The sequence below is a fragment of the Giraffa tippelskirchi genome, chromosome X (genome assembly GCF_054371585.1).
Source record: "Giraffa tippelskirchi isolate mGirTip1 chromosome X, T2T-mGirTip1v1.2.pri, whole genome shotgun sequence".
In the NCBI taxonomy this organism is placed as follows: domain Eukaryota; kingdom Metazoa; phylum Chordata; class Mammalia; order Artiodactyla; family Giraffidae; genus Giraffa; species Giraffa tippelskirchi.
In genome coordinates this window covers 34283988-34427811 of record NC_137289.1, presented here as the reverse complement: position 1 = coordinate 34427811, position 143824 = coordinate 34283988, and the positions used below count along the sequence as shown (strand labels likewise).

Below are 143824 nucleotides of genomic sequence, written 5' to 3'. Positions count from 1 at the left end.
TTGCAGAGCCTTATATAAGGCAGCTATTTTATTTTTGCACCTGCAGATGAGAACAGGGTTTAGCTTAGAGAAATTTCTTTCCAGTCTGGGTCAGACGATGAAGGAGAGAGAGATACATTCTATTTTCCCAGCATCCCGTGGGAGGAATGTCTGTCACCTGATCAACCAAAGGGGCCGGGGTCTCACTTACCACGTAAATGCTGAGAGATGAATCTGGGTGGGTGGGGGGCACTGCTCAGTTCCTGGACCCTGGAAATTGATTCTTTGTCAGCTTCTCTTGTGTCTCAGAACCCACCTCTGCCCGCCCCATCCCCCAAACAGCACACTCAGGCACCTTATTTGTGTCCTTGATCACATTTGTCTGCGAGAAGGCAGGTGTGGGAAGCAGAAGAATGTTTAAGTCCGTGGGAGTGGTAGAAAGGCAGGTCAGTTTGGGATAACAGCCAGCATCACAGCACTCATGTGTTGGCTCCAATACTAAAGTCCAGGGCCATTTCCAAGTTGCTAAGTGACCTTCAGTCTTCTATGAGTCACAGCTGCAGCTGAGTCATAGGCAGGAGAGAGACTGTGCTTTCTGATGATAAGCCTTCTCCTTATCCCCTCCCCATATCCCTCCTAGTTACCCGAGGAAGGGGCTGTGTCTTCTATTATTATTATGACAAATATCATGATGGCTTTGGGGTCACAGAGACCTGTCATTTACCACCTATAGAAGACTTCCTCTGTCTGAGGCTTAATTTCCCGAGGATGATTGTGAAGTTTAAATGAGATCAATCATCCAAAGAAATGTTCAGAGTCCCTGTCACACATAAGTACCGAATGAGTGTGAGTCATTATTAAGTCATTCCCCCAAATTATTTTGGAAATATTTTTGGAAATTCCTCTATTATGAGCTTGCTTACTGAGAATCCTTTCCTCAGAATCTCATCACCCTGGAGGAAGAGGTAGGGATACAATCTAACTTCTCACTCCTAAAAGCGAAGGACCGACCCTAAACATGTGTTGACCACACCAAAGGGCACATACCCCACAAAGCTGTGCATGAAACAACACATGGGCTTGTCTTGGTGCCTTCCTTGTACATGATACGGAGTAAATTATGCATTAACTACCTTCCACTTGTTAGATTTCTGTGAGGGGAGTGGTGTCCCAGATTTCCCCACATTTATGCTGATGGAATGGTTTGTCCAATTCATATAGAAACATGATGCTGTTCCTCACTGTCAGTAGAACTTGTCCTTTGGCCACCTGGTTGCCCCCTGGGTTCTCTGGATACTTGACATCCCTTATAGGTGTCCCTTGGGTGCCCTGACAACACACTCAACCAATGGAACTGACCAGCCCTCAGATTGAAAGTATTAATATTTTGCTAGTTTCTTTCTCTGGAAACAGCACATTCATTGAGATATTTCCTTCTAAACTTCTTTATCTTTTTATTGTTTTTTCTTTATGTTTTGCCCCCAGAGAATGGGAAATCTACAAGTGAGCTTCTATAAAATGTTGCTTAGTCTTTTCTACAATAGGTACAGAGACACAATTTCAGGACTGGGTGTGCTTTTAATATCCCCCCACTAAAAAAAACAGTAAGGACCAATTTCCCACATAGCCTTTCAATCCCAGATGATAACCACAAGAAATCTACAAGCTTCCAGACTCTGGAGAGAGCCTTTTTTTCAGGAACAAATTTTCAGTAATGATTCATCCACACAAAGCCAAAGGCAAGTTCAGTGCGATGTTTTCATTGTTCCAGACACAGTCATCAAAGAACTATTGTATGGGTGCCTCTGAAGCACCCCCATTTGTTCCAAATGTAAAAGGTAGAGGCACATAAATGTCAATGATCAGGCGTGGGCTCCACAGCCTCGTTTGGCTGGCTCATGACACACTCCTGGCCTGTGTCAACCTTCTCCTGTAGGTTTCTGCACGGCTTGTGCTGTCATCCCCTCATCATGACAGACTACAGCCATGGGCAGAAAAGTGCTGCAGTACAGCTGAGAAGCCTGTACAGATTTTCCTCTGATCATCTTGTGGATATTTTTTTTGAATCCAGTTATTTACACCTGTTAGTTCTCCTTACTTTGGGGCTAGTATGAGACAGAGAGAGTGGACTTTTTGTCATAGGGGAGTTATGGAATTATCATGGAATGACATTTACAATTAGACAGGCCCTTAGAAACCATCTAGTCCAATGTCTTCATTTTTCACAAGTGAACCAGCTAAGGTCCAGAGAGATTTTTGTCATTTACCCAAGGCCATTACAGCAATTTAGTGGCAGAATCAGAACTAGAATCCAGGACTCTTGCCATCCAGTTCAGTACTCTTTCTGGAACAGCATGTACTTTCCACTGTAATGGCATTTGTTTTACCTTAGACAATAACAGCTAATACTTTTTGACCATTTCCTACGTGCAAGGAATTATGCTAACTACTTGAGTGCATTATTGTATTCAGTCCACAAAACAACACTAAGAGGTCGAGACTTATATTTTCCCAACTTTATAAGACAAAGAGATGGAAGCTTTGAAAGGTGAAGTAACTGAGCCAAGGTTACACATCATACCCTACAACTCTTAATATTTAATTTACTAAACTAACTAATCTAATCCCAAAAGAAGAGTACTCAGACTACAGGGGGATATTTACGTTGACCATACTCTACAAGGCAGAATGTCAGAAGTTATTTGTACATTTGTTTGGTTGTATCCTGAGTCTGTAATTCTCTGCATTAATAGTTACAAAACTATTTCTAGGAGGTTCTTCTCCCTTCTGAATGCTCTCGTTGATATTCGCCACTATGATGAGCCTTTGCAAATGTGCACATGTTGTAATGAAGAGGGGAAGGTAAAATGGAAGAGTTAAAATATTGATTAAATTGGTATCCTGAAATGTTGCAAAGAATGCATTCATTTATTCCATTTGTCTTTTCCAATTTTTCATAAATCTCACATTGAATTTTGGTAGGATAAAGCCAAGTGAATAAAAGTCACTTGAGGTAATGGATCTATCCTCTCTGTTTGTACCTATCAGGTTTCCCCCCCCCACAAAATATCTTCATACACACATCCTACCCTCCTCCTCTGCAACTGAGCACTAGGTATCCTCTGTATCACCCAGATAAACCATAAAGCAATACTTTGGAGCAACCCATTTAATCCCTTATATGAGCAAAAAGTCCACAAGGGAAACCATGCTGGAATGTACAGGTTATGAGGCCCTGTTTTACTATTTAGTGAATACCTCCTTCAGTTTCCATTCAAATCACCATGACACTGTCAAGACATTCTACTGTTTCTTGGAAGTAGAGTTTGAGCTAGTGGATGGAGCTGGTAATCTGTAGAGTTGGACTTTAGTCTCAGTTATCCTTTCAGAGGCCTTCCCAGGTGGTGTTAGTGGTAAAGGATCTGCCTGCCAATACAGGAGGTGTAAGTGACCGGGTTCGATTCCTGGATTGGGAAGATCCCCTGGAGGAGGGCATGGCAACCCACTCCAGTATTCTTGCCTGAAAAGTCCCATGGACAGAGGAGCCTGGTGGGCTATAGTCCATGGAGTCACAAAGAGTCAGACAGGACTGAGCGACTGAATGAACCAAACTTAATATTATGTTAGTTTCAGGTGTACAACTTGAGGAGTCAATATTTTTTATATTTTTTAAAGTTATTATAAAATAGTGGCTTTATTTACTTGTGCTGTACAATGTATCCTTATCTTTTATTTATTTTATACATAGTAGTTATCTTGCTCCTCCTTCCTTCCTTCTCCCCACTGGTAACCACTAGTTTTTTCTCTGTATATCTGAGTCTATTTCTATTATGAGGAAATAAAATTATTTTTAAGACAAAAATTTTAAATATAAAATTATATTTCTGTCCATTTGGGCCACTACTCCTTCCTCTTTGGCTTCCCAGGTGGCTCAGTGGAAAAGAATCTGCCTGAAATGCAGGTGATGTGGGTTAGATTCCTGGGTCGGGAAGATCTCCTAGAGAAGGAAATGGCAACCCACTCCAGTATTCTTGCCTGGAGAATTCTATGGACAGAGGAGACTGGCAGGCTCCAGTCCACGGGGTCGCAAAGAGCTGGACACGACTGAGCAATTGAGTACCCTCCTCTTTAGTACGCATTGTGTATCTGATTTTGTTTCTATTGTGTTCATTTTGCTTTCTGTATTATATATTCTTGTCAGTGAAGAAGAAAATGGCAAATCACTCCAGTATTCTTGCCTGGGAAATCCCATGGACAGAGGAGCCTGGTGGGCTACAATCTATGGGGTCACAAAAGAGCTGGACAAGACTTAGCGACTAAACAACAGCATATCTGTATTATACATTAATTAGATCCTCACTGAAGACCCTGGAAGACCTGCTCACCAGGAAAGAAAAAGGCAAAGTAATTCCAGCAAAGTAATTCCTTGGGAGATAATATTTACTGTAAGGGGTCGCGGTGACCCACTACCCACCCACTGGACAGTTTAAACTGTCAAGATGCTACTTTGAGGTAAAACCTTTTGATGCATAATCCTTTGTCCCCCAAAGTTATATAACTGTGCTTTGACCGCAGAGCTTTCTGAAAGACTGTCTCCTGGGTTATAATCCTTGGGTTGGCTTGGATAAAATTTTCCATTTCTTTATTAGATTGACTATTAATTAATTTTTTCCAGTGACAGTTATATTCATTTGTTTTTTATTTTTTAGATTCCACATATAAGTGATAACATAGAGTATTGTCTTTCTCTGTCCAACTTATGTCACTTAACATAATGAGATTATTATCTGTAAAAAGATTAAGTAAAAATTTAGCTATTTCTTCCAGAGAGTTTTTTAATAGTTATATTAAAGAAAAAGATTTGACAATGTGTTATGTAAGCATGCTTTTTCAATGTAGAATAGGCACATAAAATAAAACTAAAAAACTAAAATATTTCTATGCAGGAACACCTTGCCAATAAACAATTATTCTGTATCCACTTTTGATTTTCTGGTCTATATATTATTTTGATACTGGTGACACTGTTGAAAAGTGGCTATGCTAAACACAAGGGAAAAACAAATGGGACAATATTAAAAAACTGAAAATCAACCCAAAACTTTACTAGTTTACAATGAAATAAATCACACTAAAATTAATTTAAATTACTTAAAGTTAAAAAGCCATAGAGTCATCATCCATAAAAAATAAATTAACACCTATTTTACAACAAATGAAATTAAAATCTATAAAATATGCAAAATATTTTGTATTTTAGACTCAATAAACTTCAGTTTATTGTTTATACTTTATTGTTTAGTGTAGTTTATACTGTGTGATATTCCTTTTCTATGGGTTTACCTTAATATTTTTATGATTTTAAAATATTTATGATTTTAAAGGTAGCATATACTCATCATAGAAAATACACTACTATATATAAAATAGATAACTAATGAGAACCTACAGGGAACTCTGCTTGGTGCTCTGTGGTGACCTAAATGGGAAGAAAATCCAAAAAGAGAGGGAGTATATATATATATACACGTATGGCTGATTCACTTTGCTGTACATCAGAAACTGACACAGAAGTGTAAAGCCACTATACTCCAATAAAAATAAAAAGTAAAAAGTAAAAAAAAAAAAAAAAAACACAAAATAAAAAGAATAAACAAGGAAAGTTATAAAAAATAAAGGAATTTCTGTAATATATGATAACATTGATGAACCTTGAAGACATTGTTGTTCAGTCACTGAGTCGTGTCCCACTCTTTGTGACCCCACAGACTGCCGCACATGAGGCTCCTCTGTCCTTCACTATCTCCCTGAGTTTGCTTAAACTCATGTCCATTGAGTCAGTGATGCCATTCAACCATTTTGTCCTCTGTTGTTCCCTTCTCCTGACCTCAATCTTTCCCAGCATCAGGGTCTTTTCCAATGAGTCAGCTGTTTGCATCAGATGGCCAAAGTATTGGAGCTTCAGCTTTGGCATCAGTCCTTCCAATGAACAGTCAGGATTGATTTCCTTTAGGATTGACTGGTTTGATCTCTTTGCAGTCCAAGGGACTCTCAAGAGTCTTCTCCAACACCACAGTTCAAAAGCAGCAATTCTTCAGTCTCAGCCCTCTTTAAGCTTCAACTCTCACATCCATACATGACTATTAGAAAAACCATAGCTTTGACTATACGGACCTTTGAGGTCTGTGCTTTTTAATATGCTGTGTAGGTAGGTCATAGCTTTTCTTCCAAGGAGTAAGCATCTTTTAATTTCATGGCTGCAGTCACCATCTGCAGTGATTTTGAAGCCCAAGAAAATAAAGTCTTTGTCACTGTTTCCACAGTTTCCCCATCTATTTGCCATGAAGTGATGGGACCAGATGCCGTGATCTTCGTCTTTTGAATGTTGAGTCTTAAGCCAGCTTTTTCACTCTCCTCTTTCGTTTTCAACAAATCGCCAGCCCAGGTTTGATGCATGATACAGGGTGCTCGGGGCTGGTGCACCGGGATGACCTGGAGGGATGGGATGGGGAGGGAGGTGAGAGGGGGTTTCTGGAAGGGGAACACATGTACACCTATGGTGGATTCATGTCAATGTATGGCAAAACAAATACAATATTGTAAAGTTAAAAAATAGATAAATAAACTATTATTTTTTTTAAAAAGAGGCTCTTTAGTTCTTCTTTGCTTTCTGCCATAAGCATGGTGTCATCTGCATGTCTGAGGTTATTGATATTTCTCCCGGCAATCTTGATTCTGGCTTGTGCTTCATCCAGCCCAGCATTTCACGTGATGTACACTGCATAGAAGTTAAATAAAAAGGGTGACAATATACAGCCTTGATGTACTCCTTTCCTAATTTTTTTTTTTTTATAAATTTATTTATTTTAGTTGGGGGCCAATCACTTCACAACATTGCAATAGTTTTTGCCATACATTGACATGAATCAGCCATGGGTTTACATGTGTTCCCCCTCCTGGACCCCCCACCCACCTCCCTCCCCATCCCATCCTTCTGGATCATCCCATTGCCCCGGCCCTGAGCCCTTGTCTCATGCATCGAACATGGAATGGTGTTCTGTTTCACATATGATAATATACATGTTTCAATGCTATTCTCCCAGAACGTCCCACCCTCACCTTCTCCCTCAGAGTCCATAAAATTGTTCCATGCATCTGTGTCTCTTATTCTGTCTCGCATATAGGCTTATCGTTACCATCTTTCAAATTCCATATATATGCATTAGTATACTGTATTGTTGTTTTTCTTTCTGGCTTACTTCACTCTGTATAATGGGCTCCAGTTTCATCCATCTCAGTAGAACCGATTCAAATGTATTTTTTTTAATGGCTGAGTAATATTCCATTGTGTATATGTACCACAGCTTCCTTATCCATTCGTCTGCTGATGGACATCTAGGTTGCTTCCATGTCCTGGCTATTGTAAACAGTGCTGCGATGAACATTGGGGTACACGCGTCTCTTTCAATTCTGGTTTCCTCGGTGTATATGCCCAGCAGTGGGATTGCTGGGTCATATGGCAGTTCTATTCCCAGTTTTTTAAGGAATCTCCACACTGTTCTCCATAGTGGCTGTACTAGTTTGCATTCCCACCAACAGTGTAAGAGGGTTCCCTTTTCTCCACACCCTCTCCAGCATTTATTGCTTGTAGACTTTTGGATAGCAGCCATTCTGACTGGTGTGAAATGATACCTCATTGTGGTTTTGATTTGCATTTCTCTAATAATGAGTGATGTTGAGCATCTTTTCATGTGTTTGTTAGCCATCTGTATGTCTTCTTTGGAGAAATGTCTGTTTAGTTCTTTGGCCCATTTTTTGATTGGGTCGTTTATTTTTCGGGAATTCAGCTGCAGAAGTTGCTTGTATATTTTTGATATTAATTGTTTGTCTGTTGCTTCATTTGCTATTATTTTCTCCCATTCTGAAGGCTGTCTTTTCACCTTGTTTATAGTTTCCTTTGTTGTGCAAAAGCTTTTAATTTTAATTAGGTCCCATTTGTTTATTTTTGCTTTTATTTCCAATATTCTAGGAGGTGGGTCATGGAGGATCCTGCTGTGATTTATGTCGGAGAGTGTTTTGCCTATGTTTTCCTCTAGGAGTTTTATTGTTTCTGGTCTTACATTTAGATCTTTAATCCATTTTGAGTTTATTTTTGTGTACGGTGTTAGGAAATGTTCTAGTTTCATTCTTTTACAAGTGGTTGACCAGTTTTCCCAGCACTACTTGTTAAAGAGATTGTCTTTTCTCCATTGAATATTCTTGCCTCCTTTGTCGAAGATAAGGTGTCCATAGGTGCGTGGGTTTATCTCTGGGCTTTCTATTTTGTTCCATCGATCTATATTTCTATCTTTGTGCCAGTACCATATTGTCTTGATGACTGTGGCTTTGTAGTAGAGCCTGAAGTCACGCAGGTTGATTCCTCCAGTTCCATTCTTCTTCCTCAAGATTGCTTTGGCTATTCGAGGTTTCTTATATTTCCATACAAATTGTGAGATGATTTGTTCTAGTTCTGTGAAAAATACCATTGGTAGCTTGATAGGGATTGCATTGAATCTATAGATTGCTTTGGGTAGTATACTCATTTTCACTATATTAATTCTTCCAATCCATGAACACGGTATATTTCTCCATCTGTTTGTGTCCTCTTTGATTTCTTTCATCAGTGTTTTATAGTTTTCTATATATAAGTCTTTTGTTTCTTTAGGTAGATATATTCCTAAGTATTTTATTCTTTTTGATGCAATGGTGAATGGTATTGTTTCCTTAATTTCTCTTTCTGTTTTCTCATTATTGGAGTATAGGAATGCAAGGGATTTCTGTGTGTTAATTTTATATCCTGCAACTTTACTATATTCATTGATCAACTCTAGTAATTTTCTAGTAGAGTCTTTAGGGTTTTCTTTTTTTTTTTTTTTTTTTTTTTATATAAATTTATTTATTTTAGTTGGGGGCCAATCACTTCACAACATTGCAATAGTTTTTGCCATACATTGACATGAATCAGCCATGGGTTTACATGTGTTCCCCCTCCTGGACCCCCCACCCACCTCCCTCCCCATCCCATCCTTCTGGATCATCCCATTGCCCCGGCCCTGAGCCCTTGTCTCATGCATCGAACATGGAATGGTGTTCTGTTTCACATATGATAATATACATGTTTCAATGCTATTCTCCCAGAACGTCCCACCCTCACCTTCTCCCTCAGAGTCCATAAAATTGTTCCATGCATCTGTGTCTCTTATTCTGTCTCGCATATAGGGTTATCGTTACCATCTTTCAAATTCCATATATATGCATTAGTATACTGTATTGTTGTTTTTCTTTCTGGCTTACTTCACTCTGTATAATGGGCTCCAGTTTCATCCATCTCAGTAGAACCGATTCAAATGTATTTTTTTTAATGGCTGAGTAATATTCCATTGTGTATATGTACCACAGCTTCCTTATCCATTCGTCTGCTGATGGACATCTAGGTTGCTTCCATGTCCTGGCTATTGTAAACAGTGCTGCGATGAACATTGGGGTACACGCGTCTCTTTCAATTCTGGTTTCCTCGGTGTATATGCCCAGCAGTGGGATTGCTGGGTCATATGGCAGTTCTATTCCCAGTTTTTTAAGGAATCTCCACACTGTTCTCCATAGTGGCTGTACTAGTTTGCATTCCCACCAACAGTGTAAGAGGGTTCCCTTTTCTCCACACCCTCTCCAGCATTTATTGCTTGTAGACTTTTGGATAGCAGCCATTCTGACTGGTGTGAAATGATACCTCATTGTGGTTTTGATTTGCATTTCTCTAATAATGAGTGATGTTGAGCATCTTTTCATGTGTTTGTTAGCCATCTGTATGTCTTCTTTGGAGAAATGTCTGTTTAGTTCTTTGGCCCATTTTTTGATTGGGTCGTTTATTTTTCGGGAATTCAGCTGCAGAAGTTGCTTGTATATTTTTGATATTAATTGTTTGTCTGTTGCTTCATTTGCTATTATTTTCTCCCATTCTGAAGGCTGTCTTTTCACCTTGTTTATAGTTTCCTTTGTTGTGCAAAAGCTTTTAATTTTAATTAGGTCCCATTTGTTTATTTTTGCTTTTATTTCCAATATTCTAGGAGGTGGGTCATGGAGGATCCTGCTGTGATTTATGTCGGAGAGTGTTTTGCCTATGTTTTCCTCTAGGAGTTTTATTGTTTCTGGTCTTACATTTAGATCTTTAATCCATTTTGAGTTTATTTTTGTGTACGGTGTTAGGAAATGTTCTAGTTTCATTCTTTTACAAGTGGTTGACCAGTTTTCCCAGCACCACTTGTTAAAGAGATTGTCTTTTCTCCATTGAATATTCTTGCCTCCTTTGTCGAAGATAAGGTGTCCATAGGTGCGTGGGTTTATCTCTGGACTTTCTATTTTGTTCCATTGATCTATATTTCTATCTTTGTGCCAGTACCATACTGTCTTGATGACTGTGGCTTTGTAGTAGAGCCTGAAGTCAGGCAGGTTGATTCCTCCAGTTCCATTCTTCTTCCTCAAGATTGCTTTGGCTATTCGAGGTTTCTTATATTTCCATACAAATTGTGAGATGATTTGTTCTAGTTCTGTGAAAAATACCATTGGTGGCTTGATAGGGATTGCATTGAATCTATAGATTGCTTTGGGTAGTATACTCATTTGCACTATATTAATTCTTCCAATCCATGAACACGGTATATTTCTCCATCTGTTTGTGTCCTCTTTGATTTCTTTCATCAGTGTTTTATAGTTTTCTATATATAAGTCTTTTGTTTCTTTAGGTAGATATATTCCTAAGTATTTTATTCTTTTTGATGCAATGGTGAATGGTATTGTTTCCTTAATTTCTCTTTCTGTTTTCTCATTATTGGAGTATAGGAATGCAAGGGATTTCTGTGTGTTAATTTTATATCCTGCAACTTTACTATATTCATTGATCAACTCTAGTAATTTTCTAGTAGAGTCTTTAGGGTTTTCTACGTAGAGAATCATGTCGTCTGCAAACAGTGAGAGTTTTACTTCTTCTTTTCCTATCTGTATTCCTTTTATTTCTTTTTCAGCTCTGATTGCTGTGGCCAAAACTTCCAAAACTATGTTGAATAGTAGTGGTGAAAGTGGGCATCCTTGCCTTGTTCCTGACTTTAGGGGAAATGCTTTCAATTTTTCACCATTGAGGATAATGTTTGCTGTGGGTTTGTCATATATAGCTTTTATTATGTTGAGATATGTTCCTTCTATTCCTGCTTTCTGGAGGGTTTTAATCATAAATGGATGCTGAATTTTGTCAAAGGCTTTTTCTGCATCTATTGAGATAACCATATGGTTTTTTTCTTTCAATTTGTTAATGTGGTGTATTACATTGATTGATTTGTGGATGTTAAAGAAAGCTTGCAGTCCTGGGATAAAGCCCACTTGGTCATGATGTATGATCTTTTTAATATGATGTTGGATTCTGTTTGCTAGAATTTTATTAAGGATTTTTGCATCTATGTTCATCAGTGATATTGGCCTGTAGTTTTCCTTTTTTGTGACATCTTTGTCTGGTTTTGGAATTAGGGTGATGGTGGCCTCATAGAATGAGTTTGGAAGTTTACCATCTTCTGCAATTTTCTGGAAGAGTTTGAGTAGGATAGGTGTTAGCTCTTCTCTAAATTTTTGGTAGAATTCCGCTGTGAAGCCGTCTGGTCCTGGGCTTTTGTTTGCTGGAAGATTTCTGATTACAGTTTCGATTTCCGTGCTTGTGATGGGTCTGTTAAGATCTTCTATTTCTTCATGGTTCAGTTTTGGAAAGTTATACTTTTCTAAGAATTTGTCCATTTCTTCCAAGTTGTCCATTTTATTGGCATATAGCTGTTGGTAGTAGTCTCTTATGATCCTTTGTATTTCTGTGGAGTCTGTTGTGATCTCTCCATTTTCATTTCTAATTTTGTTGATCTGATTCTTCTCCCTTTGTTTCTTGATGAGTCTGGCTAATGGCTTATCAATTTTGTTTATCTTCTCGAAAAACCAGCTTTTAGTTTTGTTGATTTTTGCTATGGTCTCTTTTGTTTCTTTTGCATTTATTTCTGCCCTAATTTTTAAGATTTCTTTCCTTCTACTGACCCTGGGGTTTTTCATTTCTTCCTTCTCTAGTTGCTTTAGGTGTAGAGTTAGTTGATTTATTTGATTTTTTTCTTGTTTCTTGAGGTACGCCTGTATTGCTATGAACCTTCCCCTTAGTATTGCTTTTACCGTGTCCCATAGGTTTTGGGTTGTTGTGTTTTCATTTTCATTCGTTTCCATGCATAATTTTATTTCTTTTTTGATTTCTTCTGTGATTTGTTGGTTATTCAGAAGCGTGTTGTTTAGCCTCCATATGTTGGAACTTTTAATAGTTTTTTTCCTGTAATTGAGGTCTAATCTTACTGCATTGTGGTCAGAGAAGATGGCTGGGATGATTTCAATTTTTTTGAATTTACCAAGGCTAGATTTATGGCCCAGGATGTGATCTATCCTGGAGAAAGTTCCATGTGCACTTGAGGAAAAGGTAAAATTGATTGTTTTGGGGTGGAAACTCCTGTAAATATCAATTAAATCTAATTTGTCTATTGTATCATTTAAAGTTTGTGTTTCCTTGTTAATTTTCTGTTTAGTTGATCTATCCATATGCGTGAGTGGAGTATTAAAGTCTCCCACTATTATTGTGTTATTGTTAATTCCCCCTTTCATACTTGTTAGTATTTGCCTTATATATTGTGGTGCTCCTATGTTGGGTGCATATATATTTATGATTGTTACGTCTTCTTCTTGAATTGATCCTTTGATCTTTATGTAGTGTCCTTTGTCCCTTTTCACATCCTTTATTTTAAAGTCTATTTTATCTGAAATGAGTATTGCGACTCCTGCTTTCTTTTGGTCTCCGTTTGCATGGAATATGTTTTTCCATCCTTTCACTTTCAGCCTGTGTGTGTCTCTAGTTTTGAGGTGGGTCTCTTGTAGACAGCATATATAGGGGTCTTGTTTTTGTATCCATTCAGCAACCCTTTGTCTTTTGGTTGGGGCATTCAACCCATTTACATTTAAGGTAATTATTGATAAGTATGATCCCGTTGCCATTTACTTTGTTGTTTTGAGTTCGTGTTGAAACATCCTTTCTGTGTTTCCTGTTTAGAGAAGATCCTTTAGCATTTGCTGGAGAGCTGGTTTGGTGGTGCTGAATTCCCTCAGCTCTTGCTTGTCTGTAAAGCTTTTGAATTCTCCTTCATATCTGAATGAAATCCTTGCTGGGTACAGTAATCTGGGTTGTAGATTATTCTCTTTCATTACTTTAAGTATGTCCTGCCATTCCCTTCTAGCCTGAAGGGTTTCTATTGAAAGATCAGCTGTTATCCTTATGGGGATCCCCTTGTGTGTTATTTGTTGTTTTTCCCTTGCTGCTTTTAATATTTGTTCTTTGTGTTTGATCTTTGTTAATTTGATTAATATGTGTCTTGGGGTGTTTCGCCTTGGGTTTATCCTGTTTGGAACTCTCTGGGTTTCTTGGACTTCTGTGACTATTTCTTTCCTCAATTTAGGGAAATTCTCAACTATTATCTCCTCGAGTATTTTTTCATGGCCTTTCCTTTTATCTTCTTCTTCTGGGACTCCTATGATTCGAATGTTGGGGCGTTTCATATTGTCCCAGAGGTCCCGGAGGGTTTCCTCATTTCTTTTGATTCTTTTTTCTTTTTTCCTCTCTGCTTCGTTTATTTCCATCATTCTATCTTCTACCTCACTTATCCTATCTTCTGCCTCCGTTATTCTACTGTTGGTTCCCTCCAGAGTGTCTTTTATCTCCTTTATTTCATTATTCATTCTATATTGATTCCTTTTTATTTCTTCTAAGTCCTTGATAAACATTTCTTGCATCTTCTCAATCTTTGTCTCCAGGCTATTTATCTGTAACTCCATTTTGCTTTCAAGATTTTGGATCATTTTTATTATCCTTATTCTAAATTCTTTTTCAGATAGATTCCCTATCTCCTCCTCTTTTGTTTGGCTTTGTGGGCATTTCTCATTGTCCTTTACTTGCTGAGTATTTCTCTGTCTTTTCATCTTGTTTAGATTGCTGTGTTAGGCGTGGCCCTTCTGTATTCTGGTAGTATGAAGTTCCTCTTTGTTGTGGAGGTTCCTCACTGCTGTTGGGGTTGGACAGGTGGCTTGTCAAGGCTTCCTGGTTGGGGGAGCTTGTGTCGGTGTTCTGGTGGGTGGAGCTGGATTTCTGCTCTCTAGAGTGTAATGGAGTGACCAGTATTAATTTTTGAGATGTCTATGGATTTGGTGTGCCTCTGGGCAGCCTGTATATTGATGCTCAGGTCTATGTTCCTGCGTTGCTGGAGAATTTGCGTGGTATGTCTTGCTCTGGAACTTATTGTCTCTTGGGTGGAGCTTGGTTTCAGTGAATTTATGGAGGCTATTGGATGGTCTCTTATTAATTAATGTTTCCCCTGGCTTTCAGTCTTATTCTTGCAGTAGCCTCAAGACTTCTCCTTCCATACAGCCTCAATAATAAAACTTTTAGGTTAATGGTGAAAAGATTCTCCACAGTGAGGGATACCCAGAAAGGTTCACTGAGTTACATGGAGAGATGAGGTGGGGGGGTGGGTTGAGGTGACCAGGAGGGGAAGAGGGGAATTCAAATGTGGAGAGAGCAATCTAGCCAGTAAGCACTTCCCTCTGTGCTTTCCACAGTTTGGAACCCTCAGAGTGATTCACAGAGATACATAGAGAGGGGGGAGGAAGGTAACAGAGGTGAGCATGAGTAGAAAGGGAGGAATTTCCTAATTTTGAACCAGTCCGTGTTCCATGTCTGGTTCTAACTGTTGCTCCTCAACCTGCATACAGGTTTCTCAGGAGGCAGGTAAGGTGGTCTGGTATTCCCATAATGAAGACACTTTGCTAAGTGAAATAAGCTAGTCACAGAAAGACAAATACTGCATGATTCCACTTATATGAAGTATCTAAAAAAGTCAAGTTCATACAAACCGTGGAATGATGGCTCCCAGGGGTTTAGAGGAGGGGGATGTGGGAAATTACTAGTCAATTGGCATGAAGTTTTGGTTAAACAAGGCAAATAAGTTCTAGAGATCTGTTGTATAAGATTGAACCTGTAGTCAATGGTAACATATTACACACTTAAACATTTGCTAGGAAGGTAAATCTCATGTTTAGTGTTCTCACAACAATAAAATAAAATTGCTTTAAAATTTTTAAAAACTGGAAAAAAATTATGTTAACAACCATGCTGGAAAGAAGTTTTCACTTTTATTTCATTACAGACATCTTACTATTATACTAAAGAAAATTATACTGTGATCAGAAACTGGGCATATAAAATAACTACACTATATGGAATCCTGTGTATAATATATTGAAAAAATTGAAACCACAGAGACATGCATGGGAACAAAGTATACAAATTGTTCCCTATAAAAATAAGTATATGACCAAAATACATGACATCTACCAGAATAACTAAAAAAAAAATACAGTGACAATGAAGAATGAAGGTGAAAGTGAATTCCATCACTTGTGACAGGTGAGGGTTTGCAGATGCCATTGATATAAGAATTCTCCTTGGCAACTCTTCCAATCAGAAGTTGCAGGCCTTTGCATACTTGTGATTTTGTGGTTTTCTCTAATCTGAGAAAATTCATATTTGATGAAATGTGCAGATAGCTACTTGGCAACATTTCTCAGGAGAACTAGGATTACGGTGAACAGTGAACATTTTTAGCATTGTTTTTGTGAGATCCTTGGTTGGCTTCAATGGTCTTAAAGGAGCACTGCATAATCCCCTCAAAATTAATTAATTATCCCAATTCATTTTATACTAAAGTCAATCAAAGCATGAAATGCTCCCCTCTCCAAAAAAAAAAAGCCCTTTCTAAAGCATATTTTACCCTCTCTTCTTTCTCCACAAAGCCATCCTAGACTCATTTGACACATGGTGAGCTTCCTGTGAGAATTCCTCCTGCATTTATGGGGCAACTTCAGGGAGCTTTCAAAGAACCATGTAATTAGCACACTCTTCCATGTTCTTATTTTATTTGTCAATGATTTGCTGTCTCTTAAGTCAGGTGGTACGCTCCTTGAGAATAAGGTTAGCATGAGATACTTACACCACCTTGTCCACCCCCTCAGTGGGTTAGAAAAGTTTGGAACCAAACAAATGTTCAAAAACAATGCGTGAGAATATACTTTGGAATATCATCAACATAAAGCCGATGTTCCTCTAAAGCATTAAAAATAGCTACAAGATGGTTCCTGCATGAGCATTAGTTAACAAATTATGTTGGGCTTTGTATTTAACCACTTTGAAGTGTGGACCTGTCTCCCCATAGCCAGAGATTACAGAGAAAAACCAGCTGTGGCTGAAAATCTTGTTGGGAAGTGAAAAGACACTGCCCAGGTGTTGGTGTAGGAACAACAGCAATTAGGAGTTGAGTCACCTCTGTAACTGGAGCGTGATTAGGACAAAAGAAAGTGTGATGCACCCTGGATTGTGGGGTTGTGATTTGTTACTAAAAGTAGTCTTTCTCTGTCTCCACAGTGCCTGCAATTGCTTCTGTCATTTCATTTATCATGCTGCGTTGTATTGTGAATGTTTCAGACGTTTCTTGGATTGTGTCTGGGGAATTCTTGAAATGAAACTGAGTGGCAGACCTTCATCCATAGACTGCAATAATTTTAGTGATAATGTCCTCTAGCCAAAGACTCCCAGGAACATACATATACTGATCAAGCTCTGCAAGAGACCCGGGTTTGATTCCTGGGTCAGGAAGATCCCCTGGAGAAGGAATGGCGACCCACTCCAGTATTCTTGCCTGGAAAATTCTATGGACAGAGGAGCCTAGCAGGCTACAGTCCAAGGGGCTGAAAAGAGTTGGACATGACTGAGCACACACACACACAAGATGACATCAAACTTTTAGTGCTTCTGCACAGCAAAAGAAATAATAAAAAATCAAAAGGCAACCTACAGAGTAGGAGAAAATATTTGAAAGCCATATATCTGATAAGGAGTTAATATCCAAATATATAAGGAACTCAATAGCAAAAACCAAATAATCCAATTTAAAAAAAGGCAAAGGACCTGAAAGAACATTTTTTTTTCTAGGAAACACATCTAAATTACTAATGAGTATATGAAAAGATGTTCAACATCACTAATAATCAGGGAAACACAAATCAAAAACACAATGAAATATCATCTCACACATGATAGAGTGGCTAACATCAAAAAGATAACAAATATCAAGTGTTATTTAAGGATGTGGAGTGCAGTGTGCCTTTGTGCACTGTTGGTAGGATTGTAAATTGATACAGCCACTATACAAAATAGTATGGAGGGTACTCAAAAAATAAAAGATATAATAAAACTATCATGTGATTCAGCAATCCTACCTCTGGTTGGGTATATTTGAAGAAAGCGAAGTCACTATCTGGAAGAGATTTCTGTATATCACACCCGTGTTCACTGCAGCATTATTCACAATAACTAAAACATGAAAACAACCAAATTGTCCATCGATGGATGAATGGACAAAGAAAATGTGACACACACACACACACACACACACACACACACACACACACACACACTGGAATATTATTTAGCCACAAAAAAGGAAATTCTGTCATATATGACAATATGGATGGATGGACATTGAAGGCATTATGCTAAGTGAAATAAGTCAGATAGTGAAAAACAAATACCATATTATCTCACTTATATGTAGAATCTAAAAAAGTCAAACTTATAGAAACAGAGTAGAATGGTGGTTGCCAGGGACTGGGTACTGGGGAAAATGGGAAGATATTGGTCAAAGCATACACAGTTTCCATTATAAGATGAATAAATTCTGGCTACCTAAGGTACAACGTGGTGGTTATTGTTAACAATGTTGTATTATATACTTGAAGGTTGCTTAGAGGATAGATCTTAAATGTTCTCAGAAACAGTGGTAGCTATGTGATGTGATAAAGGTATTAACTAACTTTATTGTAGTAGTCATTTCACAACATATACATGTATCATATCATCATGTTGAACACCTTAAATTTATGCAGTGCTATGTGTCAATTGTCTCTCAATAAAGCTGGGCAGAAGGAAGCAAAATGGAGGGTAGAAGTGAGAGAATGGTGTTGGAGCTTTGTAAGGGTGTGTTAGGAGAGGTGAGGGAAGGTTAGGTAGGGTTTGTTTTTTTCGTTTATTGTGAATCTGAAAGAACAAGGAAAAGAAACCAGGACTAGAGCTTTCCTGGAGGCACTATCAAGCCAACACTCCTGGAATAAGATCTGAGGTAAGAGTTGCCAACAAACACCCAAAACAAATCTGCCTATAGCCAAGCCCAATCTCTACTCCAAAACACAGTCCCACTGCTCCACCCAGTGGCAGTCTTGAGATAGTGCATAAAGGATATCTGCCAGAGCCACTCAGATTACATCAGAACCTTGACGTTGCAGGGAGGAGTGGCCACCTTACTAGTCTTTTTTTTTTAATCCCCAGGGACTCTGATGTGCTGCTGCATTTGAGAATGGCTGGCCAAATTTGCACTTTCCCTATGACATAGAGACTTTTCCTGGTGCCAGTTGGAACGGCAGGTGGCACCTGGGCAAGGTGCTAACGTAGGCTATCACTTTGTTTTTTTCCGTTCTCTCATCAGGAGTTTAATTCTTTCTCATCAACTGCCACTTCTCAGTGAACACTGTGTATTGGGTGCTGGGAATACAACACTGCACAAGACAAATAAGGCTTCTGTTTTACAGTGAAGAAGACAAGCAAATCTGTACAGATGGCAATAAGCTCTATGAAGGAAAAGGACATGGCGTTGAGACAGAAAACAACTGAGGTAAGAGAAGACCTCTTTGAGGTGACACTGAACTGAGACTTGGAGGATAAGAAGTCAATTATACCCCAAATAGCCAAAGCAATCTTGAGAAAAAAGAACAAAGCTGGAGGAATTAGGCTTCCTGACTTCAGACCATACCACAAAGTTATAGTAATCAAACCACCATAGTACTGGCACAAAAACAGACACATAGATCAATGGAACAGGATAGAAAGCCCAGAAATAAACCCACACACCTATAGTCAATTAATCTATGACAAAGGAGGCAAGAATATACAATGGAGAAAAGACAGTCTCTTCAATAAGTGGTGCTGGGAAAACTGAACAGCTGCACGTGAAAGAACAAAATCAAAACGTTTCTTCATACCACATACAAATATAAACTCAAAATAGATTAAAGGCTTAAATGCAAGACCTAAAACCATAAAACTCCTAAAAGGGAACATAGGCAAAACACTCTTTGACGTAAATCACACCAAGATGTTTTTTGACCCACCTCCTAGAATAATGAAAATAAAAGCAAAAATAAACAAGTGGGACCTATTTAAACTTAAAAGCTTTTGCACAGCAAAGGAAACCATAAACAAGATGAAATGACAACCTTCAGAATAGGAGAATATATTTGCAAATTAAATGACTGATAAAAGACTTCCCTGGTGGCTCAGACGGTAAAAGCGTCTGCTTACAATGCAGGAGACCCAGGTCCATCCTTGGGTCAGGAAGATCCCCTGGAGAAGGAAATGGTAACCCACTCTAGTATTCTTGCCTGGAAAATCCCATAGATGGAGGAGCCTGGTAGGCTACAGTCCATGGGGTTGCAAAGAGCTGGACATGACTGAGTGACTTCACTTCACTTCACTTCATGACTGCTAAGGGGTTAACATCCAGTATATATAAATAGCTCATATAACTTAATATCAAAAAAACAAACAACCTGATTAAAAAATGGGCACAACTTTTGCAGCAACATGGATGGACATAGATAATATCATACTAAGTGAAGTAAGTCATATAAAGACAAATATTATATGATATCACTTATGTATGGAATCTAAGATATAATACAAATGAATCTATACACAAAACAGAAATAGATTCATAGACATAGAAAACAAACTTACAGTTACCAAAGGAGAAAGGAAGGGAGGGATAAATTAGGAATATGGGAATAACAAACTACTATACATAAAATACATAGGCAACAAGGATTTACTGTATAGCACAGGGAACTATAGTCAATATCTTGTAATAATTTCTAATGGAAAATAAACTGAAATATGTATACACATAACTGGTTCACTTTGCTATATATCTGAAACTAATTGGAAGGACTGATGTTGAAGCTGAAACTCCAATACTTTAGTCACCTCATGCGAAGAGTTGACTCATTGGAAAAGACCCAGATGCTGGGAAGGATTGAGGGCAGGAGGAGAAGGGGACAACAGAGGATGAGATGGCATCACCGACTCGATGGACATGAGTTTGGGTAAACTCCGGGAGTTGGTGATGGACAGGGAGGCCTGGCGTGCTGCGATTCATGGGGTCGCAAAGAGTTGGACACGACTGAGCGACTGAACTGAACTGAACTGAACACAATACCATAAATCAGCTAAATTTCAATTTAAAGAAAAACAACAAAATGTGGACAGAAGACCTGAATGGACATTTTTCCAAAGAAGACAAACAGATGGCTAGCAGGCACATGAGAAGATGTTCAACATTACTAATCATCAGAGAAATGCAAATCCAAACCACAATAAGCTATCACCTCACACCTGTCAGAATGGTTATCCCCAAAAGAACACAAATAACAAGTGTCAGCAAGGATGTGGAGAAAAGGGAACCCACGTATGCTGTTGGTGGGAATGTAAATTGTATGGACAGCTGTGACTGAAGGATCAAAAAGGACAAGAATTAGAAAAGCGATCCATGACTTTGATCAGATGGTGGTAATTGAGGATCATAAGAAGAAGAGGACCAGACTGGAAAAATAAGAGTGCGGGATTTTTGAAGTTGAGATTTTTGGAACTAATATCGATTTTCATTAAGAAGGTCTGGGACCCTAGGCATGGCACCAGGAGTGAGTGATTAAGGTAGAGTAGATGACAAATCATGTGAAATGAGGAAGCTAAGACACAGAGGGGGCTGGGTGTTGCGTGGTGTAGTTGTCAAAGATTTGAGGTGGAGAGGAAGTGTAGCAAGGTTTCCAGGCAGTTTTTTTTTTTTTTTTTTAAGATTTACTTATATATTTTATTTTTTGACTGTGCTGGGTCTTTGTTGCTGCATGTGGCTTTCTCTAGTTGTGGTCAGCGAGGGCTACTCTTCATTGCCATGTGTGGGCTTCTCATTGTGGTAGTTTCTCTTGCTGTGGAGCACAGACTCTAGGTGCTCAGGTTTCAGTAGTTGCAGCACATGATCTCAGCAGTTGTGGCACGTGGGGTCAGTAGTTGTGGCACATGGGCTTAATAGCTCCATGGCATGTGGGATCTTCCCAGGCCAGGGATCGAACCAGTGTCCCTTGCATTGCAAGGTGGATTCTTAACCACTGGACCACCACGGAAGCCCCAGGCCGTCTTGAGTGTGCTCGCGATCATAAGTTTGTGGTCAGCCCAGCCAGGCAATTTTTAGTATTTTCAGCTGCTTCAATATAGACAAAGAAGTGTGTGGTTCAAGTAGTGCTGTGGATTGCCTAGTGGATATGATAGGGAGATAAGAGGAGAAAGGAAATGGACTGACTTTAACAAGGGAGAGTGTATTGGTTTCCTATTGCTGATGTAACAAATTACCACAAACCTAGTGACTTTAAACAGTACAAGTTTTTTATCTTACAGTTCTGAAAGTCAGAAGTCCAAAATGTGTTTCACAAGGCTAAAATCAAGGTGTCAGCAGGATTGCATTCGTTCAGGAGACTCTGGGAGCAAATCTGTGCTGTTTGCTTTTAAAAGCTTCTAGAAGCTCCCTGTGTTCATTTGCTTATAGCCCCCTCCTACATCTTAAAAGCCAGCAACATTGGGCTGAGTCTTCCTCATGCTGCCATCTCTCCAGTTCTCTCTTCCAATCCCCTCTTCCACTTTGAGGGAAACCTGTTATTGCACTGGGCTCATCTGCTTAAACCAGGATAATGTCCTTTATTCTAAGGTCAGCTGATTAGCAACCCTAATTCCATTTTAACCTCAATTTCTTTTTTTTTTAAATAAATTGATTTATTTTAGTTGGGGGCTAATTACTTTACAATATTGTAGTGGTTTTTGCCATACATTGACATGAATCATCCCTGGGTTTACATGTGTTCCCCATCCTGACCCCCCCTCCCACTTCCCTCCCCATCCCATCCCTCTGGGTCATCCCATTGCCCCAGCCCTGAGCATTTGTTTCATGCATGGAACCTGGAATGGGGTTCTGTTTCACATATGATAATATACATGTTCAAGTGCTATTCTCTCAGAACCTTCCACCCTCACCTTCTCCCTCAGAGTCCATAAGACTGTTCTATGCATCTGTGTCTCTTATTCTCTCTCGCATATAGGGTTATCGGTACCATCTTTCAAATTCCGTATATATGCATCAGTATACTGTATTGGTGTTTTTCTTTCTGGCTTACTTCACTCTGTATAATGGGCTCCAGTTTCATCCATCTCAATAGAACTGATTCAAATGTATTCTTTTTAATGGCTGAGTAATATTCCATTGTGTATATGTACCACAGCTTCCTTATCCATTCGTCTGCTGATGGGCATCTAGGCTGCTTCCATGTCCTGGCTATTGTAAACAGTGCTGCGATGAACATTGGGGTACACGCGTCTCTTTCAATTCTGGTTTCCTCGGTGTGTATGCCCAGCAGTGGGATTGCTGGATCATATGGCAGTTCTATTCCAAGTTTTTTAAGAATCTCCACACTGTTCTCCATAGTGGCTGTCCTAGTTTGCATTCCCACCAACAGTGTAAGAGGGTTCCCTTTTCTCCACACCCTCTCCAGCATTTATTGCTTGTAGACTTTTGGATAGCAGCCATTCTGACTGGTGTGAAATGGTACCTCATTGTGGTTTTGATTTGCATTTCTCTAATAATGAGTGATGTTGAGCATCTTTTCATGTGTTTGTTAGCCACCTGTATATCTTCTTTGGAGAAATGTCTGTTTAGTTCTTTGGCCCATTTTTTGATTGGGTCATTTATTTTTCTGAAATTAAGCTGCAGGAGTTGCTTGTATATTTTTGAGATTGTCTCTTGCTTCGTTTGCTATTATTTTCTCCCATTCTGAAGGCTGTCTTTTCACCTTGCTTATAGTTTCCTTTGTTGTGCAAAAGCTTTTAATTTTAATTAGGTCCCATTTGTTTATTTTTGCTTTTATTTCCAATATTCTGGGAGGTGGGTCATGGAGGATCCTGCTGTGATTTATGTCGGAGAGTGTTTTGCCTATGTTTTCCTCTAGGAGTTTGATAGTTTCTGGTCTTACGTTTAGATCTTTAATCCATTTTGAGTTTATTTTTGTGTATGGTGTTAGAAAGTGTTCTAGTTTCATTCTTTTACAAGTGGTTGACCAGTTTTCCCAGCACTACTTGTTAAAGAGATTGTCTTTTCTCCATTGTATATTCTTGCCTCCTTTGTCGAAGATAAGGTGTCCATAGGTGCGTGGGTTTATCTCTGGGCTTTCTATTTTGTTCCATCGATCTATATTTCTATCTTTGTGCCAGTACCATACTGTCTTGATGACTGTGGCTTTGTAGTAGAGCCTGAAGTCAGGCAGGTTGATTCCTCCAGTTCCATTCTTCTTTCTCGAGATTGCTTTGGCTATTCAAGGTTTCTTATATTTCCATACAAATTGTGAAATGATTTGTTCTAGTTCTGTGAAAAATACCGTTGGTAGCTTGATAGGGATTGCATTGAATCTATAGATTGCTTTGGGTAGTATACTCATTTGCACTATATTAATTCTTCCAATCCATGAACACGGTATATTTCTCCATCTGTTTGTGTCCTCTTTGATTTCTTTCATCAGTGTTTTATAGTTTTCTATATATAAGTCTTTTGTTTCTTTAGGTAGTTATAGTCCTAAGTATTTTATTCTTTTTGTTACAATGGTGAATGGTATTGTTTCCTTAATTTCTCTTTCTGTTTTCTCATTATTGGTGTATAGGATTGCAAGGAATTTCTGCGTGTTAATTTTATATCCTGCAACTTTACTATATTCATTGATTAACTCTAGTAATTTTCTAGTAGAGTCTTTAGGGTTTTCTATGTAGAGGATCATGTCATCTGCAAACAGTGAGAGTTTTACTTCTTCTTTTCGTATCTGTATTCCTTTTGTTTCTTTTTCAGCTCTGATTGCTGTGGCCAAAACTTCCAAAACTATGTTGAATAGTAGTGGTGAGAGTGGGCATCCTTGCCTTGTTCCTGACTTTAGGGGAAATGCTTTCAATTTTTCACCATTGAGGATAATGTTTGCTGTGGGTTTGTCATATATAGCTTTTATTATGTTGAGATATGTTCCTTCTATTCCTGCTTTCTGGAGGGTTTTTATCATAAATGGATGTTGAATTTGTCAAAGGCTTTTTCTGCATCTATTGAGATAATCATATGGTTTTTATCTTTCAATTTGTTAATGTGGTGTATTACATTGATTGATTTGTGGATGTTAAAGAAAGCTTGCAGTCCTGGGATAAAGCCCACTTGGTCATGATGTATGATCTTTTTAATATGATGTTGAATTCTGTTTGCTAGAATTTTATTAAGGATTTTTGCATCTATGTTCATCAGTGATATTGGCCTGTGGTTTTCTTTTTTTGTGGCATCTTTGTCTGGTTTTGGAATTAGGGTGATGGTGGGCTCATAGAATGAGTTTGGAAGTTTACCATCTTCTGCAATTTTCTGGAAGAGTTTGAGTAGGATAGGTGTTAGCTCTTCTCTAAATGTTTTGTAGAATTCAGCTGTGAAGCCGTCTGGTCCTGGGCTTTTGTTTGCTGGAAGATTTCTGATTACAGTTTCGATTTCCGTGCTTGTGATGGGTCTGTTAAGATCTTCTATTTCTTCCTGGTTCAGTTTTGGAAAGTTATACTTTTCTAAGAATTTGTCCATTTCTTCCAAGTTGTCCATTTTATTGGCATATAGCTGTTGGTAGTAGTCTCTTATGATCCTTTGTATTTCGGTGTAGTCTGTTGTGATCTCTCCATTTTCATTTCTAATTTTGTTGATCTGATTCTTCTCCCTTTGTTTCTCGATGAGTCTGGCTAATGGCGTGTCAATTTTGTTTATCTTCTCGAAAAACCAGCTTTTAGTTTTGTTGATTTTTGCTATGGTCTCTTTTGTTTCTTTTGCATTTATTTCTGCCCTAATTTTTAAGATTTCTTTCCTTCTACTAACCCTGGGGTTTTTCATTTCTTCCTTCTCTAGTTGCTTTAGGTGTAGAGTTAGGTTATTTATTTGATTTTTTTTCTTGTTTCTTGAGGTACGCCTGTATTGCTATGAACCTTCCCCTTAGCATTGCTTTTACAGTGTCCCACAGGTTTTGGGTTGTTGTATTTTCATTTTCATTCGTTTCTATGCATATTTTGATTTCTTTTTTGATTTCTTCTGTGATTTGTTGGTTATTCGGAAGCGTGTTGTTTAGCCTCCATATGTTGGAATTTTTTAGTAGTTTTTTTCCTGTAATTGAGGTCTAAACTTACTGCATTGTGGTCAGAGAAGATGACTGGGATGATTTCAATATTTTTGAATTTACGAAGGCTAGATTTATGGCCCAGGATGTGATCTATCCTGGAGAAAGTTCCGTGTGCACTTGAGAAAAAGGTGAAATTGATTGTTTTGGGGTGGAAAGTCCTGTAAATACCAATTAAATCTAGTCTATTGTATCATTTAAAGTTTGTGTTTCCTTGTTAATTTTCTGTTTAGTTGATCTATCCATATCTGTGAGTGGAGTATTAAAGTCTCCCAGTATTATTGTGCTATTGTTAATTTCCCCTTTGATACTTGTTAGTATTTGCCTTACATATTGTGGTGCTCCTATGTCGGGTGCATATATATTTATAATTGTTATATCTTCTTCTTGGATTGATCCTTTGATCATTATGTAGTGTCCTTCTTTGTCTCTTTTCACAGCCTTTATTTTAAAGTCTATTTTACCTGAAATGAGTATTGTGACTCCTGCTTTCTTTTGGTCTCCGTTTGAATGAAATATGTTTTTCCATCCCTTCACTTTCAGTCTGTATGTGTCCCTAGTTTTGAGGTGGGTTGCTTGTAGACAGCATATATAGGGGTCTTGTTTTTGTATCCATTCAGCCAGTCTTTGTCTTTTGGTTGCGGCATTCAACCCATTTACATTTAAGGTAATTATTGATAAGTATGGTCCCGTTGCCATTTACTTTGTTGTTTTGAGTTCATGTTTAAACATCCTTTCTGTGTTTCCTGTTTAGAGAAGATCCTTTAGCATTTGTTGGAGAGCTGGTTTGGTGGTGCTGAATTCCCTCAGCTCCTGCTTGTCTGTAAAGCTTTTGAATTCTCCTTCATATCAGAATGAGATCCTTGCTGGGTACAGTAATCTGAGTTGTAGATTATTCCCTTTCATTACTTTAAATATGTCCTGCCATTCCCTTCTGGCCTGAAGAGTTTCTATTGAAAGATCAGCTGTTATCCTTATGGGGATCCCCTTGTGTGTTATTTGTTGTTTTTCCCTTGCTGCTTTTAATATTTGTTCTTTGTGTTTGATCTGTGTTAATTTGATTAATATGTGTCTTGGGGTGTTTTGCCTTGGGTTTGTCCTGTTTGGGACTCTCTGGGTTTCTTGGACTTCTGTGACTATTTCCTTCCCCATTTTAGGGAAATTTTCAACTGTTATCTCCTCGAGTATTTTTTCATGGCCTTTCCTTTTATCTTCTTCTTCTGGGGCTCCTATGATTCGAATGTTGGGGCGTTTCATATTGTCCCAGAGGTCCCTGAGGTTTTCCTCATTTCTTTTGATTCTTTTTTCTTTTTTCCTCTCTGCTTCGTTTATTTCCACCTTTCTATCTTCTACCTCACTTATCCTATCTTCTGCCTCCGTTATTCTACTCTTGATTCCCTCCAGAGTGTCTTTTATCTCCTTTATTTCATTATTCATTATATATTGACTCCTTTTTATTTCTTCCAGGTCCTTGATAAACATTTCTTTCATCTTCTCAATCCTTGTCTCCAGGCTATTTATCTGTTGCTCCATTTTGTTTTCAAGATTTTGGATCATTTTTATTATCATTATTCTAAATTCTTTTTCAGATAGATTCCCTATCTCCTCCTCTTTTGTTTGGTTTGGTGGATATTTATCATTTTCCTTTACTTGCTGAGTATTTCTCTGCCTTTTCTTCTTGTTTATATTGCTGTGTTTGGCGTGGCCTTTCTGTATTCTGGTAGCTTGAAGTTCCTCTTTATTGTGGAGGTTCCTTACTGTGGGTGGGGTTGGACGGGTCGCTTGTCAAGGTTTCCTGGTGGGGGAGCTTGTGTTGGTGTTCTGGTGGGTGGAGCTGGATTTCTTCTCTCTAGAGTGCAATGGAGTGTCAAGTATTGAGTTTTGAGATGTCTATGGATTTGGTGTGCCTCTGGGCAGCCTATATATTGATGCTCAGGGCTATGTTCCTGCGTTGCTAGAGAATTTGCGTGATATGTCTTGCTCTGGAACTTATTGGCTCTTGAGTGGAGCTTGGCTTCAGTGTATATGTGGAGGCTTTTGGATGATCTCTTATTAATTAATGTTTCCTCTGGCTTTCAGTCTTATTCTTGCAGTAGCCTCAAGACTTCTCCATCCATACAGCATCGATAATAAAACTTTTTAGGTTAATGGTGAAAAGATTCTCCACAATGAGGGATACCCACAGAGGTTCACTGAGTTACATGGAGAGATGAAGGGGGGGGGCGTTGAGGTGACCAGGAGGAGAAGAGGGGGACTCAAACGTGGAGAGTGCAGTCTAGCCAGTTTGAACTTCCCTCTGTGCTCTCCACAGTCTGGAACCCTCAGAGAGGTTCACGGAGATACATAGAGAGGGAGGAGGAAGGTAATAGAGGTGAGCATGAGTAGAAAGGAAAGAATCAAGAAGGGAGAGAGAGATCTGGGCAGTATTCTGTTCCCGAAGTGTTCTCTGGTGCCCAGAACACCCTCAGAGATTCACAGAATTGGGTTGAGAAGAGAAGGAGGAGGGTGGGAGATAGAGGTTCCCTGGGGGAGAAGAAAGAGCGTCAATAGGGGGAGAGAGTAATCAAGCCAGTAATCACACTCCTGAGTGAAAATGGGTACTAAAGATTGGGTTCTTAAATGTACAAAATTGATATCAAATATGTAAAACAAAGATTGAAAATCTAGAGTAGAAGTTAGACTCTTAGAAAAATACAATATAAAAAAAAGAAAAAAGAAAACAAAATCACAAAAAGTATAAGATATATGTATGCAGTTTGCTTTAAAAATAGGGTTTTTTTTTTGCAAGGTAATAGTGGGTTATAAAAATGAAAATTAAAGGTGTAATAGAGGACTTAAAAAAAAAGAAAAAAATTAAAAAGAAGAAAAAAAAATGATAATAGTAAAAATATATCGAGGACTTTCTCTGGAGCTGTTGTGAGCAGTGTGGGGTCTGTTCAGTTTCAGATAGATCCTTGTTCCTGCTTATACTTTTCAAGATCTATAGGCCCCTTTCAATGTAGTCGGTGTTAAATACAGGGATTTTAATCTGTTGGCCTGTCACTTCCAAAGCGCTTCCCTCTGTTTATTTGGCTTCTGTTTGTAGGTCTTTTCAGTGTCTAATTTCCACCCTGCCACAAATGGGCAGAGGTGGTCTCTTTAGGTTCGCTTGTTCAGTCATGCTGTGGGGAGGGAGGAACACTGCAAACCAATATCACTGGCGTGTGTGTGGAGAGCTCGCAGTGTCTCAGCCGCACTGGGTTTGCCCCCACTCACGGCGTGTGTGCTTTCCCCGTCTGCCCTGCTCAGGCTTCAGGTTACTCTGCCGGGGAGTGGGCCCTGAGATGCGTGCACTTCTCAGGTCTAAGCCACTCAGGTTCAGGTTCCCGGGTACTCCACAAAGGCACAGACTCGGTTGGGCCCGCGGTTTGTGCCGATCCCCGGTCGGAGCAGCTCAGGCAGCCAGGAGTTTGGCGAGCGCACTCTCCCCTGTTGGGGCGGTGCGGCTTATCACCTCCCTGGTCCCTGCCTCAGTTTACAGGCGTGCCCGGCTCCGGTGTGCCTTGTGTTAGTTTTGCGGAGCTGGTCTCTGGCTGGGACTCTCTCAGCGGCTGTCGACCCTCTGGGATCTCAGGCAGTCTTTGCTTAGAAACTGGAAGCCTGTTTGCAGTTTGGTAGTGGGTGCCCTCTCTGGGGCCAAGTTTGCCCCTTTCCAGCTCTGGCTGGCTCCACCTGCCTGCTGCGCCAGCTAGCTCTCCTCTGGTATTGTTCAGTCCTTTGTTCTGTGAGCGGGCCGGCAGCGCCTTAGATTTGGGCTTTTCGCGGGTTAGTTCTCTCTCTCTGGCTGTCCCACAGTTTAGGTTGCTATCTCACTTTAGCTCCCTCAGATTGCCCTGAGGGCATTCGGGCCCGGTCCTTACCCTAAGCAGTGCCGCCCACTCCTCTCCGTTCAGCCCCCACTTGCTGGTGGCGGATGCGAGCGTCTGGGGTTCTTTGCTGGGAGTTGCCTTTAGGCACGTAATCTGTGGGTTTTATTTATTTTTTCTCCTGGTTATGTTGCCCTCCAAGATTCGAAATCTTCCCCCAAACCCACCGGTGAGAGGGTTTCCTGGTGTTTGGAAACTTTTCCTCTTTTACGACTCCCTCCCCAGGACGGGTCTCCGTCCCTAACTCTTTTGTCTCTCTTTTTATCTTTTATATTTTCTCCTACCTCCTTTCGAAGATAATGGTCTGTTTTTCTGGATGCCTGATGTCCTCTGCGAGCATTCAGAAGTTGTTTTGTGAAGTTTGCTCAGCGTTCAGATGTTCTTTCGATAAATTTGTGGGGGAGAGAGTGGTCTCCCCATCCTATTTCTCTGCCATCTTAGCCCCGCCTCTTAACCTCAATTTCTCTTTGCCATATAACCTAAAATATTCACAGGATTTCAGGGATTAAGATGTGGACATCTTTGTGAGGGACATCATTCTCCCTACAGGGTGATCAGGATGATATCAATGCATGGACTCTACTGGGTAAGGAGGCAAATGGAGAAAACAGTGGGCAGATGAAGAGTGAAACAGTGGTGCAATCAATGAATTGGAGAAGTAATATAATGAGCTTGAAGAACTGTAGTGCTAGAGTAGAAATTTTCAAAATGGTGCAGTTTCTGATGATGACAAAGGCTAGGATAGGATCACATCATAGAGGTGAGTATCTGATGCAAAGTTGTAGAAAAGACCAGATAAAGCAGTCATGGGATCTTGGCATGGATGAGCTAGAGGGTGAACTCCAGGATGGCTCTTGCTGGTCCAGGTGTCCACATGGTTGAGGGAGCTCCCAGGAATGGCTGTCACAAGTGTCTATGTTCCCAAGTGAGCTATGGTTGTTTTTTGCCCTCCAGGACACTCTCTAAGATCAGCAGAATTGTAAAATTACAAATCAAAAACATACCTCAGAGAAGCAAGAAGTAGCTAGTGTATTTCAGAGGTGTTTTGCAGAAACCAGACCCACTCAAATGGAGAGTGGTGAGTGGTAAGCACATAGTCCACATTTGGACTGGAGCCTGGACACTGGTAATGTTAACCCCTGTGGCCTCACCTGGTTACCTCACCACCCACCGATCAGAGAACTATGCATAAGGTGATCACATTCCCCGTTATCCTCTCCCTCACCTTGCCTTTAATCCCCTTCCCTGAAAGCCATCAGGAAGTTCAGGTCTTTCCAGCATTAGCTGCCCCTTACTCTTTGCTCGGTACCTTGCAGTAACTGCTGTGCTTGCCTTCACCACACACACATAAAAAGGATGTAATGGAAGTCAAAGTCTAGGGTGTGCGATGGGTCATGCAAGTGGATGTTAAAGTCACCAAGAATGATGAAAGAGCTTCAGCCTAGGGGGGACACCTGAGCCTTGAGGAGAAAATGTAAACCCCACAAGCTAGGGGAGCCTGTGAATGAAAAGGGGCCGTTGGCAGTGACAACTCGGCCAGGACCAGGGCCCTGCAGGGCCGAACTTCTGCTCAGCAGGAAGGATGGAGCCCTGACACTCCACCCCACTCCTGGGTGGGCTCCAGGTCACAGACCTGGGCAGTGACCCCCTTCAGATGTGCAGGCCAGGTCGAGTCCAGAGACTCTCACAGGCCTGCTGGTTCCCTGCCCTCCCGCGGCTTCCGTGAACAGAGGAGGGGCTGGGCCTCAGCACCCTGTGCTCTTTACCCCAGGGCTTTCGCCTCCCCTGGGGAGATGGCACCCCTGTGTGGGTGCTTCTCTTCGGTGAGCACCCACAGCCTGGTCTGGCCGTGACACGTGGTCTAGGAGGCCAATGACAGCACAAGCCACTCCCTGTGGGATGGGGGGTGGGGCCTCACCTGGGGGCGCCGGCCCTCGTCGTACCCACCACCACAGCATCACACCTGGCCACAGGTGCGGAAACCTCCTGGGAGGCCTTGCAGAGGAGCCAAAGCGAGATGGGAAGAGGGCGGGAAGACCCTCCGGAGACAGTCAGGCCTGGGCAAGTAGAAGAGAAGCACCAGTGACAGTGAGACGGATTCAAAAGCCCCGTGATTCAGTCAACAGACACCTACCTGTGCAGACCCCGTGGGAGGGGGTCGCAAACTTGAAGAAGGCCTGGACCGTCCCCCTAGAGGGCCTGTGCTTTTCCAGGGGGAGCCAAACAGTGTCCACACATCTCAGCGCAACCAGGAGAGCCTGTGGGGGCCGCAGGGGGGAGCAGATACAGAAGAGAAGGCTTCCTGGAGGGGTGAGTTTGGGGCCAGGCTGTAAAGGAGAGCTCGGGACTGGTCTTCAGGGAGTGTGCCCTGCCATGCCCGCCAGGAAGCGGAGATCTCTTCCAGCTGTTGTGGCCCTGGCTCCTTCCCCTGTTTCTCCTCTCCCAACCCTGATGATGGATCTGCAAAGGGAAAGGATGTGGCCACTTCTGTTGACCAACGGGGAGTGGGGCGGGGAAAGCGAGCACCTTCCCTTAAGAAAATGGAAACCCCAGATTGTGCCAACTTCCTGACTTGGAGAAGATCAGAAGTCATGGCTGGAGACGGAGAGTAGGCAGCAACCGAACACCAGTGATAGGGGGTGGGATGTACTGGATGGGTTTTCAGCCACAGGCAGGCTCAGGCAGAGGAATGAAGCCCTGGAGACTGACCAGTGGACTTCTGGGACACACACTTGCCATGAAGAGAGTCCTATGTCAGAGGTGGGAGGAGATCTCTGTCAGTTTTGTTTTACATATTTCCCAAAGGGACACCTGCTCAGCATCTTCCTTTCTTCTTTGTTTGCTAGTGCCAATTAGTTCTCCTCCCAGGAAGCTGGACCCAATGCCAACTTTGTAGGGAGATAGCTTGTTGCAGCTGCCAAAGCACCACCTCCTCCAGGGTCCTCTTTACTCCCATCATTTCATAGTCACAGGTTTTCATAGGCAACAACTTGCTCCATTACAATAGCTTTCTCCATGGCAAGCCTGGTGCCCCGTCCCACCTCCCTACACAGAGAAGAGACTCTAGGTGCACACTTTGTTACCAGAGACTTCCTCATTGACAGCAGACATCCTGTTGTGTTTCGGCCTTACTGATAAGTGGAGGAATCAACAGGAGAGGATGTGACTGAGTATAAATAGAATCTTGGCAAATATACCAGAACAGCAACACTGTGCACAGCTGGGAGGGCCCAGCTTCCAGAGTTCTCAGCCAACCCCTCCAAGAAGGGCCCAGGAATGATGCTGGGGGATACAGTAGGATGGAGACTGTGGACAGTTCTGCCATGTTTGAGTTTTATGCGTCGAACTTAAACAGATACAAATGACAGTTCTAATGGCACATGGCATTGGTACATTAGAAGTTACCCAATAAATTTGGTAGATGTGTAAATATATGATTTGATGAATAAAACTGATAAGTTTGGGTAGGAGACAAAAAAGATAGGAGGGCACTGCACTAAGTGAGAGGGGAAGGGATTAATGGCACAAAGAGAAATATGCCCTTATGTAGAGGACATTCCTAGTAATAATTTTAGTAGGAATAATTAATTATTAGTAGCAGTCATTATGACCTCAATCTGCTTTCCAGGCCTATCTGCCACTCTGCCCATCCTGGAGCCATTTCATTCCCTGGACAGGTATACATATACACACATACACACACACACATCTCTTCTACTATGCAGGCTGTTTCCTTTCCATGCAGAGACCTCCTTCCCTCATTCTTCCCCTTTCCCTGCCATCCTTCATTGCTAGGTAAACTCCTCCTAGAGATCCTTCGGGATCCAAGTCAAATGTCTCCCCTTGAGTACCTTCCCAGTTAATTATTCTACTTCTTTGCATCCCCCTTTTGTCCTCCTCTTTTTCCTTCCCATCCCAATTAATCATTCTCTCTCCCAAACTCCCATAGCACTTTGGGTTCATCCCTGTTTTAGCACTTGACACTTGGGGCATTGTTGTCCAAGTGTCTGTCTTCCCCTCTAGACTGTGAACTAGAGCAAGTCACTAGTCTTAGGCATCTGTGAGAGAGGCCTCCCTAGCACAACCCCGAGTATATAGGTGGGTACTCAATACTGTATAATGTCATCCTGCTTATTTAACTTATATGCAGAGTACATCATGAGAAACGCTGGGCTGGATGAAGCACAAGCTGGAATCAAGATTGCCGGGAGAAATATCAATAACCTCAGATATGCAGATGACACCACCCTTATGGCAGAAAGTGAAGAAGAACTAAAGAGCCTCTTGATGAAAGTGAAAGAGAAGAGTGAAAAAGTTGGCTTAAAGCTCAACGTTCAGAAAACTAAGATCATGGCATCTGGTCCCATCACTTCATGGCAAATAGATGGGGAAACAGTGTCAGACTTTATTTTTTTGGGCTCCAAAATCACTGCTGATGGTGATTGCAGCCATGAAATTAAAAGACGCTTACTCCTTGGAAGGAAGGTTATGGCCAACCTAGATAGCATATTTAAAAGTAGAGACATTACTTTGCCAACAAAAGTCCATCTAGTCAAGGCTATGGTTTTTCCAGTGGTCATGTATGGATGTGAGAGTTGGACGGTGAAGAAAGCTGAGCGCCACAGAATTGATGCTTTTGAACTGTGGTGTTGGAGAAGACTCTTGAGAGTCCCTTGGACTGCAAGGGGATCCAACCAGTCCATCTTAAAGGAGATAAGTCCTGGGTGTTCATTATAAGGACTGATGTTGAAGCTGAAACTCCGATACTTTGGCCACCTCATGCGAAGAGTTGACTCATTGGAAAAGACCCTAATGCTGGGAAGGATTGGGGGAAGGAGAAGGGGACGACAGAGGATGAGATGGTTGGATGGCATCACTGACTCGATGGACATGGGTTTGGGTGGACTCTGGGAGTTGGTGATGGACAGGGAGGCCTGGCGTGCTGCGATTCATGGGGTTGCAAAGAGTCGGACACGACTGAGCGACTGAACTGAACTGAACTCAATACTTGCCTGGTGAGTGAATGGCTAGTATCTGTAGTGTATGTTCTATAACTCCATGGGTCAACAGATATTATTAATATTATTGGGTTGTTGTTTATTTAAGGAGTCAAGCTAAATTGTTGTTTTTACATTGTGTTTCTGGGACTCTCTTCATGTATGAGTTTTATGAAGGGCAGAGTGCATTGGACTGGATTTTTCTTAACAAGTCCATATAACTATTGCCAGGCTTCTTGTCTCTTGATTGTAAGAAGCAGAGAAACTTTCTGATGAACTGGAAGTGGTGAAGCAGTGTGCTCATTCATGAATAAAATACTTATCTTTGCCAGCTAATTTATTGACAGAAAAATATCACAAAGAGAAATTGCAGAAACCACTATCACTATACAAAGGCCCACATACCCCTCAAGCTTTTCTACCAGTGGATATTTACTACCAAAAACTTTGACAGTGATTTGTCTGAATTCCTTGAATGTCTTTTATTTAGTTGCTGTGTGTCCACTTCATATTGAGTATCACAGAGATTTGACTCTGATGTTAAGCTATGTGGCTGTTTATTGTTAAATCAGAGTGAGCAGCAAGGGACTTGAAGGTAGCTTAGACTCCAAATGAAAGATCACCTTTCATTGTATGGACAGAGGCACTGTTTTTGCATCATATCCTATATTGGTACTACTGTTCTTTATGTGTGAATTAGTCACTAGTGACTCAGCTCTGAAATGGTTAGTCACAGTAACCTTTGTCATTTCATAGCCATAGTTTTTTATTGGCAGATTCCTAATGAGCTCAACTTTGGGGTGACAAGTGGCAGAGCTATGACTTTTCTTTAAGAAATTTGAGTGATATAGTCAGTCAACATTTTTATTTACTTTGAGAGAGACTTGAGTTCCAAGGCCTGCCTGAGGTTTTCCTGGTAGTGTCAATACTTGCACTGTCTAACAAAACATGTCAAAAATTTCATACTTGTCTTCCAATGAATTTGGCAATAACAGTATTGGGCAGACTAGGACTGAAAGGTTAGTGACTGCAGTTTATAATGACTGAAGAATTAGTATCTGTGAACAATCTGCATATAACTATTCTGGGTTGAATGTTTTTGAAGAAGTTGAAAAAGCACTTAGTATAACCTAAAGTGAAATCTGCTAAGATGTTACAACCAATGGTGTTAAAAATATGAGTGGAGAAGAAAAGAATTAGTGAACTAATATACAAAATTTGTGAAAATATAAGGTCTTTAACTCTTAGAGTTATTCATTATATTATTTATCAGCAGTCACATTGCAGACAATATTTGAATCTCTCATTGTTATTAAACTGACAGTGTTAATGGGGAACATCATTCACTCTCATGAACTTAACCATCATGGTTCTGTGAACTTTTGTCAGAAATAGAAGTTGGATATCCAGAATTTATCTACCACTCTGTGTGTGTATGTCCATGTGTACGTGATTTTTTAAGCTCATGGTGCAGATTGAATTATTTTTGATTGAGAACATCTCCCTCAATTACCATGTAACACTGAATGGCTTTGGAAATTAGCTTTTGTTCCAGGTTTGATAATATTTCTTAACGAACTAAACCTAAAATTACAAAGCAAACAGTGCTTATATTAAATAACATATTGTGGTAAAGTCATTTCAATACAATTAACATTATTTGAATCAAAGTAATGTCAGACTGCTTTATACTCTTCAGATGCTTTCAAAAGTTAAATTAAGGGAGCTCTCTATTCACATACAAATTTGCAGTAGATATATATTCAAGCTCATATTATAATTCCAGCAGCTTTTTTTCAGTCCTCTATGCAAGTACAAGGGCTTCCCTTATAGCTCTGTTAGGAAAGAATCTGCCTGCAATGCAGGAAACCTGGATTTGATTCCTGGGCTGGGAAGAACCCCTGGAGAAAGAAATAGCAACCCACTCCAGTATTCTTGCTTGGAGAATCTCATGGACAGAGGAACCTGGCATGCTACAGTCCATGGGGTCGCAAGAGTCGGACACGACTTAGCGACTAACCCACCACCACCACCATGAAAGCACAAAGGAAATTTCCATATTTCAGATCCACTAACTGTGCAGTTGAGGAGCTTCCACGTAAACTTCAAATGAAAGTGATTACTCTGCAATGTAACGACATGCTAAAAGGCAAATATCAAAAGAACCTAATAGAATTCTATAATTCTCTTCCAAATAATGAATATGCTAAATTAAAATCATATGCTTGTGGATTGATACCAGTATTTAGAAGTACCTATCTCATGGACTGATATCAGCATTGGCCAATATCTGTGTGAAAAGACATTTACAAAGGCGAGCTATGTAAAACTTCATTACAGAACCGATGAACGTATGTAGTTTTGATGATAGAGAACACTTTGATCGTCAGTTAAGCAAAATGATATTCTGCCAAAAGAATTTCATTCTTCTCACTAATAAACCTATATTATTTAAAAATTGTAAGCAATTATTAATATTTTTTAGTTTCAGCAATATTTGTGGACATTTGTTGTGCACCTCTGTTATGTAAGTACCTACACAATAACAATCTTGATTTTACCTTTGAGCACCTCCAAGCCCCAAATGTTAACTCTCTGCCTTTTACAGAAGTTTCCTCAACCCACGTTATCAATATATGGTACCATTGTGGGTTTTTTGGACAATCGTAAAACTAAAAGGGCAGGAACTTTCTGGACTTAAACGTAGGCTAGAACCAAACCAGGGCGTCAAAAGAACCAGGAGACGATTGTGAACAATTCTACAATCGAAGCGCCTTGATTGTTCATTGGACACAGGGCACATCAATCCTCACTTGTCAGCAAATGAGCTCAGAGCTCGTGACAAGGGGGCACGTCCTATTGGCTACTCTTCTGGCCCCGCCCCTCAACTGCAGCCTTGGGTAATCTTTTCCATCAGGCCTGGCTCCACTGTCATCTGAGGCCCAGCTTTCGGTGGGACGCTCCCACCGTTGGCTTCCTACCCTCCCTGTCGTGGGGCCTCCTCTGTCGTCCCCTCAGTGGCCACCTCGTCCTGCCCCACCACCCTCAGCCTCCCCTCAGGGCAGCCACTTCAGGCGCCACCACCTACGCCGTTGCTGTCATCGCCCGCCCAATTGAGTTAACTGCCCAATACCATGTCCACCACGAGGGGTGGAGATTCGGCCCCTGGCGGGCAGGAAGGCCCAGCAGGCACGGCAGGGGTGCAGGCCAGACCGGCCGGAGCCTGCGAAAGTGTGGACTGCAACTCCGGGCCTCGCAAGGGTGACGCCATGCCTGAGGCTGGGCCGGGCGGAATCGCTGGGGCCTCAGGAGGCCCAAGGGAGGCGGCCCTGGAGGGCGGGAGCACCGAGGAGGACTTGGACATTGGGCCGACCAAGGAGGGGGAGGAGGAGCAGGCAGGGGGCCTGGACCTCACAGGGGATGCGCGCCACATCCCCATGGCCGGCTTCCGCTTAACGTTCCTGGACCTGGTGCACTCGGTGCTGAACCGCATCTACTACAACGACCACATCCTCGTCCGGCCCCACGACAGCCATGTGTCGGTTCGGCACCAGGCCCGGCAGCACTCTTCTGATCAAGGCTCGGCCACGCCGGGGGAGGGGCCGGCGGGGAAGACCCCAGCCCAGGAAGTGGAGGAGGCAGAGGAAGCCGACGAGGCCTCTTTATGGGAGACAGCCGCCGAGGAGTCTGAGGAGTCCAGCTTGTGGGAGATGGCGCAGGAGCCGGCCGCCCCTGAGGGTGAGCCTTCAGGAGAGCGGAGGTGGGGGGGCGTATGGGGGATGGGGACATTGGCAGCTGCAGGCCGGGTCTGGGGACCAGGTATCCCAAGGAGGGGGCAGGCTCGGAGGGGGGAGGCTCAGAGGAGGGCCTCGGGAGGGGAGACTGGGAGTCAGGGCCTCCTTGAATCGAAGGCCAGAGGGGCCCAGTAGAAGCCCAACTCCATAACGACCTCTCTGGTTTGGGGGGAGAAATAAGCTTCCCTCTGCTAACCCTGGTAAGAGGTCTGAGATGATCAGTGCCAGTTATGAGCCCACGGTAAAGATCAGTGGAGGCAGGTGTTTGGGAGGGAGCTTGAGAGGACATGGAAGAGAACAAGCAAATGGCATACTTCATATTTGGTTCATGGCTTTTAAAAATGGCAAGATTCTTGGAAAGTTGATCCCAAAATATTATGAACTCATATACAGGAGCACTTGGTCAAAGTGAAATATTCAGGGGGTTGAGGAACTAATGAGCTTCATCATAGAATTTGTCATTGAGGCAAAACATATTTTGGTGAGAAAGTTCTGACCAAACTTTGGTCATCAAACCCAGAGGATTCTGATCTTTGGCCAGAAGTAATCAGTAGCACAGGGTGACAGATTTACTAAAAAAGAAGAAATAATGTGATTGTGAAAATTATCAAGGAGCAGCAAAGTGAGGGCCATGAAAGTGTTGTATCGGCCAGAAGAAAGGCCCCCAGTTACTCTTTTCTTTGTTCCTATCCTCCTGCTTCTCCTGAGGGTAGAGTTCTGGATGTCTGTTGCTATTCCTTATGAGTTGGGATTTTTTTTTCCTGTGAACGTCTGGTCCCAAAGTCTGTATTATTCTTCACTAAAGAAATAACGAAGTACCAGGATGAGAACTCCAAAAAAGAGGTCCAAGACACTGAAAGTGAGGGGAAAGAAGAAAAGTATAACAAAAAACAAGAAGAACCAGAAAAGAATCTGGATCCAGCAAAGGACAGGCCCAGAAAGTCCAGGTATCTGTGTATAGCTTTGAAAATAACCCAGCTATTCCCAGGCATTTACAAATTTTGTTTTTGCTTTTTAATTCTCCCAGTAAATTAAGAAAAAGTTTGTTTAAAATTAGTTCAACAATTCAAATTTACCTACTTAATGTTTATAGAACACTCACACACCTAGTAATATAAAGTGCATTATGTACTGAAATATACTTCATGGCTCCTCATTTGTTTTTATGAGGTCTTTTGTCCTCTACTTATAAGACTACTAACAGGTTGTAAATGTATCAGTACCTAAGACCAGTATTTGTTTAGTAAACAGTTACTAGAAGTAGCAGTGAAAGTAACTGGGATTTGCACCAGTAGAGTGTTTATTTCTTGACCACAGAAGTGGAGTCTCCTGCACTAAGAGATGACATCTTTTAGAATGTGACTACTTACAAATAGCAAAAAGTTCAGAATTTCAAGTAGGGACCACATTTAGTGATTAATAGCTAAACATTTGTTCACTTGTAGATTTTTAAATTTTATGTGACAGTTAGAAGAGCAACTTTGTCATAGTAGAACTGTTGCTTATCACTGAGCTGGTAATGAAGGTATAAGATATATCTTGTCTTTAATGATTAACATTTTTTCCTTCATTTTCATAGCGGTGTATTTCATAACAGCCTCTTTCTCATATGGTAGATATGGAAACTGAGGGTCTGGGAGGGTAAGGGAGTATCATCTGTGGACTGAACACAGGCTTTTAAGGTGAAAAGAGTGATTTAAGTCCCGGAATAGCCTCTCAAAGGGAAAAAAAACATTTATGGTGTTGGGCAAGAGGGAGACAAGGTTGGTAGGATCACATAATTGAAGCCATCAGGTTGTACGTGTACCCAGTATCTATGATGCGGGTTACAAGAGGAAAATATGTTTTTCTTCCCTACTTGTTGAGATAACAGCCCTCAGATATAAATAGCAGTAAATATAGATAGGGCAAACTGTTTTCTTAGATTAAGAAAGTCTCTGGTGCTTGTTAATGCTGTATAATTGTTCATTTTCTCTCATTTCATCCTGCAGTTTGGAAGACTAGAAAGATGGAGAAAGAAGGATCATGATTTTCAGGTTCTTCATTTTGCAGAAGCCCATGGGAATCTTATTAACGCTAATTCCATTCCAAAATTCATTTCCCTAAAAGTGATATCCAATAACATATGACTTTTATCTTCTTCAGATATATTTGATAGCATTTGTTCTAGTTAAAAATAAGTTTGTTTTAAATTAACAAACTTAAATGCAGGCAGATTTTGTTTAGATAAATAATCCTGACTCAAATCTCTTTCACTTTTGTTTGACCCACTTTACCTTCATTGAAAGGCATCACTTTCCACCATTTGGTAAGCCTGTTTTAAATTCTTTTATTGCAGCCCCAAATAAATAGAAATATCAAGTTTAAAACAATTTTTGTAAAGACAGAAATGGAGGTCAAGCCTTTAGAACTGAGCTTGTTTACTGCACTGGTCACTAGCCACGTGTGGTTGTGGAACATTCAAAAGGTGGCTAACCTGAGTTGAAATATGCTGCAAGTATAAAAAATAATGTAAAGTCTCATTAATAACTAATTACATGTTGAAATGATAATCTAGTATTAAACAAATACAGCATTAAAATGACTTTCTCCAGTTTCTTTTTACTTTTTAAGTGTGGCTACTAGAACATTTAAAATTATACATGACTTATGTTATATGTGTATTTCACAGTACTGCTGGGTGCTTTTGAAGGAAACCTGATGGATGGCCCAGCTGGCCTGGAGGCCAAATAGTGCTGCTGAGCCTGAGGCTAGAGGCTGATCTGGAACTCTGGTTCTCAAAATTTGGTCCTTAAAATAGCATTATCAGCATCACCCAGGAATTCTTAATCTCCACCCAAGACCTGTGAATCAGAAACTGGGAGTGGGGCCCAGCAGTCTGTATTTTAACAAGCCCTCCAGGGGATTCTGATACAGCTAAGGTTTGAGAAGCGCTGGTTGAGAGCCACAGGGTGAGAAGCTGAGATCCACCTATGGTGGGACCAGCCTTCGTTCACTGGCTTGGGGATGCTGGAGATAAATTGAACAGGATGGTAGGGGCTGAATTGGGGAGGAGATTAGGATTCATAGGGGCTGAGACACAGAGAGGCTGTGGATAGGGGATGGCTTCTCTGGTGGCTCAGATGGTAAAGAATCTGCCTGCAATGCAGGAGACCCAGGTTTGATCCCTGGGTTGGGAAGATCCTGGAGAAGGGCATGGCAACCCATTCCAGTATTCATGCCTGGAGAATTCCATGTATAGAGGAACCTGGAAGGCTACAGTGCATGGGGTCACAAAGAGTTGGACACAACTGAATGACTAACACTTCCAGAAAAATATCCAAGGGACAGAGCTGGTTTCAGAAGGTCACAGACATGATACTGGGTATATGAAGTTTAAGAGAACATTCACTCACCAGGTACGGATGGTGGATATACACACAGAGTAAAAGGCAGTGCCTGTGAGGATGTGTGCATACTCAAGCATACAGAAAGGCATGCAGTGGAAAGATAAACACTACATTTAGGATGGTGGCTACCCCTTGGGGAAAGAAAAGGATGGCGATCCTATTGGGGAGGGATCCACAGTGGGCTTCAACTATATTTGTAATATTACATTTTTTAAGCTGGGTGGTGAGTACATAGATGTCAACAGTATTATTCTCTACACCTTTGTGTAGGTCTGAAATATTTCATAATTAAAAATGAGTAAAATAGAGGAAAGGGAGAGAATAAGCTTAATATCTAGACTCTGTTTAAGAGGGAAAAAAGGATAAGTCATATTTGATCAGAGGATCAGAGAAGGGGATGGGCCTGGGGACCTGAGACTAGACAGGCTCATTTCTGCATTTAGTTAAAGCTTCCTAAGTGCTCTCTTGGTAGCATTGATACCTTCTCTCATATTCTATGGTAGCACATCTTATAGTCCAACTTATATTAGCATTTTTAATTGAGGTGAAGTTCACTTAAAATCAGCCATTTAAAAGTGAACAATTTAATGACATTGACAATTTTGTGCAACCACATCTTTAGTTCTGAGCATTTTCATCACCCCCAAACTCTGTACCTATTAAGCAGGCATTCACCCTTTCCTCACCCTCCAATTCCCTGGCAGCCACCAATCTGCTTTCTATCTCAATGAATTCACCTATTCTGGACACTTCCTATAAACAAAACCATACAATATGTGAACTTGTGTGTCTGGCTTCTTTCACTTAGCATAATGTTTTTAAGGCTCATCAACATTGTAGCATGTATCAACACTTAATTTTAGGGCTGAATAATATTTCTATTGTAGTATGTGTATACCAGTTTGTGTATCTATTCCTTTTGTTGGTGGACATTTGTATTGTTTCCATCTTTTGATTATTGTGAATAGTGCTGCTATGAACATTCGTGTCCAAGTATTTGTGCATGATTTATATATGTGTGTATCTCCTGCCTCCACCTCACCTCCCCCAGGACTGTGAACTTCTGAATGGTTGGGGCCTTAAAATGTTTTATCTTTCCCAGAGTCCTAGGCACTGAGTTGTCCGCTTAGTAGGTGCTCCACTAATATCTGTCAAAGTAAGCTTAACACTTACACTGTCATTTTTTTTTTTGTCACCGATGTTGACGTTTTAAAATGTGTTATATTATTCCTTATGGCTAGAACCACATGGTGAGACAGAAGGCAAAGCACTCCCTGTCACCATTATTTCAACTGAAAGGGCAGGTCAAGTAGTATGATTTGAGGCCCTTCAAACTAGTTCTGATTTGTTAGTATTTCTGTGGTGCTAGTTGTTAAAACAGTATTGCTTCCAGGCCCAGGCAAGAGGTATCGCTGTCTTGAGCTCTATGCTTTAGAGGGCCACTTTGGTCCTCTTCCAGCCACACCCCTCCCACCAGGGCCAGGAGCCCAGCCTGTGGGAACAAGGGGTGTGTCCCTGCTAGCCCATGCTCCAGGTACCTGGCAGCCCTGAAGAGTCCCTAGCCTGCTTCCAGGGCCCGTGTGCTCCTCTTAGACCTGTCCCGGGGAGGGCTGACTGCACTCATTGCCGGGGTGGGTGCTTCCAGGCCCAAGGAGGGGTTGTAGGCCCAGAAGGGGATGCGGCCTAGCCTAGGAGCCAGGGAAGGGACAAGGGGAGGGGAAGGAGGGCAGCTCTTCCCACACCATCAGGGCAGAACTTAGAGGAGTCCGAGAATTCTAAATCCCAACCTGGCCTTTCAGGTAATTAGGAAGGTGCATTTTTCAGGGAAGGAGATACAAATTATTTAATAGTTTATCATTTGATTTAAACATTTCAAATATTTTTAGACATGTTATGTGGATCCCTAACTAAACTCTTTTTTTTTGAATCTTGCAAATAGGACAAGTGTTATGGACAGGCCAGATTAAATGTCTGTTCTATTACCATTTCCCCTTGCTCACTCTGTGTTACACTTTGTTACCTGAGCACAGCGGGGCCCCTTCTTTTTGATAATGGCTTGTTCTAGAAGCCCATCTTGCAGGAAGACTCAGACCTAGTCCCTGAGCCAGGCTGCAGTACAACCTCCATCTTGTCCCCTCTACTCACCTGTCTGCATTTTCTCTCCCACTCATCTCTTTGCTCCTCATTGTTCACACACGTGAAAATCTCTTTAGTACTACCACTCCCTCATATAGACACCCCCCTGGAGGCCATCAGCTTGGTCAGGCACACCTGCGTAGGGGTCCTTTCTGCTCCACACAACCTCTCAAGATTATTTGCTCTTCTGGCAACACTTGGGTCTAAATTGTCAATAACCTATTCAGTTTCCCTCCCCATGTGACAGACAGAGACAGACTATAGAACAAGCTTTATTGAATTTATTTGCTTTGCATACAGCAGAAATCAAGAATGCTAAAAGAAGCTGAAAACTTATCAAAATGTGCCTTTATGCATTAAATAAGACTTAACCTCTTTACTTAAAACATATTTTTTTGTTGTTAACTGTGAAAAAGAAATTGTTAATGGAGAGTTCTTAGAGTGAGAATAACCTAATTGTGGTCCAACCTGAGAAAAGGGGGAAGGGAGCTGTAACAGTTAACCTACCAGGATTACCTGGGTAAAGGGCATCTACCTTAATGAACTGTTCACTATGGAAATACAACAGAAATCAAACCCAATCAATTAATCAAAACCCTAGCATTATCAAAAAGGCAAAAATATAGTATAAGGAAAAATACTTGTTTTATAGAGAAAATGCAAAATCCAGCAAATGATTGTATAATGTTCACAATATACCATCATCAGGAAAACCAAGCATCAAGGGTTAAAATTACCTCTGCCACCCTACAGCCTCTGAATTGTTCTTGCATAAGGCAGCACCCTACTCAGAATTTAAAGGCACAATTATGTCTAGGGCTGCATTTCTGTTTAAACAAAGTAGCTCCATGGTGACAGAGGCAGATACCATGAAAGGTATAATACTAAGACACTTCTGGGATCCCTGAGAAAATGAGCCAGGTACTGTCCAGGCATCCAGAAGGAGCTCTCCCTTAGTGTTTAGTGTGTGTGTGTGTGTGTGTGTGTGTGTGGCAGGGCGGGGGGGAGGGTTTGAATGGAGGGCAAGGACTTGGAGTGAGTGGTTCACTGGGGAGGTAGGAGCTGTCCAGCCTCGTGACTGTTGGGTGTGTGTGCCTCTAGGAATGAGGGCAGGGAAAGGCTAATTCAATCAATTCAGGCTTCCAGTTAGCAGAAAGTCACCTGTTCTATGGCTTTGAGAATTCAGTCTTGCTTTGAGCCCAAATCTTGTGAAACAGAGGCTGCTGAGAAAAAGCAACAAGAAACTGGGCTACTTGGAGCCAGGGCGTAAGACAGCTGTCCAGGAGCCCCAGACTTCCTTTGTGGAAGTCTTCCCATCTGCCTGACTAAAACCACAGCTTTTGGCCTCTACTGTGCTGTGCTGTGCTGTGCTTGTTGCTCAGTTGTGTTCGACTCTTGCGACCCCATGGACTGTGGCCCACCAGGCTCCTCTGTCCATGGGATTTCCCAGGCAAGGATATTGGAGTGGGTTGCCATGCCCTCCTCCAGGGGATCTTCCTGACCCAGGGATCAAACCCAGGTCTCCTGCACTGCAGGCAGATTCTTGATTGTCTGAGTCACCAGGGAAGCCCCCATCTGCAGAATTTTGAATTTTAAGAGGGCCTTAAGTGCTTTAAAAATAGGATATGTATGACATGCACTATGCTTCTGAGCAACTAGAGAGGACCACAGTGGCACTGGGGTGAGAAGTCAAATACTGGAGGGCTAACCCCTCAGAGGAGTATCATAGTCCCCAAGGAATGTTATGCCTCATAAGAAGGTGCTCACAGCTGCCAGACTTGCAACAGGTTGACAAGCAGCATGTGCAAAGAGAGCTCTGTATAAGTTGCAGGGGTTGGGGCCCCTCAGGGATACAAAGAAGGTGTTTCAAAGGGCAATGGAATGACTGGGGAGCTGGCTGTGCACATTTTTTCTTGGAAACCCAGAATTTTCACTTCTATCAATACCACCTCTTCTTAGGAGGCTTTACAAAGTTCAGAGCAGCAACGAAAGAACTGAAGCATTTAATTAGGCTCATAAAACATACAAGCCAATCCTTGGACCAGATCATCTGGACATTTCCATTAGAATGAATTTATTTGATCAAGGGAAATGCCCACCTCTTAGTTGCTCAAACAAAATGTTTTAGCTTTCTTCCTTCTACAGCCCATGGTCCAAAGTTAAAGATTTCTCAATTCAACAGCAGTGCAAACATTTTACATAGTTTTTATAAAGGAAATGCTGGGTTTTCAGATGCTGGCAGTGACTGTACTGAAGGTTAGGCATTCATGGCATCTATTTCATTCAAATTATCAACTTTAATGCCCATTTTAAGGCTCTTATGCTTAATAAAAATGGCTACAGTAAATAATTCACTACATGGCATTAATATAGCTATTGGCAAATATAATTTGAAATGCTGATACTCCACCCAGGAGCAGTTTATTGCATCTTTTCTGCTATATGGCTCCATGCCTCAGCTTTCTTCTTGGCCAGGGAGAACCAGACCGGTTCAGCCAGCTCAACCGGCTGTGGTAGCATGGCTGGAAGTGCAGCAGACCTGGTTTCTTTTTCCATCGAAGGTACTTGAAGTATCTTCTCGTCTTCAAATCCAACTGGAACCAAACCATAGCAAATAACACATAAGCAGTAAGAAGCCCCAGAGATACTGAAGTATGTTTATGGGATGCAATAAAAATTTTCCTCCTTTTAGGTTTCTTCTGGCTTCTAAAAGTCAGTGCATGGGCAATGCTATAGGGTGGTATGTGAAAGGAGTAATGTCAATGTGGCTAGAACCACAGAGGCCTGGACATTGGAAGACCTGAGAATAAATACCTGCAGCTGTAACTGCCAATCTTTGGGTCATTATTATTGGACTGTCTTACACTTTTGAACTGAGACCAGAGTGGAAACATGTTATATGGTAGCCATTCAGTTTTTAAAATTTCAAATAAGGTAATATTGTTTTTGTTACGCCAATCCCTTATGTTGTATGAAATCACTGTTTATGACTCAATAGGTCCACTCAGGAAAAGTCTATGCCAAATAACATTATATCAACTGCTCCTACTAAGCAGACTACCTCGCTATGCCCCAGTTCTACAAGTACCTCCTTCCCTCATCCTGCTTTATGGTTGATTGACTTAGTGGCTTAGAGTCAGCCAGTGGTTCTCAACCCTGGTCACATATTAGAACCACCTAGGGTCTCTTTAAAAATACAAATGCACGTGCTATTTCATGAACTAACTGAATTAGAATCTCCAGCAGTGGATCCAGGACCATCTATAATTTTTTAAAAATCACATCAGGTGATTCTAATACATAGTGAGAGTTGAAAACCATTTGATAGGAGTACCGTGCCCATGAGAGGCTATTCACTTGACCTAAGCAGGTCAAGTGCTTCTATAGCATGGCCGGACGATGGATTCCTAAATTCCTAATTTCTTCATGAGATGGACTAAGGAAGAGAACAAAGATGACTCAATATAAACCTATCCTCCCCTCTCCCTGCTCCTTCTGGAAAAAAAATCCCTCTGACACATAACTCTACTGATGAGACCCCATTCGATTTTATCACAGCACAGTGTTTTTCTCAGCTTTCAACATGCCCCACCTCTCATAACCCTGCTCAGAATATGGAGGGGCTGAAACAAACCTTTTAAATAGTTTTAAAAAATTCAATACTATTGGGCATTTATACCAGATTATTTTTCACAGTTTCACTGGGAATGTAGAGGGTGAGAAAATACCGCTTTGCTGTGAACTAGAAAGTGGCTTGGTATTCTCTCCTTTTGAATACCAGCCACAGAAACGTTCTAGTGCACGGTCACAATTTTGTTCCTATGCAGATTCCTTGATGGGGTAAAAGACTGAAAGGCCCTCTGAAAGTTACACACTGGACTGACTTATAGTAGTCATAATAGTTGTATTTTCCTAAAACAAGCTAATATCTGTATCTAATGGAAGTACCATGAGAGAATCACAAGCTGATTTGGGGGAAGAGACACATATTGCCTGAGTTTGAAATGGGAAGTTTCACATTCTGTGAGAGCTCTTTTGGGAGTTGAGGGATAGGGTTTTGTTTTGTTTTGTTTTTTTACCTGTTTTGGTAGACTTTGGAGGCTTTGTTGGTGCCATCTTCTCTTGTCTCTTGACATCAGAAATGAGAACCATTCTTGGTTGGCTTTCACTTACAAGGCCAGTTCTCTTTAATACAAAAATGAAAACAGGAAGATCTTGTAAGTCCTGACATGAAAATAGCAAATTACTTACTCAGATCATAGGTGCACGTCCCATCCTGGGTATTATAAGTTCAACATTAACCAAAAAGAGAGAGAGGTAAGGAAGGAAAGAGCATGGAAAGCACCTAGGTGCAGAATTTAGGATCATAAAATCTAAGCTGGTTCAACTTTATCACCTTTCTGAGCTGAGAGAAAAGGTTATCTAATCATATAAACAGTGTAAACAGGTTAAGATGAGAATTACTTAGCTCAACTACAACCTTTTCTCTAGCAGTTTACCAACACTTAACAGAAAGCTAACCGAAATGTGGTTGCAAACAAATCTTATCAATTAATTGGGTTCCATAGATTTCTACACAACAAAACTTGTTTACATCTTTTGTTCATGACTTGCATTAGAAAATGATACAACTATAGGTCTTTTCAAAATGATACAGTTTAAGCTTTTCAAATTAACCTCACCACAACTGATCTAAATTAATTAGTTTACATATCCTAGTGTATTTCCCTCTGACAAAACCTTAACCAAGGTAGACTTTTCCACCTGTATGATCCTGCTCCCATAAAAATAATAATAATGATGAAATGAAAAGATCTTTAAAAGCAAAAAGTGAAAACAGATTTTCACATGATCCTTCAACAAATTCTGTAAGAAATTAAAAGCATAGGAACTTAGACATCTCTTGATATGTAAACTTCATTGAGTTTTCTTAAGGCAGTTTTATGCAGTGTTGACAAGAGGGGTCCTCATTCTAAAACTTCCAAAGGCATTGCAAGTGGGACATTAAAAGCAGGATGTCATCCCATCATGTTCTGATCCGTTAGCCTAGTTCATCACATAATTTCACTTTTAATCTATAGGGAGGTGCCAGACCAAACCAAATCAATATGTGGAAGCCCAAACACCAAACATTACCTTTATTTACATAAAGGAAAATCATTATGTACTGATAATGGAAAGGTGCCCAGAAATAAAATGTTAAGTGAAAAAGAATATGGTTTAATTCTACTCATATTTTCTTAAATACATATACATATTTAGAGGCCTAAAATATTTGTAAGAATAGTTACTCAACTCTCCCCAGTGGTGACCTTTGGGGTTTTCTTGTATCTACTTATGCCTCAACCAATTTAGAGAAATACTGTTCTAGAATATTTAGAACAGGATTTGATTTATAGAATCTTCTCTATAAACTGCTTTTCACAAATCCTTTAGGAACATAAAGTGGGGGCACCTTTCTGTGAGTACAAACCAAGTCTTTCCCCCTAAAAGTCCCTTTGGCTTGATAAATGCACCCAAAGAGGTGGGGAACTGCCTGTCTGGCAAAGTTCCTAATAGAAGCTTAATCAATTGGCTCCAATGACACTTTGGAGTGTTTTGTAGGCTACTCCAGGTCCTACTCCATGTCTGGGTTCTTTCACCTCAGCCTTGGCTGCAGCTCTACTCTTGGGTCTTGCCTCTTTGGGAGAAATGTTGGCCTGGAAGCTCCCCTGCTCCTGCTTTATCGCGGTTATCGAAGCTGGCTCTGAAGCGGCATACTCTGACCATTGACCAGGAGCTTTTCCTGAGAAAGGAATGAAAAAAAGTAGAACTAAAGTGAGGCAGGCTGGGTCTTGAGACTGACTGGGACCTACCCGCAATAATGTCTCAAATGGGATCCTTGTTAACTGCCAAATGAAAATAAACAACATATAGAGAAGGGCCCCATTCTTTAGTGCCTTCCCCACAACTTTGCAAGGCAGGAACACCTTGAGTAGATAAGCTGTACTTCAAAGTTTGTCAGCTGTCCTCTTACTGGTCCCTTTCCCTCCCTTGTCCATCTCTCTTTCTATCCCCAATTCAGATAGGACAATGGTTGCCAAGGGGGCTAGAGAAGTTCCTAGAAGGCCAGATGATTAGGCCACTGATGTCATTTCTCTAACTTCAAGGAAAATCTTATTGCATCTGTTACTTCGTGGTCTCTAATGAAAGTATGTGGTTATGGATATGGTTACACGCATGTATAAGACTATGTGATGATGATTCTGAAGGTACAAAGGCTTTGAGAGAGAAAAATGCTCAAAAAGTCACCTAGCTCTTGATTCTTAGACATTTCAGGTGAGTTAAGAAGCTGTGGAAGTACAAACATTTACAATAAATTAAGACTTCAAGCTGAGAGTCTGAACATAGTGCTCCATTAATGAGTTGGCTTCAAAAATATATATGGGGGACTTCCCTGGAGGTCCAGCGCTTAAGACTCCATATTTCCACTATAGCAGGTTTGATCTCTGGTCAGGGAACTAAAATCCCACGTGCTGAGTAGCAAAAAAAGATTAAATAAAAAATAAAAAGCTACGTGGTGTTGAAGGGAGCGTAATACATGTAAAGGTATTTTGAGAAAGGCATAAAATCCCATCTACATGTATATGAGGTAAGGAGGATGGGGAGATGGTTACATGTCCATTACAGAATGTGGACAAATGTCCAAAGGAGACCCCCTTGGGAAAGAGAAGACTCCAAGTTAACCATCTCCAAATCTATTCATCTAGAATAGAGCATTATTCTGCCCCTAAATCCCCAAGCCAGCCCTATCAAAGCCACAAGGCAATGGGCAAGGCTAGAACAGACTTCCTCCCATTCAAGACTTTGCTTTCTGGTTCTTCTCTCCTCTTGGTACCTGCTGCCCATCTGGGAAGATAAAGACTCACCTGGGATCCTGTAAGCAGGTTGCTTCTTGGCCATACTTTCAGATTTGGGCCTCCTCTGTTGCTTCTCTGCCAAGTCAGGTACAGTGGTGAGGTTTTGCATGGTGCCCAGGGCCGCCTTGGAAGCCCTTCCGATTGGTGGGGCTGTACCTACAGAGGATGAAATTGAGCCCAAAGAGAGTGAATAAAGCTTGATAAAACCTTGATGAAACTGAGCCCAAGGAGAGTGAATAAAGCTTGATAAAACCTTGTTTCTCACCTTTATACTTCTGTGAGAAAGGGGTTCTTCTTAGTCGGACTCCAAAAAGCTTTTCAACATCAGCCCTGTTGTTGGATGAACCTGAACAGCTGTTATTTTGATCATCACTCTCAGGAACCTCCTCCTGAGAGGAACTGCTTACAGAAGTGGGCACTTGCAAGGCAGGAGCAGCAGCCAGCATGGGCTTGGTAAGGGCAGTTGTGACGTTCTTAGTGAGGTCTTCAGAGCTTTGGCTGGGTTTCTTGATTTTGCTTAGAGACCACCAGCTAGGATCACTCTCCCAAGTGGTTCCCTCAGCGGCAGCACTCACGGGACTTGGATTAACCTGTTGCTGATGTTCAGGCTCTGCAAGAGCCTGAAAAGCTTGTTTGGGAGGCAGGTACTGCTCAGAACCTCTCTGCTTCACAGGTGCACTCACTGGGCCTATTGAGAGCATCAGTGGCTGAAACTCAGCTCCACCTTTGACTTGGCTGGGGCATTTGCCAGGCAGCCAGTCTTCAGAACTCTTCCATTCTTCAGGAGAGCTCTCAGAAGCTGAGGAGGTTTTCTGCTGGTACTCAGGCTTCCCCAGTGTCTGGGCAAGATGTCTGGGAGGCAGCTGCTCTTTAAGACTGCTCAGCTTCGCAGGAGCACTCTCTGAATGGGAGAGGACTTCTTGTAGGCCTTTGGGCTTCTCCAAGCTTGGTAAAAGGCTTTTCATGGGCGCTTGGTTCAAAGAAACGGCTCCCTCAACATCGGCACTCTCCCAGCCTGAGGAAACTTGCTGCTTGACTTTAGGCTTCAATGATTTGGAAGGTGGATTTGAAGATGAAGGATCCATGCGAGTTCCCTCCTCTGTAGCAGGCCTCTCTGAAAAGACATGCTCTGTCATATACTTCACGAATGACTGAGAAGGACCCTTGACAGTCACCGATTTCTTAGGTATGACTTCTTTATCAGCCATGCTCTCTAGACGTGAGGAAATCTCCAGAACTTTAGACTTTTTAAGCACTCGGCTGGGATATATGGGAGGCAGTGGCCTTCCAGAAATGCCCACTTTGGCAGCAGCACTCTCAAAATTCAATGATATTTGCTGGACTTTCTGTCTCACGATGGAGTAGGGATGTTTGTCAGGCAGCAGCTGGGTAGATGCACCCCCTTCAGTGTCGACACTCTCTGGACCTTCAGAGAGTGCTTGTTTGACTCTTGCTCTCATCCGGGCCTGAGAAGTCTCTCTGGGAGGCAGTGGCTTCGGGGCAATGTCCCACTCGACAGCAGTGCTCTCTGGACTTGCAGAGGCTGATTGCTCAAACATGGGGATCTCCCAGGACTTCTGGATGGTGGATCTGGGAGACAAAGGCGCCTCTGGACTGCTCCGCTCTGTGGGAGCACTCACGGACTCCAGCGGAATGGTCTGTGGCTGGAATTTAGGCTTCACTGAGGGCTGGGGAGGCGGCACCTCCACAAAGCTGCCCTCCTCAACAGTAGTGCTCTCCAAGGTTTTCTGGGCTCGAGGATGTGTCAAGGACTGGGGAAAACATGTTGGGAGCAATTTCTCCATCAGAATGATCTTCTGAGCAACAGAACCCTCCAAACCTGCAAATATACTCTGTTCATCTTCAGAATGAGTCACAGAGGCTTGTTGCTGGGCCAGAGCTCTCATCGGGGGCTCAGAATGATGCTTGGGAAGCAGCAGCTTCGTAGAAATGCTCTTCTCAACCACAGTGCTTTCTGCACCCATGGAGACTTGGTGCTCAACTGCTGGCTTCACCGTGGCCTGGGAAGGATGTGGGAAAGTCAGCAAGTGCGCAGGTGTGTTCTTCTCAACAGTGGGGCTCTCTGGACGTGCAGAGCTTTCTTGCTGAGCTGCTGGTTTCACTGAAGGCTGAGAAGGATATCTCGGAGGCAGCACCCCTGCAGAAGTCATCTTTTTATGTGTCATCACTCCTGGATCCACTCCTGGTGGCTCAACTTTTGGCCTCATCAGGCGCTTAGAAGTCACTCTGGGAGGCAGTGGCTCCATAGTAATGCCCCACTCCATGGCTGCACTCTCTGGGCTTGTGGAGGTGGGTTGCTCGAATGTAGGGCTCACCCAGGACTGGAAAATGTCCCTGGGAGACAGCTGCCGCACAGAAGCACCCTGCACTTCAGGTATGGTCTTTGAAGCCAGGGAGACTTCTTTGGGGTCTTTAGGCTTTGCCACAGCCTGGGCAGAGGATTCCAAGGCCTGGGCTGGGGGTCCAGGAGACACCTCTTCTTTGGTGTCATTGGCACTGTTGTACTTCTCCACATAACTATTTGATCCCACGGAGACTTTGTCTTCTGGCTCCCCCACAGCCCTGGAAGCACATGTGGGAGTCGGCGGCTCATTGGAACCACTCAGCTGTCCCAAGAAACCCGAGTTTGTGAAGACTTCTTGGCCATTTTTGGACTTGCTCAGGGACTGGAGAGAGGGTGTGGGAGCCTGGTGCTGCTCGAAATCACTGCCCTCTTTGGAAGTGCTCTTGGAATCAGAGAAGACAGCTGTGGCTTCGGACTTCTCCAAGGACTGTGAAGAATACCTAGGGGCCTGCTGCTGCTTGGGACTGCTCAGCTCCACAGCTGAACCTTTTGATTCTGGGAAGACTTCTTCTTCATTCCTGCGCATCTTGGAGGGTGGGGAAGTACATCCAGGAGCCAGCTGTTGCTCAGAATCACTGTCCTCGTCTGAAGTGCTCTTGGGATCTGAGAAGATGACTGTATCTTTTGACTTCCCGAAGGACCATGAAAGGCTTCTCCCAGGTGGTTTCCCGGCAGAAAGGGCTCCCTCCATCAAGGCACTCATGCTCCTGGAGATCCTCGCTGTTAAGGCCTGCAGAACACTTCTGGGAGGCTTTTCTTTGAGGGTCTCTTGATCGGACTTCGTTTTAAATTGGACAGTTTTCACATCAAAGCTAGAAGCTTCTTCCTTTTCTGGCTGGCTCTGAGAAGGCTCCATAAACACCTGATCGTCCACTGCCACCGAGAGAGTATCTTGGGGTGTAGATGGCCTTCCCGCCACATGTGATAGAGCAGCTTCTGGCTTCTTGGCTCCAGAAGTCCCATCTTCATGGGATGGTGACAGACCACCCACCATGGGCTCTTCCGTGTCTTCAGGCTTGAGTTGTGATGCTGACGCTTTTCTGGTTTCAGAATCTGCACCGGCAATTCCCCTTCCTGGGTCATCTTTACCTGACGGCAGCTCCTGAGGAGTAGTGCTTTCTGTCTGTGGTGTTGTGGGCTGCTCCACGACTTGCTTCTCCAAGGACAGTTGCCAGAAATGGCAGTCTCTGGTGTTCTTATCAGCAGGTGGGGACCCAGCTTCATCACTTAGGCCAAGCACTCCAGTGGATTGTTTAAAGCTTATTCCTTTGGATCCACACTCACTCGTTCCTGAAGTACTTGACCTTTTCTTTCCATGGTGTGTCATGTATGCTGCTGGAAATGGGTAACTCTGACTCTCAGTAGCATCTGTGTTTGTAGCCAGATCCATTGTCTCCTGTTTAGCAATCTCAGTCTCGTTGCTCTGTTCCTGGCTTGAGGCATCTGTACCAAACAGAAGGAAAGGAAAAATGTGTTCTTTTGATTTTCTAAAATAAGAATACTCTACCCTGGCCCAGTGGGCACCTATTTGCTATTGAATTCCCTAGTGTGGAGAAGTAGCTACTCAGAAGATAGAGAACGACTAGGTCACTATTAGCCTTCTGCAGTTGGAAATTTTTAAATCTAAGTGAAATTCAGTTTTATGAACTGATTCCAAGGTTGGAACATCACCAGCATATCAACAGTTTGTTCCACAATTAGAAGTGAGACACATCAAAAAGCAATTTTTGAACTTGTAACAACGATTACCTTTTAGGAAACTGGGGCAGGGTGAAGGGAAATTTTACTTCCTCCTTAGTATTTATATTTTCTACTTAATTCTACTTAATTTTAACATGATATACAGGTATTTTTATTTTTCTAAGAAAGGTGTCAACAGGGGTTATCTGCAAGGTAGGATTATGCCCTCTTCACTTCTTCTGCTTTCAACTGTCTTTATTAAAATAATCTGGCATAATATACATGCAAAGAAATTCTTGAAAAGCCTTAACATTTGCACTGATCCACAGGCTTCAGGTCAAACATAAGGCAGCAGTTGTACAGGTTGGTCTTCTCTTCCCTAGCAATTTTACTATGTGTATTCAGTCATGTCCTACTCTTTGCAACCCCATGGACTGTAGCCCTCCAGGCTCCTCTGTCCATGGGATTTCCCAGGCAAGAATACTGGAGTGGGTCGCTATGCCCTCCTCCAGAGAATCTACGTTTCCTTCACTGGCAGGCGGGTTTTTTCAGTTCAGTTCAGTCACTCAGTCGTTTCTGACTCTTTGCAACCCCAGGGACTGCAGCACGCCAGGCCTCCCTGTCCATCACCAACTCCTGGAGTTTACTCAAACTCATGTCCATTGAGTAGGTGACGCCATCCAACCATCTCGTCCTCTGTCGTCCCCTTCTCCTCCCGCTTTCAATCTTTCCCAGCATCAGGGTCTTTTCAAAAGAGTCAGTTCTTCACATCAGGTGGCCAAAGTATTATTTTTTACCGCTCACTTTAATCCCTGGGTGAGAGGGCCTTGGCCACCTCCCTTCCTCATCATCTACTGGTCTCTAGCTCCATCTAGTGGTGACACATTTAGAATCTAGAACAGGGCACGGTTGAGGGTTGCGGGGGCAGTGCAGGGAGCTGCACTCCAAACCACTCTCCTGACATGGAAAATCAAAGTATCTGCCCTCACGGACACCGAGTAAGTTTTATCCTCTGTGTAAAAGGGACAGCTATTAAAAATAAATATGAAAAGAGGATAAAAAGAAAGTTAAAAGTCACTCATTTAATTTCTTTGTTGTTATATAGAAGAGTTTTGTGGTTTTGTTACTCTTCATGGGAAAATGTTTTTAGAGATATCCTGACTTTGAACCCACATGTGAAACCCTTTACGGCAAAAATATGAAATAACTATTTGACTTAATTTGTGGAACAGGAATTTTGGTTTACCAAGTGTTGCTTGAAATTAGATTGCCATCAGCTGGAGCCAATACACACACACTGTATTTTCACTCCAGTGGTATTTTTTGTTTGGGGGTTTGATAGGTGTTGGCTGCCAAGGGCATCTGTCTGCAGCTGTCCAAGCCCTCTTTGCCCATGGATAGGGGAACTGGTCTCACTGTTAACATAAGACCTTTTCTCTCTACTTGAAGAGAAAAGCAACTTTAAAAAAAAACAGGCTTTTTTTCCCCACCAATTCTGTTATTGTTGTCTGGTTCTGTTGCTGTGGGGGAAAGCTGAAGGGGAAATCACTGGCTGCCCTCAGATATCTGGGCTCACTGAAGAACTTGGCATGGACATCAGATGTGGAGAGGATTAAACAAACTGACAAATAAATATGCACAAAATGCCTCTCTGGTTGGAAATTCATTTAGGTAAAATAGGAATTCAGGTATGGCCCTTTACCTAACACAAGTGGCAACTATATTAAATGGAAAGTTCAAACGGAGAAACTTGGACCATATTAATATGCATCTTAAATTGAAAGCCCTCAGAAGACCAAGGACAGCAGGCCTGGGCAATTCTCATTATATAGTTCTTATCACATAGCACTGTGCCATGAAGCTTGAGTATGTGTTTATGGGTGACGGCGAAGATATGCCAACCTGCGCTGTCTTTTTCCGGCTTTGTTTGGTCAGCTTCTTTTGGTTTGGTTGCGCTTTTCTCTTCTTCAGAAGCCACTGAGAGGCTTGGCTCCTCCTGTTTTGGTTCCACCTAGAAGAGGGAAAGAGCTTAAATCAGGCTGAAATGCTCTCCACCCACTCTTGCATGGTTGCCAAAGAAAAAAGCATCAGGGAAAAAAGCCCTTGCTATCCAAATGGCTGTGTTGGGAGCATAACAATACCATTCACAATGGAAATTATTTCAGTAGCATCCATAACCCAGTGATCATTTTACCTACTGGAAGTACTTCATTTAGATTTGAAGTTTCTGGTCTCTGAGTGATATGCTGAAGGGAACTCTTGAAAACACCCCAGAAACCACTGACCCACACTGCAAGGCCATCAATCTGACAATGGGGCTGTGGGGCCTGACAACAATCATGATATACATCTAAAGGCAAACATACAGCTCTATGTTCCCACTCAAAGTGCCTCAGTAAACAGACTCAGCTCAAAATTATTTACTTTTGAATGGATCAGGTCAGATAGACCTGGGTTCAGATCCCTGCTCCATCATGTGCTCTCTGTATGATCTTGGGCAAGTTACTCTCTATATCTCTGTCCACATCTATAAATTAAGAATAAGGGGAACCCTCCTGTGGGACTTGCAGATCTAAGAAATTCCAAAGCAGGGAGCCAGTAGCAGCAGAATCTCTGTCATAAAGGATCCTGAACACTTTTATTTTCATTCATCCATGTGTCAAGGAGAGAGGCAAAAGGAAGAAGTAGATGCCCTGACCTTGTTAGAGAATTCTACCCAGGCCTTACCTCAATTAGGCTATGCAGAAAGAAGAAAGTCAGAAAGAAGGGTCTTGCTAAGTCTTCCTTCATCAACATTCCCTATGTGTCCAGGTTTGTGGTGAAGTGTCCAGGTGATCATGCATATACAGGACTTGATGTATATGGCCTAGTGATTGATCACCCTCTGCTTGACATTGAACCAAGGAGATTCTCTCAGTACTACTAGAAGGCCTTCCTCCCATGCCCACCATTCTGCCAGCTGTTCTTTCATCTTATACTTTATTTTCTTTCTAAAGCAAAACTTCAATGTTTAAGCTAGGGGCAACATGATGGGGGTGAAAAGCAAACTGAACCGGAAGTCAGAAGATGAGGTTCTGGTCCTACTTCTGCCATTACTAGAGTGTTTGACCTTGGACATCTATTTGTGCTTTAATGTCCTTCCTGGTAAAATGCCTGTAACTATGAAATCTTTTCATCTCCTCCATCTCTGATTTATAGCCCTTTACTTATAACCCAGAGTTACTGAGGCTAAAGATGCAGCCAAGTGAATTTTCCAGCTAACTGACACATTCTTTAAAATACCAATTTTTTAAAAATTCTTTGTTGTTGTCATTCAGTAACTAAGTCATGTCTGACTCTTTGTGACCCCATGGACTGTAGTGTGCCAGGCTCCTCTGTCATTCACTATCTCCTAGAATTTGCTCAAACTCATGTTTATTGAGTTGGTGACGCCATGCAATGATCTCATCCTATGTCACTCCCTTCTCCTCTTGCCCTCAATCTTTCCCAGCATCAGGGTCTTTTCCAGTGAGTCAGCTCTTCACATCAGGTGGCCAAAGTATTGGAGCTTCAGCTTCAGCATCAGTCTTTCCAATGAATATTCAGAGTTGATTTCCTTTAGGATTGACTGGTTTGATCTCCTTGCAGTCCAAGGGACTCTCAAGAGTCTTCTCCAGCACCACATTTTGAAAGCATCAATTCTTTGGTGTTCAGCCTTTTTTATGGTTCAACTCTCACATCTGTACATGGCTGCTGGAAAAAACCTTAGCTTTGACTATATGGACTTTTGTCAGCAAAGTGATGTTTCTGCTTTTTAATACGCTCTCTTTTCTTCCAAGGAGCTTCCAAGCATAGCTTTTCTTCCAAGGAGCTTTCAATTTTAATTTCATGGCTGCAGTCACTCTCCACAGTGATTTTGGAGCCCAAGAAAATAAAATCTGCCACTGTTTCCATTTTTTCTCCATTATTTGCCAGGAAGGGAAATGCCGATAGGACCAAATGACATGATCTTAGTTTTTTGAATGTTGAGTTTTAAGCCAGCTTTTTCAGTCTCCTCTTTCACCTTCATCAAAGAGGCTGTTTAGTTCCTCTTTGCTTTCTGCCCTTAGTGGGTATCATCTGCATACCTGAGGTTGTTGGTATTTCTCCTGGCAACCTTTTTTAAAAATTTTATTTATTTTTTAATTGAAGGATAATTGCTTTAGAGAATTGTGTTGGCTTCTGCCAAACATCAACATGAATCAGCCATAGATATGTATATCTCCCAGAAATCTTGATTCCAGCTAGTGATTCTTCTAGCCCAGCATTTCACATGATGTACTCTGCATATAAGTTAAATAAACAGGGTGACAATATACAGCCTTGACGTACTTCTTTCCCAATTTTGAACCAGTCTGTTGTTCCATGTCTGGTTCTAACTGTTGCTTCTTGACCTGTGTACAGATTTCTCACGAGGCAGATAAGGTGGTCTGGTATTCCCATCTCTTTAAGAATTTTCCACAGTTTGTTGTGATTTGCACAGTCAAAGGCTTTTGCAGTCAACGAAGCAGAAGTAGATGTTTTTCTGGAATTCCCTTGCTTTTTCAATGATCCAAGGGATGTTAGCAATTTGATCTCTAGTTACTCTGCCTTTTCTAAATCTAGCTTGTACATCTGGAAGTTCTTGATTTAATTCTTAGTTTTTAGTAAAAAAATCTTTTTCAAAGGAATCACTTCCCTATCTTCCTAAACACAGATCAGGGAATATAGTCCAACTTTTCTTGATGATTTGGATGAGTAGTGAACATGTCCTATTACACTGGACGCTGATACAGTGTGGCCCTGATACAGGTGGGCAAGGTTCTTGATCCCTATACTAAGTGGCCCAGATAGTTTGTGTCATTTCTTTCTGCTATCAACTGTCACTTCTCTTTGGTATCAGGTCTGATTCTGGTCTGTGGCCATGTTTTAAACATAATTGGCTTGCCTAAGTGTGCTAGGAAGCATAAGAACTTGGCTACCTATATGTGACACGGAGAGGTCTTTAGAGGGGTTAATAGCTGAGTTCTGAATGCATGGCAATGCTAGAAGCCTGACCTCCAAAGAAGTGGAACAGTGCTGCCAATTGTAACTCATAGGTCTTATCTGATTCATAATTAAAAAGAATCCTGATCTGGGCTATGATTGAATATCTTCTACAAAGAGTGCTGAGTGAATTCCCAGATACTAAGCCAGTAAGCAATTTCTTAGGAGTTAGGTCACTGTTTCTGCTTTCTTCCATCACTTTTATGTAAGTTCCATCTACACAGGACATCCCAGGCACTAGACACAAGTGTGGTCACCTCTCTCCGGGGCTGTCATACCTGGGACAGTGTCCTTGACTTTACCATCCCTACTTAGGGTATGGATCCCCCAAACCATACCACTTCCCTAAGAGCAGTTTGCAAAGGTTGGAACTCATCTTTTTGGGAGCAGTTTGCAAAGGTTGGAACTCATCTTTTTGGGGGGTGAGGCATGAGCGCAGCTTGCAGGTTCTGCTTCCCTGACTTCAGATTGAACCCAGGCCACAGCAGTGAAAGCCTGGAATCCTAACCACCAGGGAAATCCTGGAACTCATCTTTTCTTATATGGGAGTGTATTCCCAGGCCTCCTGAAGGACTTACAGTCACCTGGATGCTCTTCTTTTGTTTCCAGGGATCTAAAGCCATCTTGTGTTGAGCAGCTGAGGAATCCAAACAGCTCAGGGTGGTGGCTGAGGTGCTGAAGCCAACAGGCACCTGGGTGCTGCTGGACAAGGAGGGCATGGCAAGCGTGGTCAAGGACTGTGAGCGAACCAGTCCAGATGAGGGCTCAAAGGCACTCTGGAGAGAGTAGGAAAAGAGAAATGAGTCAGCTCTGTATGCTGGCCTTGGTCTCAAAGTTAGAAATTCCTCTGGCTGAAGAAACATTCCTAGAGAACTCCTTCATGACCTGCTGTCCCTTTTTCCTACAGCTAGAGTCAAGCTTCCGGTCAATGGACTCATTGGAGGCAAGGTGCACAATTTCAACTGGTTCCCTTGCAGGTGAAAACAAGAAACAAGATGTTCAGGTTGCTCCCCTGCTTTGAATGCATTCAGGAGCTCCCCTTTGCCCTCAGGATAGGAACCCCACCATTATACAGAGTTCACAAGGTCAGAGGTTTTGCATGTTCTCTTGTCCTGTACCCCTCTTATATTAACAGAAGGGGCTGACTGGGGTGAGAGGCACAATCTATGTCAGTAAAATCCATCAGGGCTCAGCGATTTCTCCATAGGAGTGCTCGGAGGAAGGAAGAAATCTGGTTGGAAGAGGGTTTGTCTGAAAGCTGTGTTTTTTGGATGCAAGGCTGATGGCAGCACCCAGAGGGATGGAGTGCACCACCACCAACGGGGTGGAGATGGAGCCTGTCGCCTTGTCCTCACTGTGGCTGGCCTCTATGCCTCCAAACTATCTGGGCTGGGGGCTCCTAGTTGGCTTCCTCTGTAGGACTTTCAAAGTAGTCTCCTCCGGGCTTCTTTTTTCTTAATTAATTAATTTTTTTATTGAAGGATAATTGCTTTACCCTATAAAAGCTCCAGGCTTCTTGACATTGGCTTTTCTACACCTTGAAGAGACACCCCAGAGCGCCTCTTATTTCTAAGAAGTTCCAGGTATTTGTGCTAGCAGAAGCCCCTCTCTCTCCTGGATGTCAGTGGCAAACGATGCAGTTTAGCAGGTAGACGGAACTTCCATGTGTGTTTACTCACTAGTTCTTCCCAAACTAGCTTTATGCAGTGCTAGGGTATTTGCAGCTTTCACATCCCTTCACATTTCCCCCTGGCCATTATATGTTGATCCAGTGATAACCTTAGTTACTGTCTTAGCTCCCAATATGGTTCTTTTATGGCCTGTGATTACAACGCCTGGGGATTTAACATAGCTAGTGAGTCAGACTGATGATACATTCAGCTCACCATCCTCTTGTTGATTCTAGGAAAGGGAGCGGAATGATACAGTTATCTTTGTGGGGCCCATCACACAAAATATAGTGGTCCCAAGTCTTTTCTAACTTCTTTAGCTAACTGCCATCCATGAATTTATATAACACCTCATCCTGATACTATTAATTTATCTTTAGCTTGTGTTATCTCTTGGGATTATGAACTTAATACTCAGTATACAGACTAGTGGCTCTTGTTTTATTGTTCTGAATATTTTTTTTTCATGCCTCAGAGTGGTCTTAGGGTTCTGGTCTTTGGGGACTGGATGGCAACATCTATGCCCCCACCAACTTCACATGATCTGTCTTTCCACTGCCTCTCTGACCATGGCTTTTACCACTTTCTGTTCCAGACCCAATGCTGGTTTTCTGTTCCTCAAACATTCCTTGCATACTCTTCCCTCAAGGCATTTTCACTTGCTGTTTCTGCTCTTCCCCCATGTCTGTGTTAGCTCACTCACTCCCTTCAGGTCTGGATACAAAAGCCACCTTCTCAGTGACACTTTTCCCAGCCAACTTATTTGAAATGTTAGCCTTCTACGCTGACACTTCACAATCCCCCTCCCTGGGTTATTTTTTTCCTCCTTGGCACTTTTTATCACAGTCTAACATACAGTATATTTTGCCTATTTTTCTTGTTTATTGTCAATATCACGCCCCCCACTGCAATATAAACTCCATAAATAAGAGTTTTCATCTGTTTTATTTACTACTGTATTCCTAACACCTACAACTGTGCTTGGTACACAGTAGTTGCTCAATAAATGTTTGTTGACTGGGTGAATTAATTATGTTAAAAGCTCCAAAGAGACATTGACCTTCTGAGAGGTCGTCAGAGAAAGCTGCTCTGTTCTCTGTATCATTTTAGTTATTCTTTTTGAGACCCACTAGCTCCAGCCAAAGATAGAAGGAAAAAGTCTCAGCAGTCTGTGGATCTAGAAATAGAGTTGCTAGAGGATACCATGTAACCTACTTTGCATGAAAACTAACATATGATGCCTATTCAGCAAGTAAATACACACTTAATAAAGAAACATGTTCAATTCAGTTGTCATCCCAAATTTTATGGCATAACACTATAGATAAAAGCACCGTTTCATGAAACACATTCTATAGCATAACAAACAAATCAGGCTCAGCAAAATTCTAGCAATTACTAGATTGAATGTATGCAGGAGATAGCTTATCTTTTCCCAATCACAGCCTAAGCCAAGAGTCCATCAAACTTAATAATGGCCACTAGTTTCCTTATGCCTGATGGACTGTCGTTAAGGAATGTTTGAGCAATCAGTCTATACCAAGGCCCACAGCTTCCCTCAAACCTGGACTAAAAATGAGAGTGTGAAGCCATCAAGCATCATCTCCACCTGATTATGGAACTCAAGCCCAGGCATGTGATTCAAAATAGCCCTAAGAGCATCTCTGTGGTTGGGTTTAGAGTATGTAAATTGTATGTATTTTACAACTTCCCTTAAACTCACCAGTGAATTAAATAAACTATTCAAATAAACTCTTTGGAATGCTGGGCAATATTTCTCAAAATATGGTCTGGGAATCCCCCTAGTATCAGAATCACCTGGAGTGAGTGCTAAAAAAGCACTTTTACAGACACATTAAGATCTGATGAATAATACTATCAGGGGAGGGGGCCTTCGAATAGGCTTAACAGGTTCTCCAAGTGAGTCTTCTGGGGGCTAGAGTTGTGAACCACTGTCTAGTCCTCTGCCACGAAGAGAAAGGCTCCTATTTTCAAACAGAAGCACAGCAAGCTCCTAAATAACCACATCAGGTGCCTTAGAACAGGAGGCAGCCATATCTGGGTTCCCTCTGGGAAGCAGGGTTCCTTCTTAGGCCCTGCTTTTTCCTTCAGCCATATCAGTCAGGAGAAACCTAGAAATGTTACCACAGGAAGCAACCACAGGATTTTCCAGGCTACCCAGGAAAAACAAACTGAATCCTTTTCTAGCAGGTTTCTGAAAGAAAAGCAAGTGCAGGAAATGGGACTCCGCCCTCTATTTTTCCTTTGCCACCCCTCTTGCAACCCCACTCCTCCCTCCCTGCACTCCGAGAGCCAACACACCCAAGGTGCATATTATTCAGGAAGGCCAAGACGTTTTCATTCCTTCTCCTGTGATTTAGAGGGGAGTTAGCACAGACAGCTTCTGATTAACAGCTTGAGTGAAATGAGCTCCTTTCACCTCAACATCTGGGAGATGTGCCAGGCTTGGCAGCTACTAACCCAGAACCTTCCTGGGGAAGGAACCTGGGTCAGGACTTAGGGCAGGGGAGGGGATCCTTCAGCACTGGTTGGGAGGGGTGCTGGACAGTGATACGCTGTTAGTGGGGGTAAGAAGCGCTCTTTGAACAATCAAAACACATTTTAGCTCCTTTCCCCTTTCTGTCAAGTTTCTGAACCCCGTATAAAATAGTTCAATCAAACATGTACCCTTTTGATTGTCCTTTTGATGGTTTCTTTGTCTGTTGTATGGTACCAGGGTTTTCCCATTTTCTTTTAACTATTGATAAGAAACACTTGAGTGGGGATAGAGACCAGTTTGGCTGCTTCTTGGAATATCAAACAAATCAAGCTCAGCAAAATTCTAGCAATTTCTAGATTCAGTGTGTGCAGGAGATAGCTTTTCTGTTCCCAATTGTTATGTCTTAAATAATGGCATTACCTGGTGGCTATTTAGGCCAGATTTTATCAAGCCTTTGGTCTGAAAAGCTGTCACTTTGGGAAAAAAGCTCACTCTGAAACTATCTGGGAGGTTTTGACACTGGGATTCTAGGGAGCTAGGTTCTGTGTGAGCCATTCAGCTGAAAGCTCCCAAGGCAAGTAGTCTTTGGAACATCTCCAGAAGAAGCAGCAGCTTTTGGTGGGAAAAGTGGTTCTCAGTAGGAGACTTCTCTGCCATGGTATGCACAGGATACAGGATACAACTGGCTGTTAGGACTTTAATTTCCCAAGTGTGTCAAAGTGCATTATGTGCTCATTCCTGGGAATTCCTGTGCAGCTGCAGCTTCACTCAGAATTTCTGTTTCATAAAAGATGCTGTGCCATTTTGCCATCCTGAAAGTTGTAGGAGGTAGAATTTCACATATCCTCTGGAGCTCCCTGCTATCTAAAGCTCCCCAATTTCTCAAGTAGTATAGAAAATAAGAACATGAACGTTGGAGTCAAAGAGGCTTGAATTTGAGGTCCAAGCCAAGCCATCTTTAAAGTTTGAGCTCGGACAAGTTACTTAACTTCTTTGAGCCTCAGTTTCTATGTCTTTAATATAAGGATACTAATAATATACACTTTAGTGTGCTGTTTTTAAAATTAGATGAAATGATACATGTAAAGTGCCTTTCACACAAGAAAGTCTGAGCAAGTATTAGCTGCTATTGTTATTGGTGGGCATTGGTTGTCCAAATTTAAAGAGCTGCTAGAGTCCACATGGCTGAGTGAAAACTGGTATGAATTTGGGGAGGAATCCTCAGTTTGAGTCCCAGCTGTATCTCTGATTAGCGCTGTGGCCTTGGTCAAGTCATTTCACCTCTCTGAACCTCAGTTTTTTCCACCCAAAAATGGGAATAATAGTATCTTCCCTATCTATGTTTCAGAGTTATTGAGAGAATGAAATGCACCTATATCTATGCAAAATAACTTTGTAAGCAACAAATTTCTATGCTGCAATGGGGAAGGGGGCATTATGCTCTCTTCTGATATATCAGAGGATTTTTAAGAATATTGTTCTGGGCTTTGGAGACCTATTTGTAAATAATAATGGTGAATTATGAAGTAAGCCATCATGGGCAAAGCAAGAGACATGATAAGGGGAGAACCTTGCAGCAATCTAAATGAATTCTTCATTAGACAATACAGTGGAATAACTGGAAGCTACTTAACCCCCACCATGTTAGATGTTAGCAACATTTATCCTGCAATGGGACTAAAGTCTAAGCATTTAATCAGCTCAAGCTTTAAGCACCAAAATAACTGATATAGCTCTTTCTCAAGAGTGAAAATGCATGACTTCTTTTCCATACAATTGTTTTTATCCATAAAAAGCCATAGTGAGGGAAAATATTCTACAGACTCATTGGGGAATATGAAGTTGACCCATTGATGAAGATGAACTGGGTTGGGAAGGTGGAAGGGGTCAGGGAAGCTCTAAGTAGGAGGATCCTCTGGTCTGAGGATGGGGAAGAAGCACGGGGCTTTGCTAAACTGGAACTGAAAGGGACGAGGCACACAACTCTTTACCCAAGGAAGTGTGGAAGAAGTAGTCTTAGACAACAAGGCCTTAAGGCAGTCCTTCCCATTCTGCCCCAGGGGTTTTGGAGGAAAAAGTAAGCTTTGGGTCCTTGAGAGATAACATATATTTCCCTGTGTCACCAGTAGGAGGCAGCAGCTCAGAAAAGAAAGAAGAAAACAGCAAACTTGGAAAGACTCTGAGAGGGTAGTGTGTGTTAGTCACTCAGTCGTGTCCGACTCTTTGTGACCCCATGGACTGTAGTACACAAGGCTCCTCTGTCCATGGAATTATCCAGGCAAGAATACTGGAATGCCATTTCCTTCTCCAGGGGATCTTCCCAACCCAAGTATTGAACCCAGCTCTCCTGTATTGCAGGCAGACTCTTTGAGAGGGTAGAGATTTGGTTATCTTTTAGTCTGACTTCTCTATTTGATTTGGTTTTCTGCCTAGCTCCCTGCTTGATGCTTAGTGAGAAGGCAGTCGGAGTTGGGTTTGTGGGGAGGCCTTTGGGGGTATAAGAGATGGGTGTGTTATAACTTATGAGAAGCTCAGAGAAGCATCCAGGTCAGCACATCTGTTTGGGATGGTGATTAAAGCTCCTTCATGGGATACTACTGCTGCTGCTATTGCTACTGTTGCTGCCACATGCCCCCTCCTTGTATTCACCCTCCTGAACTAATAAACTTGGGCAATAACTTAGCAGAAATAGCTAAGAAACTCTCATGCTTGGGAGAGCATCAAAGATTAGAATTACTGCCTGTAAGCCCAACATTTAATGTATAACAACTTGACTCGATTCTTAAATTTACTAATAGAGAGTTTACCACATTGAGCAGGACAAATGTTTAGACTGATGTTAGGAAATGTTGACTATAAATACTTTAACTCTATTCATTAATCTATAAAATATATAGTTAGCCTACTCAAATTAAAAGAAAGAGAAAACTATATGTCTTAAAATGTTAATTTTCTTAAGTGTAATCCCCAAAGTAACCACTAAGAAAATAATTTAAAAATATATAAAGAAAGAAATGAGAAGGGGATGAAAATAGTACACTAAAAATTTTAATTAAATCCAAAATAAGGGAGGGCAGTCCTAAGATGGTGGAAGAATAGGATGGGGAGACCACTTTCTCCCTCACGAATTCATTGAAAGAACATTTGAACGCTGAGCAAATTCCACAAAACAACTTCTGAACGCTGGCAGAGGACATCAGGCACCCAGAAAGGCAGCCCATTGTCTTCAAAAGGAGATAGGACAAAATATAAAAGACAAAAAGAGAGACAAAAGAGATAGGGATGGAGACCCGTCCCAGGAAGGGAGTCTTAAAAGAGGAGAAGTTTCCAAACACCAGGAAACCATCTCACCGGCGGGTCTGTGGGGAGTTTTGGAATCTCAGAGGGCAACATAACTGGGAGGATAAATAAATAAATAAAACCCACAGATTATGTGCCTAACGGCAACTCCCAGTGGAGAAGTAGCCCAGACACTCGCATCCACCACCAGCAAGGGGGGCTGAACAGGGAGGCGTGGGCTGAATTGCTTAGGGTAAGGACCAGGCCTGAATGCCCTGAGGGCAATCTGAGGGAGATAACTTGAGCTAGCAACCCAACCTATGGGATATCCAGAGAGAGAGAGGGAAAAAAAAGAGAGAGAGAGAGAACTATCCTACGAAAAGCCCTAACCTAAGGCACTGCCGGGCCCACTCACAGAACAAAAGACTGCAAATACCGGATGAGAGCTAGCCGGCTGCGGACTGGCCCATCCCGCACTGGAGGCAGGGAGGCAGGCAGGGGGCACCCAGAGCCGGAAGGTGAGGGGCAAACTCGGCCCCAGAGACAGCATCCTCTACCAAACTGCAAGCAGGCTCCCAGTTGCTAACCAAGACTTCTTGGGATTCTGGACGGTTGACATCCACTGGGAGGGTCGCAGCCAGAGATCAGCTCCCCAGAAGAGACACACGGCACACCTGAGATGGTGCACCCGGGAAACTGAGCAGCTAGGATGGGGGAGGCTATAAGACGCGCACACACACACCCCCCCCAGGGAGAGTGCGCTCGCCAAGCACCTGGTCGCCTGAGCTGCTTGGACCTGGGAAGGGCACAAAACGCAGGCCCAACTGAGCCTGCACATTTGTGGAGTACCTGAGAAACTGAACCTGAGTGGCTTAGACCTGGAAGTGCACACAACACAGGGCCTGTTTTAGTCAGTTCCCCTGCAGAGCAACCTGGAGCCTGAGCAGTGTAAACTGGGAAAGCACACATGCAGTGAGCGGGGGCAAACCCAGTGTGGCCGAGACACTGCAAGCACTCCCCACATACGCCAGTGATATTTGTTTGCAGTGTTCCTCCCTCCCCACAGCACGACTGAACAAGTGAGCCTAAATAAGTGACCACCTTCGCCTCCTTGTGTCAGGGGGGAAATTAGACACTGAAGAGACATGCTAACAGAAGAAGCCAAAATAAACAGATGGAATCACTTTGGAAGTGACAGATGCAACAGATTAAAACCCTGTAGTTAGCACTGACTACATTGGAAGGGGCCTATAGATCTTGAGAAGTATAAGCTGGAACAAGGAACTATCTGAAACTGAACTGACCCCACACTGCCCGCAACAGCTCCAGAGAAATTCCTAGATATATTTTTACTATTATCATTTTTTAAATTAAAAAATTTATTTTTATTTTTAAGTCCTCTATTACTCCTTTAATTTTCATTTTTATAACCTACTATTACCTTGCAAAAAAAGGCCCTATTTTTAAAGCAAACTTCATATATATTTTTTATAATTTTTGTGATTTTGTTTTGTTTTTGTTTTTTAATATTGTATTTTGAGAGTATAACCTCTACTCTAGATTTTTAATCTTTGCTTTTTGGTATTTGTTATCAATTATGTACCTTTAAGAATCCAATCTTCAGCACCCATTTTTACTTAGGAGTGTGATTACTGGCTTGATTACTCTCTCCCCCTTTGACTCTCCTTTTTCTCCCCCAGGTCACCTCTATCTCCCCTCTCCCTCTTCTCTTCTCTACCGAACTCTGTGAATCTCTGTGTATTCCGGGCTGTGGAGAACACTTAGTGAACTGATTACTGGCTAGACTTCTTTCTCCCCCTTTGATTCCCCCTCTTCTCCTCCTGGTCACCTCTATCTCCCTCCCCCCTCTTCTCTTCTCCATGTAACTCTGTGAACCTCTCTGGGTGTCCCTCACTGTGGAGAATCGTTTCACCATTAACCTAGATGTTTTATCATCAGTGCTGTATGGATGGAGAAGTCTTGAGGCTACTGTAAGAATAAGACTGAAAACCATAGGCAGGAGGCTTATGCCCAAAACCTGAGAACACCAGAGAACTCCTGACTCCAGGGAACATTAATCGATAAGAGATCATCCAAAAGCCTCCATACCTACACTGAAACCAAACATCACCCATGAGCCAACAAGTTCCAGAGCAAGACATACCATGCAAATTCTCCATCAATGCAGGAACATAGTCCTGAGCTTCAATATACAAGCTGCCCAAAGTCACACCAAACCCACAGACATCTCAAAACTCACTACTGGACACTTCATTGCACTCCAGAGAGAAAAAATCCAGCTCCACCCGCCAGAACACTGACACAAGCTTCCCTAACCAGGAAACCTTGACAAGCCACTCATCCAACCCCACCCACAGGGAGGAACCTCCACAATAAAGAGGAACCACAAACTGCCAGAATACAGAAAGGCTACCCCAAACACAGCAATCTAAACAAGATGAAAAGGCAGAGAAATGCTCAGCAGGTAAAGGAACATGATAAATGCCCACCAAACCAAACAAAAGAGGAGGAGATACGGAGTATACCTGAAAAAGAATTCAGAATAATGATAGAAAAAATGATCCAAAATCTTGAAAACCAAATGGAGTTACAGATAAATAGCCTGGAGACAAGGATTGAGAAGATGCAAGAAATGTTTAACAAGGACCTAGAAGAAATAAAAAAGAGTCAATCAAAAATAAATAATGCAAAAAATGAGATCAAAAACACTCTGGAGGGAACCAACAGTAGAATAACGGAGGAAGAAGATAGGATAAGTGAGGTAGAAGATAGAATGGTAGAAATAAATTAAGCAGAGAAGAAAAAAGAAAAAAGAATTAAAAGAAATGAAGACAACCTCAGAGATCTCTGGGACAATGTCAAATGCCCTAACATTCAAATCATAGGAGTCCCAGAAGAAGAGGATAAAAAGAAAGGCCATGAGAAAATACTTGAGGAGATAATAGTTGAAAAATTCCCTAAAATGGGAAAGGAAACAGTTACCCAAGTCCAAGAAACCCAGAGAGTCCCAAACAGGATAAACCCAAGGCAAAACACCCCAAGAGACATATTAATCAAATTAACAAAGATCAAACACAAAGAACAAATATTAAAAGCAGCAAGGGAAAAACAACAAATAACACACAAGGGGATTCCCATAAGGATAACAGCTGATCTTTCAATAGAAACTCTTCAGGCCAGAAGGGAATGGCAGGACATACTTAAAGTGATGAAAGAGAAAAACCTACAACCCAGATTACTGTACCCAGCAAGGATCTCATTCAAATATGAAGGAGAAATCAAAAGCTTTACAGACAAGCAAAAGCTGAGAGAATTCAGCACCACCAAACCAGCTCTCCAACAAATGCTAAATGATCTTCTCTAGACAGGAAACACAGAAAGGGTGTATACACTCGAACCCAAAACAACAAAGTAAATGGTAACAGGATCATGCTTATCAATAATTACCTTAAATGTAAATGGGTTGAAAGCCCCAACCAAAAGACAAAGACAGGCTGAATGGATACAAAAACAAGACCCCTATATATGCTGTCTACAAGAGACCCACCTCAAAACAAGGGACACATACAGACTGAAAGTGAAGAGCTGGAAAAAGATATTTCACGCAAATGGAGACCAAAAGAAAGCAGGAGCAGCAGTACTCATATCAGATAAAATAGACTTTAAAATAAGGGCTGTGAAAAGAGACAAAGAAGGACACTACATAATGATCAACGGATCAATCCAAGAAGAAGATATAACAATTATAAATACATATGCACCCAACATAGGAGCACTGCAATATGTAAGGCAATTGCTAACAAGTATGAAAGCGGAAATTAACAATAACACAGTAATAGTGGGAGACTTTAATACCCCACTCACACCTATGGATAGATCAACTAAACAGAAAATTAACAAGGAAACAAACTTTAAATGATACAATAGATCAGTCAGACCTAATTGATATCTATAGGACATTTCACCCCAAAACAATGAATTCCACCTTTTTCTCAAGTGCACACGGAACCCTCTCCAGGATAGATCACATCCTGGGCCAGAAATCTCGCCTTGGTAAATTCAAAAAAATTGAAATCATTCCAAGCATCTTTTCTGACCACAATGCAGTAAGATTAGATGTCATTACAGGAAAAAAAAAACTATTAAAAATTCCAACATATGGAGGCTAAACAACATGCTTCTGAATAACCAATAAATCACAGAAGAAATCAAAATACGCATAGAAAGGAATGAAAATGAAAACACAACAACCAAAAACCTATGGGACACTGTAAAAGCAGTGCTAAGGGGAAGGTTCATAGCAATACAGGCTTATCTCAAGAAACAAGAAAAAAGTCAAATAAATAACCTAACTCTACACTTAAAGCAACTAGAAAAGGAAGAAACGAAGAACCCGAGGGTTAGTAGAGGGAAAGAAATCTCAAAACTTAGGGCAGAAATAAATGCAAAAGAAACGAAAGAGACCATAGCAAAAATAAACAAAGCTAAAAGCTGGTTCTTTGGGAAGATAAATAAAATTGACAAACCATTAGCCAGACTCATCAAGAAACAAAGGGAGAAAAATCAAATCAACAAAATTTGAAATGAAAATGGAGAAATCACAACAGAGTACACATAAATACAAAGGATCATAAGAGACTACTATCAGCAACAATATGCCAATAAAATGGACAACTTGGAAGAAATGGACAAATTCTTAGAAAAGTGTAATTTCCAAAACTGAACCAGGAACAAATAGAAAATCTTAACAGACCCATCACAAGCATGGAAATCGAAACTGTAATCAGAAATCTTCCAGCAAACAAAAGCCCAGGACCAGACGCCTTCACAGCTGAATTCCACCAAAAATCTAGAGAAGAGCTAACACCTATCTTACTCAAACTCTTCCAGAAAATTGCAGAGGAAGGTAAACTTCCAAATTCATTCTATGAGGCCACCATCACCCTAATATCAAAACCTGACAAAGATGCCACAAAAAAAGAAAACTTCAGGCCAATATCACTGATGAACACAGATGCAAAAATCCTTAAAATTCTAGCAAACAGAACCCAACAACATATTAAAAAGATCATACATCATGACCAAGTGTGATTTATCCAAGAGATGCAAGGATTCTTTAATATCTGCAATTCAATCAATGTAATACACCACATTAACAAATTGAAAGATAAAAACCATATGACTATCTCAATAGATGCAGAGAAAGCCTTTGACAAAATTCAACATCCATTTATGATAAAAACCCTCCAAAAAGCAGGAATAGAAGGAACATATCTCAACATAATAAAAGCCATATATGCAAACCCACAGCAAACATTATCCTCAATGGTGAAAAATTGAAAGCATTTCTCCTAAAGTCAGGAACAAGACAAGGGTGCCCACTCTCACCACTACTATTCAACACAGTTTTGGAAGTTTTGACCACAGCAATCAGAGCAGAAAAAGAAATAAAAGGAATCCAGATTGGAAAAGAAGGAAAACTCTCACTGTTTGCAGATGACATGATCCTCTACATAGAAAACCCTAAAGACTCCACCAGAAAATTACTAGAGCTAATCAATGAATATAGTAAAGTTGCAGGATATAAAATCAACACACAGAAATCCTTTGCATTCCTATACACTAACAATAAGAAAACAGAAAGAGAAATTAAGGAAACAATTCCATTCACCATTGCAACGAAAAGAATAAAATACTTAGGAATATATCTACCTAAAGAAACAAAAGACCTATATATAGAAAACTATAAAACACTGATGAAAGAAATCAAAGAGGACAAAAATAGATAGAGAAATATAACATGTTCATAGATTGGAAGAATTAATATAGTGAAAATGAGTATACTACACAAGGCGATCTATAGATTCAATGCAATCCCTCTGAAGCTACCAATGGTATTTTTCACAGAACTGGAACAAATGATTTCAAAATTTGTATGGAAATATAAAAAACCTCGAATAGCCAAAGTAATCTTGAGAAAGAAGAATGGAACTGGAGGAATCAACCTGCCTGACTTCAGGCTCTACTACAAAGCCACAGTCATCAAGACAGTATGGTACTGGCACAAAGACAGAAATATATATCAATGGAACAAAATAGAAAGCCCAGAGATAAATCCACGCACCTATGGACACCTTATCTTTGACAAAGGAGGCAAGAATATACAATGGAGAAAAGACAATCTCTTTAACAAGTGATGCTGGGAAAACTGGTCAACCAATTCAGTAAAAGAATGAATCTAGAACACTTTCTATCACCACACACAAAAATAAACTCAAAATGGATTAAAGATCTAAATGTAAGACCAGAAACTATCAAACTCCTAGAGGAAAACATAGGCAAAACACTCTCCAACATAAGTCACAGCAGGATCCTCTATGACCCATAGTAATGGAAATAAAAGCAAAAATCAACAAATTGGATCTAATTAAATTTAAAAGCTTTTGCACAACGAAGGAAACTATAAGCAAGGTGAAAAGACAGCCTTCAGAATGGAAGAAAATAATAGCAAATGAAGCAACAGACAAACAATTAATCTCAAAAATATACAAGCAACTCCTGCAGCTCAATTCCAGAAAAATAAATGACCCAATCAAAAAAGGGGCCAAAGAACTAAACAGACATTTCTCCAAAGAAGACATACAGGTGGCTAACAAACACATGAAAAGATGCTCAACATCACCCATTATCAGAGAAATGCAAATCAAAACCACAATGTACCATCTCACTCCAGTCAGAATGGCTGCTATCCAAAAGTCTACAAACAATAAATGCTGGAGAGGGTGTAGAAAAAGGGAACCCTCTTACACTGTTGGTGGGAATGCAAACTAGTACAACCAGTATGGAGAACAGTGGGGAGATTCCTCAAAAAACTGGAAATAGAACTGCCATATGACCCAACAATCCCACTGCTGGACATACACACCGAGGAAACCAGAATTGAAAAAGACACGTGTATCCCAATGTTCATCGCAGCACTGTTTATAATAGCCAGGACATGGAAGCAACCTAGATGTCCATCAGCTGATGAATGGATAAGAGAGCTGTGGTACATATACACAATGGAATATTACTCAGCCATTAAAAAGTATACATTTGGATCAGTTCTAATGAGCTGGATGAAACTGGAGCCTATTATACAGAGTGAAGTAAGCCAGAAAGAAAAACACCAATACGGTATGCTGCTGCTGCTGCTGTTAAGTCGCTTCAGTCATGTCCGACTCTGTGCGACCCCATAGATGGCAGCCCACCAGGCTCCACCGTCCCTGGGATTCTCCAGGCAAGAACACTGGAGTGGGTTGCCATTTCCTTCTCCAATGCATGAAAGTTATAAGTGAAAGTGAAGTCGCTCAATCGTGTCCGACTCTTCGTGACCCCATGGACTGCAGCCTACCAGGCTCCTCCGTCCATGGGATTTTCCGGGCAAGAGTACTGGAGTAGGGTGCCATTGCCTTCTCCGCCAATACAGTATACTAATGCATATATATGGAATTTGGAAAGATGGTAATGATAACCCTATATGGGAGACAGCAAAAGAGACACAGATGTATAGAACAGTCTTTTGGACTCTGTGGGAGAAGACGAGGGTGGGATCATCTGAGAGAATAGCACTGAAACATGTATATTACCATATGTGAAACAGATCTCCAGTCCAGGTTCAATACATGAGACAGGGTGCTCAGGGCTGGTGCACTGGGATGACGCAGAGGGATGGGATGGGAAGGGAGGTGGGAGGGGTGTTCAGGATGGGGAACACATGTACACCCATGGCTGATTCATGTCAATGTATGGCAAAAAACCACTACAATATTGTAAAGTAATTAGCCTCCAATTAAAATAAATATATTTTAAAAAATCCAAAATAAGTTAGTAATAGAAGAACCAAGATACAAAAAAGAGCTAAATGGCAGAAGTCCTTCATTATTAGTAATTACTATGAATGTAAATTAATTGAACTATCCAATCAAAAGGCAGAAATTAGCAAGATGAATCTTAAAAACATGATCTATTTGTATGCTGTCTACAAGAGACTCGCTTTAGATCCAAAAACACAAGCAAGTTGAAAGTGAAAGGATGATTAAAGGGATTCCAAGAAAATGATAACCAAAAGAAAGCTGGGGTGGCTATACTAAAATCAAACAAAACAGATTTCAAGTCAAAATTGTTATAGGAGACAGATGGACATTATACATTGATAAAAGGGTCAATCCATCAGGAAGATAGAACAGTCATAAACAAAACAACAGACCCACTCCTGAATACATGAAGCAAAACTTGACAGAATTGAAGGAGGAAATGGACAGTTATACAATAGTAGAGATGTCAGTATCCCACTTTCAATAATGAATAAACAGCTAGACAGAAGATCAATAAGGAAATAGAGGACTTGAAACAATAATGCAAACCTAACATATATATATATATATATATATATATATATACATATATATATATAATATTCCATTCAAAAAGAGCATAATATATATTATTCTGAAATGCACATGGAACATTCTCCTGTATAAACCATATGCTAGGCTACAAAATAAGTCTTAATAAATTTTAAAAGATTGAAATAATGCAAAGTATCTTCTCTGATCACAATAGAACTAAACTATACAATCAATAACAGAAGGAGGACTGGAAAATTCACAAATAGGTGGAAATTAAACAACATACCCTTAAGCAGTGAATGGGTCAAAGAAGAAATCAAAAGGAAAGTTAGAAAATACTTGGGCATGAATTAATACTAAAACACAACATAAACTTATGTGGTACAGCAAAAACAGTCTTTAGAAATGTATAGCTGTATGTGCTTGTTAAAAAAGAAGAAAGCTCTCAAATCACTACCCTAACGTTCCACCTTAAGGAACCCAGAAAGATGAAACTAAACCCAAAGCTAGCAAGAAGAAGGAAATAATAGAGATTAAAGCAGCGATAATGAAATAGGGAATAGAAAAACAATATGGAAAATCAATGAAACCAAAAGTCGATCCTTTGAAAAGTAAAACAAAATGGACAAATCTTTAGCTAGATTGATTAAGAAAAAATAAGACACAAATTACTAAAATCAGAATTGAAAGGGAACAATTACTACCAACCTTACAGAAATATAAAGGATTATAAAACAGTACTATGAATACTTGTATAGATAGCCTAAATGAAATGGATAAATTCCTAGACACATCCTAATTACTAAAATTGAATAAAAAAGAAATGGAAAACCTGAATACACCTATAGCAACAGATTGAATCAGTAATCAACACCTTGAAACAACAAAAAAAGCAGGACCAGATGGCTTCACTGGTGAATTCTACCAAACTTTTAAATAATAATACCAATCCTTCACAAATATTTCAAAACACATGTAAGAGGGAACACTTTCTGATTCTACGAGGCAAGCATTACCATGACTCCAAAGCCAGATAAAGGCATCACAACAAATGAATGCTATAACCTATATCCCTCATGAATACACATGCAAAATACTAGCAAACCAAATCCAACAGCATTTTAAGGGCAATTATACATGATGAGCAACTGGCATTTATCCCAGAATTAGGAGGTTTAACATACGAAAATCACTATGTAATATATTATGAAAATCAAATACCATATTAAAAGAATGAAGGAAAAAAATAATATGATCTTCACGATTGATGTAGAAAAAGCCAATCCAATTAACCACACGATAGTTTGTGAATGGAAGTGTTAATATGAGGACAGTCTACTGATTTTCCAATTGTTGATGGGTATTGTTGGCTGGCAAAGCTAGATGCATGAAATACACATATGTGCCCTCTCATGTCAAATGATTTTTCATATGGATATGTGTTTGTCAAACCATGCTATATGCCCTAACCTTTGGGATTTTTGGCATTTGAAATTGTAGAGGCTTTACTTCCATAAAAATCTCTATTAGTTTTCTTCATGAAACTGAAAACATGCACAAACTTTTTTTTCTCCAGAAATACTGTCTCCCATACCTTATAAATTACAGTGCTGATTATTTAATTTTTAGAATTGGACAGAAAATGTAAACCAACAGGCAAATCAAAAGCCAAATATGGCAGCTCCTTCCCCAAACATCCCCTTAGTATTGAGCTACAGCAGGAAAAAAGAAAGGCAAGAAGAAATTATGCCTCTGACTTGTGCATCTGCTGCCCCCAACCTGCAACTTCCGCCAGAACTAACACTCACCTTCTTCCATGTCAAGATGTTGTATGATGAACTCTTCTTAGGTGACTTATAATCAACAGACATTTCTTCAAGATCCTTAGAGATGGTGTCAGATCGAATGAGACATGAGCTGATGCTGGGTTGGCATGGACTCGGTAGTGGGATCTGTCAAGGAAGAGTATAGAAAGAAAAAGTTAAAAACTTGCGTGCCTTCCCCCAAATTACCTGTTGCTCAAAGGTTGAAGGGTTAAGAACACAAAGTGGGAGAAAAAAACAAGCCAAGGAAAGAGTCTCCTACTTCCTTGTCTTCACTTCTAGTACCTACTCAAGTTCAGTTCAGTTCAGTCGCTCAGTCGTGTCCGACTCTTTGCGACCCCATGAATCGCAGCACACCAGGCCTCCCTGTCCATCACCAACTCCCGGAGTTTACCCAAACCCGTGTCCATTGAGTCGGTGATGCCAAAGACTAATAAATACCTTCTCAAACCAAAGACTAATAAATAGCCTGGGTTCACCCTCTCAGTTGCTGCACACTTTTGCCAATCCCAAAGACAGAAACTTCAAGTTGCTTCCTTGCTCAAAACCAGAATCCTGGTGTTATCTCCTACTGACGCCAACTAGAAATCTTATTTGAGTCCAATCTTTGTTTTGATCTTGGTTTTGTCTTTGGAAGTTCAGATCTTGGGGAGGTGAGTCTTTGGGTTATGTTCTGGGCTTGGCATCCAGGCTACAATCTTTATTTCTATCATTCTCTCTGTCCAGGAATTGTCTGGATGGAATCTTGACTGTGTTGGTTGCTTATCTTAAGCCTGTTGAGACTGATTTTCTGGCAATTTTAGAAAACCTACACAACTATTCCTGGTTAGAACTGGATGACTAGTTTTCTGAAGGGAATAAAAATTGTTCATTTGGTTTTACTTTGAGCTTCATCAGACTGATTTAGTTGATTCCAGTTAGGAGTTCATGTTATACTTGAATTTGAGGCACTGGGCCCTGCCATGATCCTCTTGATGTGTATCAGAACCCTTGATTTTGTCTTTAACAAATACTGACTAAGCATGTACAATGTGCCACACCCATTCTAGGCACTGGGTATACAGCAATAAACAAAACAAAATCCTTGTTGACATGGAGCTGACATGCTTGATTCTGTCATAGGCTCTGCTCCTGCTCAGGACAGATGGGTGTCAAACTCTCAAAGCCAAAGAAAACGGGCCACAATGAGTTTCTGCCTTTGGAGTACTCCTGGCCAATGTCTAAGGTGCCCTCTTATGACTACTAGGCCCCACCTGGGGCTCTTAAGAACAGACCTTGGGGATTAACAATCCCAAAGCACAATTGCAATAATAATCACTGTACTAATGGCAGCTAACTTTTACAGAAGGCTTTACTTGGCTTTTGTTGTTCACTCACTAAGTTGTGTCTGACTCTTTGCAATCCCATGGACTGCAGCACACCAACCTTCCCTGTCCTTCACTATCGCCTGGAGTTTGCTCAAACTCATGTCCATTGAGTCCGTGATGCCATCAAACCATCTCATTCTCTGTCGCCCTCTTCTCCTCCTGCCCTCAATCTTTCCCAGCATCAGGGTTTTTTCCAATGAGTCAGCTCTTCGCATCAGGTGGCCAAAGTATTGGAGCTTCAGCTTCAGCATCAGTCCCTCCAATGAATCTTCAGGGTTGATTTCCTTTACGATTGACTGGTTTGATCTCCTTGCAGTCCAAGGGACTCTCAAGAGTCTTCTCTAGCATGACAGTTCAAAAGCATCAATTGTTCGGCTCTCAGTCTTCTTTATGGTCCAACTCTCACAATCCATACATGACTACAGGAAAAACCATAGCTTTGACTAGACAGCCTTTTGTTGGCAAAGTGATGTCTCTGCTTTTTAATATGCTGTCAAGGTTTGCAATAGCTTTCCTTCCAAGGAGCGAGGGTCTTTTGATTTCATGGCTGTAGTTACTGTCCACAGTGATTTTGGAGCCCAAAGAAATCAAGTCTGTCACTGTTTCCACCCCCCCACCCCCCCACCTATTTGCTATGAAATGATGGGACTGGATGCCATGATCTTAGTTTTTTGAAAGTTGAATTTTAAGCCACCTTTTTTGCTCTCTTCTTCTACTTTTATCCAGAGGCTCTTTAGTTCCTCTTCACTTTCTGCCATAAGGGTGGTGTCATCTGCATATCTGAGGTTATTGCTATTTCTCCCAGCAACCTTGTTTCCAGTCTGAGCTTTATCCAGTCTGGAATTTCACACTATGTACTCTGCATATAAGTTAAATAAGCAGGGTGACAACAAGCAGCCTTGATGTATTGTTCCCAATTTGGAACTAGCCTGTTGTTCCATGTCCAGCTCTAACTGTTGCTTCTTGACCTTCATACAGGTTTCTCAGGAGACCAGTAAGGTGGTCTGGTATCTTGATTTCTTTAAGAATTTTCCACAGTTTATTGTGATCCACACAGTCAAAGGGTTTTGAGTATTCAGTGAAGCAGAAGTAGATGTCTTTCTGGAATTCTCTTGCTTTTTTCTATGATCCAACGGATGTTGGCAATTTGATCTCTGGTTCCTCTTCCTCTGCTAAATCCAGCTTGAACATCTGGAAGTTCTCAGTTCACGTACTGTTGAAGCCCAGCTTGAAGGATTTTGAGCACTGCCTTGCTAGTATGTGAAATGAGTGCAATTGTGTGGTAGTTTGAACCTTCTTTGACATTGCCTTTCTTTGGAATTGGAATGAAAACTGACCTTTTCCAGTCCTGTGGCCACTGCTGAGTTTTCCAAATTTGCTGGCATACTGAGTGCAACACTCTCACAGTATCATCTTTTAGGATTTGAAATAGCTTAACTGGAATTCTATCACCTCCACTAGCTTTTTCATAGTAATGCTTCCTAAGGCCCACTTGACTTCACACTCCAGGATATCTATCTTACTTTAGGTGATAGATGGTAACACCAACGTGGTTACCATTGTGGTTACCTAAGACCTTGTTTGTACAGTTCTTCTGTGTATTCTTGCCACCTCTTCTTAATATCTTCTGCTTCTGTTAGGTCCATAACATTTCTGTCCTTTATTGTGCCCATTTTTGTATGAAATATTCCCTTGGTATCTCTAATTTTCTTGAAGAGATCTCCAGTCTTTCCCATTCTATTGTTTTCCTCTATTTCTTTGCATTGATCACAAGGAAGGCTTTCTTATCTCTCCTTGCTATTCTCTGGAACTCTGCATTCAGATGGATATATCTTTCCCTTTCTCCCTTACCTTTCCTTTCTTTTCTTTTCTCAGCTATTTGTGAGGCCTCCTCAGACAATGGAGACTAAAGATGTACAATCCTTCCTGTTGAGGCAGGGCCAGAGAATTTCAACATCTTAGAGACTGGGTTAATGGAAAGGCTATAGGTTGGAGGTCAACACATCTGAGTCAGAGTTCCAGGGCTACCACTAACTATATGGTCAGCTGGAACAATTTCTTTAATCTCTCTGAGTCTTTATTCAATCCTCACAGGCAACCCCTTGAACTAGACATTTATATCATACCCATTACAGTTGAAGAAAGGAAGGCTCAGAGAGATTAAGTAATCAGCCCAAAGTCACAGGGCCAATAAATAGTAGAGCAGGGATTCAAGCATAGGTCTGCCTGTTTGACTTTGAACAATTCTACTTTATTACCTCGGTGGTCTTGGAGCCTGCAACAGAGACTTCACTTCTGGCTGCACCTCTTGGCACAGTTCCAAACACAGCTTCATGCATGCTACCAGTCTCAGCTCTAGGCAGAGCAGTAAAAACACGAGATCTCTGTGGAAGAAGGGAAAAACATGGAGGTTGGAATGCCTGCACATTAATGTCACCATTATCTTACTCAGAGCATTTTGGGGTACATAAAGTGAAGTGAATATGGTGACCCTGGCCAATACTGTGTGTCAGGCACTAGGGAAGCACGTCATATACTTAGACTCTCTCATTCAGTGTTTACAACAGTGGGGGTGGAATCAGGAGTAGTCCAAGTATGCACTGATGCTCGAGTTCACCATTACCTGCAAATGTCTGCCTCTTGGGATCTCTGGAGAGGGGTATAGCTTCCTTCCTAATCTTTCAGGGTCAGGCTCCAACACAAAAATGCTGTCATGAGACAGGGCTCGGATCCCCATGCTCCTCTTGGTCCTGGCCAGGAAGGAAAAAGTCTTATGAAAGCAGCCAAGGGAACCCAAGACACATGTGCATCCATACTACGGCCTCTACCACAGACGCCTCAGAAGTGTACGTGCTGACACAGACAGCTTTCTGTGAGATACTGAGTGAAAAAAATAAAGAATGGTATGGTCCCATTTAATACATATACATATATGACATGGGCTTCCCAGGTGGCGCTAGTGGTAAAGAGCTCGCCTGCCAGTTCAGGAGACATAAGTCACTCGGGTTCGATCCTTAGGTTGGCAAGATCCCCTGAAGGAGGGCATGGCGACCCACTTCAGTATTCTTGCCTGGAGAATCCTATGGACAGAGGAGCCTGGAGGGCTACAGTCCATGGGGTCACAAAGAGTCAGACATGACTGAAGTGACTGAGCACACATATATAACATACACATATAGTTTGTGATCCTAGAGAAAAGTCTGGAAGGCTATCGACCAAATGGTTAGAGGTGTTTCCCTCTGAGGAATGGCACTAGGAACAGCAGGAGTACTGTACTAGTTTGTTCTAGTTCTGTGAAAAATACCATTGGTAGCTTGATAGGGATTGCATTGAATCTATAAGGTCCTTTTTAATGAGAACTCTGTGCTGTTAGTAGGCAGTGTTACACATTTGCTAACTGCCTTATCAGTTTAGTTCAGTTCAGTCACTCAGTCGTGTCCTACTCTTTGCGACCCCATGGACTGCAGCATTCCAGGCTTCCTTGTCCATCACCAACTCCTGGAGCTTGCTCAAATTCATGTCCATTGAGTCTGTGATATCATCCAAACATCTCATCCTCTGTCTTCCCCTTCTCCTCCTGCCCTCAATCTTTCCCAGCATCAGGGTCTTTTCCAATGAGTCGGCTCTTTTGAAAAGACCCTGATGCTGGGAAATATTGAAGGCGGGGGGAGAAGGGGGTGACAGAGGATGAGATGGTTGGATGGCATCACCGACTCAATGGACATGAGTTTGAGTAAACTCCGGGAGTTGGTGATGGATAGGGAGGCCTGGCGTGCTGCAGTCCATGGAATCACAAAGAGTCGGACACAACTGAGCGACTGAAATGAACTGAACTGACTCTGCATATAAGTTGAATAAGCAGAGTGACAATATACAGCCTTGACATACTCCTTTCCCAATTTGGAACCAGTCCATTTTTCCATGTCTGGTTCTAACCATTGCTTTTTGACATGAGTACAGATTTCTCAGGAGGTAGGTAAGGTGATCTGGTATTCCCATCTCTAAGAATTTTCCACAGTTTGTTGTTATCCCCACAGTCAAAGACTTTGGTGTAGTCAATAAAGCAGAAGTAGATGTTTTCCTGGTACTCTCTTGCTTTTTCTATGATCCAACAGATGTTGGCAATTTGATCTCTGCTTCCTCTGCCTTTGCTAAATCCAGCTTGAACATCTGGAAGTTCTCAGTTCACATACTGCTGAAGCCTAGCTTGGAGAATTTTGAGCATTGCTTTGCTAGCGTATGAGATGAGTCCAATTGCGTGCTAGTTTGAACATTCTTTGGCATGGCCTTTCTTTGGAATTGGAATGAAAACTGACCTTTTCCAGTCTTGCAGCCACTGCTGAGCTTCCCAAATTTGCTGGCATATTGAATGGAGCACTTTCAGAGCACCATCTTTTAGGATTTGAAATAGCTCAACTGGAATTCCATCACCTCTACTAGCTTTCATTACCTCCAAGCAAAGCCTTGAGGCAATGGATAGCAGGACACTTGAGCTCTGTTGGAATTTCAGATAAGTCTGGGGTTTAAGGCCAGGGGAACAGGCCCAAGTGGAACTCCATAGAGTGGAATTCAATTGAGCTAGGGGAGGGGTACTGGGTGTCCAGATTTCCCACATTTCTAAGATGTGGAATTTGGGGCTTCAAAGATGAAAATCTGAATAGGAGTGGCAGTGGTGGCTGAGAAACAGTCTTCCCCATACTTTATATGACTGGTTACAACATTTCCCCCAGTCTCTTGGGATGGAGGGAGAAATGGACTTGGGTTCCTTGCTTGCTTGTTTTTTTTTTTTTTTTAATTAACACAGTGATTTCATCCTTATGCCCCAACCCAGCTAGATGGCTTCACCATCTAATATTTTAATCACACATTATGAAATCTGGAGTCTGAGGGCTGGGCAAGCAAATCAGATCAAGCTTCCAAAATGATGGAGACTATCCTTCCCTTATGAAACAGAGGCCACTAGCTCCTCGCTAGTTGTAGACTCCACATCTCAAGTGCTTGTAGCTGTGACACAGCAGGATTGCCCTGATCTACCCACACCCTCTCACCCAGTGCTCTTAGGGGAGTGGGGTATGCATTTGGTATGCCCCATCCAATCCACTGAGCTGTGAAGCCCAGACAGCAAGCATATATCTACGAGCACAGGGGAACCCCCCGCCCCGGGATGTGGCTGCACTGGCAATGGCTGCAGACCCACCTCTCACATGCAGGGTGACGAAGAGCCCCTGAGAACCAAAGGCCAGTGATGATTCAGCTGCCAAAGGAGGACCTGGATGTAGCTCCCTGCCCTTTGCCTTGTCTCCATTCCCCACCTCTCCTGAGCTTACCCTGGCTTGGTTTGTTGACCTTCTTGAACTTACTTCAGAGAAGAGATGTCAATACTGCTGCTGGACAAGCTTGCTTTGAGCCATCTCCCTCCCTGGGCATCTTTGGGCTCTTCCTTCTTCTTCTTGCCAAAGAAGCTCTTGAAGTCTTTAAATCTGGATATCTTTCTTCCTGGAAGTTAGAAATGCAAGTGAGGCAGAGTGTGATGGTGGAAGGGAAGACAGGAGAGGAAATGGCCTTTGTGATGAGAATGAGGAGTAGGATCCCAGAGGCCCTGTGGGTCCTAGCTCTCGCACCAGTGCCCCTGGCATCATTCATCTGCTTTGTTCTCTTCTTAGGAACTCACCAGCAAAGTGAAAGCAGAAGCTCAGGCCCCAGCCTGTGGCCTCTGGGCAGCCTCTATTCAGGCTCATCTCAAACTGCGTTCACTTGCCTCTCAATTTCAACTATTAACACACACCTTTTTCCTGGCCCTAAGAAATTCATTCATACGCAGAAACTTTTGAGCCAACATAAGCACTTGGTACCCTGATCACTGGAGTCTTCGTGATCCAGCTGGGAAGCCAAGCTTCCACATGTGACAGATACTTCAGGAACTTTGTAAATCCATGTGGGAGCTGGTATTGCCCAACCTGTGTGCTGCAAGGATGCAGACCCAAGGAACGAGTGCAGGGGGTTGGTGTGGTCATGGAAGATGTCTTCTAAGAAGGGCTTTATGAGGAAGGGAGAGGGCCAGGAATTGGGAAGAAAGGGGTTCTGGGCAAAGAAGCACCCTGTGCAAAAGGCATGACAATGTCACCTACTAATGAATTTTGCAAGGGAGGGTGTGTATGTGTGTGCGTGTTTGTGTGGGTGTATTATGGGTGTGTTATGTGCACTGTTCCTTAATTATTACTGATTGGTTCAGATTACCTACAGGGCTGCTGCCCTCTGCACATGCAGATAATTGAAAGTTTATTCTACTATCATTAAAAAAAAAACCAGGGCAGCAGTGAGGAATGTGAGCTTTCAATGCTCCTCAGGCTCTCTCTGGGTTTTCTTGAGTTTCCTAATAAGCACATGTATCTTTCTCCCAGCTCAGAAGAGGGGAAAGGGGAGGGGAGTTTGTACTGCATTCATCCGTGGGAAGGAAACTGCTCTTACTGCTCCACATGCAGAAATTTACCAACTCAGGTGTCTCATTCCAATTCCCAACAGCCTGGTCTCTGGAAGCCAACAAGACTGTTATAAGATAGGCTTAGTGGTGTGATGGAAAACACCACCGGAGAGTAAGAAAACTCTGGAATCCTGAGCTTGGTTTGGCTCTGCTATTGATTAGCTCTGTAACCTCAGGTAAGTCACTCAACCTCTCTGGGGCTCAGCTGGAAAATGAGGGGATCATGCTAATCAGTGTCTCCCAAAGTGTGTTCAGAGGGATGCTCATAGGTCTGTTGCATGAAAAGGGGGGTCTGCAGTCTAGTCAATCTGGAAAATGCTGATTAAACACAGTTTAGGGGTCTGTGTTCCAGCAAAACGTTTCTGAAACTTCAACATGCCTATGTGGATGGTGAAGTGACAAGAAACTTGGTAACAGTGTTGTCTCCCCAATGCACGTATGCAGAACATCTAGCAAAACACACTTAGAGAAATGCTGAAGTAGGGCTTCTTCTAGTGCTTAAATACTATGGCCTGTCTGTGTACTGATTACTCCTGGGCCTGCCTAATCTAGAACCTTTAGAAAGGTTTCTAAACCTCAAGGCCTGCCTTAAGTCCAATTTTCCACCATCACTACAATTCATGCTCCTCTTTGCACACTTAAAACTTGACTGTTGGCACCACACGTTTTACATCTGAATGTTCTCTAGTATGTGCATTCATTCATTCATTCAACTATTCAGTGAACATTTATTAAGGTCAAGCACTTACTATGTTTTGCATATCAATGAGAAAGGAATAAGATATGGTTCTATGTCTTAGCTACCATCCCCCACCTCAGGGCTATAGGCAGGCCCTCTTTAGCATCCTTTTTAGCAACTAGCACAGTGCAAACACACCGTAACACTCCAGAGACAACTGAATCCACTGAGGGGTGCAGAAAACCAAAATAGCTTGTTACATATGTTAAATTGAGATCACTGTGCAGAGCCATTCTTAAGCATCCTATCATTTAAATACTGGCCCTTATCGGGATTGATATAAATTGTAAATAACGTAGTAAAGAGTTTGGCATAGGATCTGGCATGTAGTAAATGCTAATAAATGAGGTAGAATTAAGGAATCAATAATTGTCTATTAAGACCAGATTCAATTCCATCTGTAAAACTGATCTATCAATTCTACCCATCTAACCATCTATAGATAAAGAGAAGCACCATTGGGGCAATGAAGGAAGATGGTCATATGCATGCTTGAAAATCATTGCTTAAGTAACTTCAGTTCTGAATGGTCTGAGAAATCTCTCATTTACTAGGATATACCTACACAGGGTCATGGTTAGGATAAATTTGGCAAGTGTACATTGAGACAGACAGAATAAAGCATGAAGATGCATTAGGAAATATATATTTTCCCAAGTTCCCTTCTTCAATTTTTTAAGGAAAAAAATTAAATGAATTTCTAGGATAATGAATTATTTAAAATGATGTTTGACCTCATAGAACTACTGTGAGGATTCAACGTGAAAGTGCTGAAAAGTATACAGGACAGAGTAGGCTGGCTCTAAAATAATCTGTATTTTGCTCCCGAGCTTTCTTAATCTTCCCACCCCCTAAGGATTTCTAAAATCCATGAAATATGGAGATTTTTATGTAAAATCCTGATTACTATACTCTGTTAATGACTATACTCAGTTTTTTACTGGGATATATTTACCAATCAGATCTCAGGGTAAATGCCCTTATCTGTAATATTTGCTTACTTCTGTGGTATAAATACTCCCATTCGGTCAATTTCAAGCTAGTATATTACATTTAGGAAGAGACATGCACAGCCTCCCAAGTCAGAATGAGGCAGCTCCAACAGACCACTAAATAACTCCTGCCCAGTGATAAAGAACTGGGCAGTGCCACCTCACAAACAGGAAGGAGCCTTTGTAGGCATTGCCATTTTTCAAACAGAAGGAATGGGATTTATTGATTCTTGACAGGCAGATCTCCTTCTGGCCTTCTGAAATGAGAACAAGCTTCTGCTCAGTGTTGGGAACCATAATGGTTATTGTCCTTCTTGCTTAGAAATCCCAGAAGGGAAGGGAGGTGGGCAAAGCTAAAGGATTGCAAGTTGTAAACCTGTTTCTCACATACCAGCAAAGAGAGACAGGAGAGAATCAGCAGGTCCGTGACACAATCTATAAACACTTAATAACTGAATAAAAACACTTCCAATAAACTTTTCAGGCTGTAAAACTGAGTGTACCAAACAGAATTGTACAAACCTTATAATTTGTACAAACCAAATTATACTTTAACACATTTTTATGTTCCTAAATTAACCAAATGACTAATGACTTAAGAACTATAACAGGTGTTAAAAATTAAGTATGTATACATTCCAGTTTCCCTCCAATCTTCCATTTAGACAGAAACAGCTTATTTTCCCATGAGGATGTAAAATATTGGTTAGCCAAAAAGCTCATTTGGGTTTATGAACTTTTTGGCCAACCCAGTTCCCTGGGTGGGGAAGATTCCCTGCAGAAAGAAATGGCAACCCACTCCAGTATTCTTGCCTGGGAAATCCCATAGACAGAGGAGCCTGGTGTGCTATAGTCCATGGGGTCGCAAAGAGTTGGACATGATTTAGTGACTAAACAACAACAACAACACTTATGTAGGTTACCTATACACCGGGTAACTTATTCCCCTACAAGGCACAGCAGTGATGGTCAGTGAGCTGACAGCTGTCTGGATTTCTCCTGTAACAAAGCCATTGACCTCCCTGTCCAAGTCCAAGGACTACATATTCCCAAACAGACAGTAGCTTTCAACATCCCCATCCACTGAGGGCCGGCAGTATGTCACATGCCAGGAAACAGCCCATGGAAGCCATCCCCCAACCTTCCCCCAGAGAAAAAAACACAACTCCAATGAAGAAATTATTGCTTCGGGTTGTGTATTTGCTTATCTACCATGCACACAGGCAGCCCTTCTGGGTTGAACTTAATGAGCTTTCAAAATGCATGGCACATAATGGTGACCTTGTTCTCTTGCATTGCTTCTTGGAAAGAAAACTCTTCTAATTAGCCTTTCTTGCCTTCAACTTCCCGACAGCCACTGTATTCTCTGTCTGGCAATGACTCATACTACAAATGTACCCAAATGTTTGGTCTCTTAAAAAGGATTGTGAACAGAGAAAGGCTATTTCCTTACCTCCACTCTACATCAAGATGCACTGCATAGCCATCTTTTTTGGTAGACATCTGTCTAGCTTGTATCCAAAAAGATAGGTCAGTTCATTTGGTTGTTGGGGCTGCCTTGGTGAGGAGGCCTATTATTCATTTATTCATTCATTCATTTCTTAAAAACTTTTGAGTGTCTAATCACACTCTCTGAGGCCCAATACTGAACAATGGTGACACAGAGATGAAGACCCAAGCCCTGCCCTCAGGGATCCATGTACCATGTTCAGCACCCCCCTACTCACTTCATTAGTGAAGTCAGGCCTCTGGGAAGCCACAGGAAGTTTCCCTGCTCTCTGTCTTTCCAGACCAAGTCTTTTGCCCCACACACTACTAAGAAAACTCAGCAACCATTGAAGAACAACCCAGTGAACTGTTCAATTCAGTTCTGTCTTTAAATTCAATGTCTCACCTTATATCTTAGGGTTCCTCCCCTCCCCCCACATTTTTTTTCAGTGTCAGTAAAACTTATCATTGTTTAGTGACCTTTGCCTATTACCCCATTCATGGGCTCCTATCACTCAGGGGTGATTCATAGTTTATAATTATAATTTAAATGGATACACGTCTAAGTAGGTTTTGCAAAAGAAATTTTTGTAAATTGTTCCCATTTAACAGAAGCCTATGGTGGTGTCTTTTGTTACTACACCCCCTTTACACCTCAAAATTACAAATTTATCGTTGGTTAAATCTGGATTACTATCTATGGCAAAACCTCAGTTGAACCTCTCAGATCACAGCCTGTTCTGATTTCTTTTTCTGATTAAGCAGAAATACTTCTCTTGCCTTAGTAAACAGAACCTGGTAACCATCTTCAAGGAAGACTGCAAAGTCAAGACAAAACTTTTTAGACTATCGGAGATTCAGATGAAAGAGAAGAGCTTATAAGATGGAAAAGTAAATATGGACTGAGTCTATTGTCATTAGAAATTTGATATGAACTTGTCTTCTTATGACTTGATTCTTTCTTCTAGGGGTTAAACACACTAAACAAATCTAGTTCTAGTTATCAAGATTTTATTGGGTTACTTACCCTCATCACTGGTCTCCAGAACTTCCACACTGCCAGAAACTCCACTTAGTGATTCAGCCATAATTGGTTACTAAAATAAAATATAGAGCAAGAAACCAAAAAAAAATCATTTGATATCCAGTATATTACACAATCATTTTACCCGACTCCTTATCCTCCAGTTAGATTCTTAAACTATGCAAGAAAAGATATATAAAGGGAATTGCCATTAGAGAGAACTATTCTTCCTTTAAAAAAGACAATGATTCAATTTACATGAAATGTACAAGATAGGTAAACACAGAAAGTATTTTGCTTAGGGCTAGAGGTGTTTTTTGAGTGACAGAGTACAGAATTCCTTTTTGAGGTGGTAACAATATTCTAAAATTAATTGTGATAGTCACACAAATCTCTGTGGTTTTTTTCAAATTTTATTTGTCTCCATAGGGTCTTAGTTGTGGCACCCGGGACCCTTGTTGTGGTGTGAGGGTTCTCTAGTTGTGGCTTGCAGGTTAGTTGCTCTGTGGCATGTGGAATCTTAGTTCCACAACCAAGGATCAAACCTGAATCCCCTGCATTGGAAGGCAGATTCTTAACCACCAGGGAAGTCTCCAAATCTCTGAATATACTAAAAAGCACTGGACTGTATACTTTAAAAGAGTGAATTGTATCATATGTGAATTATAGCTCAGTAAGGCTATTACTGGGACTTCCCTGGCAGTTCACTGGTTAAGACTCCATGCTTCCAACGCAGGGGGTACAAGTTTGATCCCTGGTGAGGAAACTAAGATCCCACATGCCATGCAGCTCAGCCAAGAATAAATAAATAAATAAAGCTGTTACCAAAAAATAAAAGATAAATATACAAAACCTGATCTATTGCTTTGTGTGGGGGCCCATTAGATTTGGAGGCCTTTCACTATTCATGGGTGTACCCATGCAGACAGAATTGTATTGATAAGATATGAAGAAAAAATTGAGATACTCGACTACATAAAAATTTTAAACTTTTGGCCAAAAAAAGTAGAGTCAGCAAAAGAATAACAAACTAGGAAGTAATACTTACAGCAAATATAGACTTCGGGGTCAATTTTCTTAATTGTCAAGAGTGCATATAGATCAATAAAAGACAAACAAGTGGATATAAAATGGGGCAAATGATACAACAGGAAGTTTATCAAAAAAGAAATACATAAAGAAATGCTCAGTCCTACTCATAATTAAAGAAATGTAAGTCAAAATATCAAGTCAACACTTTCACCTATCAGATTGTCAAGAAGTTTTAATTTTGATGTTCCATGCCGACACAGATGAAAAATTGACATGTTCATACGTTATGGAGTGTAAATTGCTCTCTGAATAGCAATTTCACAGTATCAAAATAAAAATATACACATACCTTTCGATACAGTAACATCACAACTGGAAATTTACCCTGTAGCTATACTCATACTTGCACACAAAAATATACATGCAAGAATGTTTCTCACAGCATTGTTTTAAGTAGCCCAAAATGAGAAACAGCCAAAGTGACCATCAAAAGGATAATTCTCCCTTGACTCTGATTCTATGTCATAGGAGTATTATCTGTCCCTGGCCTCCTTTCCATTAGTGCAGATAATTGAGTGAGAGTCTACTGTACATTTTCTTTTTTTATGCAAGTCTCAAATTTTTTATTTAAAGAAATGATGAATAATACATAGCAATAATTTCAACAAGCTTTTTGTTTAAATTTTAGCCTCTGCAGACTCAAAAGCACAAGGAATTACTTACATATTTAAAAATAATACTCTGAAATTTCGTATTATTTTTCACCTTCTGTACTGTTTTTGCTATCAAGATATAGTTATTCCTATATAATGCTTTGGCCTTCCCGAGTGACTCAGTGGTAAAGAACCTACCTGCCAATGCAGGAGACCCAGTTTCAAACCCTGGATAGACACAACCCCCTGGAGAAGGAAATGGCAACTCACCCAGTATTCTTGCCTGGAGAATTCCACGGACAGAGGAGCCTGGAGGACTACAGTCCATGGGGTCAGAAAGAGTTAGACATGACTTAGCAACTAAAACAACAACAATATAATGCTTTAGATTTTTTTCCTGTATATTAACCTCAATCATAATACCATACGTTTTCCATTCATTCTAGCCAAAGCTAGAGATGATATGTCTAGGGAAGCATGTCAGTTGATAATCGCACTTTTTAAATTATGCTGACATTTTTAATGGGAGTTGGTGTGTGGAGGGGAAGGGTTCTGATCAATACCATAACCCAGAGAAAGGATGCTATATTCACATACAGCAGGAGCACTGTGGAGAGGCAGGCATGGACTTATCATAGCTCCTTATCATAGCTCCCCTTAGGGTCTTGATTCAAGTACCATCAAGTTGAATTAAGTAAGTTCTGGATCCCCTCTCCCTACCCTGGATCTGTTCTGCTTCCAGAAATAGTCAAGCCGCCATTGCTGTTTCATGGATGGGCTCCAGATCCAGCCTGCACTGCCCTCTAGCCGTAAGCTCTGATGTTTCTCTGGAGCTAGAGAGAGGTGACCACAGGCTCTGAGGTGAAGGCAAACTTGAGCGGTCACCCACTGAGAGTGAATGAGGCCTTAGCAAGCAAACGTTTCCAAACCACAGAGAAAGCTGACAGGGTCCTGGTATCAAAATGACTTGAGACTCTCTCACTGAGAAGTCCCATGGTTCCCCACGGATGTGTATTCTTTCTCATTGCAATGAATAATAAAACCAGCTTGTTCAATGGCAGATGTGTTCCAGGTGGGCTTTGACTGAAAGGTATTGACACTTTATTCAAGTCACTCAAACTCTATGATCCAATATCACAATTCTGCCTGAAGATGACAACCCCAGATCCACACTGTACTCACTAATTATGACACAAACTATATATATATATATACACACACACACAAGTTCCATCTGGAGATCTTGAAGGAGCAAATGGATAGAGAAATTCAGAAGCCCCTCAGAAATTCAACAGGAGAACACGAGAATTCCTTAGGCCAGGAACAATTCACATCACTGGTGAGTCCCTGTGACATCTTAATAAACATGGCGGTACCCTTTCCCCTGCCACTAAGAAAGACTTCTTAGATGCTTGGGAAATAAACTATCTCTGAGCTTTAATGAAGCCCATGGAAAAGGAGCCAATTTTCCAAAATACCAGGCCACAGCAGGCTAACATTGCTTTTGGCCCACCATTGTCAGGGGTAGAAGAAGGAAGGGGAAGGACAATCAAAAAGAAAGAGATGAAAGACAAAGGGAAAACAAAGAAATAAGGCATCCTGCCAGCATCTGTGTTCTTAGAGCTCTAAGAAAATCATTTGATGTAAATAACCTTTGAATTTCAACTGTCTCAAATTCTTTCTGGCATACTTGCCTTATTTCCCCAACTGAGGGCCCTGAGGACAGTACCACCAACAGCTGAGCTGTCTCCCCTTCCAAACCAACAAACCAACAACCACAACCAAACACATGAACCTCCTCTAGATTTGAAATCCTCTTCCTGTTACCACCCATTTCTCTGCATTTCTTTAAAGCCAAACTTTAAAGAGATCTCTTAACTTACCACTCTTATGTCTTCACTTCTGTGCTCTTTCCGACCAGCTTTCCAAATCCAACTACTTCCAAACCACTGCAGTAAAACTGCTTATGTTCAATCCAACCGTCTGCTACTTGACCTGCCTTCCCAGCAGCATCTGACACTCCCTCTTTGTTGAATAATTTTATCACTTGCCTTTCTGAACATCACATCATGCTCCCTTCATTTTCCTCCTACCTCATTGGCTGTTCCTTCTCACCCCCCATGGCTGTATCTTCCTCCTTTCCCTGGATGTGAAATGTTGTAGCATTTGAGGGCTCTACCCTTGGCCCTTTTCTTTATCTACAGTGATTTCCCAGAGCAGCACCATCACATGGAAATGTTAACAGGAGCCACAGTTGCAAGCCACAGAGGTAATTTAAAACTTTCTAGTAGCCACATTTTAAAAAGCAAGAAGAAACAGGTGAAGTTAATCTTAATAATGTATTTTATTTAACTTAGTAGAACCAAAGTCTTATCATTTCAACACGTAATCATTATAAAAATAATATCAATGAGGTATTTTATGTTCTTTTTTTTTTTTCATACTGCCTTTGAAATCTGGTTTGTATTTTACACTTCTAGCACTTCTCAATTTGGGCTGGCCACATTTCAAATGCTCAGTAGTCCCATGGGGCTACTGACTACCATATCCTATGTGCTAAGCCACTTCAGTTGTGTCTGACTCTTTGTGACTCCATGGGCTGTAGCCTGCCAGGCTCCTCTGTCCATGGGATTCCCCAGGCAAGAATCCTGGAGTGGGCTGCCATTTCCTTCACCATCCATATTTTAGATGATCTCATTCACACTTTATCAATACTATCTAGACACTAGAATCCAAAACTTCTGTCTCTAGACTGAGCCTCATCCCTGAACTCCACATTCCTATAGCATCTGTGTAGCCAACATTTCCAGGGGCTTCCCAGTGGCGCTAGTGGTAAACAACCTGCCGGCCAATGCAGGAGACATAAGAGACATGAGTTCGATCCCTGGGTGGGGAAGATGCCCTGGAGGAGGGCATGGCAATCCACTTCAGTGTTCTTGCCTGGAGAATCCTATGGACAAAAGACCGTGGTGGGCTACAGTCCAGGGGGTCGGACAGAGTTGGAGATGACCGAAGTGACTAAGCGCGCATGCATACAGCCAACGTTTCCACCTAACAGCATGTATCAGATGATTGGGTCCCCTCACACTCACTCCTCCTGGGTTTTATGTGCTCTGGTCCCACAACCATGCCCCCCCCCTTGACCACCAATCCTGCTACTCTCCTACTTTCTTCCTCCGCTCTAGCCTCACTGGCCTTCGTGCTAATCCCCAGCACATCCAGCTTCTTTCAATCACAGGGTCTTTGATTTGCTTCTCCCTCTGCCTGGAGGGCTCTTTCCCCAGATGGTTGCATGAATGCTTCCTTTATAGAAGTCAAGTCAACTCCAAGGTTACCTCTCAGACAGAACCTCTGTGATCATTCTAGTTAAAGCCTCTAGTCTCTCTCTGTCACTTTATCCTTTGCTCACATCTTATAGCGGCCATCACTATATGAAATTATATTCTATATTAATTTAGTTACAATGTCTTATCTGTCTCCTCTACTAGAATGTAAATTCCATTAGGGCGGGGGCCTTGTCCATTTTGTTCATCACTGGATCTCCCACCACCTGGAATGTACCTGGTACATATATAAAGTGAAAGTGCTAGTTGCTAAGTTGTATCTGACTCTTTGCAGCCCCATGAACTGTAGCCCGCTAGGCTCCTCTGTCTGTGGAATTCTCCAGGCAATAATACTAGAGTGCGTTGCCATGCCCTCCTCCAGGGGATCGTCCCGACCCAGGTATTGAACCTGGGTCTCCTGCATCACAGGCAGATATATAAGGCACTTGATAAATGTTTGTGGAGTGAATGCCAGGATTCAATAAAAGGAGAAGTAATGAAAGAACCATCTTTGTGATCAGAAATTTCTTAGAAGTCAAGGCATGCTACAGGAGGCAAAGGAAGACTTGTCCTGGGAGAGGAAACTTCTTATTCACTAGCTTAGCAGCTTCCAGCAAGGCAGGCCCCGCCACTAGGTTATCCACCTGCACAGAACCAAGCACTCTTGTCCTTGTCACAGAGACTCCATTCCCAGGTGTCCCAGGCCCAAGACGCCTGTGTGTGGATCCCCACTCAGCCAGGCGAGACCCAGGTCCTCCTAGATGAGATTTCAGGGAAACATAGTCTGCCTCATCCTCCTTTCCAGCCACCACCATAGGCAAAACTTCTTTCCATTTTCCCCAGGCTGACCTTATTAACAAGAGCTTTGTTTCCCCAGTACCTCTTCAGAGAAGAGGAAAGGCTGTGGTTTGTTGTTTTTTTTTTTTTTTTTTTAATTTATTTCTTCTGACTGCACTGCACAGCATGCAGGAGCTTAGTTCCCTGACCTGGGATCATACCCATGTCCCCCACAGTGGAAGCATCAAGTCTTAACCACTGGACCACCAGGGGAGTCCCAGACTACATTTCTTTCATATTTCTCATTATGGCTAATAGAAGTTTAAAGTGAATTGGTTCCTTAATTATGCCAGTGCTCTTTAACAGTGGCCTTGGCACTGCTTCCGGGCTGGTGTATAGTTTTATTTATGACGTTTAGCAAAAATTGCGGTCACCTCAGTGCTATCTCAGGAAAAATAGTTACAATGTTCTCTCTAAAATATCAATCTGACCATGAGCTTAGACGAGTTCACCCCCTTTCTGTTGCCTGCAGGATCACAGCCAAGATCTTAACACTCAAAGCTCTCAGTTAGCAGGTGCTCCCTGTCCTCTCTGTTCTCCAGCAGTCCACTCCCACTCGCACCCTCATGATCTGGTCTCCCCGAATCACTTGTCATTGCCTGAACACACCGTGTTCTTTTGCGTTGTCTGTGCTCCGTACAAGCTGTCCACTTGGCCTGGAACACCACCTCCCTTGGCCCCGCATCCTTGAAATCTTACACATTCTTCAAAATCCAGCTCAAAGATATTGCCCTCGACCCACACCCTTGCCCCTCTGCCCTCCCCCCTTGCCCCTTGGATGTGCCTGTCGTAGTTGATATCCCCTTGAAGACAGGGACCCCATTTCACTTATCTGGAGATCCCCAGCACCTACCACCCTAGTGGATCAGATGGTAAAGAGTCTGCCTGCGATGCGGGAGACCCAGGTTTGATCCCTGGGTTGGGAAGATCCCCTGGAGAAAGGAATGGCAATCCACTCCAGTATTCTTGCCTGGAAAATCCCATGGACGGAGGAGCCTGGTGGGCTAAAATCCATGGGGTTGCAAAGAGTTGGACACAACTGAGCAACTAACACAGCACCTAGCACGATACCAGGCTCATGAAGGTGTCCACTGTGTGTCTTTATGGATGGATGAGTACAGGAGTTGGGGAGGGGGGATGCAGTGACAAATAGGAACCGGGGGGAAATGACTTTTTTGCTTAAACATATGGGGACAACTTGAGATATACTCGCAGCAAAAGACCCCTCTATATGAAGTCCCATGAAAAAGCTGGCAAACTGAGTAAGGAAAAAGGAAATAACGTATGTTTTTATCCAACAAAGGATGAGAGGCCTTCAGAACCACTTCCAGAGAGCATAAAGTCCTGTAATAATGGTCATCAGGAAGCCTGGCCCAGCAGAAATAGAAAGTTTCATTGTGAGTCATTATTTAAATATGGCCTTGCTCTCTCTAGGCCAGCCCCAGATGCTGAAGCCCCAGAACAACCTTTTCCTTTTCAAACCATCTGACTTAAGAGCTGAACAAGGGCTCGGGGTGGGGGGGGCGAGGGGAGGAGAGAAAAAACAAGTAAAAAGCCCTGTCTTCCAAGGTTGTTGAAATGTTTTAACCACAGCCTGGTCATGTTTAAGGATTCAGTAGACTTTGCTAGACAGCTTTGCTGCCTTCCCCGAGTGGGGAATGCTAATGAGAAGCAGCTGGCCTCATTTAAAAAAATTGATAGAATAAAATGTTCTTCATAGAGTCTGTGGTAGGCAGAATTCCTCAATGGCCCCCAAGGTTGTTGCCTCCCTGGTTTGCATGCCTTATACATCCCCACCCCTTGAGTGTGGGTGGGCCTGGCCTAATCAGGTGATCTCTTTTAAAAGCGCATCTATGCATACAGAAGGCAATGGCACCCCACTCCAGTACTCTTGCCTGGAAAATCCCATGGATGGAGGAGCCTGGTAGGCTGCAGTCCATGGGGTCACAAAGAGTCGGACACGACTGAGTGACTTCACTTTCACTTTTCACTTTCATGCATTGGAGAAGGAAATGGCAACCCACTCCAGTATTCTTGCCTGGAGAATCCCAGGGATCGTGGAGCCTGGTGGACTGCCGTCTATGGGTCGCACAGAGTTGGACACGACTGAAGCGACTTAGCAGCAGCAGCAGCAGCATGCATAGAGAATGGACTTGTGGACACAGTGGAGGATGGAGAGGGTAGGCAAATTGAGAAAGTAGCATTGACATATATACACTATCATGTGTGCTGGAGAAGACTCTTAAGAGTCCCCTAGACAGCAAAGAGATCAAATCAGTCAATCGTAAAGTAAATCAGCCCTGAAGATTCATTGCAAGGACTGATGCTGAAGCTGAAGCTCCAATACTTTGGCCACCTAATGCAAACAGCTGACTCATTGGAAAAGACCCTGATGCTGGGAAAGATTGAGGGAAGGAGAAGTGGGTGACAGAGGATGAGATGGTTGGATGGATCACCAACTCAATGGACATGAGTTTAAGCAAACTCCAGGAGAAAGTGAAGGACAAGGAAGCCTGGCATGCTGCAGTCCATGGGGTCACAAAGAGCTGGACACAACTTAGTGACTGAACAACAACAACATGTAAAATAGATAGCTAGAGGGAAGTTACTATATAGCACAGGGAGCCCAGCCTCATGCTCTATGATGACCTAGAGGTGGGGGATGGGATAGGAGGGGGAAGGGAGGCTCAAGAAGGAGAGGATATATATATAATTATGACTGATTTGCATTGTTATATGGCAGAAACCATATTTTACAATTTACAACATTGTAAAGCAATTTTCCTCCAATTAAAAAACAGTGGGTCTATGGATGTGATCATAAAATTTGACTAGTGTTTCCATATTTCATTTTCTAGATCTCAGTCCTTCACCCCAAAGGTACAACTAAAAAGGTTTTCATATTTCATACAAAACTCTTATATCGCCAGTAAGACATTGGCTTGCCCAATATTTTGATGCTGATCTTTATTTTTAGGTAGTTTGGAAGAAACAGTACCAAAGTCATCGGTCATCAGTGGGCCCTCTAAACTGGGATTTAGCCAGAAACAAGCCTTACAAACAATGTTTGAATGGCTATTTTATCAATTCCCCTGAGGATCATAAAAAGTTAATTCTTTGTTTTAATTAATTTATTTAATTGGAGGCTAATTACTTTACAATATTGTGGTGGTTTTTGCCATACATTCACATGAATCAGCCATGGGATTCTTTATATATAATGTGCCTTAGGACATTAGGGCATAATTTTCTAGCAGAACTTTTGTTAAAAAGGTTACACAATAATACTTTCAAAATGACATAGCTAATACAGTAGGGGCTTCCCAGGTGGCACTAGTGGTAGAGAACCTGCCTGCCAATGCAGGAGGTGCCTGAGACTTGGGTTCGATCCCTGGGTCAGGAAGATCCCCTGGAGGAGGGCATGGCAACCCAGTCCAGTGTTCTTGCCTGGAGAATCCCACGGACAGAGAAGCCTGGCAGGCTAAGGTCCATGGGGTTGCAAAGAGTCGGACCCGACTGAGAAACTTAGCATGCACGCATGCGATACAGTGGTAAGATTTACCTGTACACTGTAATATATGTAACATTTATTGTTAAACAGACATTTAACAATTATTAAATGTCTCATATATATGACTGGAAATAATTTCATAAAAATCTGAAAGCTTCTTTACCAATATAGTTATCTTAGTGAATAAATGCTCTTTGCTGTCTGAAGTAAAAAAAAAAAAGTGGGTGTAGAGATCACATATAGAAGTCAGAGAGATTCAAAGCTGCAGGGGACACTCTCCTGTGGGCCTGGAAGGAACAAACTGCCATGTTGTGGAGAGGACCAAGTGGCAGAGAATGGCAGTGGCTGAGGGCAACCCTTGATTGACAGCTATCAAGGAAGTAGGGACCTCAACCCCACAGCCTCAGAGAAACTGCATTCTGCCAACAAGCAGTCAGTTTGGAAGATAATTTCAGATGGGCTCTCAGCCCTGTCTGACCCATTGACTGCAGTCTTGTGAGGCCCTGAGCAAAGGGCCTGATAAACCATGCCTAGTCTCTTGATTCATGGAAACTGAGAGATGATAAATTTGTGTGGTAAGGCACTCAAATTTTTGGCATTTGTTACACAGCAATGAACATGAATATGACTAGAATACAAATACAAGTCCTACGGCCCCAGCTGTAATTGAAAATGAAGTAAAAAGTGGGGCAAGTTTGGAGCCATGTAAGCCACAAGGCAGAATTTGGTAAGAGGTCCATGAGGGGGCTGTTTATCCCCTTCCCCAACCCATTCCACCACAAGCACTTTTTTATGAAGAACATAGGTTACCACTCTCTCAAGTGGCCTGTCAGCTGAGCAGGTTAGATAGACCTTGCCAAATACTAGAACAGGCGAAAACCCTGAAGGCCCACTTTGTTAAGAGAATGTCATCAACTTCTTTCAAATATGTCTATACTATACTCTGTCCCCTCAGCCAGGTGTGTGTAACCACCAACCAGTGGATGTAGAGTCTTGGGCTGATCATTTTGAGGCATGACCCGGGAAGGGGGAGGGGAAGCGCCCAGCTACTTCTAGAGGAAGTGTCTTTTGCCAGGATGCCAACTCATTGAGGAACCAGGGCTCCCCCTGAAATTAAAGTATGAGAAAGGGCCCCCTTTCTCCTTACTAGTTGTAAAATAAGCTAACCTCTAATGGAGAGTGATCACTCCCCCTTTCTCTTTTCCTTGCATGAGATTGGTGGGAGGAAACCAAAGATTTGACCAATTCTTGAAATGTGGCCCTTGGACTCCATGATGGAGACAGCTGCCCCTTGAATCACATAACGAGCTCTAGAAGTCCCACCTAACAAGCCCACCAGTTATCAGAATGACTCTGACATAGCCAGTCATTCCACTGACTGGCAGCATTTACTTGGAGTGGTGCAGCTATGATGCTGAGTTCCACCCAGGCTCTGACTACTTCCATGCATGAATCAGGGCTTTTTGAGGTTGTCAGCATGACTGGCATTTTCACAGCTGGGGCCAGGGTGGCAGCATGTCTCAGCAGGCTCGAGGCCAACCAGTTAGCTCTAGAACCTCTGTTTGCTCATGCTCCTGGGTGCAGAGGATCCCATCCCATCCCTCATGGGATGCTGGACTTAGGAAAAATCTTTTCTTTTTTTAAATTTTTATTGGAGTATAATTGCTTCACAATGTTGTGTTAGTTTCTACTGTACAGCCAAGTGAGTGGGCTGTATGTATACATATATCTCCTCTTTTGGGAATTTTCTTACCATTTAGGACACCACAGAGCACTGAGTAAAGTTCCATGCTATACAGTAGATTCTCATTAATTATCTAGTTTATACATAGTACAGTGTATATATGTCAATTCCAATCCCCCAATTCATCCCACCCGCCCTCTTTCCCTCCTTGGTACCCATACACTTGAGAAGAACAATCTTGACGGTCATCTATCCTGGCTCTGAGGGCCCTAGGTGGGTCTCTGCCCAAAGCAGAAACTGATACATGGCTTTGAAAATGAAAGTGTCAGTCGCTCAGTCGCGTCCAACTCTTTGCGACCCCATGGACTGCAGCCTGCCAGGCTCCTCTGTCCATGGGATTCTCCAGGCAAGAATACTGGAGTGGGTTGCCATTCCCTTCTCCAGGGGATCTTCCTGACCCAGGAATCAAACCTGGATATTCTGCACTGCAGGCAGATTCTTTACCATCTGAGCCACCAGGGAAGCTTTGGTGGCTCATTATTTGAAAAGACCTCTTCAGCAGCCTCTGTGAAGCCAACCTGCAAATGCCCACGGATGTTAACAGGAAGCTGTCCAAGGGCTAGAGGGCTGCTCCTCCACACTCTACGCCCTCACCCATGGGCATGTGGCCACCAGAACCATCAAGCAGACACCCAGATACACCCTCTAGGGGACTCCTGCCTCGGACACCTGCTCTAGGGTAACTGTGCCCCAGGCCTTTCTTCCACGCCCGGAGGCCAGAGGAAAATGACAACCCACCACTCTCCACTGCCCCATCACATGGAAGCCTGTTTCAGGAATACCTGTCAACACCCCAACTGTCGTCATCCAGAGCACATGTCTTTACCCTGGCAACCTCAAAAGAAGAGGTTGTCTTGGTTGGAAACCTGCTCAAAATGTCTGCAGAGCATCATCTCTCCAGTGGGAGAAGGGAGGAACTGGAAAGATCCACTCCTTATCTCCAAGAAGCAGCTGCCACAGCCACGCTGGCTGCAGGTTCTCCATCCCCCACCCTCCGCTTCTTTGTTTTGTTTCCTTCTCTGTGCCTTTTCGTCCTCTAGCACTTCCATTTGAAAAGGCTCTGGTTCTGCCTCCCTTTCCCCCTCATTGCACCTCACCCCTCTAGTAAACCAGGAGAAGCACAGAAAGACCCAACTCACATGGCTCCTAACATCTTAGATCTGCTGGGGATGTGGTGGCACAAGTGGTAAAGAGCTCACCTGCCAATGCCAGGAGATGTAAGAGACACAGGTTCAATCCCTGGGTCAGGAAGATCCCTTGAGGAGAGCATGGCAACCCACTCCAGTATTCTTGCCTGGAGAATCCCATGGACAGAGGAGCCTGGCCGGCTATGGGCCATGGGGTCACAAAGAGTCAGACACGACTGAAGTGACTTAGCACACTGGGGGTGTGGGTTTAAAATGCAGAGATCGGGCTTCCCTGGTGATCCGGTGGTGAAGAATCCACCTACCAACATAGGGAAAACTGGTTCGATCCCTGGTCAGGAGAGATATCACATGCTGTAGAGTAACTAAGCCCATGTGCCACAACTATTGAGCCTGTGCTCTAGAGCCTGTGAACTGCAACTGCTGAGCCCACGTGCTGCAGCTATTGAAGCCCTTGCACCCTAGAGCCCATGCTCAGCAACAAGAGAAGCCACCACAATGAGAAGCCTATACTCTGAAACTAGAGAATAGCCCCCATGGAGCGATGAAGACCCAGTGCAGTCAAAAATAAATAAATAAAAATGCGGAGAACTTGGCTTCAAAGGTTCATTCTGCCATCTCCCTGGTGGCCTCAGAGCCTAGCTGATGGGGAGTTGTATTCTGTCTTGTCAATTTACATAGACTATGATTAAAAGCTCTGCCCTTGCACAGTCAGGGGGCAATTCATATGACACAATTAATACAATCAAACTGCTGAGTCCTTACTCTGTGCCAGGTTGGCTCTGTGAAAATGGTTTTACATGTATTATTTCATTGAATCTCACAAGAGCCCTATGAAGTAGGCTGTGTTATTTTGTTTTTCTTAAATTCAGCCCCATTTTCCAGATGAGAAAATCAAGTCTCGCTGAAATTAGGTAATCTGGGCAAGGCCATACAAGCATTAAGTAGTAGAGCTAGGACTCAAACCAAGTTCTGGTGGATTTCAGAGCCCATGATTTGACTACTACATGCCACTCCCTCCTTAATTGGCAAAATCTGGTATTAAATGCCCACTTGCTCCTGCCCCAAAGACTCACATCTTAGCTCATTATAGGACTTGAAAACAGGATAACTTGCTAAGTCATTATCAGCCCCTAATATCTTTGCAAAGATTTGCTGGTCATTTTAACAATAGAGTCCCGCCAAAAATGGCTCACTGAACACATATTGTGATGCGAGATCACACGATATTAAAGGGGATAGGTCTGTAGCATGGATGGCCAGGCTGAAGTGGGTTACAAGCAAGGGGAGCAGGAAATATGGGGACACTGAGAGACTCAAGGAAGAGCCAGAATGGAGTCAAGGGGCCCTGAGGATAGATTTCACAGCTTTAAGTGTGTGCTGGGTGCCAAGAGATCTAGACCCCAACTCCCCTCCAGCTCTCAAGTGCATCCCAAGCAGAGTGTCTGAGGCTTTTTATTTTATCCTGTATTTGTTGCAGTTGCTGTTGCTCCTAGCAGTCAATAATCCATCGGGTGGGTGTGGGGGTGGGTCTAAAAATCTTCAAGGAGGGAAAAAAGGCAAAAGAAGAAGAAAAGAGGTTAGTGATGCTGGGGCAGGCTGTAAATTCTCTGTGGCTGGCTGGCTCCTGCGTTGGCAGTGGTTCCCTGGTGGAGGAGGCAGGGGAGATAAAAGGAAGAGAACCAGCCACGAAAATATGCCCTCAGCGCAAGCTGAACTATCTTGTGACTTTCGTGAAGCCCACTTGTAACTTCTGGGTTTTGTCTTAAGGTCCCTTAGCCCACAAGGTGGGGCTGGGGAGGCAATCACTTCATGGCTATGATGAATAGTCTTTAGCCTCCTAGTTCTTTGTTTTCAAAGTCCCACATCTCCACAGGGAGGGGATGGACAGAAGGAAGGGTGATGCTGCCATCACCAAAGGGTCCAGGACCATTGAAATAAATATGCCTCCAAGAATGTGAGAGCCCTGGCTAATCTCAGTCAAGGTCATATTTGGGGGTATCTTTAAAACCCCAGATTTCCTTACCCCTTAATCCCACGGACAGCCCTGCAACAGGGCAAAGAAACACCTGCCTACCTAGAGCTGCAGGGAGAGTTATCCAAGTGCTCTCTGGTCCCCAGATCTTTCCGTACTCCATGGCCTAAAACACCCACCATTAGAATTAGCACTGTTAGCATTAGATCCACCATTAGGACCAGACAACAAAGTCAGAGTATTATTTCTCGAGGCCTCTCTCTTTGTACCACAAAGTCTTCATGCAGTCCTACTGTGCACTCAGTCCTGTTTTGGGGCTATGGAGACAATAATAAAATAAAACAGCAAACATTTACTGGACATTCAGTAGGTGCAGACACCATCTGAAGTGTTTTGCAGACACCATCCCTTTTAATCCTCAGAGCAATTCTATGAGGTAGGTGCTATTTATTCTCATGCCTCCCCCATTTGGCAGATGAGGAAACTGACAGGCTAAGTAACTGCCCGGGGGTCACACTCAGGTACATGGTGAGGGCAGGATTTGAATTGAGGTCGTTTGACTCCGGAGTCCATAAGCGCTATGCTAAAATGACCCATTCCCTGATGACAAAGAAAAAGATACACATGAAAATGGAGAGCAGGGCTTGATGGGAATCAGAATGCCTGGGTCCTGATTCTGCCCTTCTACAGCTCATCTTTGTGGCCTCGCCTCAGTCATAGCTGGGCCTCTGTTCCTGCATTTGTAAAATGAGGTGAGACAAACTGGTCTTGTGTTCTTTCATGATATTTTAGGACAAGCATTCATAAGAAGATGAGGACTCAAAGGCTAAATGAACTCTTGGGTATTGACTCCATATAGGAGGCTTCTGCAGGGCCCAACAGTCATGGCACAGGAAGCCAGAGTGTGTGTCGCCTGCACATGTGTGTGGTACAGGGGACTGGAGGGCAGAAAGGAGGCAGAGAGCCAAGGTTAAACTGGAGAAGTGTGTCCAAAACACATCACAAAGCCAAGTTGGGCAGGGAGCAGCAAGGCAGTACTAGAAAGCTGAGATCTAGCTGTAAATGAGGTCAAGGAAGAGGGAGGGTGAGAGCAGTGAAGGGGAACATCAGAGGGGAGGATTCACAGGTGGGAGGCAGTGCAGCATAGGAGGTTCCAGAGGGCATTTCTGTGGGTGGCTCCACATTAAAGTAGCGAAAGGGACTGGAAGGGACCTCTCGGTGTAGGCTGGAGTCATCATGAAAAGCCTGGGAGGGGAAGCCCGCATTAGGAAAGCCCATTTGCTAGGCAGAAAATTTTGACAGCTTGAGGCCTGAGACACTGAGTGTCAGCACAGGTGAGCTGGGGGTGGGGGCAGAGAGGGCAGGTGACAGTCACCAGCCCTGGGTGACCAGGAAGAGCCTGAGGACTCTGGCTTGAAGTGATGTGCTTGGGGCACTGAGGCTTGGGTGGTACCTGGCTCACCTACATCCATTTTGCTTAAGGTCAGGTCTGCTCTCACACCTGACTCTCAAAACTCTTTGGTCCAGTGCCTGCAAAAGAACCCATAAGTTTCCAGAGAAATGCTGACAGGCCACAGGAGGGAGATGCCAGGACAAGGGACATCAGATAGCAATGGATTGGAAAATGGAGTGTCCCAGAGCCTAAGGCTAAACAGAACACCAAGAGGGCGGAGAAAGCGGGACCCCCTGAAAGACAGCCTGGAGCTGGGCCAGGCTAGATGGCGGCTAGTAGAGGAGGAGAGAAAGGCCAAGATGGCCAAGGGCAGAAAGGAGATTTCTGGTCCTCATCTGTGTTCACTGCAGGCCTCAGATGCAGAGAGGATCCCCGGGCACAGTGCTCAGGGCATTCTCATGCTCATTCCCTCATTTGGCTGCCATCACCCCCATGCAGGGAAGAGAAAATGATTGTTACTTTGAAGAAGTACAATATGTGAAATAGCTAGTGGGAACCTGCTGTATATATAGCACACGGAGTTCATCTCAGGGCTCTGTGATGACCTAGAGGGGTGGGGGGTGGCGCGAGGTCCAAGAGGGAGGGGTTATATGTATCAGTTCAGTTCAGCTCAGTTCGGTCGCTCAGTTGTGTCCGACTCTTTGCGTCCACATGAACCACAGCATGTCAGGCCTCCCTGTCCATCACCAACTCCTGGAGTTTACCCAAACACATGTCCATCAAGTCGATGATGCCATCCAGCCATCTCATCCTCTGTCGTTCCCTTCTCCTCCTGCCTTCAGTCCTTCCCAGCATCAGGGTCTTTTCTAATGAGTCAACTCTTTGTGTGAGGTGGCCAAAGTATTGGAGTTTCAGCTTCAACATCAGTCCTTCCAATGAACACTCAGGGCTGATCTCCTTTAGGATGGACTGGTTGGATCTCTTGAGTCCAAGGGACTCTCAAGAGTCTTTTCCAACACCACAGTTCAAAAGCATCAATTCTTCGGTGCTCAGCTTTCTTCACAGTCCAACTCTCACATCCATACATGACTACTGGAAAAACCATAGCCTAGACTAGACGGACCTTTGTTGGCAAAGTAATGTCTCTGCTTTTTAATATGCTATCTAGGTTGGTCATAACTTTCCTTCCAAGGAGTGTCTTTTAATTTCATGGCTGCAATCACCATCTACAGTGATTTTGGAGCCCCCAAAAATAAAGTCTGACACTGTTTCCATTGTCTCCCCATCTATTTCCCATGAAGTGATGGGACCAGATGCCATGATCTTAGTTTTCTGAATGTTGAGCTTTAAGCCAACTTTTTCACTCTCCTCTTTCACCTTCATCAAGAGGCACTTTAGTTCTTCTTCACTGTCATCTGCATATCTGAGGTTATTGATATTTCTCCCAGCAATCTTGATTCCAGCTTGTGCTTCATCCAGCCCAGCCTTTCTCATGATATACTCTGCATATGTTAAATAAGCAGGGTGACAATATACAGCCTTGACGGACTCCTTTTCCTATTTGGAACCAGTCTGTTGTTCCATGTCCAGTTCTAACTGTTGCTTCCTGACCTGCATACAGGTTTCTCAAGAGGCAGGTCAGGCGGTCTGCATATAGCTGATTCACTTCATTGTACAGCAGAAAATAACACAACATCATAAAGCAATTCTACGCCAATAAAATATTTTTTAAAAATAGGCTATTTAGAAAAGAAGAGGTAAATGATGTGTGCAACAAAGCTCTTCCCAGCAGGGTAACCACCTCATGGGAAAAGAAAAGTAGCAGTGAGACCCAGGGGAACAGAAATCTACCAGGCTTTCTTCAACTTTTAGGTGCAAGAATCTGTGGTCAGAACGGCCTGGCGAGGGGGAAAGCCACCGTGGGAGCAGTGCCCCTCCTGGGTGGTCCACTTGAGGATGAGAGGGGAGCACACAGGCAGCATCTGAGGAATGAATAAAAAAGAGCACAGCACCTGGTACAAAGAGAGCACTCAAGAAATAGTAGGGGGGAGAGGAGGAATAAATTGGGGGCTTGGGATTAAATAAAATAAACAACAAGGACCTATTCTATAGCACAGAGAACTATAGTCAATATCTTATAATAACCAATAATCGAAAAGAATCTGATAAAGAATATATATATATATCTGAATCACTTTGTTGGACACCTGAAACTAACTTCATAAAGCAACTGTATTTCAATTTTTAAAAAAAAGAAATAGTACAGTTTTTAAAACTACTAGTACAGATATGGACCATGGTGCAAGAAATGGATTCAAGGAGGGAGCTGTAAGTTACCAACCTACATGAAAAATCACTGATTCTGGGGTCTTCACCACAAGGGATTTTGATTCTTCCATGGGGGTGGGGCCTAGAGATCTGCAGGTTCCGTAAGTTCCTGGGTACAGAGGTACAGAGTCCAAACACCCCACTTCAAGGAAACCCCACTGTAAATCAGGGGTGACCACCAGGCCTGGCTGGAACAGAAAAGCTGAAATGGGGAGCCATAAGAAATGGACGTGGTCGTGAAGAAAAAGCAACTTGAATGATACTAGAGAGAACTGAGGCCGCAAAGGAAGACATTTTGTTTTTCTAATGAATGTCTTTAAGACTTGAAGGAGTCTTGAAGACTCCAAGGAGTCCTAGAGTAACTTAGGGAAAGTTGACACCCCAGCTCTGCTATTAATTAACTGTGAGGCCTTGGGCACGCCCAGTCCTCTCTCTGGGCTGCAGTTTCCTCACCTAAGAAGTTAAGAGATTGGGCTGGACTTGGATCAAGGGGTCTTTTCAGCCCAGGCATTCCAGGATTCTATGATTCACTGAGACAATCATTCAAGGTTCACAGTTCATACCTAGAGAGGCTAGATTTTGCAGAGGCCCCCTATAAGGCTTGCTTGAGTTTGCCACCTGGGGACCAGCCTTCAGAAGTTTCCTCAAAAAATTAAAATAGAACTACCATATGATCTGGGTTTTGCTGGTAGCTCAAACGGTAAAGAATCTGCCTGCAATGCAGCTTATTGTTTTTTTCAGAAAACTCTCCTGCTTTTAACTTGTATAGAAGCCTAAGCTATTCCCCTATTTTTAAAAATACAGGAGACTTGCAGGTTGCAGGAGACTTGATTTAAAATTCCCCATTCATTTTTCCTTTCCCTTCAAGTGAAATGTTAAAAAAAAAAATTTCAAATCAGGAGTTAATCCCTACCAGAGAATTAACTAGCTCATCTCAGAGAGTTTCCTCCAACTCTGAATAAGCAAACATAGGCCATTTCTACATGAAATAAGGCCTTTAGATCATTGACATTTGGCTACGGAAGCCACAGGCACAAAAGGAACAAACATTCTTCACAAGTGAAAGTAATATTATGTCTTTTCAAAAATAGAAGGTTGAGGTTTAGTGGGAATTTTTTTCATCTCATTCTCTTAAAGGGCTTCTAGAAACCCCCTCCAAGTACCACAAATGAACACTGAATTAATGCAGAAACCTGTTCCTATGTTTTCTGCAAACCCAGAAGAGTAGACTTTTCCTGCCTTATCTACTGGGCTCTGCTCAAAATGTGAACAGGCAGGTCTGCCTTGATTCTCAGGACCCTTTCTATTCCCCAACCCTCATAGGGCTCAGAAGAGTTTCCCCTTGACATACTTTCCATTTTTCCAGAACATTCAGGCTACTGGAAAGGGGAGAGCTGGATGCAATAAGGAAGGGGAAGTAACCATGACCCACAGCTTATAGGATGGGGATAATGACCTTACTGATGTAAAAATGTAACATAACTTTATCAGTCTTTAGTAGAATCTTTTCTGAAATACAGTGCCTACTATTTGTTCTTTTTTTTCCTATCCATATCTAGACTTTTCCATGTCTTATCTCTTCTCTTTCCCCTCTGTTGTTCCCATGCCTCATTTTGAACATCTACTGTATACACTATAGTAGATAACTGAATTATATTGTTACAATATGTTGTGTTTGTAACAAGAAAAATAGTTCCAAATGTTCAAATGAGAGGTGTACAGTTTTATGTTTCTACTTTTCAAAAAAACATTCAAGCAAGCTGCTCTGACAATATAGGGCCCTTTGTTAATTTTTTTTCCCATTTAGCCTTGGCCCCAATAGATGAAACTCTTCCCCTCTCCATCAGGTTCTGAGTTTTTTTGAGGGCTAGAACATCAAACTAATAAGATCCCGGCAAGCTGTGTGACTCGGACAACTCATATTTCTTCATGCCTCTGTTTCCATATCCACAAAATGAACCTGTATGGAGAGAGAACTAGGGTGATGGAGGAAGTAGGTGGGATGAAGGAGATATGGCTGTCACAGTATCATGTCTTTGTGCAGTGGTCTTGAGTCTCTGCTCCAGCAGTTTCATTTGTTTTTGAGTTTTGAGTTCTTTTTATATTCTGAAACAAATGACTTTTCAGAAATGTGTTTCACAAACATTTTCTCATATTCTGGATTTGTTTTTTCATTCTCTGAACAATGTCGTTCACTGAGCAGAAGTTCTTAATTTTAATGAAGTCCAATTTATCAAATATTTTGGCAAATCATGCTTTGGTTGCCATATTAAGAAATTTAGCAGATGTTCCTTTGTCACAGAGAGAGAAATCTGGCACCTTGACCTTCTGAGAAGGAAGCATGACATAGTGGCAAAAGGATTAGGCTGCAAAATAGGACAAATCTAGATGTGAATCCTGGCTCTTATCAATGACTAGCCTGTGATCTTGGGCCAGTCACTGAACTGTTCAGAAATGAAATTTCCTTATATGTTCAGTGGGGCTAAGAGCACCTTTAGCATAGGTTAACTGAGGACTCCTTCATTCAATAACTGTTTGCTGAGCACCTACTATGTGCTAAGAAGAGATCAGAATAGTGCTCAAAAAAGAAAAGGGCCTGCTCTCACAGACAGTTTGATGAACTAATTCATATAAAGCTCTTGGCATGAGGGGTAGTACATACTAAGCTCTCAATACATGGTAGCTAAGGTGGAATCAAGATTTCTGGGAGAAATATCAACAACCTCAGATATGCAGATGATACCACTCTGATGGAAGAAAGTAAAGAGGAACTAAAGAGCTTCTTGATGAATGTGAAAGAGGAGAGTCAAAAAGCTGGCTTAAAACTCAACATTCATAAAACTAAGATCATGGCATCCGGACCTATCACTTCATAGCAAATAAATGGGGAAAAAGTGGAAACAGTGAGAGACTTTATTTTGGGGGGCTCCAAAATCACTGTGGACTGTGACTGCAGCCATGAAATTAAAAGACACTTGCTCCTTGGAAGAAAAGCTATGACAAACCTAGATAGTGTATTAAGAAGCAGAGACATCACTTTGCAGACAAAGGTCTGCCTAGCCAAAGCTATGGTTTTTTCAGTAGTCATGTTCAGATTGAGAGTTGGACCATTAAGAAGGCTGAGCACCGAAGAATTGATGCTTTCGAATTGTGGTGCTGGAGAAGACTCTTGAGAGTCCCTTGGACAGCAAGGAGATCACACCAGTCAATCCTAAAGGAAATCAACCCTGAATATTCATTGGAAGGATTGATGCTGAAGCTAAAGTTCCAATACTTTGGCAATCTGATGCAAAGAGCTAACTCTTTGGAAAAGACCTTGATTCTGGAAAAGACTGAAGGCAAAAGCAGAAGGAGGCTGCAGAGGATGAGATGGTTAGATAGTATCAGTGACTCAAGATGAGTTTGAGCAATCTCTGGGAGATAGTGGTGGACAGAGGAGCCTGGCATGCTGCAGTCCATGGGATCACAAAGAGTTGTACATGATGGAGCAACTAAACAACAATAACTATCATTACTACCCTCCCTTCTCCATGGGAAGACTGTCCTTGCCATGGTGTTAATGACCTATGTCCCCTCTATGTTTTCATCAGTTTCCCAGAAGTAAGGGATGAGACTCCCTGTATTATCTGCATACTCTCCAGCAGCCAGCCCCCTGGTGACCAGCAGTATTGTCAAATGGCTCTGTGCACTGGGACCTGGGGCCTGGGGCTGTGGCTATGGCCATGTGATGACAAAGCCAACTGCATCCAACCTGTGTCCTTTGCTCTTTAGCCGTCACCGTGTCAAGTGGCCACAGATACGGTTTGAGTTTAAATTCCAAATGCATGGGAAATCTACTGTCCCCAGAAAGCCTCTCTCTGGCACACAAAGTGTGATGACTTCTCTTGGGGGACTCCCCAGCCCAGGAGAGGCCTCTCAGGCTTCTCATTTACACTGTTTCATGACTAACTCAGAGCCCTGTATTTTGGCCTTCATCCTTGTCCACCCCTAAGCAGTTCAGACTGCTCTTCCAGACAGGGTAGTAGCATAGCAAGGAGAATCCTTTCCCCTTTTCCTCTTCTTAAGAAAGATCAAGGGACTTCCCTGGTAGTCCAGTGGTTAAGACTTCACCTTCCAATGCAGGGGGTACCAGTTCAATCCCTGGTCAGGGAGCTAAGATCCCACATGCCCCGAGGCCAAAAAACCAAAACATAAAACAGAAACAATATTATAACAAATTCAATAAAGACTTTTAAAAATGGTCCACATGAAGAAAATGTTTAAAAAAAAAAAAGATCTAAACAATTCTCCCAGGTCACGAGGAGAAAGCTCTCATTTTCCTTTTACATTCTCAGAAGAACAAAAACGGGAGTATGACTCATTAGTTGGTTAAGTTCTTTGTTTGTCAACGTTAGGTGGCAAGGGAACTCACATTTACTGAGGGCAACCTATGTGCCTGTGAGTTACCTGATTGGATCCGTGTGACAACCCTACAAGATAGGGTCATTATCTCCACTGTACAGATGAGACAACTGAGGCCCAGGAAGACTTGAGTACTCACCCATGGCCACACAGCTAGTAAGCAGCACTGTAAGGATGCAAGCCCATGTCTGACTCCAAAACCCCATGTTCTTTCTACTATATGGTGCCAAATACTTTCAGTAATTGTACTTGTGTATCTCTCAGGCCACATACTATGCCAGGTGGCCGAGCCTTGGGGCAGCCTGGCCTTTGATAGAACAAGGTAAGCTGCTGGGAGGGGCCTTCTTCTCTCCCCTTAGGCTAGATGCCTTGCTCCTTCATTAGCTGCCTGCAAGCCAGGCCAGTCTACACATTGCTCTGATGACCCAATCCCAAATGCCAAACTTCCACGTACCCTTAAAGTGGTACCTGGGCTTCCTGCCACATTACTGGCTGGGTGTTGGACAGAGAAGGCCCTGACATTGTGCGGAGCTCCTCGCTTGTGCTGCTCCCCAGAACAAACTCCTCGATTCAGGCACTCCCATCCCAAACTGAAGACAGTTCTACCAAGGCAGAATTTTGCACCGAATCTAAGCAAAAGCACACTTGTGTGCAAACTCATAAATCGTATACTTAGAGAGGGCCTTGTGCTCTTCAAAGTACCTTTACAACCATTTGACTGTCCAAACAATTCTGTGACACAAACAGAGAAGCAGGACTTCCCTGGTGGTCCAGTGGCTAAAAATCCACCTGCCAATGCAGGGGACATGGGTTTGATCCCTGGTCCAGGAAAATGCCACATGCTGCAGGGCAACTAAGCCCATGCACCACAACTGCTGAAGCCAGCATTCTAAAGCCTGCACTCTGCAACAACGGAAGCCCACTCACCCTAGAACCCATGCTCCACAACAAGAGAAGTCACCACAATGAGACTCGAGCACCGCAACTAGAGAAAACCCACATAGCAGTGAAGACCGAGTGCAGCCAAAAATAAAAAAATAAGATAAATATAAATGATTTTAGAATGGAAGTAGCATTATTATTTTTACTATTCCCATTTTACAGATAAGAAAACCAAGGCCCCATAAAGGCATGGGGACACATCTGTGGTAATGTGAGGCCTGAGAGTCAGGGCTCTGCCTCAGAAGTGGCCTTTAAGTAATATCCCATGGGAGGACTCATTTGTAAGCCCTGCAGAAGCCCCATTTACTTGATGCCAATTACTACATTAATCATAAATCTCTGGAATAACTATTAACATCTCTCAAATGCTTGCTGTGCTGGGCACTGCACTACATGCCTCATTTCTCATGCATTATTTCAGTGGCTATCCTAATCCTCCGAGGACTAGGTCTCATTATTACCCCCATTTTACAGATGAGGAAAATGGGGCTCTGCAGCTTAGATGACATACATGATGCCACAAAGCTAGAAATTGATAGACCAGGGACCCAACCCCAGGACCGTCTGATCCCAGAACCATGCTCCACTGGACTATAATGCCTCTAAAGTTGAGTGCAGGGACTTCCCTGGTGGTCCAGTGGTTAAGAATCCAACTTCCAACGCAGGGGACTTGGGTTCAAATCCTGGTCAGGGAACTGGGATCCCACATGCCACAGGGCCGCTAAGCCCACACATCACAACTACAGAAGGGGGCCACTAAGCCCATGGACTGCAACTAGAGAAGCCCAAAAGCTGCAATAAAAAGGCTGAGTGCTGCAACTAACACCCAACACAGCCAAATAAATAAATAAATATTTTAAAAAATAAAGTTGAGTCCAGTGCTTGCTTTGGCAGCACATATACTAAAATTGGAATGATACAGAGATTAGCATGGCCCCTGCACAAGGATGACACACAAATTCATGAAGTGTTCCATATTTTTGGGAAACACAGAAAGGGTGTATAATCCCGAACCCAAAACAATAAAGTGAATGGCAATGGGATCATACTTATCAATAATTACCTTAAATGTAAATGGGTTGAATGCCCCAACCAAAAGACAAAGACTGGCTGAATGGATACAAAAACAAGACCCCTATATATGCTGTCTACAAGAGACCCACCACAAAACAAGGGACACATACAGACTGAAAGTGAAGGGCTGGAAAAAGATATTTCATGCAAATAGAGACCAAAAGAAAGCAGGAGAAGCAATACTCATATCAGATAAAATGGACTTTAAAACAAAGGCTGTGAAAAGAGACAAAGATGGACACTACATAATGATCAAAGGATCAATCTAAGAAGAAGATATAACAATTATAAATATATATGCACCCAACATAGGAGCATCACAATATGTAAGGCAAATGCTAACAAGTATGAAAGGGGAAATTAACAATAACACAATAATAGTGGGAGACTTTAATACCCCACTCACACCTATGGATAGATCAACTAAACAGAAAATTAACAAGGAAACACAAACTTTAAATGATACAATAGACCAGCTAGATTTAATTGATATTTACAGGACATTTTACCACAAAACAATCAATTTCACCTTTTTCTCAAGTGCACATGGAAACTTCTCCAGAATAGATCACATCCTGGGCCATAAATCTAGCCTTGGTAAATTCAAAAAAATTGAAATCATTCCAAAAAAGTCAAATAAATAACCTAACTCTACACCTAAAGCAGTTGGAGAAGGAAGAAATGAAGAACCCCAGGGTTAGTATAAGGAAAGAAATTTTAAAAAATAGGGCAGAAATAAATGCAAAAGAAACAAAAGAGACCATAGCAAAAATCAACAAAACTGAAAGCTGGATTTTCGAGAAGATAAACAAAATTGACACGCCATTAGCCAGACTCATCAAGAAACAAAGGGAGAAGAATCAGATCAACAAAATTAGAAATGAAAATGGAGAGATCACAACAGACTACACCGAAATACAAAGGATCATAAGAGACTACTACCAACAGCTATATGCCAATAAAATGGACAACTTGGAAGAAATGGACAAATTCTTAGAAAAGTATAACTTTCCAAAACTGAACCAGGAAGAAATAGAAGATCTTAACAGACCCATCACAAGCACGGAAATTGAAACTGTAATCAGAAAGCTTCCAGCAAACAAAAGCCCAGGACCAGATGGCTGCACAGCTGAATTCTACCAAAAGTTTAGAGAAGAGCTAACACCTATCTTACTCAAACTCTTCCAGAAAATTGCAGAAGAAGGTAAACATATGATTATCTCAATAGATGCAGAAAAAGCCTTTGACAAAATTCAACATCCATTTATGATAAAAACCCTCCAGAAAGCAGGAATAGAAGGAACATACCTCAACATAATAAAAGCTATATATGACAAACCCACAGCAAACATTATCCTCGATGGTGAAAAATTGAAAGCATTTCCCCTTATGTCAGGAACAAGGCAAGGGTGCCCACTATCACCACTACTATTCAACATAGTTTTGGAAGTTTTGGCCACAGCAATCAGAGCTGAAAAAGAAATAAAAGGAATACAGATAGGAAAAGAAGAAGTAAAACTCTCACTGTTTGCAGATGACATGATCCTATACATAGAAAACCCTAAAGATTCTACCAGAAAATTACTAGAGCTAATCAATGAATATAGTAAAGTTGCAGGATATAAAATTAACACACAGAAATCCCTTGCATTCGTATACTCCAATAACGAGAAAACAGAAAGAGAAATTAAGGAAACAATACCATTCACCATTGCAACAAAAAGAATAAAATACTTAGGAATATATCTACCTAAAGAAACAAAAGACTTATATATAGAAAACTATAAAACACTGATGAAAGAAATCAAAGAGGACACAAACAGATGGAGAAATATACCTTGTTCATGGATTGGAAGAATTAATATAGTGAAAATGAGTATACTACCCAAAGCAATCTGTAGATTCAATGCAATCCCTATCAAGCTACCAATGGTACTTTTCACAGAACTAGAACAAATCATTTCACAATTTATATGGAAATATAAGAAACCTCGAATAGCCAAAGCAATCTTGAGAAAGAAGAATGGAACTGGAGGAATCAACCTGCCTGACTTCAGGCTCTACTACAAAGCCACAGTCATCAAGACAGTATGGTACTGGCACAAAGATAGAAATATAGATCAATGGAACAAAATAGAAAGCCCAGAGATAAACCCATGCACCTACGGACACCTTATCTTCGACAAAGGAGGCAAGAATATACAGTGGAGAAAAGACAATCTCTTTAACAAGTGGTGCTGGGAAAACTGGTCAACCACTTGTAAAAGAATGAAACTAGAACACTTTCTAACACCATACACAAAAATAAACTCAAAATGGATTAAAGATCTAAACGTAAGACCAGAAACTATCAAACTCCTAGAGGAAAACATAGGCAAAACACTCTCCGACATAAATCACAGCAGGATCCTCCATGACCCACCTCCCAGAATATTGGAAATAAAAGTAAAAAAAAAAACAAATACGACCTAATTAAAATTAAAAGCTTTTGCACAACAAAGGAAACTGTAAGCAAGGTGAAAAGACAGCCTTCAGAATGGGAGAAAATAATAGCAAACGAAGCAACAGACAAACAATTAATCTCAAAAATATACAAGCAACTCCTGCAGCTCAATTCCAGAAAAATAAACGACCCAATCAAGAAATGGGCCAAAGAACTAAACAGACATTTCTCCAAAGAAAACATACAGATGGCTAACAAACACATGAAAAGATGATCAACATCACTCATTATTAGAGAAATGCAAATCAAAACTACAATGAGGTACCATTTCACACCAGTCAGAATGGCTGCTATCCAAAAGTCTACAAGCAATAAATGCTGGAGAGGGTGTGGAGAAAAGGGAACCCTCTTACACTGTTGGTGGGAATGCAAACTAGTACAGCCACTATGGAGAACAGTGAGGAGATTCTTAAAAAACTGGGAATAGAACTGCCATATGACCCAGCAATCCCACTGCTGGGCATACACACCGAGGAAACCAGAATTGAAAGAGACACGTGTACCCCAATGTTCATTGCAGCACTGTTTACAATAGCCAGGACATGGAAGCAACCTTGATGTCTATCAGCAGACGAATGGATAAGGAAGCTGTGGTACATATACACAATGGAATATTACTCAGCCATTAAAAAGAATACATTCTAATCTGTTCTAATGAGGTGGATGAAACTGGAGCCTATTATACAGAGGGAAGTAAGCCAGAAAGAAAAACACCAATACAGTATACTAACGCATATATATGGAATTTAGTAAATCGGTAAAGATAATCCTGTATGTGAGACAGCAAAAGAGACACAGATGTATAGAACTGTATTTTGGACTCTATGGGAGAAGGCAAGGGCGGGATGATATGGGAGAATGGCATTGAAGCATGTAAATTATAATATGTGAAACGATCACCAGCCCAGGTTCGATGCATGATACAGGGTGCTTGGGGCTGGTGCACCAGGATGACCCAGAGGGATGAGATGGGGAAGGAGGTGGGAGGGGGGTTCTGGAAGGGGAACACATGTACACCCATGGCAGTTTCATGTTAATGTATGGCAAAACTAATACAATATTGTAAAGTAAAAAATAGATAAATAAATAATTTTTTAAAAAAAATTAAAAAATAAAGTAGAGTCCAATATAGAAGCCAACAGCCACATGGGACTATTTAACTTTAAATTCATTAAAGTGAAACAAAATTAAAAACTCAGTTCCTCGGTCACATTGGTTGCACTCCAAGTGCTCAGTAGCCATGTGTGGCTAGTGGGTATTGAATTGAATAGTACAGACAGGGGACATTACCATCAACACAGAAACTTCTATTGGATAGTGCTGGTCTAAGCACTTAAGGGTGCTTAGACCCTCCTCAGACTTCTACTTAAAATGTTATTCATTGAAGGCAAGGTTTCTCAGTCTTGAAACTACTGCCATTTGGGGCTGGAGAATTCGTTGTGGGGGCAGTCCTATGCACTTCAGGATGCCAAGTAGCATTCCTGGCCTCTACCCACTAGCTGTCAGCACAACTTCCCCCTTGTCCTGACAACAGAGCAAGTCTTCCGATATAACCAACCATCCCCTGGGGGAGCCAAAGTGCTCCCCACACCTCTGCTGAGAACCTCTGGGTTAAGGTTAGCATACATATTTGAAGCAATCCAATGGCAAATCTTATCACGACCTTACCTTAGCCTCCTGTAAACAAGCCATTTCACTGACACTCATTTTTTTCTAGTCAATCACCGTCTACAGTAATTTGCATTGAATGGGTTTAAGAGCTACTGAAGATTTCCTGAAAGAGGAAGACTATTTAAAGCAGCAGGATGAGCATGAAGATGCCAAGTGAGGATCACTGTGATGTACTGTATGATGAGTCCCTCCAATTTCCTCCCCATTAACTGTGACTATGAAGTTGTCAAGGCAGGATAAGGAACGAAGTGGTTAAAAAAGCTAACGGAGGGACCTCCCTGGTGGTCCACTGGTTAAGACCACTTTCCAATGCAGGGTGTGCGGGTTTGATCCCTGGGATAGGGGAGGAGCTAAGATCCCACATGCCTCAAAACTAAAAACAAACAAACAAAAATATAAAACAGAAGTAATATTATGACAAATTCGATAAAAACTTAAAAAAAAAATGGTCCACAGCAAAAAATAAAATAAAATAAAATCTTAAAAAAAAAAGAGCTAAAGGACTGTCAGCATAGAAAATCAATGAGGAAACAATAGGAGCAATCACATCACACACTGCCTTTTGGCTACTAACTTCCAGAAATAACAAAATGCTGTGTTATTTGAGAAACTGGTGAAAGAATCCCCAAAATTCTAAAGTTGGCCCAACAGAATATGGGCTTTCAAAGATTCAAAAGAAACTAGTGTAAACATTCCCGTACAAAATGCTGAAATTTTGCTTACTGATGAAATAATATTACTCTTCCACATTTTTCATACATGCCTAAGGAAGCTAAACCTCCCTACAACAAATGCAACATTCCTTAGAAAGCTGTGCTGTGCTTAGTTACTCAGTCGTGTCTGACTCTGCGATCCCATGGACTGTTGCCCACCAGGCTCCTCTGTCCACGGGGATTCTCCAGGCAAGAATACTGGAGTGGGTTGCCTTCCCTTCTCCAGGGGATCTTCCCCACCCAGGGAATGAACCTGGGTCTCCTGCATTGCAGGTGGATTCTTTACCAGCTGAGCTACCAGGGAAACCCTAGAAAGCTGCTAAAGACCAATGGGACCTGCCAACTGCATCCTCAGATAAATCTCCGAAAGCTTTGAAAGCCATTCTCTCCTAAATGAATTTTTGCAGAAAGTTAAATATTTTAACAATGTTCTAATCAAAGGAGACAAACTTTTGTTCAGCTGGTAAATATGGCAAGTAGTTTATTCAAGAACTTTCCAGAGATATGGCTTCCCCCAACCTCCCCAGCAGAGGGTGAGGCTGGGGATCTGGGGTGTCACCTCCTGGGTGGTCACCTGCCACCCCACAGCTCTCTTATCATGCTTACGAATGGATAGGGCCTCAGGCAGATGCCACAGAGTGAACACAGGTTAGCAAAATGCAACAGCCAGTCTGTACCCCTTGCCAGGGGAACTGGAGTTAATAGTTTTTCTTCTAAAACTAGAAGAAAAAAAATGGAAGAAGTGAAGAAGAGATGGAAGAAAAGTGCCACAGGGATCTCTAATGACCACATTGTTGTTGCTGTTGGGTCGCTCAGTTGTGTCCAACTCTATGTGACCCCCATGGACTGATAGTCCGCTAGGCCCCTCTGTCCATGAGATTCCTCAGGCAAGAATACTGTCGTGGGTTGCCATTCCCTTCTCCAGGGGATCTTCCTGACCCAGGGATGGAACCTGAGTCTCCTGCTTGGCAGGCAGATTCTTTACCACTGAGCCACCAAACTCTTAATAACAGTGAGGAGTGGAGGGTGGATCTGAGCTGGCAAGCTGAATGACTGCAGCTCCACAAACATTTCAGGAGGTTTCTGCTCATCCATATTTGCCTTCCCCAACTGGAAGGTCAAAGGGAGCTAGGCTTCATGTTCATCACAGCTCCCCGGGTGCCTGTCAGCCTCGGGTTCAGGAGAACAGGCTACAGGTAAGAGGGGGGACAGCCTGGAGATCATCAGCCACTGGAGGGACATGGGGGTGGGTTTCCTGTAGTACCTGGGTGCTCATGGTCAAGAAAGAATGCATGGGACTTCCCTGGTGGTCCAGTGGTTAAGAATCCACCTGTCAACGCAAGAGTTCCACATGCAATGGGGCAACTAAGCCCGTGAGCCACAACTATTGAGCCTGTGCTCTAGAGCCCATGAGTCACCACTACTGAAGGCCCATGTTTTAGGGCCCAGGCTCGGCAACAAGAGAAGCTACTGCAATGAGAAGCCTGTGCATCAAATGAAGAATAGCCTCTGCTCACTGCAACCAGAGAAAGCCCAAACACAGCAATGAAGACTTAGCATAGTCAAAAATAAATAAATTTTTAAAAAAGAGAATTCAGGGGCCCCCTGAATACCAACAACTGGAACTCATAAAGAGCTAACGTGTGACCTCTAATCTCAAATATAGCAGCCTCCACTGCTTTGGGGGACATCAGGGAAGTTTTGCAGCTGAGGGGAGAAGATGGACCCATCAATTACAATAGTTCTTCTCTGGTCGGGGGTCAGGGCTTGTGGCAGAAGCTTCCTGCATCCTGTCTGAGAGTAAGAGAAGCTGCCCAGCATGATGTGAGGCACTCAGCAACCTGCAAAGTCCTCCAGTTGAGCCCCGAGCATCAGAGTGACACAAATGCAGCCAGGTTGTATCGAAACGCACATTGTCAGGAGTGATCCATCCAGGCCCACTAACCGAGCATCCACTGGCCAGTCTGGCTAGGAGCTAGCCCCTGGGCCACAGGATGGCAGTGTGTTAGCCTAGAGGGGTCCACAACCTGGGACATCAGAGGCTGGGGGAGAAGGGCAAGGTGCAGGCCCAGAACACCCAGAGTGGGAAGGGGCTGAAATGGGAAATGGTTGTGACAGGAGAGACTGAGGTTGCCAAAACCCAAGCTGCTCTAGCTCACTATTTTGCTTTGGGCTGAATCAACCTCTGCGAGGGGTCACAGCATCATGATGCAGGCTTTTCATCCTTTGCTCAGAAGATGGTTTTTCCTCTTTCCCTGACTGTACATCTCTACACTGGAAGATAGGGTATCCAGGATTCTAATCTTACACTTGTCATTGACTGTGTGACCCAACTTTGGTGTCTGATTTTCTCACTCTTAAAATGAAAACCTTTTCACCCATTGCACCATCACAGGATCTTGTCTGGTTAAGAAAGGTCTTATACTTTTCCTCCACCTCCTCATGTACTTGCACAAAACAATCTCACATAATTCAAGATGCCTACTACTTTCTCCCTTTTACCAATAAGCACACCCACTGATCCCTTGATAATTCACTTGTCACCTGCTGTCATTCTGTGTCAATGAAAAGAACAGAACTTTTAGCTAGCTAGTAGCTAGCTATCTCAAGCAAGAGCTAGATCTAACAAGAACTGGTTTCTGAATTTAAACACCAAAATTGGTACCCTAGCAACTCACCTGGTTAGAGCGAGGGGCCAGTGGAGTTGGTGGCATGGAGCCATGCCTACAAGGATATGGATGGCTCTGAACATTTTTCTATCACTGGCCAAACAGCTCCAACTCATATCATAAATGTACCCACCTGTATAAAAAATCTAGAATGCAACTGTGATCTGCAGAGGAGACTGTGAACTAACCCTGTGTTTCTACTCAAATTCAACTTTCAAAGCCTATTGGGCTTCCTTGAAAGGGTGCCACCCTCCTAAGGTGGCCAAGTTGTGATTCTAGGAAACCCTCCTGTGGGGCATATGGAGGGAGGTGTGGAGAGTGACAGGAAACCCAAGACTCACAGGAGGACCAGTGAATGTTTCAGCAGCCCAATCTCCCTCCTGGTTTGTCTCACCCCCTAGCCCTTGAAAAAGCTCAGAAAAGGGACCCTAACACCACATCAAATAAATTGAAGACTGCATATTGTATAGGTTGGAAGAAATTTGGAAAATTAAGACAACTCAGAAAATGTAAGGTGATTTTCTCCACTCACCCAAATTCTGCTCTCTGTTGCCATTCATCTCATTTCCTTCTTCCAGTCCCCCCCTATTTCTCACCCCAGGCTCCTGTCCTCCTTTACCTTCTGTCCTAGGGAGCCTATGCCTCTCACCCCACCTCTGGCAAATTGCTGCTGACTAGGCTGACCACTCCCACAAAAGGCAAGCTTCTCAAGGGCATCTTGGTTCAGTCAACAACATTCCTTCAACGAATATCAGTGCCAGGCACTGTGCTTGCTTGGCTCCAGGAAGACAAAGCGTAAGTTTCTTCCACGATGCTCAGCACAAAACTTGCTACAGAGCAGGTGCACAGTCATTTTGAATGGTTCCTGAGTCTCCATAGGTCCTGTGAGGGACCCCAAGCTTCTTATTTATAGAAGCCTTAACTCCTTTATCTCCTCAAATGCTCTCTTATCATTTCTGCTGAGCCTTCAGCCCAGATTCCATAAATCATCAGATGAGCTCGGGCCTTTAACAGTGGCCACAGGAAGAAGCCATTTGGTCCACTAATCCCCCTTTTCCACCCCAAAGACCTCAGGCTGCATGGAAAGTGGACATTAGGATGAAGGGCCCCACATGTGTTTGCAAGCAGGAGGATCGAACAGAAGCCAGCACTGAGCCCCACGGAGGAAGGGCTTGCACACCCACCTGGGAGCAATAACAACACCGTTATCATCTTCTCCTACTGTAATGGTTGTCATCTCCCTCTTCCTCCTAAAGCCTCTGCCGTCTACCTGTCCGTGATCTGGTGCTACAGCGAGTACCACAGAGAAAGCTTTGTCATTTTCATGTCATCCATCTGAGGCCCTAGGCTGAGGGGACAACAGTGAGCCCAGGAGCTGGGGTGATAAAACAGTTGCAAGGATGCTTTTCAAGTTTCAAGAGGCCAGGTCCACTCCCCACTGAAAGAACAGGAGCATGCTCTGGTATCCATCCAGAGAAGCAGCAACAGAGGCAGCCAGCCTACCCACACCTCCATGCCTAAATCTCCCCTCTCGGGTGCCTCAAATGGAGTGCCACTAAAAGTCACATGGAATACCACTGTGGGCCTGCAGGCCAGAGGCCGCCAGTCGCTGTCCACACTGTGCCTTTCCATAAGGATAGAGGACTCCAGGGGCCAGGCGAAACACCCCACCACCATCCCTGCACCCCCCACCCCCCAGGCAACTCTGGACTATTGGAGACCTGCCATGAGTGAGGTGAGTTTCTGGCGTGGTTCTGGATTGTGAGAGCTGAGGGAGAAGAGTGTTAGCTTCCTGAATGAAAATGCAAAATAACTGCACACCCACTAATCAATCATATGACTAGATCCATTCTGCTTCTTCCTATTGTCACTGCATGAAAGACGCACACGTGACATCCATAAACACCTCCAGGAACACCTAGTGAGAATAAACTGCTTGGAGCTATCACCACGTCCAGTAACTGGGAGGCTGCGCCTTGTACAGCTGGGAACAGATTTCACAAATCAAGACGGCTCAGAAAATTTGAGGTGATTTTCTCCACTCACTCAAATTCCCGCTCTCTCTTTCCATCCCTCTCTCCTCCTTTCCTCTCCTCTCTCTCCCGACGGGAGCCCTAGCTCCCGGGTGACTCAGGTGAGCACAGCGGCGGGAGACGGGAAAGAGAAAGCCTGCAAGTGCAGCCCCACCCCGTCCCACCCGCTCCCACCCGCTCCGAAAGACCTCAGAGTCCTGGAAGCGCTCGCCGCGCGCCCGGACCACCACTTTCCCACGCGCGCACAGGCCCAGGTGCGCACACCTGCACGAGCCCTCCCAGGAGCGTCCTCCCCGACGCGAGTTCGAGCCCCGGAGGCGGCGCGTTCCCCTCCGCGCGCCCTCGGCTGCCTGGCAGTGGCTGGCCGTTCTTCGCGGCGGGTGGCGGGCGTCCGGGCTCCGGCGGGAAGAGGTGCCCGCACCAACGGCCAGCGCTGTGCTACTCCCCACTCCGTGCAGTCCAGTTGCAGCATTTACGGCGCCCACCACTTACTCTGCAGCCTTCAGGCAGTTGTAACACATAGACATGGTGCCTCCAAGGGAGCCAGAGGCCAGTTGTGCATCCTAACCGCTGGGCCGCTTAGGAGCCAGGGCTGGGGGCCTGCCCTTGGGGGCAGCTCTGTACGCCCGTGCTCATGGCCACGGAGCCGCAAACACATCAGCCAGCGCTGTCAGCGGACAGATAAAGTTTCTTCTGAGAGGCTTCTCGCTGTCTTCTGAAATGGGTCCAAAAAGGGCCGAGCTTGTTCCTTACATGGTTAGGAACTGTTAATTAACTCCCCTTTTCCTCTGCCTCCAACATCCCACAGCCACAGCATCCTTAGTGAAAGATACCAGATGCTCTTTCTTAGCCTCCCTGGGTTCCTGACGAGTGTAAGGAGTAAATTGGAGGGGAAGCCCTAAGGAGTTAGAGACTTTGACCCAGTCAGGGAAGGACACTCCACAGCTTTGGGGAGGAAATGGAAAGAAGTTGCTTTTTGGCATTTTAGATCTGCAGACTGAGGGGAGGGAGGGACAGAGGAAGGGAGAGAGAGGTGAAGCCTCAAAGGGACTCTGAATAGCAAGGGTGCAAGTCTTCTCATCTCAACCAAAACACTGTTTTTGACCCGTTTGTTCTTGTTTAACCCTAAGGAAAACCATTTACTCCCTAAGCAAGTCTGGGGTCACAAACACAAAGAGCAAAAATGTCTTTAATGTTGTGCGATCTCAAGTGATGCCCATGAGATAAAAGTCCCCACCAAAAAGTGCATATACCCAGTGGATCCCAGTTATATCATGGCTTAGTGGATTCAGAAATACTTGCTGATCAGATTGTGCCTGCCCCAAACCAAAAGGTCTGGAGAGAGCCCCAATGTGTGACCTAACGCTGGCTACCTGGAAAGTCCAGGAGGGTATCTCTCCCAATCCCAGTTCTGTGAAGGGATGTCTCTGTCCTGGCATCAGAGACGCAGAGATCCACAAGATTTTCACTTGTGAAGTGGCTAGTGAAAGCATGAAAAGCTAAGCAAGTGCAGACGAGGGTTTTTAGCTTCTTAAAATTACTGAGCGAAATTAAGAATTTGTAAAAGGTCAAGATATCTCCTGGGCCTGCATTCAGGGAGGTCAGTAAGCACCGCAGGATTGGGGCAAATCTGATAGTCTGTCTAAATCTGGCTTCCCTAAATAGAGAGAAGAAAGCCAGGTCAGAGTCCCTCAGGGGCTTTTGGTTGATCTGTAGCACCGGGCCTGCTTTCTCCTTCAGTCTGCAGTGGGCAATACCCTGCTTCTGGAATGTCACTGGGTGAGCAGGGGAGCGCATGGAACCCTTTCTTCTTAACATAACTAACCAAGGACTAGATCTACTTAATATATTGTAGATACTGAATCCTGATCTGTGGCTAACATGTCTAGCTAGAATTCCTTTTTAGCTGGAATTTGTGGTCAGTTCTCTGTTATTCATATGTGGCTTACCCACTTTGGGGATTTTCTGCTATTGTGTTTTCATCAAAGAACAACTTCTGGGGTAGCTACCCCAGTTGTAATGTCAGTGGGTGGTTGAGAAAGACCAATTTTAAGATTGGCCAGAGAAGAAGCTAATTAGGAAGGCAAATCTGTATCATTCCCCTCCCACCCAAATAGAACACACTCCAAACTTTGGTTTTTTGGACTTTGGTTTTTTGATTATGCATGCTTTGCGGTTATTTGGCCAGCTCCTTTCTTCCGTTGCTATGGATAATTAGGAGGAGAAAGTCCATGGAAAATCCATCCTGTAATTCCCAGACTGCACTGATGGCTCTTTATGCTGAACTCTCACAGAACTCGCTGTTCATGCTCTGGAGTCAGAGCTGGGGTCAAGTCCTAACTCTGGCTAAGTTTCTGAGGTGTAATAACTGTTTTGTCATTTTGTGGGAAAGTGTCTTTTGTTCTTAGGAGATTCATGCTGAAGTATTTAGAAGTGAAGAAGAATGATGTCTGCAATTTATGCTAAAATAGTTCAGAAAAAAATATGTAGGGATGTGTGTGTGTGTATGTATAAGATAGAGACAGAAAAAGGGGATGATAAAGCAAAAGGTGATAAAATGTTAACAGTTGGTGAATCTAGGTGAAGCAGTATGAATATTATACTATTCTTTCCACTTTCCAGTAGCTTTGAGGTGTCTTCAAAGTTAAAAGTTGGGAACAAAATCTTAGCTCTGCCTGCTTTTATGAAATGTGTAGCAGCAAATTATTTACTCTTTGCAAATCTGAGTTCCCTCAGCTCTACAATGGAGATATTCAATAGAGCCTATGTCATAGGGTTGTTAAAAGGATTAAAATGAGATAACGAATGTAATGCCATAAGCATGGTGTACATTCCTTAGGGAGGTCTCAATAACTGAGTGGAATTGCTATTATCATGCTGTGGTCATTTAACATTTGGTTATATACTGTTTTTTTAAATTGTCCTTAAGGTGTTTCAAATGCATGTATCCTGTTTCTTTAACTTTGATTTAAGTCTTCGGAGGGTAAGATGCATTTCTTACATTTTTTCTTGTATCTACCATTGCAGCTGGCACAGCACTTTGTGAGTCATAGATAGCAAACAGAATGCTTTGTTGAATTGGCTTAGAGGTTACTGTTCTGTGGGATCTATGGTCAGTCATAAAATTGACTTGAAAATGATCACACGCCCAAAGGCATGTTGTTTATGACAGACCAATAGAAGAGAATGGTAGCATGCCATGGTGGGAGCTGAGTAAGAAGATACAACTATAAAAACAACAATTTGGGAAATAGGTGTCTTTTTAAGGCTTAAAATTGAAGGTAGATACCTTCATGCATATCCAGTCTTTGGGGGAAAGTGTCACCTTTTGTAAATACCAGGAAGATATGCATTCTATTACTTGGCTTTCAGGATAGGGATGATTTCTGCTAAGCAAGGTGGGCACATCTTTATGATGCCAGGTCAATAAGACACATTTCCAGGGGTAGCAGGGCACAACTGCTCCCTCCCCACCAAAAAGGGGTACAAACACTGCAAGTGACTCCCCCAGTTCTTAGGTAAATGCCTCCATTGCTTTGGGGGGGAATCTGAGCTTCCTGACTCTAATCAGTGATTCCAGTGAGTCTAAAATATGATGGGTACATTCCTGGAAACCTTCAGGATGGACTTTAAAATCAGGCCAAGACTTTTAAGCATCTTGCTCTTGAAAAAAAAAATCTGTAATCACTAAGGCCTTAAATAGAGAATAGTGAGACTCACTCACTTCTGAGCAGATGCAAACCATCAGAAGGTTCCTCTCAGTCCCTGTGGCTTGTGGCTTCTGTCTCCCCCTTGCTCTTTCTCTCTTCCCTTTGTCTATTTTCTGTGTCTCACTGAATATGTTCCCACTAAGACTGGCAAAGAAATGGTGAGTTTATGGGTTGGGAAAGAGAAATACAAAGCAGTTTAGAGTCTGAGTCCACATGACCTTGCTGACCACAGCAGCTCGATGGAGTGACACCTCAGAAAGCCTGGGAGGATAAGCTAAAGAGCTGACTTATGGCTTCTATGGAGCCATCCACCCGGACATCCGAGTGCCTTCATAAAATCTGCCCTCACAACACCCTAGGGAGTCTGGGGGCAGGTGAGATTCAGGAATTAAAGACTAACAGAGCCAGAGCTATCTCTAAGGGAGATGAACAGAGGGAAACTACACTTGGTGGAGCAGGGACCTCCCCGAGTCCCCAACATTTTTAAACAGGTTCAAGTCGGATGCAAATTCACATTCAGGGCAGAGCTGGTAGGGATGGGGAGGGGCAAGCCAGAAAGATACTATGATGGGAGTTGCGAGGGGAAAGGATGCCTCCCTGGAATTGGAGGGCTGAAAGGGAGCCATGCTTACATAATGATGCTTACAAAGCCATTGGCTAATGATAGACCACAGTCAACTTCTTCCTTCAAATACTCGTCCACTTTCCCTCCCCCTTGCCTTCCTTCTCCCATCAGGCAGTTTTCAGAGTCACTGAATATCTCCTTCCTTCTCTCGACACCTCGGATTGGTGGAGGGGATAATTGAGAAAGTCACCATCACTTGCCATACTCCAGATCTGGAGGAAGTGTGTACTGTATAGAATGTTTAGAATGTAGTTTTATTGCTTTCAGGTTCTGTATCCAATAACACAAACTTGTCTCCAGGTGTGGTCCTAGCTGACCCGCCTGGCTAAGTGGAGATGAGAAGAGTTTGTAAACAGACCCTTTGTGAAATGTTTATAAACGCACACCCATCCATCTGCCTGCCTGCTTGATCTGCCTGTGTTTCAGATTTTCCCTTTCCTGAGTGGAAACTGGAGCTCAGATGGGGCCAACGGTGTTGGGAGCAAAGCTGCCAGGAAGTGGGAGACCCTTTCCAGTTTCTTACTGGATGCCTTCATTTCCTTTCTCCTGACTGTGTGAAAACGCTAGAATGACCCCTCTTCACTCCCCCCAGCTCCCTAGCCCTCAAGCCTGAGGATGCAGCAGTGCTCAGGAAAGAGAAGGAATCCAATCTTCTTTTCCCTCATTTCCCTTGTGGCCAAAATAATGACCTCCAACCTGAAAATCACAAGGAAAGCAAAAGCACACACATTTATCACTCACACTTTCGTGAGCCCGGAGCTGGGAGGTGTGAGGCACCTGGCTGCCACCTCCGGAATCAGAAGCACTGCCAAATTGCACCTCCCCCACAAGCATTATGGTCCAGAGCCTGCAGCCCCCTTCCACCCCGCCGTCAGCCCAGAGATGCCACCTCCACTGGAGGAAGGAGACTTGCTTGGCACAGAAAGTGGGGTTTTCACCACCTAGTCAGGCAGGGAACTGTTTTGGCTTCCTTGCCCAGGCAGCTGAGAAGAAAGCGACCCCCCGGTCTGGAATCAGTGATTCACACAGGCCAACCCAAACGGCCTCCTGCTGTCATTTTATTTCCTTCATTACTTAACATCCTGGAAAAGGGGGTTCCTAACCCTTCCCTCCTAGGTCCCTGGCATCCTGAGTTGAATGACTGGTCGGTGCGACAAGTAAAGGCATGTAGCCAGGGCAGCTGGCCTCCAAGGACTCCCAAGAAAGAAAGAAAAAGTGGTTGAAAAATTCTAACAGCACACAAAGGTATAAAATGATGAAACTTGCAAGCCCCTCTCTGCCCTTCATTCTCAGCAAGTCCATATCCTACTTCTTGGATTCCTTCTTGCATATATGGTTTTGGTTCGTTTTATTTACAAAAACAAAAAGCAAACAAACACACAAAAATGAATCATGCTCTATCCTGGTTTTTCATCTTTTTCCCACCTGGTAAGCAATCTTGGGGGGCTTCCCAGGTGCTACTAGTGGTAAAGATCCTGCCTGCCAAAGCAGGAGACATAAGAGACATGGGTTTGATCTCTGGGTCAGAAAAATCCCCTGGGGGAGGGCATGGCAACCCACTCCAGTATTCTTGCCTGGAGAATCCCACGGACAGAGGAGCCTGGTGTACTACAGTCCAGGGGGTTGCAAAGAGTCTGATACCACTGCACAACTTAGCACGCATACAAGCAATCTTGGCAAACTCTCCCTCCCAGGCCAAGAAGGTGTCCCTCCTTCTTTGATAACTTCTCACCAGAAGACTCTCAGATAACCCTTGGGAATGAGAATTTAAGAACTGCCACAGTGACCTCTCTCTCATACTCAGCCCCAAAGTCTGTCCTGTTTACTCAACACTTTACTGTGTAAAAGGTGACAATAGCTGGTAAAAGTAATCATGCCAACAAACACATTACTTGTCTCAGCCACAAAGAGCATAGGCATGCTAAGAGATGTTCCCAAAGAGTGATATCAATGGTGGGAGGCTTAGGTATCATGGTAGGTCCAGTGCAGAAGCTATTTGAGTTGGGGTGGAATGAAGGAAAGATGTTGATTTTCAGGCCACCTCCTATACGTCACCTGATTGACTGCCAGCTTCAACTGCTCTGGTGAATTACAACCAGCCTCAAGATGACTTAGCTTTTACACATCAATGCTGACCCAAATGAGGCCCCAGGAGAAGGGGATAAACAGAGGAACAAAAAGGTCTTTCTTTTTTTATTCTGAGCTAGGTTTACAGGCAGTTTAAGAAGTAATACAGAGAGATTCCATGTACCCTTTACTTAGTTTCTCCCAAAGGTAATATCTTGCAAAACTACAGTATAATGTCACAACCAGGGAAATAACAATACAATTAAGATATAGAACATTTTCATCACTACCAGGATCCCTCATGTTGTTCTTTCACAGTTATATCTACTTCCCTTCTACCCCATCCCCTACCTCAGGCACTGGAAACCACTAATCTGTTCTCCATTTCTATAATTTTGTCATTTCGAGAATGTTATAAAAATAAAATCATACAGAATTGTACAAGCACTATGGAAAACAGTATGAAGTTTCCTCAAAAATTAAAATAGAGCTACCATATGATCTGGGCTTCCCTGGTAGCTCAAGTGATAAAGAATCTGCCTGTAATGCAGAGGCCTGAGTTTGACCCCTTGGTCAGGAAGATCCCCTGGAGAAGGGAATGGCTACCCACTCCAGTATTCTTGCCTGGAGAATTCCACAGACAGAGGAGCCTGGTGGGTACAGTCCATGGGGTCACAAAGAGTCAGACACGACTGAGCAACTAACAGTTTCACTTTCTTTGTTTACCATGTGATCCAGTGATCCCACTCTGAGTATATACACAAAGAAAAGGAAATCACTATTTCAAAGAAATATCTGCACCTTCATGTATATTATTCATAATAGCCAAGACATGGAAACAACCTAAGGGTCCACCAACAGATGAATAGATAAAGAAAATGTCACACACACACACACAAACACACACAAGAATATTATTCAGTCATGAAAAAAGAAGGAAATCCTGCCGTTGATGACAACACGGATAGATCTTGAGGGTATTATGCTTAGCAAAATAAGGCAGACAGAGAACCACAAGTACTGTACAATCTCACATATATGGAATTTTAAAAAGTTGAATTCATAGAAATAGAGAGTAGAATGCTGGTTGCCTGGGGCTGGGAAGTGGGAGAAATGGGGAGATGTTGGTAAAAGAGTACAAGCTTCCAGTTTTATGAATAAGTTCTGGGGATCTAATGTACTGCATTGTGATTATAGTTAACAATACTGTATTAGATATTGGCTTGGCCAAAAAGTTCATTTGGGTTTTCAATCCCATCATATGGAAATACTTGAAAGTTGGTGAGAGAGTAAATCATAAATGTTCTCACCAAAAAACAAACAAAAAAGTAATTATGTGAGGTGATGGAGGTGTTAACTATCTTTATTGCAGTAATCATTTCACAATATACACATGTATCAAAGCATCACATCATACATCTTAAACTTACCTGATGTTACGTATCAATTATATCACAATGCAACTGAAAAAAAATCATACAACAGGACTTCTGGTTTTTGGTTCTGCACATAAAAACCTTAGGTGTCACCACTCTGTTCTAACAAGTAGAAAGCTGAACAAACTATAAAATCAATGACTCTTCCTAGATTCATAAGAGTGAGGAGAACTCAGGACAAACTGCTGCCCCCAAGACTGGAGAGACAGACAAGCAAATACTTTGGGGAGTGATGGCTCCCCAAAGTCAAGATTCAAAGACATAAACTGCTCTAGGAACCAGTGCCGGGGTAGGAAAACCTGAACAAATTATTGGAGGCTTCATGTGGACAACTCTCAGAGTCACAGCTAGGGCTTACTAAGAAAAATAGAGAGGGTACAAATTACTAGTATCAGAAATGAAAGAAGGACAAGCAATAAATACTGGAGAGGGTATGTAGAAAAGGGAACTCTCCCACGCTAATGGTAAAAATGTACATTGGTACACCCACTTTGAGGAGCTATCCCATGTTCAAGGGCAAAGGAGAAGCCACAGCAAGACAGTAGGAGGGGTGGAATCACATTCAGAATCAAACCCCATACCTACCAGAGATATTCAAAGGACTCAAACATACCTGGTGTGCACCAGGACCCAGAGATCCACAGAGACTGAGACAGGACAGTGTTTGAGTATTTCCAGAGGAGGTTCGGGTCAGCAGTGGACTGCTGCAGAGGCAGGGGCTCAGTAGACCTGGGTATGGCATAAGCCCTCTTGGAGGAGGTCGCCATTAACTCCACCATAGAGCCGTCAGAACTTACACGGGATGGGAGAAACAGACTCTTGGAAGGCACAAACAGAACCTTGTGTGCACCGGGACCCAGGAGAAAGGAGCAGTGACCCCACAAGAGACTGACCCAGACTTGCCAATGAATGTCCAGGAGTCTCCAGCTGAGGCATGGATTGGCGGTGGCCTGCTGCAGGGTTGGGGGCGCTGAGTGAAGCAGTGGGTGCATGGGACCTTTTGAAGATGGTTGCCATTACCATTATTACCTCCACCATAGTTTGGCCTCAGGTCAAATAACAGGGAGGAAACACAGCCCTGCCCTTCAACAGAAAATTGGATTAAAGATTTACTGAGCATGGCCCCACCCATCAGAACAAGACCCAGTTTCCCCCTCAGTCACTCTCTCCCATCAGAAAGCCTCCATAAGCCTCTTATCCTTCTCCATCAGAGAGCAGACAGACTGAAAAGCAGAATCACAGAAAACTAACCAATCTGATCACATGGACCACAGCCTTGTTTAACTCAATGAAACTATGAGCCATGCCGTGTAGGGCCACCCAAGACGGACAGGTCATGGTGGAGAATTCTGACAAAACGTGGTCCATTGGAGAAGGGAATGGCAAACCACTTCAGTATTCTTGCCTTGAGAACTCCATGAGCAGTATGGACAGGACACTGAAGATGAACTCTCCAGGTCAGTAGATGCCCAATATGCTACTGGAGGCCAGTGGAGAAATAACTCCAGAAAGAATGAAGAGGTGGAACCAAAGCAAAAAACACCCAGTTGTGGATGTGACTGGTGATGGAAGTAAAGTCCAATGCTGTAAAGAGCAATATTGCACAGGAACCTGGAATGTTAGGTCCGTGAATCAAGGCAAATTGAAAGTGGTCAAACAGGAGATGGCAAGAGTGAACATCAACATTTTAGGAATCAGTGAGCTAAAATGGACTGGAATGGGTGACTTTAACTCAGATGACCATTATATCTATTACTGTGGGCAAGAATCCCTTAGAAGAAATGAAGTAGCCATCATAGTCAACAAAGGAGTCCAAAATGAAGTACTTGGATGAAATCTCAAAAAGGAAAGAATGATCTCTGTTCATTTCCAAGGAAACCATTCAATATCACAGTAATCCAAGTCTATGCCCTGACTAGTAATGCTGAAGAAGCTGGAGTTGAATGGTTCTATGAAGACCTACAAGACCTTCTAGAACTAACATCCCCAAAAGATGTCATTTTCATTATATGGGACTGGAATGCAAAAGTAGGAAGTCAAGAAATACCTGGAGTAACAGGCAAATTTGGCTTTGGAGTACAGAATGAAGCAGGGCAAAGGCTAATAGAGTTTTGCCAAGAGAGCGCACTGGTCAAAGCAAACACCCTTTTCCAACAACACAAGAGAAGACTCTACACGTGGACAACACCAGATTGTCAACACTGAAATCAGATTGATTATATTCTTTGCAGCCAAAGATGGAGAAGCTCTATACAGTCAGCAAAAACAAGACCAGGAGCTGACTGTGGCTCAGATCATAAATTCCTTATTGCCAAATTCAGGCTTAAATTGAAGAAAGTAGGGAAAACCACTAGAGCATTCAGGTATGACCTAAATCAAATCCTTTATGATTATACAGTGGAAGTGACAGATTCAAGGGATTAGATCTGATAGACAGAGTTCCTGAAGAACTATGGATGGAGGTTCGTGACATTGTACAGGAGGCAGCGATCAAGACCATCTCCAAGAAAAAGAAAAGCAAAAAGACAAAATGGTTGTCTGAGGAGGCCTTACAAATAGCTATGAAAAGAAGAGAAGCAAAAGGCAAAGGAGAAAAGAAAAGATATACCCATTTGAATGCAGAGTGTCAAAGAATAGCAAGGAGAGATAAGAAAGCCTTCCTCAGTAATCAATGCAAAGAAATAGAGGAAAACAATAGAATGGGAAAAACTAGAGATATCTTCAAGAAAATTATAGATACCAAGGGAACATTTCATGCAAAGATGGGCACAATAAAGGACAGAAATGGCATGGACCTAACAGAAGCAGAAGGTATTAAGAAGAGGTGGCAAGAATACACAGAGGAACTACACAAAAAAGATCTTCACGACCCAGATAATCTTGATGGTGTGATCACTCACCTAGAGCCAGACATCCTGGAATGTGAAGTCAAGTGGGACTTGGGAAGCATCACTACAAACAAAGCTAGTGGAGTTAATGGAATTCCAGTTAAGCTATTTCAAATCCTAAAAGATGATGCTGTGAAAGTGCTGCACTCAATATGCCTGCAAATTTGGAAAACTCAGCAGTGGCCACAGGACTGGAAAAGGTCAGTTTTCATTCCAATCCCAAAGAAAGGAAATGCCAAAGAATGTTCAAACTACTACACAAGTGCACTCATCTCACACACTAGCAAAGTGATGTTCAAAATTCTCCCAGCCAGGCTTCAACAGTACATGAACCGTGAACTTCCAGATGTTCAAGCTGGATTTAGCAAAAACAGAGGAACCAGAGATCAAATTGCCAACACCTGTTGGATCATCAAAAAAGTGAGAGAGTTCCAGAAAAACATCTACTTCTGCTTTATTGACTATCCCAAAGCCTTTGACTGTGTGGATCACAACAAACTGTGGAAAGTATACCTACAAAAACATAAATCCAAGATCATACTTGATGAGGAACTCAAAGCTTTCCCACTAAGATCAGGTATGAGACAAGGATGCCCTCTCTCACCTCCACTTTTCAACATCATATTGGAAGTACTAGCTAAATGCAATAAGACAAAAAAGGAAGTAAAACGTATACAAATTGGAAAAGAAGACACAAAACTGCCTTTGTTTGCAGATGATATGAGTGTCTAGGTAGAAAATCTGAAAGAATTGACAAAAAGACTATCGGAATTAACAAGCAATTATAGTTAAAGGTGGGGCTTCCCTGATAGCTCAGTTGGTAAAGAATCTGCCTGCAATGTGGGAGACCTGGATTCGATCCCTGGGTCGGGAAGATCTGCTGGAAAAGGGATAGGCTACCCACTCCAGTATTCTTGGGCTTCCCTGGTTGCTCGTTGGTAAAGAATCTGCCTGCAATGCGGGAGACCTGAGTTCAATCCCTGGATTGAGAAGATCCCCAGAAGATCCTCAGTGAAGAAGGGAAAGGCTACCCACTGCAGTATTCTGGCCTAGAGTATTCCATGGACAGTCCATGGGGTCACAAAGAGTCAGACACGACTGAGCGACTTTCACTTCGCTTATTGTTATAGATGGTAGGATACAACTCAAAAGAGTTAAAAACTTATGTCCACACAAAAACCTGCACACGCACATTTATAGCAGCATTATCCAAAACTGCAAAACTTGGAAGCAAGCAAGATATCCTTCAATAAGTGAATAGAGGGATTTGCTTGGTGGTCCAGTGGTTAAGAATCAGCTTTGCAATGCAGGAGCTGTGGGTTCAATCCCTGATTGGGAAACTAAGATTCCACATGCTGTGGCACAACTAAGCCCACATGCCACAACTACTGAGCCCATGTGCCACAACTAGAGAGTCGGTGTGCTGCAATGGAAGATCCCACATAAAGCAACTAAGATCCAATGCAGCCAAATAAAAAAATATATTTAAAAAAATGAGTGAATGGATAAATAAACTGTGGTACCTCCAGACAGTGGAATATTATTCAGTGCTAAAAAGAAATAAGCTACCAATACACAAAGAGAATAGAAGAAATTTAAATTCATATTGCTTAATGAAGTAAGCTGCTATGGTCTGAATGTTTGTGTCCTCTCCAAATTCATGTGTTGGAAACCTAAAGCACAAGGTGATGGTATTAGAAGGTGGGGCATTTCAGAGGTGACTAGGTCATGAAGGCAGAGTCCTCATGAATGGGACTAGTGCCCTTATAAAAGAGGCCCCAGGACTAGGTTGTCCCTTCTGCCATGTTTGATGACAGACCAGGAAGTCGGCAGTCTGAAACCTGGAAGAGGGTCTTCACTAGAACCCAACCATACTATCACCCTGGTCTTGGAATTCCAGAACTATGAGAAATGTTCATCAGTCACCCAGTTTTTGGAATTTTGTTATAGCTGCCCAAATGGACTAAGGCAGAAGCCCATCTGAAAGGGTGGCATCCTGAATGATTCATGATTCCCACAATATGACATTTTAGAAATGGCAGACTTTCAAGATGGTGAAAGATCAGTGGTTGCCAGGATATGAGTGAGGGAGCAATGAACAGTCAGAGCAGAGAGAATATTTAGCGTGGTGAAAATATTCGGTATGATACTATAATGGTGGATACATGTCATTATATATTTGTCAATACTCATAGAATGTACAAAATGAGGAGTGAACCATAATGTAAATGATGGTCTTTGGGCAATAATGCTGTGTCAGTGTAGGTTTATCAACTGTAACAAATGTACCTCTCTGGAGAAGGCTGTGTATGTGAGCAGCAGGGAATATATGGGAAATGTCTGTATCTTCCTTTTAATTTTGCTGTGAACCTAACACTGATCTTAAAAAAGAAAGTCTATACCAAAAATAAACTAATTAAAATAAATGGGAAAAAGTCACAGTGGAAAGTGGCATGGGTGAATTAAAACAACTGATACGCTGCAAAAGTGTTTTGAATGGAGGGCGTCAATTGAAAAAATGTCTTGGAGGCTCTTTCACACCTATTCCATTTAATCTGGGGAGTGCTCACTCTTGAGTGCCCTCCTCCAATCTCCAGCCTGGTCTTATTTGACTGAGCATAGCCTCGGGAGTCCAGACATTGCCCGCACCCTCCTCCACCAAACTGTTTATCTGAACTCTCTTCTCCTGTACACAGCAAACTAGCTTCTGATGGGTGATAGTGACAGGCACATATGGGTCAATCAAATAACAAAAACCATGTTAGAGTTGGTGTTAAAAAGCTCCAAAATTGCAGTACCTTAAACCTATGGGAAAAGACACATTTTAGGGTCTTAAGGAAATCCTTTCTTTCCTAAAGGAAATCAACTCTGAATACTCATTAAAAAGACTGATGCTGAAGCTGAAGCTCCAATACTTTGGCCACTTGATGCGAAGAGCCAACTCATTGGAAAGGACCCTGATGCTGGGAAAGTTTGAAGGCAGGAGGAGAAAGAGATGACAGAGGATGAGAGGTTGGATGAGATCACCAATTCAATGGACATGCACTTAGACAAATTCAGGGAGATGGTGAGGGACAGGGAGGTCTGGTATGCTGCAGTCCATGGGGTGGCAAAAAGTCGGACATGACTTGGCGACTGAACAGCAACAATGGACATTTTAGTCACTGCAATAGATTTTTCAGTTAGGGCAATTTTTCACTCCCTTATATTGAAAAGTTGGATGTATAAACAGACAATAGCCAGATCATATGGTGTATGACAATAGAACTGTGACCCACACCTCTGTAACAACCAGCTGGGACGTCAAACCATGAGCTCTCAATAATCAGCCCAGATTCCCTATTTTCGCTGCTATTCCACCCCCCACACCCTCAACACTTCCAACTCAGGAATAGCCAGAGGAAGCCAAATAGGCTTCACAAACCAACTGTATAGGATGTCCTACTTCTAGTTAGCCCACCTCCAGCTCCCCCATGGAAACAGCCTCCAGTCAGGTCGTACCTGAAGCCTTCCCCTTTTTTCACGGTAAAGCTTTCCCCCTCCTCTGCCTACCTCGGAGTCTCTGCCAGATGAGGATGGCTGACTCCCTGGTGTAGTAAGCACTGGATCAGTAGTGTCTTTGGCTCTCATTTGGGTGATGTTTGTTTATTTGCACAATGCCATACCACATTGCTGGCTGCCTGCTCCAAGCTTGCTACATGCTATTGGCCAGGGCAGCCCAGAATGTGTATACTGGTGCACTTGAACCAGCACAAACACATCATAATACAGAACTTTAATGGTTAAGTCTGTAACCATTAACCACCCCAGGGGCCTTTTGGCAACTTGCTGTAGCGATTAAAAAAATATTCCGATAGTGAAGGCAGATCCTTCAGTGTTTATTAGCAGCATGACCTCAGGCATGTTACTTACCCTCCCAGATCTCAGTTTCCACATCTATCCATGGAGGCAATAGTGTCCTCTGGACTTCTTTCATAGAGTTGTTGCATCACAGAAGGGAGACAGTGTCGACCTAGAGGGGTATATAAATGCTTGGGTTCCCGACCCTCAGAATCAAGGTCCTAGCCAGTTGCTGATCAGTGGGCTGAAAAGGAAACACTTAGTGACCTGCAGATGGAGAAGGCGATGGCACCCCACTCCAGTACTCTTGCCTGGAAAATCCCATGGACAGAGGAGCCTGGTAGGCTGCAGTCCATGGGGTCGCTAAGGGTTGGACATGACTGAGTGACTTCACTTTCACTTTTCACTTTCATGCATTGGAGAAGGAAATGGCAACCCACTCCAGTGTTCTTGCCTGGAGAATCCCAGGGACGGCAGAGCCTGGTGGGCTGCCGTCTGTGGGGTCACACAGAGTCGGACATGACTGAAGTGACTTAGCAGCAGCAGCGGCAGTGACCTGCAGAACTTTCATGTGGGAGACCGGGGGGTCAAGCTCTGGCTCACCTCTCTCTGGAGGAGGGAGAGGTTAGCACACATAGCTTTTCCTGCCTATTTGGCCCCCGAGCTAGGGAGGGAATAGGCTCCTTTGTGTGCAAAAAGATTTATTGATGAATGAATGAATGAAGAACTAAAGAGCCTCTAGATGAAAGTGAAAGAAGAGAATGAAAAAGTTGGCTTAAAACTCAACATTCAAAAAACTAAGATCATGGCATCTGGTCCCATCATTTCATGGCAAATAGATGGGGAAATGATGGAAACAGTGAGAGACTTTATTTTGGGGGGCTCCAAAATCACTGCAAATGGTGACTACAGCCATGAAATTAAAAGACACTTGCTCCCTGGAAGAAAAGCTATGACCAACCTAGACAGCATATTAAAAAGCAGAGACATTACTTTGCTGACAAAGGTCCATCTAGTCAAAGCTGTGGTTTTTTCCAGTAGTCATGTATGGATGTGAGAGTTGAACTATAAAGAAAGCTGAGCGCCAAAGAATTGATGCTTTTGAACTGTAATGTTGGAGAAGACTCCTGAGAATCCCTTGGACAGCAAGTAGGTCAAACCAGTCCATCCTAAAGGAAATCAGTCCTGAATATTCATTGGAAGGACTGATGCTGAAGCTGAAGCTCCAATAGTTTGGCCACCTGATGTGAAGAACTGACTCATTGGAAAAGACCCAGATGTTGGGAAAGATTGAAGGCAGGAAGATGACAGAGGGGACGACAGAGGATGAGATGGTTAGATGGCATCACCATCTCGATGGACGTGAGTTTGAGCACGCTCTGGGAGTTGATGATGAACAGGGAAACCTGGCATGCTATAGTCCATGGAGTCGCAAAGAGTTGGACACGACTGAGTGACTGAACTGACTGAATGAATGAAAAGATTCAAGAATCATTGTTTTATTTCTGATTTGGCCACCAACTGGGGCTTTTGATTAGGCATTTAAGCTTTGAGTCTCAATTTCCCCATTGGTAAAATAGTAACAATAACCCCCCACCCTTTCTGTCTGACTGGTCATTACAAGGATCTGGTGGAATAATGTGTGTAAACCTCTGGTTTAATTTTTAAGTGTTATGTAGATACAAGGAACTGTTCCTAGGGGACATAGGGCTTCCCTGATGGCTCAGAGGGTAAAGAATCTGCCTGCAATGCAGGAGACACAGAAGATACAGATTTGATCCCTGGGTTGGGAAGATCCCCTCGAGAAGGAAATGGCTACCCACACCAGTATCTTTGCCTAGGAAATCCCATGGACAGAGGATCCCAGCGGGCTACAGTCCATGAAGTCGCCAAGAGTCAGACATGGCTTAGTGACCCAGATTCCTAGGGAACGCACATTAACAATTGGAGACCTGGCAGAGAGAGCCCAATGTTAAGGACACATCTTTTTTCTTCATGCCTTGTGGCTGGACTCCAAAGCCCATGGTCTGTCTGCACCAAGGGCCCTGTGCCTGGCACAGGCCTCTCCCTGATTCCTCATGATCTTAGTATGCCCCTGAACTGGCCTGTCCGGTCAATGAACCCTCACTATTCTCTGACTATGCCCAGAAATGAAAACCATCTCTTATCTCTTTACAGCACTTACCAGTTTGCAGGCCTTCCTCACATCTTGGCTCCTCACAAGAGCACAGTAAGGGAGGTGGCCTGGTAAAATGGGTGAATGTATGGGGTTTTTTGTTTGTTTGTTTTTGAATTTATTTATTTTTTAATTGAAGGATAATTGCTTTACAGAATTTTGTTGTTTTCTGTCAAACATCAACATGAATCAGCCTTAGGTATAGATATGTCCCCTCCCTCCCCATCTCACCCCTCTAGGTTGATACAAAGCCCCTGTTTGAGTTCCCTGAGATATGAATGTATGGGTTTTAAGGCCAGGCTGCTTGGTAACATCTTAGCTCTGGCATCTACTGGCCTCAGGCAAGTCACATACTCTCCATAACCCAGTTTTCCCATTTATAAAATAAGGATGAAAATAAAATAGTACTTACTTGACAGTTTTGTTCAAAGATTAAATGAGTTAATATGTATAAACAGAACAGTGTCTGGCACTTATCAAGTGCTTGATAAGTGTTTGTTATTATTATTATTGGACAGGGCAGGGTGTGTTATCCTTGTTTTAGTCAATTGTTGAACTAGGGACCAGGACTGGGATCCTTGTTCAAAGAAAAGTCATTCTATAAAGATGAATGTACCCAAAGAATGAGAGAAAGTATTTGCAAACTGTATATCTGATAAGCAATTAATATCCAGAATATATAAAGAGCCCCTACAACTCAACAACAAAAAATAAACCACCCAATTTAAAACATGGGCAAGATAATTGAATGGACATTTCTATAAAGAAGATATACAAATGACCAATAAGCCCATGAAAAGATGCTCAACATCACTAACTTTGGGAAATACAAATCAAACAATGAGAGACTTCCCTGGTGATCCAGAAGTTGAGACTTTACCTTCCAGTGCAGGGGGTGTGGGTTTGATCCCTGGTCTGGGAACTAAGATCTTATATGCCTCAAGGCCAAAAAACCAAAACATAAAACAGAAGCAATATCGTAACAAATTCAATAAAGACTTTTAAAAATTATTTTTAAAAAACGACAATGAGATACCACTTCCCATCCATTAGGATGGCTACTATCTAAAAAGCAGAAAGTAGCAAGAGTTGGTGAGGATGTGGAGAAACTGTAATCCTTATGTACTGTTGGTAAAAATGTGAAATGGTGCAGCCATTATGGAAAACAATATGGTGGTTCCTCAAAAAATTTAAAATAGAACTATCATGTGATCTAGCATGAGATTGTTACACCCATGTTCATAGCAACATTATTTGCAACAGTCAAAAGGTGGAAACAACCCGAATGTCCATCAACAGATGAAAAGATCAACAAAACATAGTATATACATTTAATGGAATATTATTCAGTCTTAAAAAGGAAGGAAATCCTGATAACAGCTACAATATGGATGAACCTTTAGGATATTATGCTAAATGAAATAAGCCAGTCACAAAAGGACAAACACTGTATGATTCCACTTTTATGAGGTACCTAGAGCAGTCAGACTCACAGAGACAGAAATTAGAATGGTGGCTATCAGGGGTTAGGCAAAGGGAGAATGGTGAGTTCAGTGTTTAATGGGTACTGAATTTCAGTTTTGTGAGATGAAAGTTCTGTTGATGGGTGCTCGTAATGGTATCCCAACAATGTGAATGTACTTAATGTCATTGAACTGTATGCATAAAATGATTAAGATGGTAAACTTTATGTTGTGTATATTTTATCCAATTTCCTTTTGTCTGTGCCATGCAGCATGCAGAATCTTAGTTCCTCGACCAGGGATCAAACCCATGCCCCCTGCCATAGACAGGTGGAGTATTAACTACGAACTGCCAGGCAAGTCCCACAATTTAAAAAAAATTAAATGTATGTAGAGTGGCTGGAGAGGAGACTGACAGAGTATAAAAGGAGGATCATAATTGGGAGAGCGCTGTTAAAGAAATAGAGCCAGACTCACAACTCCCAGCATGCTATAGGTCTCATCATCTTGTCAGGCTCTTTCTAGTCTAAAGATTTCTGCTCCATTTCAAGAAGATTTTTCCTCTTGGAACCCTCCAAAAGTAGGAAATGGGACTTATTTATGTGTCAGTGCACCCATGTATGTTCAAAAAAATAAAATAACCCTTTCTTTTCTCTCCTGGGTGGTAAATTGCCTCTCCAACAGGCTAACATTTTCAAAAAGAACTTGTCTAAGAACTTCCTATGGCCTAATGATAAAGATCAAACTCCTTAGCAAGGCTTTCAAGACCCCACAGAGCTTGGCCTTGAAGGCCTGCTGCTTTTGCTGTCTCAACTCTCACCATATATCCCTTTAATCCTCTTTCTGCTCCATCACACTGGCCTTTTTCCACACCCATCACAAGACCTTTGCATATACTATTCCCTCTGCCTGAAATACCTTTCCCTCTGTCCCTCTGGTCTCAGCAAAATCCTACTGCCTCAAGGAATCCCTCCCTGATCTGAAAACTCAGAACTCCCCCATTATGTGCTGTCACAGCATATACTTCTTGAACTTTTCACAGTTGTATTTCAGCATTCATTTCTGTGATTATGTGGTTAATGTCTAGCTCACCAACCAGGCTCTAAGTTCCACGTGGGCTGGGACCATGTGTAGTTTTGCTCATCACTGTAGTCAGCTTAGTGCTGGCCATAGTAGAGAGCTTAGCAAATATTTGTTGAATGAATGAAAGAACAAAATAGGATATTTACAAAAAATCAAAATTGTATACAGTTAAAGTTCCAAAACACAAATTTCTGATCTTAAGTATTCCAAATAAAAACAGTGGAATGTTTCCCTAGGTCTTGAAGCTCCTGAAAACCTTTTCTGTTAAGATGATTACATTCTGATTAGGTGGGACAGGCTCATAGAAACTCAGTCTACATCCCTCCCACCATATCCCCACTTGTCCCCCAGTCTCATGGCCCTTGGGTGTCACCTCCCCACACATCAGGGGTGCATTCCGCTGATGCTCAGTGAGAGTGAGGCAAGCCCCTAGCCTGATAAGCATAATGCAGGGTCCAGAATCAGGATAGCTAACGTGAAGGGACTGCATTTCCTTTGAGCCCCCAACTTGGAACTGAAAGGCTGAAGGCCAGGGATGGATAGCAAATGCCTGTGGATATGGAATGCAAAAAGGTCAGGGTGAAGGGCAAAGCATTGGGTTGGGGATGAGAGAGGGGAGCATCTAGAATCCTCCCTCTGGAATCAAGGCATGACTATCCACACAGCCCCTAAGCCCGATCTTACTGGAGGCAGGTGGGAACTGCCAGCAGATTCCAGAGGGGCCTCAAGAAGAGATTTTTTCCTCCATAACTTGGCACCTCTGTTTATCTGCAAAGATACATACAGACCCGGCAGGAAGGCTTGCCTTCTGATTTTTGAGGACTCCATGACAAAGTGGTCTGGGAGCCAAATACGTTGGGATTCCAACCCCCACGTCTTTAAGTCTGTGGGGGAACATTCTTGTGGGAGGAGATAGAAAGTTGATTGACTTTTGACACTACATAAAAAACTGATATTTCCTGACCAAACACTAGGACAGTCAGAAGTTTATAAATGAAGACTTCTGTTACTTTGCTTGAAAATATGCAACTTGTTGTTGGAATAAAGAAGCTTTAGTTTCTTATTGGAAATATTCCATGCTGAGTAAATAGGAGCCATAAGTATGTT

At 42.5% G+C, this 143824-nt stretch overlaps 2 protein-coding genes and 1 non-coding gene across 11 annotated transcripts; 2 read left to right on the top strand and 1 right to left on the bottom strand.

Moving 5' to 3' along the window:
• The first annotated feature begins 37300 nt into the window (after positions 1–37300).
• On the top strand, positions 37301–40778 carry CT47C1 (cancer/testis antigen family 47 member C1). Its single transcript, XM_081564405.1, has 3 exons — positions 37301–38140; positions 39002–39143; positions 40188–40778. The coding sequence occupies exons 1-3, from the start codon at positions 37537–37539 to the stop codon at positions 40198–40200; spliced, it is 759 nt and encodes a 252-aa protein (XP_081420531.1). The 5' UTR covers positions 37301–37536; the 3' UTR covers positions 40201–40778.
• A 3199-nt stretch (positions 40779–43977) lies between these two features.
• On the bottom strand, positions 43978–124151 carry KIAA1210 (KIAA1210 ortholog). 9 transcript variants are annotated; one of them, XM_081564397.1, is made up of 15 exons: positions 93051–93254; positions 91438–91484; positions 90531–90558; positions 89486–89555; positions 84119–84254; positions 81382–81508; positions 81017–81142; positions 77377–77520; positions 60287–60484; positions 56568–56676; positions 50886–54428; positions 50630–50776; positions 49364–49506; positions 47801–47906; positions 43978–46315 (listed from the first exon to the last, which is right to left on the bottom strand). In XM_081564397.1, the coding sequence occupies exons 4-15, from the start codon at positions 89544–89546 to the stop codon at positions 46143–46145; spliced, it is 5013 nt and encodes a 1670-aa protein (XP_081420523.1). In that variant the 5' UTR covers positions 89547–89555; positions 90531–90558; positions 91438–91484; positions 93051–93254; the 3' UTR covers positions 43978–46142. The 9 variants fall into 9 exon arrangements, with proteins under 9 accessions (XP_081420523.1, XP_081420526.1, XP_081420524.1 ...); XM_081564400.1 differs by having other exon boundaries at positions 60293–60484; XM_081564398.1 differs by lacking the exon at positions 90531–90558 and having other exon boundaries at positions 60293–60484; positions 93051–93280.
• Positions 113645–113748, top strand: LOC145537351 (U6 spliceosomal RNA). Its single transcript, XR_014076370.1, has one exon. It is a non-coding gene; the product is annotated as a U6 spliceosomal RNA (small nuclear RNA).
• Positions 124152–143824: the final 19673 nt, after the last annotated feature.

What these genes read in the sequence shown, in the direction of transcription:
- CT47C1 (XM_081564405.1), top strand. Translation starts at nt 37,537, where the DNA reads ATGTCCACCACGAGGGGTGGAGATTCGGCCCCTGGCGGGCAGGAAGGC. An exon ending in GGAGCCGGCCGCCCCTGAGG is followed by an intron (nt 38,141 to 39,001) that starts GTGAGCCTTCAG and finishes TCTTCACTAAAG; the next exon opens with AAATAACGAAGTACCAGGAT.
- KIAA1210 (XM_081564396.1), bottom strand. Translation starts at nt 89,546, where the DNA reads ATGGCTGAATCACTAAGTGGAGTTTCTGGCAGTGTGGAAGTTCTGGAG. An exon ending in AGAAGAGCATCCAGGTGACT is followed by an intron (nt 56,677 to 60,286) that starts GTAAGTCCTTCA and finishes TCCCTCTTCTAG; the next exon opens with GTGGAACCAAAACAGGAGGA. An exon ending in ACCTGCTTACAGGATCCCAG is followed by an intron (nt 49,507 to 50,629) that starts GTGAGTCTTTAT and finishes TTCCTTTCTCAG; the next exon opens with GAAAAGCTCCTGGTCAATGG.